At 39.8% G+C, this 118,140-nt stretch overlaps 6 protein-coding genes and 1 long non-coding RNA gene across 19 annotated transcripts; 1 reads left to right on the top strand and 6 right to left on the bottom strand.

Moving 5' to 3' along the window:
* Positions 1–24,141: 24,141 nt before the first annotated feature.
* On the top strand, positions 24,142–27,746 carry LOC143419637 (uncharacterized). The gene is made up of 2 exons (XM_076887038.1): positions 24,142–24,897; positions 26,431–27,746. The coding sequence occupies exons 1-2, from the start codon at positions 24,304–24,306 to the stop codon at positions 26,755–26,757; spliced, it is 921 nt and encodes a 306-aa protein (XP_076743153.1). The 5' UTR covers positions 24,142–24,303; the 3' UTR covers positions 26,758–27,746.
* Positions 27,747–28,700: 954 nt separating this feature from the next.
* Positions 28,701–35,794, bottom strand: LOC106675357 (uncharacterized). The gene is made up of 5 exons (XM_076885683.1): positions 34,822–35,794; positions 32,017–32,751; positions 31,258–31,650; positions 30,590–30,706; positions 28,701–30,101 (listed from the first exon to the last, which is right to left on the bottom strand). The coding sequence occupies exons 1-5, from the start codon at positions 34,897–34,899 to the stop codon at positions 29,025–29,027; spliced, it is 2,400 nt and encodes a 799-aa protein (XP_076741798.1). The 5' UTR covers positions 34,900–35,794; the 3' UTR covers positions 28,701–29,024.
* Positions 35,795–49,351: 13,557 nt separating this feature from the next.
* LOC143419636 (uncharacterized) lies at positions 49,352–52,249 on the bottom strand. The gene is made up of 3 exons (XR_013099648.1): positions 52,089–52,249; positions 50,699–50,829; positions 49,352–49,597 (listed from the first exon to the last, which is right to left on the bottom strand). It is a non-coding gene; the product is annotated as an uncharacterized LOC143419636 (long non-coding RNA).
* Positions 52,250–60,966: 8,717 nt separating this feature from the next.
* endouc (endonuclease, polyU-specific C) lies at positions 60,967–64,510 on the bottom strand. Its single transcript, XM_024803251.2, has 8 exons — positions 64,426–64,510; positions 64,243–64,299; positions 64,047–64,146; positions 62,576–62,687; positions 62,364–62,485; positions 61,818–61,894; positions 61,505–61,655; positions 60,967–61,427 (listed from the first exon to the last, which is right to left on the bottom strand). Exons 1-8 carry the CDS (start codon positions 64,434–64,436, stop codon positions 61,164–61,166), a joined length of 894 nt encoding a protein of 297 aa, XP_024659019.1. The 5' UTR covers positions 64,437–64,510; the 3' UTR covers positions 60,967–61,163.
* A 1,357-nt stretch (positions 64,511–65,867) lies between these two features.
* Positions 65,868–90,438, bottom strand: ppfibp1b (PPFIA binding protein 1b). 12 transcript variants are annotated; one of them, XM_076885674.1, is made up of 28 exons: positions 90,222–90,438; positions 84,399–84,480; positions 82,812–83,017; positions 81,865–81,954; positions 80,843–80,956; positions 80,371–80,502; positions 79,527–79,619; positions 76,868–76,960; positions 76,078–76,195; positions 75,935–75,979; positions 74,468–74,529; positions 73,963–74,047; positions 73,487–73,686; positions 73,013–73,110; positions 72,128–72,188; positions 71,726–71,900; positions 71,279–71,311; positions 70,579–70,720; positions 70,369–70,500; positions 70,023–70,173; positions 69,783–69,894; positions 69,574–69,662; positions 68,303–68,425; positions 68,071–68,196; positions 67,796–67,984; positions 67,057–67,221; positions 66,897–66,962; positions 65,868–66,813 (listed from the first exon to the last, which is right to left on the bottom strand). In XM_076885674.1, exons 2-28 carry the CDS (start codon positions 84,460–84,462, stop codon positions 66,730–66,732), a joined length of 3,048 nt encoding a protein of 1,015 aa, XP_076741789.1. In that variant the 5' UTR covers positions 84,463–84,480; positions 90,222–90,438; the 3' UTR covers positions 65,868–66,729. The 12 variants fall into 12 exon arrangements, with proteins under 12 accessions (XP_076741789.1, XP_076741790.1, XP_076741791.1 ...); XM_076885675.1 differs by having other exon boundaries at positions 71,726–71,897; XM_076885676.1 differs by having other exon boundaries at positions 72,128–72,185.
* A 148-nt stretch (positions 90,439–90,586) lies between these two features.
* Positions 90,587–96,127, bottom strand: LOC101470545 (guanylyl cyclase inhibitory protein). The gene is made up of 5 exons (XM_004563469.3): positions 95,845–96,127; positions 94,541–94,673; positions 92,622–92,771; positions 92,429–92,534; positions 90,587–91,906 (listed from the first exon to the last, which is right to left on the bottom strand). The coding sequence occupies exons 1-5, from the start codon at positions 96,105–96,107 to the stop codon at positions 91,764–91,766; spliced, it is 795 nt and encodes a 264-aa protein (XP_004563526.3). The 5' UTR covers positions 96,108–96,127; the 3' UTR covers positions 90,587–91,763.
* Positions 96,128–97,386: 1,259 nt separating this feature from the next.
* bmal2 (basic helix-loop-helix ARNT like 2) lies at positions 97,387–115,458 on the bottom strand. 2 transcript variants are annotated; one of them, XM_004563466.3, is made up of 17 exons: positions 115,157–115,458; positions 106,678–106,807; positions 106,530–106,583; positions 105,680–105,721; positions 105,360–105,517; positions 104,963–105,042; positions 104,452–104,544; positions 103,089–103,206; positions 102,868–103,017; positions 102,516–102,759; positions 101,992–102,098; positions 100,800–100,950; positions 100,622–100,692; positions 100,399–100,510; positions 100,180–100,270; positions 99,587–99,686; positions 97,387–99,464 (listed from the first exon to the last, which is right to left on the bottom strand). In XM_004563466.3, the coding sequence occupies exons 1-17, from the start codon at positions 115,212–115,214 to the stop codon at positions 99,307–99,309; spliced, it is 1,917 nt and encodes a 638-aa protein (XP_004563523.3). In that variant the 5' UTR covers positions 115,215–115,458; the 3' UTR covers positions 97,387–99,306. The 2 variants fall into 2 exon arrangements, with proteins under 2 accessions (XP_004563523.3, XP_004563524.3); XM_004563467.3 differs by lacking the exon at positions 104,452–104,544.
* Positions 115,459–118,140: the final 2,682 nt, after the last annotated feature.

Below are 118,140 nucleotides of genomic sequence, written 5' to 3'. Positions count from 1 at the left end.
ACACAGACAGACAAACGTCTTTTTAAATAAATGATATTAAAAGGCTGACTGATGTTAATCAATGATGTAACAAAGTAAAAATACTCCATTACTGTACTCACAAAGTTACAGTATTCAAGGAGTCTCCTGAGAGCTTTGTTTTTACACCAAACATCTGAAGTCAAACGTCTCCACTTTCTCCCCCCTCACATTTCCAAAATGAGCTTCTTACTTTAGGTTTAACACATTTGATATGAATCATTTATTTTGTGGCCACACACCGTCCTGATTTCAAAATGATTTCAGCGTAAAACGATCCTGCTGGTGAATCATCAACAGTGCTTATCACGCATGACTGATGTAGTAGAATAGAATTAGTAGAATTCATGCATCATTTAATGTATCAAATGAAGGATATGTTTGAAGAAAGAGTTTCTAACAGTGTCTTTTTGTTCCTTACAGTAGTTAACCGTGTAACTTTAATGTCTCAAACTTTAAACTTCCAAACCACCAGATTCTTTTAACATTAAACAAAATACTGTTTGTAAATATTAGCTTTTATTTCTCCATATAAAATGAAACAGAAGCTTTTCAGGTATCTTGGAGGCATTTGTGATGAGATGAAAAGATGTGGAAATCTGTTCAGCATGGCTTATTTCTGTGTATCCTCAAGTGGCAGACCCAAAACACGACCCACATTTTAGGATTAGGATTTCAGTTTATTGTCAACACACACGGGGTGGCTGTAGCTCAGGTGGTAGAGCAGATCATCTCTGACATTCACACAGAGTGTGTGTGAATGTTACTTAGAAAGCACCTAGAAAAATGTGCTTGTGCGAATGGGTGAATGCACAAGTTGTGTAAAGAACAGTAGAAAGAGTAGCTCTATAAGAACCAGTACATTTGCCGTTTACCATTTACATGTATAAATACAGATAAGGCCAGTATAAATGGTGGAATAATTGGGCTGTTTATATCACCCGCTGCAGTGCCTTGCGGTCAGCAGCCGATCAATTCCCATGAAAAAGTGGTCAGGATTCTACAGAGCATCCTGGTATTACCTCACCCTGTGAGGATTTTAATATGTCAGATTATATATATATATTTTTTATACATTTGTCAACAGAACACAAGTTTCCACTGAAATCACAGAAAACATACCTGACAGAATCCTTTGGTTGTTCCATATCCACCTGCACAGGAAACACTGGCAGGAAGACCAGGCCAGTGTTTCTTACAGACCTTTGGTTCGATGACAGACACGTCCACCACCGTCGGCTCATCAACAGGTTCGCCACCAGAAACACTTGATTTTCTTTTAGGTTTATTTCAGCACGTGGAGGCTGAATTGTTTGTACTCTGTGAACTAATCGAACGTTCACACACAACTGGAGACACAACATGAAGTAAAAAATAGAAACACATTTTCATGTAACCAACGGCTGTCAGAAGTCAAAGGTCATTTTTATTTGATGCTATTGCACTTAATTGTGTTTTATTTTCCCTCGAAATAACATCTGCCTTATCAATAACTTAGAGTGATCTGATCAATAAACACAAGTTTGAAAAAGTTTGTTTTTGGATGAACTTCATGAACAGGAAATCTAACTCACAACCGGTCACAGTGTGCAGCAGTGAGCACAAAGTCTTCAGTGATGAGGAATTCTCTACAGACATGTTGACCCTTGTTATTCTGAACTGATCCCATGTAGGGTATCGAGTTGTCCGGAGCTTTTGTTCCATGAATAATTCCTGTTGAAAACTCTGGTAAATTAAAAAAAAAGAAGATGATAAAGTTAGTGTGCCGTTTACAGCCGTAAGATAAATCAGATATATTTGATGTTCACACTGATGCCTTGTAGACATGGTAGAAAACAAAGAAGAAACTTGTGAAGACAGTGCATGGTGCCAGCAGGAAACTCAAACTGTCCTTTACTCAGTAGAAAGACTTTGATACATCACGCGTCTTAGTTTGAAGGCTGGTCTATCGTTATCATCTCGACTTCCTGTTATGCCAACCTCTCTGCAGTGCAGGTTTGATTTACCATTATCTAATGTCAAAAGGGGGATGGTGCGTTACAAAGCAGCGAGAGAGACAGAAAGGCAGGAGAGTTCAGGTAAGAGTTGGATTTTAAATACAGGGCTCTGTGTGCGGGCAGGCGGAGATGAGGATCCAAATGCAGGACTCAAACACAGAATTGTAACTCAAAACCTCAGCTTTATTGCTGGAGAAATTAAAACATGAACTGAACAAGGGTAGTGAACACGAAAATACTGAACACAGTATAAAACACACAGGCATAATCCGACGGTACGATGCAGCACTGAGCAAGGGCTAACACAGGGCTAATATACACAGGGAAGTAATCGGGGAATGGAAAACAGGAGGGAGACACAGCTGGGAGAGATTGGGGCTAACGAGTCAGGGGATCGAAGCTGGACACACTGACATAAGACACAATCCTTCAAAATAAAACAGGATACAATACACACTAAACTAAGACACGGACAGAGAGAGACAGACTAGACCAGGGGTGGCCAACCCGCGGCTCTCGAGCCGCATGCGGCTCTTTGCCTGGTTTCATGCGGCTCTTACGTTCATATCAAAGTTTGTGTTTTGGGGGTTTTTTGTGTTGTTGTTTTAAAATGTGCACGTTCGCTTCGCTTGAGTTCAATACGGTATTTTCATTAAATGGCCATGTGTGTGAGATGAAAATACCGCAAAGTTTCCCAGTAGCAAGTTTGCCCTTAAAATGGCAAGGAAAAAATACACAGCAAAAAGAAAATATGAAGATGAACACAGGACGTTTTTAACAGAGTGGGAGAGTTTATATTTTTTTGTTGAACGCAATGGCAAGCCATTCTGCCTTATATGTCAGACGTCATTAGCGCATTTCAAAGCTTCAAATCTTCAGCGCCACTTCAGCTCACTCCATGCTAACATCGACCAGAACCATCGACCCAAAAGGGACTGAACTTCGCAAGCACGAGTTGGCCACTTTGAAAAGTCAGCACATACAGTTTTTCCAAAAATTTACGAAGCGGTCAGAGACCTTAACACTCGCATCCTATCAGCTGGCTTGGAACATTGCACGGGCTAAAAAGTCATACGATGAAGGGGAGTTCGTTAAAAAATGCCTCAGTGACGTTGTTGAAATCTTGTCTCCTGAAAACGACAAATTAAAACGCATGGTATCAGACGTCCAACTGTCCCGCCACACTGTTGAACACAGAATATCGGACATTAACACGGCTATTGAAACACAGTTGCACTCTGACCTTCAAGCATGTGAGTATTTTAGTGTCGCATTGGATGAGAGTTGTGATATACAAGACAAGCCTCAGTGGGCAATATTTGCACAGTCTGTGTCAAACGATTGTGTGATCAAAGAACTCCTGGATATTGTGCCATTAAAAGACAGAACCCGTGGCACAGATGTGAAAGAAACCATGATGGCTGCATTAGAAAAAGCAAATCTGCCCATAACGAAATGAACTGCAATAGCCACGGATGGAGCACCAGCCATGATGGGATCTGTGAACGGGCTTGTGGGGCTGTGCAAAGCTGACCGAACTATTCCTGACTTTTGGAATTTCCACTGCATCATCCACATGGAGCAACTCGTGTCTAAATCATTGAATTTAGATAACGTCATGAAGCCTATGATGGAAATCGTCAACTATATCCGCACACATGTGCTTAACCACAGTCAATTCAAGAATCTCATTGCTGAGCTGGACCAAGGGCTTCCAGGTGACCTGCCGCTGCACTGCGAGGTGGCTGTCAAAAGGCCAGGTACTCTCTCACTTCTTTGAGCTTTTGGATGCCATGAAACTGTTTATGGAAGAGAAGGACAAGGACTATCCCGTGCTCTCGGACCTCAAGTGGATTATGGATCTGGCCTTTTTGGTCGACATGCTGTGTCACTTGGACAGACATAACCTGACCCTGCAGGGTAAGTTAAAAATGCTGCCTGACCTGGTGCAAAGTGTGTTTGCGTTTGTCAACAAACTGAAGCTGTTCAAGACACATATTCAAAAGGGAGATTTAACGCATTTTCCCACTCTGCTAAAAGCCAAGCGGGCAAGTCACCAGCGCTGCCCTGAGCAAGCAAAGAGCCAGATATGCAACGCTGATTGAAAACTTGCACGAAAGCTTTGTGACCGGGTTCCATGATCTACAATTGAAAAGGCCACAGATTACGTTCCTCGTCGACCCATTGAATGCAGAGTCCGGCTGTTTGAAAGTCTCGCTAGTCACAGATAAAGCTGCGGCTGAGTTGGAGATGATCGATCTTTGTGAGGAGGACCAATTGAAACCTGCTTTAAGGGAAGGGACCATTGAGTTCTGGAAAAGTATGCCAATGGAAAAATACCCCAATGTCAAACGGGCTGCGCTTAAGATACTGTCAATGTTTGGGTCAACATACAAGGCAAGGAATGCCAGAAGTCCCATTAAACAACATGCATTGTAAAAGTAAATGCTATTGTAGATTATTATATTTTTGTTTGTGGACTTGGTTGAACTGAGAGTTTGTGTGTGTGAGACAGTGCACACAATTGTTGAAAATGACTGGCCTGTGGTTTTAGTACTGTAGGAGTCATTATCATATTGGGGTGTGTGTGTGTGTGTGTGTGTGTGTGTGAGTGAGTGAGTGAGAGAGAGAGAGAGAGAGAGAGAGAGAGAGAGAGAGGGAGGAAAGGATGGGTGATGTTCATGTGTGCCCATGTGTAGGATGTGGCTCTTTGCGGTAACACAGTAAAAAAAAAGTGGCTCTTGGTCTCTGACTGGTTGGCCACCCCTGGACTAGACACTGAACTAAACCAGCAAAAAACATGAGAACACAAAACCTAAGAACTAATCCCTAAACAAGAAGAACTAAAACATAGATTAATCATCATCATCATCATCATGATAACCAAAAAAAGCACCACAAGAGAATAAGAAAACTATCCATAATGCAAAAACACACCAAAACATAACAACTCAAAATACTGGGTCAAACTGACCCAGAACCGTGACAGGTAATGAGATGTCATTTCAGGACTTAAACCAGACTCTAAGAAATTGCTGTGTCTAATTTTGCGATGCTGCGAGTAACAAACTGGGTTGAGTTTGGAGGTTGAAGAGGAACTTTCCCTCGCCAGGCCGACAGCCGTCTGTGTTTATCTCATGCAGCGCAGGGCTAAATTTAAAATTATTAAATACTTAAGACAATGTATATTCTTCTATGACAAAAAAATACAAGTGTTCATTTAAGCAAATAAACAGAGCCGTAAGAGATGTTTTTCAGAAACTGTTGTCTTTATTTTGATTTGCAACTAACAATTTTTTTTTAAATTTGTAGTTTTTGTTGTGCTCTCTATTATGTGAACCCCTCACCTAATTTGTTATGTTTTTTAACAAATTAAACCCCAACAATCAAATGATCCCCTGTGAGCAAGCACTAGGCACGGTGGAAAGGAAAAACTCCCTTTAAACAGGAAGAAACCTTTGACAGAACCAGGCTCAGGAAGGGGCAGCCATCTGTCGCGACTGGTTGGGGGGTGAGAGGCAAAAGAAAAGAAAAATGAGAGCACAAGTTAGCTAAATGTTGCTTATGTTGTCTGATATGAACAACGTATGGTTTTCTGGACTGTGGCTGAAAAGCAGTCCATCATTACTAGTCTTTAAAAAGGGACTAATCGATCACCAAGGTAGCAATATGGCTCAAGGAGGCCATAGACAGAGTTAAATAGGCAATCACTGTTAAGCACTGAAAATCCCCAGTAACCTGCAGCTATAATAAGGCCTACTGCAGCAACACCTAAACCTATTTTAAGTAGGCGTTTAGCACCATGACGCCATGAACCACTAGTCGGCACCACATCAGGAGATGGTTCCAAGGCCGGAAAAAAAAGCTCCTCGGGTTCAGGAGCAAGATTCTCCTGTGTTGGAACCACATCAGGAGATGGTTCCAAGGCAGGAAAATAAAGCTCCTCGGGTTCAGGAGGAAGATTCTCCAGCTGCAGAGGTTCACCAGTGATGTTGTGAACAGCAGCTAATATTTTTTCTTCCTCCTCCCTTCTCAGCTCATCCTTAAGATTATTAATTATTTCTCTTTTCATTTTAAGATGTTCATAAAGTTCATCTATGAGATCTTCGTTATGAACAATCTTGAAATTTTGCTTTTTTACTTTTTCTTCCAGCCAAAATATTTGCAGTGTAAGACTTTCTGTTGTGCTGTTCAGGGTGCTCAACTCCAACTGGAGTTGTTGAATTTTCATTTGAAGCTCCATAGGGTCAGGTATTTCTGTCTCCATCAACCCATACAGTCTTTGTGATTCCTCTCGAATCTCTCCGTCAGACTGTAAATTATTAAATGCTTCGTTTGACATTTCTTTAAACTCTTAATGCAAAGTGTCGACAAGAAAAAATGTTTGCTTAATTGTTTAAGTTTAAAAACAGTCCCTTTCTGAAAGGTTTCTGGTTTGCTAAACACAACTCGCTGTTTCTGAAAATGTTCCAAGTAAAACTGTGTTTGCAAAGGTGAAGAGGGGCTATTTATAGACTTTCGTGGCAGCGAATTTGACGTCAGCGCTCTTTGAGCCTTTGATCCTTTGTTTGGTCACAGGATCACATGACAGCTGTGCGTAATTCTGCGCATACTCAGAGAATACCCATTGTGACGCACGGTTTTGTTTTGTTTTGAATTTTTTTAAATACCCTGAAAACAGTCTGTACGTGGTTTGGAATTTGTACGTGTTTTAGAGTCTGTACGTGCTTTGGAGTTTGTAGGTATTTTAGAATTTATACATGCGTTTTGGAGTTTGTACGTGCTTTTTGGTAGTGATGTGCGATACCACTGATTTCCTTTCCGATCCCAAGTAAAATTCAGGGTGGTATCGACAATACTGATCCGATACCGATACTTTGTACAAAAACGTATTTCAGTAATTGTATCTCAAATTATAGGGTCATAATGATTACAGGACATCGGATTACTTGTTCTTATCGCTTAATAATGCACAGTTATCATATAGAAATAAAAAAAAAACCTGAAGTTGTGCGCTATTTGAACACATTGCCTGCCTGCAGCACTAAAGGACTCCGTGAGAGATGTCTGTCTCGCCCTTGCAGCACCTGTCCCTGTCCACTCCTCCTCTTCAGTTCACCTCAACATAAGCTCGTCATGTTCTGTGATATGATTTACTCTGAAGTGCTTGATGAGGTTAGTAGTGTTGCCACAACACCTCCCTTTCTTGCCACATGTATTGCAAACTACGTCTCAACCGTTTGTGGAAGTAAAATATGTCTGCACATTAGTGATGTGCGGATCGATCCTGAAATATCGATTCCTCCGATACCAATCATTTATGTTCTAGAATCGATTCTCACATTAAAATATCGATATTTTAGTAATTTAGAGTAAATTTGTAGTTTATCATTAACAGGAACACAATGGAAAGAAACTATAACATTCGGATTGCCTACATTCAAAGGAACTACTTCCTCTTCCGTTTTCATAGTCATGTGCGAAATACGGCTGTATAAATGTCTCGCAGCCCCTTGGCGTCCGCACTCACAACAATGGCTGAGCGTAATTGTGCGGATGTATTTTACCTCCACAAACAGCTGAGCCGTGGTTTGCAATAAATGTGGCAAAAAAAGTGAGGTGTTGTGGCCATACTTGCCAACCTTGAGACCTCAGAATTAGGGAGACATTCAAAAGGGCTGTTTGGGCGGATAAATATATTTTACAGGGTTTATTTATCGGATAAAATACGTTAAATGTCACCGTTATTATTGGCCGGCCCGGAAACAGCGGGGGTGTCCAAATTCAGAGGCTGCTTCCACCTGAGGACCGGCCTTCGCGGTCTAAAGAAAGCTGGGTAGTACGTCACGAGCTCCCTCGGTGGAGTGAAACTCTGCCGTCTGCTCCTTGCTGTCTAAAATATAACCGGACACTGACGTAAACTCTTCTGTTTAATCAGTTTTCTGTTTGACGTTTATTCAGCTGTGTGAAAACCCCGGAGGAACCCTCCCGAGGGAATAATAAAGTTTAATTTAATTTAATCTAATCTAATAACTTTAATCTCAGCCAAACCGATTTAGTCACGAACAAATAAAACACTGAAAAAGCCAAACAATAACATTTTTAAGTTATCAAAGTGACTTGTACATCATGTTTAACCCGAGTGGTGAAAGACCGCGGGGGTTTGAAGACGATGTGTCGGTCGGCTCAGATATTTGAAGTTTACACAGCTACATTCTCACCTGAAAATATGTTAAAAGTTTTTTTGCGACCCAGAAAGAGAAATAAGAGTGATATTAAAACTAAGTCGCTGCCGTCATTGTTGGAAACTGGAATTGGCTGGGCCGCGCTATGAATTCTGCGATATGGTTTTTCAACTTTGTTGTCCGGGTAGAAAATCTGGAGAAAGGTGGGATTCTCCCGGAAAAATCGGCAGGGTTGGCATGTAGGGTTGTGGCAACATCACTAACCTTGTCAAACACCTCAGAGTAAATCATATCACAAAATATGACGAGCGTATGTTGAGGCGAACTGAAGAGGAGGAGAGGGACAGGTGCTGCTAGGGTGAGAGTCTCTCACGGAGTCCTTTAGTCCTCCAGGCAGGCAAGGTGTTCAAATAGCACACAACTTTAGTTTTTTTATTTCTATATGATGAACTCTGCATTATTAAGTGATAAGAAGAAGGTATTCTGATGTCCTGTAATCATTATGACGCTATAATTTGAGATACAATAAATAAAATCCGTTTTGTACAAAGTATCGGTATCGGATCAGTATCGTCGATACCACCCTGAATATTACTTGGTATCGGATCGGAAAGGAAATCAGTGGTATCGCACATCACTACTGCACATGACTCCATTTATGCTCAGCCATTGTTGTGAGTGTGCACAACAAGGGGCTGGACACATTTATACAAACGTACGTCACACATGACTATGACAGGTGGAAGACTAAGTAGTTCCTTCCAATGTAGACAATCCAAATGATATAGTTTATTTGCACTCTGTTCCTGTTAATGATAACCTACAAATTTACCCTAAATTACTAAAATATCGATATTTTAATATGAGTATCAATTCTAGAACATAAATGACTGGTATCGGAGGAATCAATATTTCAGTATCGATCCGCACATCACTACTTTTTGGAGTTTAAATGTGTTTTCAAGTTTGTACGTGCTTTGGAGTTTGTGCGTGCGTTTTGGAGTTTGGAGAAGCACGTACAAACTCAAAAATACGTCCAAACTCAAAAACACGTACACACTCCAAAGTATTAGTGTTGGTCGCGAACGAAATGGCTCTTACAGCCGGATCTTTGACATGAACAACGGAGCTTTTTTTTTTCTTTCTCTCACCCTCTCTCTCGCACTTTTCCCCCCTTCACTCAGCATGCGAGCCTTGTGCTTTGCGCTGGGCAGGGGGGGAGGGTCGGTAGTTACACTCAGTAGCACAGGAACAGAGCAGGAGGGAGAGAGAGAGAGAGAGAGCCAGGGACAACAACGTCACATTAGAAAGGTATCCGGTTGTTCAGTCTGACGTCACTAGCCGTGTCTGGACCTAAAATCCGCTGCAGGTCCATATATCAAACGATCACTATGGCATTACTGAGAGTTGAAAAACTGTCTAAAGTCTTTCATCTTTAATAAAATGATCAGCGTTCTGCTCTACATCCAGGCATCCATGAAAACGGAATTTATGACATTTAACGGAGTTAGAAGTTAGCAGGGAGTTAGCTCGCTAGCTTCTATCTAAATACAATATAGCATGTCCTGACTGCTGGGTTTTGGAAACAAATTAAAACGTACAGCTCTGTTATCACTTCCAGCATAAATGAAGTATTGTATCCACAATACAAGGTTAGTCATTCATACACTGCTGCATGGGATGGGCTGTAGTTACATCCTAAGGTTTTAAAAACTGAGCCTTAAATAAATGATTAGCGGTAATAAAAGCTGAGGGAGGTCAACAGTGATCACTGACTGTTTTAGGCGCTTTTTGAGATTAAATAGAAGAAAATACATAACATTAAACATGTTAACAACACAACTCCGAAGCAGGTATAAATTCCGAAGCACGTAAAAATTCTGAAGCACGTACAAACTGCAAAGCATGTACAAACTCAAAAACGCATACAAATTCTGAAGCACGTACAAACTGCAAAGCACGTACAAATTCCAAAGAACATATTTTGCAGTTTGTACGTGCTTCGGAATTTATACGTGTTTTGGAGTTTGCATGTGCTTTGTCTCTAGGAGCCACTGTAGAAGATGTCCTTTTGCCATTAATTATGCCAGAATTTTAGTTTTCATTGTGAGTACTTGTGTTTTATACTAGGTGATACTGTAGAACTAAAAAGTATGTACTTATTTTTTATTTGCAGTAACTGACCATATTTACTACTAAGATATACTGTTTTATTAAGCAGCTGGATTGCCTTTATTTATTTATTTTTTACTGTAGTTTTCACAATAATTCTAACAATGTTTTGACATTTTGGTACAATTAAAAGTACGGTATGTTTTTGGTGATTAATATACAGTTGTAGATTGTAAATTCAAATGATAATAGCAGAAAAGACTGTTATGCATACAGAATTATTACGTAAGTTATAGGGTGATTAATTGTAAATAATGTTACAAATTTTTCTTGTTTTCAAAGACAATGGGCCATATTACTGTACATTATTGTACTTTAAACATTTTAGCAGTGCAAAAATTAAAGCAATTTACCATTTTTCAATTTACAGTGATTCAACATAATTATTACAATTATCTACTTTTTTGGATTTAATGGTAATTTACCGTTGCCATTTCGCAGTTATTTACTGTAATTTTTATGTACATTTCTTACAGTGCAAGATTATTATCAGGGGTGCACATAAGTGGTCCGCAGGTGCACATGCGCTGTCAAAATAAAAGACGCGCACCAGCTAAGAAGTTGCAACACGCAAGATAAGGAAGATAAGGTGAGATCTCCTCAAGATGTGGAAGATTCTCGGAAAAGTGGTTGCAGGAGGTGAGCTGGCTTCAAACAAATGATTTTCACGGCATACTCTGCACCAAATCTCTGAGCATTCATCATTTGTTTGAAGCCAGCTCACCTCCTACATCCACTTTTCCGAGAATCTTCAACATCTTGAGGAGATCTAAACAAACTCTGTCCTCCAGAAAATCTTATGTCTTATCTTATGGGTCTCCACAGTTTCCTTGAGTTCTGCATTGTCTTTTCTAAGCTTTGCGTTCTCCTGCATGACTTTATCTACCTTACTTTTGACCTCGCGCACCTCAGCACGAAGGCTCCTTATCTCCTTAAGGTGACCATCTTCCTTTATCTGAGCCTTTGTAATCAACGTCTGCATTGTACCACTCAGTCTGTTAAAATGCTCATCAATGTTTGGTACAGAGCGTAAATTATTTAACCTTTCCTGTGCCATTTTTTTTTTAAATTGACAGCACAGTGTATTAGCTTTTTGAAAGGTTCCTGGTTTCTGAAAATGCTCGAAAGTAAACTGTGTTTGCACCAAGGTAGCAATATGGCTCAAGGAGGCCATAGACAGAGTTAAATAGGCAATCACTGTTAAGCATTGAAAAGCCCCAGTAAGCTGCAGGTATAATAAGGCCTACTGCGGCAACACCTAAACCTATTTTAAGTAGGCGTTTAGCACCATGAACCACTAGTCGGCACCACATCAGGAGATGGTTCCAAGGCAGGAAAAAAAAAGCTCCTCGGATTCAGGAGGAAGATTCTCCAGCTGCAGAGGTTCACCAGTGATGTTGTGAACAGCAGCTAATATTTCTTCTTCCTCCTGCCTTCTCAGCTGATCCTTAAGATTATTAATTATTTCTCTTTTCATTTTAAGATGTTCATAAAGTTCATCTATGAGATCTTCGTTATGAACAATCTTGAAATTTTGCTTTTTGACTTTTTCTTCCAGCCAAAATATTTGCAGTGTTGTGTTCGCTGTTTTTAATTTGTTTAGCTCATCTCTTGACTGATGGAAATTATCTTTATAATAATTCTTTTTGAGCTTTAGGGTGCTCAACTCCAACTGGAGTTGTTGAATTTTCATTTGAAGCTCCATAGGGTCAGGTATTTGTCTCTCCATCAACCCATACAGTCTTTGTGATTCCTCTCGAATCTCTCCGTCAGACTGTAAATTATTAAATGCTTCGTTTGACATTTCTTTAAACTCTTAATGCAAAGTGTCGACAAGAAAAAATGTTTGCTTAATTGTTTAAGTTTAAAAATAGTCCCTTTCTGAAAGTCTGGTTTGCTAAACACAACTCGCTGTTTCTGAAAATGTTCCAAGTAAAACTGTGTTTGCAAAGGTGAAGAGGGGCTATTTATAGACTTTCGTGGCAGCGAATTTGACGTCAGCGCTCTTTGAGCCTTTGATCCTTTGTTTGGTCACAGGATCACATGACAGCTGTGCGTAATTCTGCGCATGCTCAGAGAATACCCATTGTGATGCACGGTTTTGTTTTGAATTTTTTAAAATACCCTGAAAACAGTCCAAACAGTGTTGCCAACTTAGCGATTTTGTCGCTATATTTAGGGAGTTTTCAAACCCCCCCCTTAGCGTCGTTTTTTTTTTTTTTTCTAAAAAGCGACTAGCGACAAATCTGGCGGCTTTTTCTGGTGTTATTGGAGGCTTATTTATGACGACTTTTGACGTGAAAGCGTTGTTACTCTCAACAAGCAGCGGGTGCTGCCGTGGGCACATCGCTCGTGCCAAAGCGCTCACAGGCGGAGGATAGTCCTCCTCCAGCCGCTATCAGGGCAGGAGATGTTCACGTGCGTCCAAACTGCAAATGAATCGCGCACGAGCAAAGCCGCCGCTCCCGCACTGACTGTAACGCAGTCAATTCTTCTTTTACTGTTATGCTGTTTTGTGGATCACAAGGTTTAAAACTACTTGTAAACACACACACAGTAACTCCACCCTAACCTGCAGCTGCAGCGCAAATAACAACGAAAATTGTTTGTAAACGTGTCCTGGAGTTTACAGGTGCAGACAGTGCAACAGCTTCCAGGTCATTTATTCTGCCAATATGGCAAGAAGGTCATAACTGCTTCAAGCACTGTCTATATCAGGGGTAGGCAACGCCAGGCCTCGAGGGCCGGTGTCCTGCAGGTTTTAGATCTCACCCTGGGTCAACACACCTGAATCAAATGATTAGTTCATTACCAGCCCCCTGGAGAACTTCAAGACATGTTGAGGAGGTAATTTAGCCATTTGAATCAGCTGTGTTGGTTCAAGGACACATCTAAAACTTGCAGGACACCAGCACTCGAGGCCTGGAGTTGCCTACCCCTGGTCTATATGATCTGGTCAGAGAGGCTGACTGCATCACCGCTGATGATGAATACTAGTGGTTCTGAGACAGGAGAATCAAGCTCCTCAGGTTCAGGTGCACTACTATGGCAATTTCCCACATGCCAAAGCAACGGAAGATTGTGCTTCATTTGAGCACAACACACAGGGAACCAGCAGTCAGTGATGGGCAATAGAGGAAGCAAGAAGCAATCCTGGACTACAATAGGCACAAATACAGCTTGGATAACCTAGAGAGGATGTTAGCACCTCGAGTTGTTGAAGGAAAACTAGCTGCTGGCTCTTTTCTCCAAAATTGGTTCACACATATGCTTGTTTAAGATGCCAAATGTTAATGAAACTATGCATATTCATGTAACCACAATAAAGGGCAGTGCTACAGGGGAACTGACCAAGAGTGCCTGGGGAAGCGGCAGGAACAGTGCTTGGTCCGGTCACTTCTACAGCCCATTAGGAAGTGCAGCTAGGAAACGGTGCACTGAAAGATAAACCACTAACAGCATAATAAAACAAAATGTTGCATTATGATAATTTTATCTAAAGTTTTTTTGCCTTGTTAATCACTGGAGATCAACTGAAAGTTAAATTTGATTGACCACATAGCCTGTTTTTTCTGCCCAAAGTTAACATGAGAGGGAGAAACAGCAACAAAATGTGTGTGTGTCTTTTCTGTTAGCTGCTACTTTAGCCAAGCAGCAGTGTGAGTACAAATTACAACCTAAAAAAGCCCAATAAAAAAAGTGACTTTTATGCAGCCAGGGAGCCCGACTGTCGCTGTGGAGCTGCTTGCAAATTGTTGTAAAACACTCCAAGTTACAGCTGCAAAATTAAAGCAGGTTCTCTTCCATTCCTGAAAAGTCGACTCGTGTTTCATCCAGCAGTGGCTCCAAGCCACAGAATGAGACGCTTCAGAAAACATAGCAGGACCGAGGATATCTGTGACTCGTCCTCCCCTTTCCTCTATTAATGTGTTTTCTCTTTTGTGATAAATGCAGTGCCGTAGCTCCGCAAACGCACATAACGCACACTGCGTAGGGCACCAAATGGCCGGTAGGGCACCAAAAAAATCAGGGTCGTAAAAAAAAAAAGTAAACCATATTAATACTATAAATATCATATGCATTAATATGGTTAAACAATACAAAAGCAACATAAAACAATTTTCCCGAGAAAAGGGGTGAATCTGCTTTGTGCCCTGTCTCCAGTCTCCTCCTGGTGCCCCCCCACTCCCAGTGGTCTGTTCTATAATTGGTAAACACCTGTTTGAACATGGCCTCAAAACGGCAACAGGAGTCGGGAGCGGAGAAAAGAAAGAAGAAGAGGAAGCGTGATGAAACTCAGGCGTCGCTTGCCGGTAAGGCAATGTTTAAATAATAATAATAAAAAAAGTTCATTATTGTAGCCCTTGCTTGCACGCTCATGTCCGTCAACTCTGTGATAGCTCCTGTTAGCAGTGTTCATACTGTGTTAACAAATGTTGCAAATGATTGATGTTGGGTAGTTTGTTTACGTTGTGGATATGAATATAGAATGGACTACTAAAAGCAACTCATCATGGTCACTCAATTGACGGTTTTCAGATAACGTTAGCAATCGTGACTCACGATTGCTAACGTTATCGTGATTCGTGAGACTAGCATTTCCCTCCTCAGGTTGCTAGCTGGCTAACGTCATGCATGCTACTGATTAACCTTAACTTTGGGATAGGTCAGTGATGCAGTCAAGTATTATTATCAGATTAGACAAGATTACTTTGTATGTTGCTGCATTTCAGGATATCTATAAAGACGCATATCTTATTTATGCCATTGACGTCTGAACACATAAATAGTTCTCGTCTTTCTTTAGGTTCATAGATCAAGGGCGACATCTGTTGGTGAAACTGTAATATGAAACCTATATCTTCCAGTAATATAGATTTCCTACTTGCGCATTTATATCAAATTATGTACAGCATGTTTATATTGCCATTTGCCATTATGAAAATCTATACATGTAAAATATAGTTAGTAATTTTTAAATGTACCAGTGACTTACTTAATTTATTAGTCTTATAATGCAATCTTTCGTAGGCCTACTGTAGATTCAAAATTGTATTTCTGTAAAATCCCTGAATATTTTCTCTTGTATGCAGGGTCAATGCTTAAATATGTTCAAGGAGGATCTCAAGGACAGGATGAACCATCCAGTAGTAGTGCCATCCCTGGACATCAACCACCAGCCATTGTAGACCCTGCAACAATCCCTAGCCAAGAAGAACAAGAACCATCAACCACCAGTTCAGGTACAGTTCCATACACAAGTACCACTGAGAGTCCTGTCACTGAGAGACTATCAGAAAGTGACACTGTGGAGACATGTGTGCCCCCTTCAACCGATCCTGCTCTTTGGCCAGCTCACATTGTAGATGCTGATCGTGTTGAAATTGTGCGGAGAGGTCCTTTTAATGTCAGCTCTGATTTTAATTTTCCAAAGGGGCCTGATGGAAGAGCATTTCACACTAGCCTTAAGTTCAAAATTCTTCCCAATGGAGAAAAGGTTCACCGGAGCTGGTTAGTGTACTCACCGCAGAACAATGCTGTGTTCTGCTTTGCATGTAAGCTTTTCAGTGTGAAGGATATAAAGCTGAGTACAGAGGGCTTCAGTGACTGGTCGAACATCAACATCCGTTTGAGGGGTCATGAGTGTAGCCAAGACCACATACAGTGCATGCTTAAGTGGAGAGAACTGGACACACGGCTAAAGAAAAGCATGGCAATAGATCAACAGGAGTTGACCTTACTAGAGGCAGAAAGGAAAAAGTGGCGAGAGATTCTCAAACGATTACTCTCAATAACTCTCTCACTGGCTTCCAGAAATTTGTCTTTTAGGGGCTCTTCTGACTGTCTTTATGAGCCGGACAATGGCAACTTCTTGAAGGAAGTAGAGCTTATGGCAACATATGACCTTGTAATGGCAAATCACTTGGCCAACATAAAAGATGAAGGTTCCCACACACATTACCTCAGCCCTGAGACACAGAACGAACTAATTCAGATTATCTCTTCAGAAACATTCCGCGCCATTGTGAAGCAAATCCAGTTGGCAAAATACTTCTCCATCATTCTTGACTGTACTCCAGATGTGAGTCACACTGAACAAATGTCAGTCATAGTACGCATTGTTTGTTTCCAAGCACAACCAGATATTAAAGAATACTTTCTTGGCTATATAAATGTGGAGCAAACAACTGGCCTTAACCTGTCCAATGTTGTCCTTGACAAGTTGAAGGAGCTTGGCATTCCATTTGAAAACTGTCGAGGACAGGCCTATGACAATGGGGCCAACATGAAGGGGAAGAAGCAAGGTGTTCAGGCCAGACTGCTACAATTAAACCCGAGAGCATTGTTTGTGCCTTGTGGAGCTCACACGATGAATCTGGTCATAGCTGATGCTGCCAAGTCCTCTCCAGATGCAACTGGCTACTTTGGGTATTTGCAGAAGTTGTTCAATTTCTTTTCCAGTGCCACCCAGCGATGGGCCATTTTAACAAAACATGTGAAATTGACACTTAAATCTTGGAGTGACGTTAGATGGGAAAGCAGGCTTCAAAGTGTAACTGCTGTCCGGAGTCAGACAAAAGAAGTGAGGGATGCTCTCCTGGAGGCCAGAGAAGCTGTAAGTGATGCAGTCGCAAAGGTGGAGGCTCAAGTGCTTGCTGAGGAAGTAGCCTCATTTCGATTTTTGATTTGCTCCATCGTGTGGTGTGAACTTCTTACAATCACAAACCAGGTGAACAAGTTACTACAGTCCAGCTCCATGCAGCTCGATGTTGCTGTCAGGCTCATTGACACTGCCAAAAGTAACCTCTCTAAATACAGACAGTCTGGGTTTGATGAGGCTGTGTCAGCTGCCAAAGAACTCTGTGAGGCCCTGAACATAGAACCACAGTTGAAGGAGAAAAGGCTCAGGAGCACAAAAAGGCAGTTTGCATATGAAGCTGTTGATGAGCCCCTCCATGATGCCCTTAAAAAGCTTGAGGTCACATTTTTCAATTGTGTTGTGGACTCTGCTTTAATCTCCCTACAGGAGAGGTTTGAGACCATGAATCAAGTGAAGGAGAAATATGGAGTGCTGCTTGATTTCAGCAAAGTGAATGGGATGTCCAAGGAGGATTTAAAAAAACACTGCACTGAAGTACAGAAGACACTGACAGATAAGGGAGTAGCTGACATTGATGGACCTGAGATGATGCAGGAAATCATCAACCTTCCTCAGCTGCCACCACAGACGTCTGCTTTGGAAATGCTGTCATTTTTACATGACAATCAGCTTCAAGAGGTATATCCCAATCTGTGGATTGCTCTGCGTATTGCACTGACCCTGCCTGTCACAGTTGCCTCTGCTGAGCGAAGCTTTTCAAAGCTCAAACTCATTAAAACGTACCTGCGTTCATCAATGGGGCAGGAACGTTTAAGTGGTCTGGCTGTTATCAGCATCAATGGTAACGTGGCTCAGAAGCTATCATATGATGACCTTATAGCTGATTTTGCAACCAGAAAATGCAGGCGTGTGCCTCTCTAGGCCCTAGAGAGGCACACCACGCCTGCATTTTCTGGTTGTCAGAGTATGCCCTAGAGTCTAGGGCATACTCTGACAACGAATTGTAAAAATGTTTAACATAGTTACTTAAGGAATGTGGCTTTTGTGTTCAAATTCTTATTTTTCTTATTTAAGTTTCTTATTTAAATTCTATTGTGAAACTATTTGTAAATATATTAATAATAATACTATTATATTATATATATTATTTTTTTATAAAAAAAATTACACATTATTGCCAGGCTCTTTGTTCTTGTTCCAATGTTCAATTTTTGTTTCAGTATTTATTTGTAACAGTATTTTTAACCTCCTTTAACCTTATTTATTTGTTTAACTGTCATGTTTGTTGTTATTTAATTAAACAAATTCCACTGAGAAATTCAAAAGTATTAATGTTTTTTTTTTTTTTTCAGTGGTGGGGGGGGGCACCATAAAGCATTTGTGCTTAGGGCACCCAAATGGCTAGCAACGGCCCTGGATAAATGAGTTCAAATAAAAGCAGCTCCAGCTTTTCTGATATTTTAAGATAAAATAAAAATTTTAACTGGATCTATGAGGGCCGGCTGGCTTTTGTATACAGTAGTGATGGGTCGTTCGCGAACGAAATGGCTCTTAGAGCCGACTCTTTGACGTGAACGACGCGAGCCGGCTCCTTATCGCGAGCCGTCACGTGGGTTTTTTTTTTTTTTTTCTTTCTCTCAGCCTCTCTCTCGCACTTTTTTTCCGTTTCACTCTGCACGCGAGCCTTGTGCTTTACGCTGGGCAGAGGGGGGAGGGGCGGTAGTTACACTCAGTAGCACAGGAACAGAGCCAGAGAGAGAGAAAGAGAGGCAGGGACAACAACATTAGAAAGGTATAGTAATCATCCACAACTATTTTCGGTTGCAGATGATAAAGGATTGAGAAAGTTTATTCATGCAGGTCCATATGACAGAGAATATGCATGTTCTTTTAGTTTTCATATTATAATTTATATTTAATTGTGTTGTGGTTTGCAGTGTTTTGTGTTCTTTTCACTTTAAATTTGTGAAAGGAAAAAGCTGAAAATTTAAATAGTTAAAACTTGAAATGTGAATAGTTGATTTTTGTATTATATGATTTATTTATTACATTTTATGTGGAGTGAATAAATAAAAGTATATTTACGGTGGCCCCTAGAGACAAAGCACATACAAACTTCAAATCACGTACGAACTCTGAAGCATGTACAAACTCCAAAACACGTACAAACTCCAAAACACGTAAAAACTCCAAAACACGTAAAAACACGTACAAACTCCGAAGCACGTAAAAACTCAGAAGCATATAAAAACTCAGAAGCACATAAAAACTCAAAACACGTACAAAAGACAACAGAAGTGCTCCAGGATGCTGGGCGCAGTGTTGAGCCTTTGTTATCTTGTGGCTACACAAGCCAGCAAGTACCAACGACCGGATTTGGTGTGTGGTAATAACAGGTAAATGAACTTTTTTTTAAATTATTTGAATATATATATGAGTGCCTGTGTATAAATACACAAACAATACACACTTGCTTTCAATTGTGTAATTTAAGTGATCTAGTAGCTCTGCTTTGGAAGTTCAGTTAATGCTAGAAATGTGTTTTGGAGTTTGTACGTGTTTTGTCTCTAGGGGCCACCGCATATATTTATATATAAACATATATAAATAAAACCACTTGTTTTTACGTTAGTAATTCCTTTTGTGCATAATTTTATATTATTGTTAATAATAAATTAATTAAAGCAACAAAACAACCTGAAGAGCCGGTTCGGAGCCGAAAGAGCTCTTTTTAGTGAGCCGAACCGAAAGAGCCGGATCTCTAAAAAGAGCCGGAAATCCCATCACTACAGTCGACTGTCGTAAAGCAGCCGCAAACCAATAGCAATAAAAAAAACTCAAAATCATTGAAGAACATTTTATAACACCCAATATAGGTATATACATATATACTGAATATCACACAATATCAGATAACCAAATTAACACTGGGTTACACAGCCTCACTATGCTGCCCTCACGACACATGTGAAGCTAGACAGCTAGCGAACAAAATAGAGGAGATCTTCCACACAAGGCTTGCTTTTAATGAAGATCCTTTAAAGCCTTATCTCTCCAGGCCCTCGAGGCCTGGCGTTGCCTACCCCTGATATAGACAGTGCTTGAAGCAGTTATGACCTTCTTGCCATATTGGCAGAATAAATGACCTGGAAGCTGTTGCACTGTCTGCACCTGTAAACTCCAGGACACGTTTACAAACAATTTTCGTTGTTATTTGCGCTGCAGCTGCAGGTTAGGGTGGAGTTACTGTGTGTGTGTTTACAAGTAGTTTTAAACCTTGTGATCCACAAAACAGCATAACAGTAAAAGAAGAATTGACTGCGTTACAGTCAGTGCGGGAGCGGCGGCTTTGCTCGTGCGCGATTCATTTGCAGTTTGGACGCACGTGAACATCTCCTGCCCTGATAGCGGCTGGAGGAGGACTATCCTCCGCCTGTGAGCGCTTTGGCACGAGCGATGTGCCCACGGCAGCACCCGCTGCTTGTTGAGAGTAACAACGCTTTCACGTCAAAAGTCGTCATAAATAAGCCTCCAATAACACCAGAAAAAGCCGCCAGATTTGTCGCTAGTCGCTTTTTAGAAAAAAAAAAAAAAACGACGCTAAGGGGGGGGTTTGAAAACTCCCTAAATATAGCGACAAAATCGCTAAGTTGGCAACACTGTTTGGACTGTTTTCAGGGTATTTTAAAAAATTCAAAACAAAACCGTGCATCACAATGGGTATTCTCTGAGCATGCGCAGAATTACGCACAGCTGTCATGTGATCCTGTGACCAAACAAAGGATCAAAGGCTCAAAGAGCGCTGACGTCAAATTCGCTGCCACGAAAGTCTATAAATAGCCCCTCTTCACCTTTGCAAACACAGTTTTACTTGGAACATTTTCAGAAACAGCGAGTTGTGTTTAGCAAACCAGACTTTCAGAAAGGGACTATTTTTAAACTTAAACAATTAAGCAAACATTTTTTCTTGTCGACACTTTGCATTAAGAGTTTAAAGAAATGTCAAACGAAGCATTTAATAATTTACAGTCTGACGGAGAGATTCGAGAGGAATCACAAAGACTGTATGGGTTGATGGAGAGACAAATACCTGACCCTATGGAGCTTCAAATGAAAATTCAACAACTCCAGTTGGAGTTGAGCACCCTAAAGCTCAAAAAGAATTATTATAAAGATAATTTCCATCAGTCAAGAGATGAGCTAAACAAATTAAAAACAGCGAACACAACACTGCAAATATTTTGGCTGGAAGAAAAAGTCAAAAAGCAAAATTTCAAGATTGTTCATAACGAAGATCTCATAGATGAACTTTATGAACATCTTAAAATGAAAAGAGAAATAATTAATAATCTTAAGGATCAGCTGAGAAGGCAGGAGGAAGAAGAAATATTAGCTGCTGTTCACAACATCACTGGTGAACCTCTGCAGCTGGAGAATCTTCCTCCTGAATCCGAGGAGCTTTTTTTTTCCTGCCTTGGAACCATCTCCTGATGTGGTGCCGACTAGTGGTTCATGGTGCTAAACGCCTACTTAAAATAGGTTTAGGTGTTGCCGCAGTAGGCCTTATTATACCTGCAGCTTACTGGGGCTTTTCAATGCTTAACAGTGATTGCCTATTTAACTCTGTCTATGGCCTCCTTGAGCCATATTGCTACCTTGGTGCAAACACAGTTTACTTTCGAGCATTTTCAGAAACCAGGAACCTTTCAAAAAGCTAATACACTGTGCTGTCAATTTAAAAAAAAAATGGCACAGGAAAGGTTAAATAATTTACGCTCTGTACCAAACATTGATGAGCATTTTAACAGACTGAGTGGTACAATGCAGACGTTGATTACAAAGGCTCAGATAAAGGAAGATGGTCACCTTAAGGAGATAAGGAGCCTTCGTGCTGAGGTGCGCGAGGTCAAAAGTAAGGTAGATAAAGTCATGCAGGAGAACGCAAAGCTTAGAAAAGACAATGCAGAACTCAAGGAAACTGTGGAGACCCATAAGATAAGACATAAGATTTTCTGGAGGACAGAGTTTGTTTAGATCTCCTCAAGATGTTGAAGATTCTCGGAAAAGTGGATGTAGGAGGTGAGCTGGCTTCAAACAAATGATGAATGCTCAGAGATTTGGTGCAGAGTATGCCGTGAAAATCATTTGTTTGAAGCCAGCTCACCTCCTGCAACCACTTTTCCGAGAATCTTCCACATCTTGAGGAGATCTCACCTTATCTTCCTTATCTTGCGTGTTGCAACTTCTTAGCTGGTGCGCGTCTTTTATTTTGACAGCGCATGTGCACCTGCGGACCACTTATGTGCACCCCTGATAATAATCTTGCACTGTAAGAAATGTACATAAAAATTACAGTAAATAACTGCGAAATGGCAACGGTAAATTACCATTAAATCCAAAAAAGTAGATAATTGTAATAATTATGTTGAATCACTGTAAATTGAAAAATGGTAAATTGCTTTAATTTTTGCACTGCTAAAATGTTTAAAGTACAATAATGTACAGTAATATGGCCCATTGTCTTTGAAAACAAGAAAAATTTGTAACATTATTTACAATTAATCACCCTATAACTTACGTAATAATTCTGTATGCATAACAGTCTTTTCTGCTATTATCATTTGAATTTACAATCTACAACTGTATATTAATCACCAAAAACATACCGTACTTTTAATTGTACCAAAATGTCAAAACATTGTTAGAATTATTGTGAAAACTACAGTAAAAAATAAATAAATAAAGGCAATCCAGCTGCTTAATAAAACAGTATATCTTAGTAGTAAATATGGTCAGTTACTGCAAATAAAAAATAAGTACATACTTTTTAGTTCTACAGTATCACCTAGTATAAAACACAAGTACTCACAATGAAAACTAAAATTCTGGCATAATTAATGGCAAAAGGACATCTTCTACAGTGGCTCCTAGAGACAAAGCACATGCAAACTCCAAAACACGTATAAATTCCGAAGCACGTACAAACTGCAAAATATGTTCTTTGGAATTTGTACGTGCTTTGCAGTTTGTACGTGCTTCAGAATTTGTATGCGTTTTTGAGTTTGTACATGCTTTGCAGTTTGTACGTGCTTCAGAATTTTTACGTGCTTCGGAATTTATACCTGCTTCGGAGTTGTGTTGTTAACATGTTTAATGTTATGTATTTTCTTCTATTTAATCTCAAAAAGCGCCTAAAACAGTCAGTGATCACTGTTGACCTCCCTCAGCTTTTATTACCGCTAATCATTTATTTAAGGCTCAGTTTTTAAAACCTTAGGATGTAACTACAGCCCATCCCATGCAGCAGTGTATGAATGACTAACCTTGTATTGTGGATACAATACTTCATTTATGCTGGAAGTGATAACAGAGCTGTACGTTTTAATTTGTTTCCAAAACCCAGCAGTCAGGACATGCTATATTGTATTTAGATAGAAGCTAGCGAGCTAACTCCCTGCTAACTTCTAACTCCGTTAAATGTCATAAATTCCGTTTTCATGGATGCCTGGATGTAGAGCAGAACGCTGATCATTTTATTAAAGATGAAAGACTTTAGACAGTTTTTCAACTCTCAGTAATGCCATAGTGATCGTTTGATATATGGACCTGCAGCGGATTTTAGGTCCAGACACGGCTAGTGACGTCAGACTGAACAACCGGATACCTTTCTAATGTGACGTTGTTGTCCCTGGCTCTCTTTCTCTCTCTCTCCCTCCTGCTCTGTTCCTGTGCTACTGAGTGTAACTACCGACCCTCCCCCCCTGCCCAGCGCAAAGCACAAGGCTCGCATGCTGAGTGAAGGGGGAAAAAGTGCGAGAGTACGGAGCCCCCCAGGGGACATGGGAGAAAAAAAAATTAGGGAGAAAAAAAAAAATTAAGACGGACTTTTGCGAGATCTCGCAAAAGTATTGCGAGCGCTTGCAAAAGTATTGCGAGATCTCGCAAAAGTATTGCGAGCGCTCGCAATAAGTATTGCGAGATCTCGCAAAAGTATTGCGAGCGCTCGCAATAAGTATTGCGAGATTTCGCAAAAGTCTGTACCATAGACCTCCAAATCAGCACTGAAACCTTAGAAACAACCACAGCGATGGAGGACACACACCCATTTGAGCGATTCATAGATTTTTACTTTGAGCTTGGACTAAACTATAAAGACATTAAAACTGTGCTTTGCATTATATACAGTTTTCATATAAGCGAAAGACATCTGAAGAGAGTTCTTAGCGCAAGGGGACACACTCGCCACAAAGCGTACTCTGACCTGGCCGTCTTGGTTGAATTTATAGACAACCAATTGCAGTACTCTGGGCAGCTTCACGGATACCGATGGATGTACGCTAAATGCAGGGAACATGGACTACGCGTGAGGAAAGAGGATGTGCGCTTGGTTTTGAAGGAGCTGGATCCCCGAGGCGTCGCACTGAGGCAAGCAAGACGTTTCAGGCGGAGGAACTATTTTTCAAAAGGGCCGGATTTCATCTGGCACATGGACTCCTACGACAAACTGAAGCCATATGGCATCTGTATCAATGGTAGTATTGACGGTTTCTCGAGAAAAATAATCTGGCTTAATGCATACACAACAAATAGTAATCCGAAAGTGATCGGGGGGTATTACATAGAAGCGGTGCAGCGTTTAAAGGGCTGCCCTAGAGTTGTGAGGGGCGATCTTGGAACTGAAAATGGCCATGTTAGAGGCTTTCAGCGTTTCCTTGTGCCCGTGGCTCCTAACGACACCCCTGAGAGTTACTTGGAGGGAGCAAGTACCGCCAATCAAAGGATTGAATACTGGTGGCGTTTTCTTCGCAGCCAGTGTCTGGAGTTCTGGTTATCCTTATTTGCAGACATCAGAGACAACGGGTACTTTGATGGTGGGTTTCTGGACAAAAACCTCCTTCAGTTTTGTTGCATGGGACTCATCCAGGTGAGTTAATAAAATATGTTTTGTTGCGTGCCTGGATGCATGCGTGTGTGAGTGAGAGATAAAGGAAACTGAGGAAGTGAAACGTGTCCTGTACTCGTTTGTGGTGTTCCCATTATCACAAATGTGGAAGCCAACTGCTCAGCCTCTGTGTGGTGGTGGTGGTGGAGGACCCCCATCTTTTTTTTCGGGCCTCCACTTTTTTTCTAGTGGCCATAACGGGTCACATTTGAGCATGCAGAGTAAGCAAATATGTACTTGTAATGTGCTCAGATAATTTTAATAAGTGCTTACAGAAAGACAATTAATGTAGCCTCTAACTGCAATTGATTTACATCGGACAAACAGACCAAGCACTATGGCTCATAATACAATTACACCTCACCTGTTTGGACTATATTTTTATATTTCATTTTTACTTGCTGCCAGGAACATTTGGGGCCTGTTGGGTTGCACCTGCGATCACATCACGTCACAAAATAAAATGTATAAAATAAAAAATAAAATATAATAAATAACGTGTTAAATGGGTGGAAATCCCTAGATCAATGTTTAAATTAACACTCACGCATTGACTCTGTCGGCTATTTTTTGCCATGCATGCTCCCTTTCTTTTGCAGCTGAGGCTGTGTTACTTTTTTTCTGCAAAATTTGCATGTTATCGGCATATGCTGCCATCAGAATTTCGGCCTCAAGCGCTGTAAAATACATTGACCGCGCCTTCTTTCCCTCCGTCTCCATGGTGACTCGCTTAATCTGTGCTCCACTAATAAGGGCTTTATGTATCCTCGTGCGCGTGCTTAACTTGGGGTTAAAGCAACTCCGCGTTGATTGAACTAATTGTTATCAGCCTTTCTGAAACCGAATATTCCGAGTTGGACAGTTCGGGGTTACTCAACCCTGAGTATCGTTTTTCACTTCCTGAAATAGGGCCCTGTACCAGGTTTAGGGAATGGAGAGACTTGCAGGAAGAAAGAGACAAGACAGGGAGAAGCGGGTGAGAGGAGCAGGGAGTAAATGAAATCAAAAATTGTGTAAATACTATAATTTAGGTTTAAGCAATCGGCCGCCTTAAGGAAGAGCTCAACAACCAAGACTACAGTAACATCTATGTTGTTTATGTTGACATGGCATATGAAATTTTCTTATCTATAATATTAACTATTTACAATTTGGAATTATTTCGATTGGGATATCAAAATAACTTACAAATACAAAATACAATGATCAGTGACATAAAACAAATTGATTATTATGAGGTGAGTAGATGAGCCAAGCAGGTAGTAATAAGACTAATAGTACTAATGTAAGATATCACAGCATAACAGTAACCGTAGTTAGTGTGTGAAACACTTGTACAGATGACATTAGGTAAAGTACATGATTACAAAAATGCACATGATTGTTTAAAAATAATAAATTGCATAAATCTAATAAACCTTCCTCTCAGTGAGTGAGTTGTCTCATCGTGATTTGCGTATATGTATATACGTACATGCGATCGCATTTCTTAAATTTCTGTATTCTTTTTAACAGGATGAGCTGGATGACACTGCACAGGTTTGGAATACACACTCCATCAGGCCATCAGCAAACATCAATATCCCCAGTGGTCGACCTAATGTAATGTATACATTACCTGAGCTCTACGGGACAAGAGACTTCCTTTGCCCCACTGAAGAAGAACATGTTGAAATGTGTAAAACTGAGTGTGTTTTTCGACTGACCAAACCATGTGACCCCGATGTATATGAACTGTGCAATATCATCATGACTGAGTCCCATCTGACTCCACCAACAGACTCATATCAGGCTGTGAACTTGTACATGCATTTAAGAGAGAACATCATGGCATTAGTGTAAATTGCATACACTGCAGCAGAGAACATTACTCAAAATTGACCTGTGATATGTGCGAAAGCTAACTTCTGGATGTTAAACAGACTGTAAACTGTAAGCTTTCTAGTATACAGTCATTTATGAGAATATCTTATATAGAAATATTTATTGTTGTGTTCCAGGAGGGTCAGTGAACTAAAGTATAAAGGGGAGTCTCTGCCTGTTAATGATATTCTGAGTGTTCTTTAGCACAAAAACACTGTAATGTTCTGTCAAATGTTATCAAGTTCCATGTCTATGTGTATTACTTCGAATTACTTTAACTGTGTATTTGGCTTGATACATGGATCAAAACATAAGACACATCTTAATTTAATGTGTTAGGAGTTTTAATGTACAGTGTTTAATCAGATAATGGTGGTTTATGTTGAGTATTTTGTAATAATTTTTAAATGGTGAGTTGGTTTTTATTTACACCATCTGTATTTGTTAATGATGGGAATGTTTAGTTGTTGATATTGGCTAGAATACTGTTTAAAATCGAAGAGATATGATATTATGCCTTGCTGCTTTATATATATTATAACGCCAACTGTCACATTGGCAGGCTACATGAAATGGTACTAAGGGGCATCATGATCTGAGAGGGGGCACCTTGGCATTTTTCTGAACTCCAGTTTCTCTGGCTAAAAATATAGTTATTTCATGTCATTTTTGCTTCTTTTTTTTTAAACTATTTATTATTCCAGAAGAGCTTTAGTTTTTTAATGTTGGTTAAACAAAACTGAAAAAATAAAGAACTAAATAGAGACCTTTTGAACTCTTAGAATTTCTAATAGATATAAACATTCTTTTTTTGTCACTGAATTTATCTGAAGCTTATTTTATCAGCTGAATAACAAATTCTTTGCACCCACCTGTTCTGTTGATGAACAGCAATTTCATTCGAATGCTATTTTTGCAAAACTCACCACTTCTGAAAGGATGATATGTGTTGTTGAACTACCGGACAAATAAACTGAAATCTAATCAATTTCTAATTATTTTTGGACTATGTAGTACAGACAACTAAAAAATTGCAAATGACAAAAGCATATCGACAACATCTGTGTATTGACTGCCTGTGTTCCCAGGCACTTTAATTTCAGAGAAGGGTAGACAGAAGTGCATAATCTGTCAAAAATGTAGCAATACTTTATAATTAACCATATATACTATTTAATCTAATTAGAAATCCTGGCCTACAATCTTGTTTATCCTAGAAACTGTTAAATCTGATTATCATTGCTTGTTAATTTGTAATTATATAAGACACTATAAAGAATTGTGAATCATCTGTATGTCACATTATGGCAAAGTCCTTTCAAAAAAAAAAAACTTGTGATGGCAATATGATTTTTAACAAAACAACTAGTAAACATTTTGGAAGCTAATCAAGGGAAAATAGGACTTATTGTTACAAGATGATGTTTATAGGCCACATCAGCTTTAAGAATTTGTAAACAGGATCTTATCATTAACTTTCAATAACTTCTTTTGCAACCATAGTGACATTCTTTACTAATATTAATGGACTTTTCACCCTAAAATCAAATTTACCAATTTTTCTGTTCGCTAGCTGTAGTATTCCTTAATCCACATTGTTTTAGTGTGAGTTGCCCAATTTTAGAGATATTGACTGTACAAGCCTACCCCTCTCTTGTTTCACATGGTACTTAATGCTTAGTAGCAATGTCTTTATGTAGACCTTATGTAGCTTCATGTTGTTTTTCAACAAGGAAGAGATCTCTACAGCTAATATCTCCCAAAACTAGGCAACTCACTTCAAAACATTCTAGATGGATAAACAGCAAGCCAATGTGTGTCACTGCAGGGTATGCAGGTGTGTTGAGAGAACGTACCCAAAAGCAGACAAGGAGAGAGAGAGGACAATCAACTTAAAACAAAAGCGAGCCTTTATTCTGGCTGATGGCAAGAGTAAAAGAAAAAAAAATGACAATGTGTACAGCGAATTTTTATGTGATTTGTCCCTCTAACGCTAAACACAAACCTTGTTTTCAACAGAAGTTAAAGATGCGGTCATTTTCAAAGAATTTTAAACAATAAAGAGTCCTTGTGAAATATGACCTAACATACAACTAAACCATCAGAAAATTAAATTTGTGACTGCTTGTTATACGGCTGAATATATCAAATGTTTCAATGACAAAATGAAACAAGACAGAATTTATGAACTCAAGGTCTCATACAAATAAAAATTACAGCTCTAACCATTAGTACACTCATCAAGTTCAAATGATGTCCATTTCAAAGTAATTGCTGGAAAGGATATTGTCGAACTCTGTGCGAAATTCAGGATAAGAACTGTAAGTGCATGGCACTTCAAGGGTAGCTCCACAGGTGTGAGCAACAGGCCTTCTGTTGAGCCCAGTTTCAGCATTAAAGCACACCAAAATTTTGTCAACACATATCACAGAAGATCCTGTGCAGAAGCGCAGGATTTTTTCAGCTTTGGTTTCATCAGCGTTTTTAACATAACGCTGAAGATGGTTAAACGTTGTTTGTTCTCCGTGAGACAGCATGATTTTTGTTGCTTCCAATAGCTGCACTAGTCTTTTGCCTGTGGCCTTCTTTGTCTCATACAGAGATAACACACTTTCCTTGTCTGCCAGTTTCAGCTGCAGATGTGCCATGGGTGTGGAGAAGCAATCCATTATATACTTTGGCTCTTGGAGAATGGCCTTATGAGCCATTGTTTCAATGGCAGGCTGCATGTTGTTCTTAGGTGGTAGGAAGTGGGAACCCATCCTTGTAAAAAGGTCAAGCAGGTCCTCTTCATCATTTTCATCCATTGTGCCTTGGAGCGCCTTCTCAACAGCTGATCTCTCAACAGGAGGGAGATAGTTGAGAAACGATGCAATCAGAATGTCTACATCAACTGAGTCCATTCCGTGGATGCAAGCTAAAATGAAAGCCCTTGACAGCCTCACTGGAAAGACACCATGGTCTAGTAAGCCTTTCACCCATAACTGCCCAACTGCTTGCCATTCAGCCTCACTAAAGTCTGGCCTCAGCCTTGGAACTCGTTCATTTTCACCTTCACACTGTTCCAAAAATTGCTCCCAAAATGCAGTGTAAACCTCCCTTGACACCCCAGCATCATCAACAGCATTTTCATTTACAAAGTTCATCTTTAAAGTCACATTCAGAATGCGACTGTCCATAAATACAGTCAAAAGATCATCAACAACTTTTATCCTGCGAATTGATACATGTAGGGGGCTCTGTGGGTCTCCTGAATTTGATGGGGAAAGTTGGTTGCTTGAATCTAAACGCAAACCTTGTGCGATGAAATTCAGTCCATGGTCCTGAGTAAAAGACAAAACATGCACATTCCATAAGAAATGCAATTGAATTGTACAGATTACACAATATCAATGTTCTGAAAAAGTTTGAACATTTGTACATTCCCAAACCATGGTTGCACTGACAATTTATATATTACATTAACATTGTGGCCTGATGGATGTCCTTGTATGCCTCACAGAAAATTATACAAGTGTTCTTTACAGGTATGAGAAGACGCACTTCTGTGCAAAATAGGTAGAGAACACAATAGTGACACCAAAACAATGTCTCACTGCTGTGTTATGTAAATAATTTTATTTCAAGACTAAATTTCCTGTTTAATCTTATGTTAATGTAAAACACTGTAATTGTCTCTCAACTGACAATATCCTTTTAATTCAAATAGACCCACAAACTGCCATATCCTCAGAAAATAGCATGACATTTTTGGCATCTCTACAGTATGTAAAGGTAGGTGTTTATGGTTGCCTGAATTGATCCATCTTACCTGTGCAATCTGGGGTGCTTCCTCTTGTATTGACTGCATATGGGGTGTGGGCAAGCCATTAGCTGAAGACAATGGTAGCAGGAAACCATCCATAGGTAATCCATTTGTGTCGGCATTCTGAGAAGGAAGTATTGCATTAATTGACAACAGACACCTTAACCCTTCAAGATTAGAAGACTCTTCTTCAATCTTCTAACTTGGCCTATTCTAATTCATGAATGTTCTTAAAAAGTCTGCAAAATATGTCAATAGGTATTAAGAAATAGAACAAAAATACACCACTTTATTTTCAGCCTACATGTCTCACTTACAAGAGTAAAAAGACATATTACAGTGGAATTCCACAGGTTTTTATCAGATCTTGATTTTCTTATTGCTACTTAAAATGTTGTATTATTGCTGCCAAAAAATCAAGTTTTAAACAAACAAGAGATGAATTCTGATTAATAAAAATCGAAAAATTGTTTCACAGTACTGTAAGTTATTTCTTTTAAGATCCAAAAGAATATTACAGAAAATAACACACATGCTTAAATTTTGTCCAAGCAGGAATGCATGATCAGCTTTTTTAAAAGCAGAACTATGCAAGTTACTGAATTTGATTATTAATAAATTTCCATCTTTTGTCACACTTGAACCATATCAACCACAACTGTCCATGGTCTTACCTGTCTGAGATCCTCACTGTTGACATAATTCAGGGTTATCACGACTGTGTCATCACCATCTGCTCTGACAAGATCCTCTTCAGGATTCCATACAACCGTATCCGCTTCGTCTATGTGTGGAAAACGACATTCCAAATCTTCTGGAAGTTTGGCCTGGGACTGTAGTTTGAAGGATTTGTTAGGAACTATACTGGTCAGATCAATAATTTCAGAGCAGTGGTCAGGGAAATCATGATCACTTGAGTCAGTCTGCTGCCGCTGTCCCACGACAGTGTTTTTAATGTCTGTTGGGGTTGAATGCATATGATGGGATTTTCCTGGACTTTGTGTTGTCACTGCCTCACAGAGTGATTTCATTTTTTTTGGATTGGGTTCCATCTGGAAATTGTGAATCTGTGAACCAGAAAACAAACACAAGACACAAACGAAAATAATTCAATTATTTTTTCAGCAGCCAGTCATTTTGTACATGTTAATGAATACAAAGCTGGAAGTCTTTCACAGATGTACCTTACCACACAAGTCAACAACAAATTCCTGGAATAATTTCATCCTACAGAAGTGCAAATATTCGTAGATGTACATAAAGCACTTGAATAACACAACTCTTTATTGCAGTTGCACAGTCAAACCTAGTACAATAGTACAACAAAATTAGAAAATGTCGCATGTTACCACCGAGCACTACTAAACACAACAAAATACAGTAACTTTAAAGTGATCATTATTTTTAATAATAACTTTCTTATTTTAACAAACCTGTTTGCCAGTGTCACTGTCAGATGAATCCCCATGTTCAAGTAGATCTGGTACAAAATCATCTGTCTCACTGTCAAATCCAAGTAATGTCACTGGTGAATCTTCTTCAGTTATGCTGACAGAAAAATCCTCTTCAGATGAGGACTGAACTGTTAACAGTGTTTCATCTTTCGTGCAAATGTAAAATCTCAGGAGCTTCAATTTGGTTTGTTCATAAAGTTTGCCAACAGTGTCATCTAAAGCAATCGGATTTCTTTTAAAATCACTGATTTCAATGACAAAGTCTTCAACTCTCCCTTTTGGCGAGTACCCATCTGGAAAAAACAGGTCCTTTCCCATTTCCAAAATCTTAGCTACAGTTGTAGTTTTTTCCACAGTTGCATGTCTTGTTCCTCCACCATTTCTGGTTCTCACTTGACGGTATTCATTACTGCTTAAATGAAGCCATCCGATTTCTATTTTTCTGCAGGTCTTCTCTGCTGCAGTATTTCTCTGTCTTGACATCCCTTCACTTTGCTTTTGGAACACACCTGATGAACCACACAGCACTCCTTTGGTTTTTGATCTTACTTTCCGTGCCGCAATTTTATCTCTTAGGTTCTGCAGAAGAGTCTCTTTATCTGTGCTGTACTTAGTTTGTTGACAGAAGGACTGGACAGCTAGTCTGTCACCATATGTCCTTATGTATTTTGCCATTTGTCCATCAGTCATGACGGACAGCACTGCCTTATCCACCTGCAGACATAAAACATTAGAGAAATGGTATTAATATACTTTTACTCGAGGAAGCCACACTAGCACACATGGAATACTAACTGTATTAGAATAGAGTTCTTAATCACTGTTCATGATCATTATCAAAAGTTACTCTGTCAACTTCTGTCTTATTACTTTACTGTTGCTGTGTTAGTATTAGTATAGTAATAGTAGTAGATATTTATATATGTTGGGAGAAAACCCTGCAAAAATAAACCCAGGAGGAATAGAGACACAATGAGACAAAGTTACTTTTTTATGCTTAACGTGTACACGGGTGAGCTGCTGGAAACAACCCACAACCATGGACAGTGGCTTGGCATTTTTATAGGCACAAATCACAGAGACAGTGAGAACAGGATAAGAAAATAATAAACAGATAAAATAAACAACTCCATATATGGTGCTAGTCTCATCAGCAGAGAGCTGGGAGAGATAAAACAATCTGAAACAATATGTCCCCGAAACAATATGTCTTTGCTGGGAAAGTCTAAAAAGACACTTCTAAACTAATCTAACCACAGACAAAGGGCATCTTTGTACATTTAAAAGAAGGTAAAGAAACATAGAATCATTTTTCCTGTAGCAATATACTACGTTACTAAAAAATATTTTGCTAGTAAGGTATAAGTAAGGTAAGTTCCACCAAGTATTTTGTGCCATGCTGTCCATGTTACCATGGTTATGGCACAGCCAGATAACAACATCCAAATTCATGGGCTGCAACCTCTTTTTTTTTTTTTTAAACTGTATTTATCACATTGTCCAAATTCATGGGCTGCATCCTCCTGAGGACGCTTTTGTAGACCGATTATGTCACAGCGATGCACCGAAGGCTATCCAATTTCGTAGACTCCTTTTTTTTTTATTATTTGCACAGAAATGTACAACAATTCTGGCAATCTCTACAAAGATTCTATTTTAAATTCGTAAACTCCTCCGAATGCAGCAGACAAATGCGTCCTCCTTTTCACCTATTTTTTTTTTAATTATTGAACTTTATTAAGAAACAGTATACAGAACATGTATACAACCAGAACAAAATTAACATATGCCAGGGGGTGTAATACAAAGAATTACATTCACTTTTCACCGAATTTGAAGGATGGGTCCGGTGTGTGCTTCGTGGCCCATATCCCAGAATTCAAAGTGCGGCCCAGCCAAACTCCAGTTTCCGGTAATGGCGGCCGTTAATAAGTTTTAAAATGACCGTTATTAATCTTTCTGGGTCACAAAATTTTTTTAAACACATTTCAGGGGAGAACGTGGGTGTATAAACTTGAAATATCTTCTCGGTTTATCAAGATATCGCATATTTGCAAAAGTGCTTCGACGTTTTCCTTGATGTCTGTTACCCACCAGCTCGATAGGTAGCCGAGAGCTCAAGGGTCACTAAAGCCGCCAAGAACGGCACAACTCGCGGCATATTATTTTCAGATCACCGCGGACTTTAGCTACTCAGGCTAAACTTAATATATAAAACACTTAGACAACCTAAAAATGTTAATGTTTGGCTTTTTTCAGTGTTTCATTTGTTCGTGAGTAAAACGGTTTGGCTGAGATTAAAGTTATTAGATTAAATTCGATAAAATAAAACTTTATTAATCCCCCGGGTGGGTTCCACATTGGTTTTACAGCGCTTAATCAACGTCACACAGAAAACTGATTAAACAGAAGTGCGAGATGGTCGAGAATTTACTCCAGTGTCGTCTTATATTTTAGATAGAAAGGAGCAGACGGACGAGCTTATTACACTCCACCGAGACAGCGGTGACGCTAATCAGAAGGCTAGACCGTCCAATTTCCCCAGCCGTTCTGAGAACCCGGCCCACGTAGACCACGAAGCCCGAGTCCTCGGGAGGATGCAGCCCATGAATTTGGACACGATTTGAAATTTCAAAACATATGTGCACTTAACGAGTTATGTTTAATGAACCTGAACATATTTACAAGAATTAACATTAAAGGCCTGCATATACGACCTCGGTTTTTCAACAAGTTACTCGCCTTTTGAACCACGGTGTTTAATGCTTTGTTGTTTATACGTACTTTGTCTTGTTGCATGTGCATGATGTCGTCGTGTGGGACCTCTCTTGACCGCAAGAAATGTTCTAAATCCTCCTCCATGTCCGCACCGTATGGAGCCCCGTACCGTAGCACCGCACCCTTCAACTGAAACGCTATCAAAAAGGAGCGGGATCTTTTGCGAGATCTCGCAATACTTTTGCGAGATCTCGCAAAAGTCCGTCTTAATTTTTTTTTTTCTCCCTAATTTTTTTTTTTTTCCTCCGTAATTTTTTTTTCTCCCATGTCCCCTGGGGGGCTCCGTACGAGAGAGAGGGTGAGAGAAAGAAAAAAAAAAGCTCCGTTGTTCATGTCAAAGATCCGGCTGTAAGAGCCATTTCGTTCGCGACCAACACTAATACTTTGGAGTGTGTACGTGTTTTTGAGTTTGGACGTATTTTTGAGTTTGTACGTGCTTCTCCAAACTCCAAAACGCACGCACAAACTCCAAAGCACGTACAAACTTGAAAACACATTTAAACTCCAAAAAGTAGTGATGTGCGGATCGATACTGAAATATTGATTCCTCCGATACCAGTCATTTATGTTCTAGAATCGATACTCATATTAAAATATCGATATTTTAGTAATTTAGGGTAAATTTGTAGGTTATCATTAACAGGAACAGAGTGCAAATAAACTATATCATTTGGATTGTCTACATTGGAAGGAACTACTTAGTCTTCCACCTGTCATAGTCATGTGTGACGTACGTTTGTATAAATGTGTCCAGCCCCTTGTTGTGCACACTCACAACAATGGCTGAGCATAAATGGAGTCATGTGCAGACATATTTTACTTCCACAAACGGTTGAGACGTAGTTTGCAATACATGTGGCAAGAAAGGGAGGTGTTGTGGCAACACTACTAACCTCATCAAGCACTTCAGAGTAAATCATATCACAGAACATGACGAGCTTATGTTGAGGTGAACTGAAGAGGAGGAGTGGACAGGGACAGGTGCTGCAAGGGCGAGACAGACATCTCTCACGGAGTCCTTTAGTGCTGCAGGCAGGCAATGTGTTCAAATAGCGCACAACTTCAGGTTTTTTTTTATTTCTATATGATAACTGTGCATTATTAAGCGATAAGAACAAGTAATCCGATGTCCTGTAATCATTATGACCCTATAATTTGAGATACAATTACTGAAATACGTTTTTGTACAAAGTATCGGTATCGGATCAGTATTGTCGATACCACCCTGAATTTTACTTGGGATCGGAAAGGAAATCAGTGGTATCGCACATCACTACCAAAAAGCACGTACAAACTCCAAAACGCATGTATAAATTCTAAAATACCTACAAACTCCAAAGCACGTACAGACTCTAAAAAACACGGACAAATTCCAAACCACGTACAAACTCAAAAACACGTACAAACTCCTAAAAGCACGTACAAACGCCAAAACATCTACAAACTCAAAAGCATGTACAAATTCCAAAACACGTACAAACTCAAAAAACACGTACACACTCCAAAGTATTAGTGATGGGTTGGTCGCAAACGAAATGGCTCTTACGGTGTGTTCACACCGAACGCGATGGACGCGAACAAAACGCCCCAAACGCCCCTAATTTGACGCGTGCACATTCGCACCTCAACGCGTGTCCAAGAAAAATCCATAGTGCGTCAAAATATCATATTTTGATGCGCGTGAACCGGAAATGTGGGAGGAAGTTGTGCCAGACCGGTATCTTTGCAAGATGGCAGCTGTCGAGCTAGCGCTTGAAGAGAGAGTCTCCCTTCTCTATGTACTGTGGAGAGCAGAGCAGCGGCGTTAAAGACGTCTTCGCCATACCTGGGTCCATCAGGTCCTTCAGAGGCGTGAGCAGTTTGGTGAGTTTCACCATTTGCTCCAGGAGCTGCGCCTGGATGACGGCCGATTCCATTTCCTTTCACTCGGCCAGTTTGAGGACCTGCTTTCCCTCGTCGGTCCCAGCATCGCCCGCCTAGACACCAATTACGCTCAATCCCACCTGCAGAGCGCCTGTCCATCTGCCTGAGGTTAGTAAAAGTATCTAATACGGTAGTCCTTTATTGATACCTGTGCTAATATATGCTAAACCATCCATTTATACACTGCTAACATGGATGTGCTATGCTAACAGTGAATGCTCTCGGTGTTTACTGATAGCAAACTGTGGTACGGAGACGACTGTTTATAATATTTCTAGTGATACTCAGAAGGTCTCATCAAATCCCGATTTAATTCAATTTATGCTGTTATCAGTGTTTGCAATGATAGCATGGCTGTGGTGTCACATCAATGTATGCGCTCGGTGTTTGCTGATATCAAACTGTAGCATTAGGACCACTGAGTTAACCTTTGTAGTGATACTCACTCCTTTTTATTTAGACCTGGTTTAATTCGGGGGGTTAGGGGAATCTTACAATGTCACGTGACTGAACCGTTATACCGATTGAAAAAAAAATCAGATGAGGAGGGTATTATTGTTGTCTCAGACAGATTGCTGTGTCTGACTTTGAGTTACTGCAACGGCAGAGGGCAGCAATACTACTTGGAAGCGTGTAATCCACCAAACCAACAAAGAAGAAGATAGCGCCACTTCTAACCTTCCAGACTCAGCTCAGCAAGAGAGCGTCAAGAGCAACCGTCGCAGAACTGTCAACTTTCTATTTCATTGTAAGTGTACCATTAAACATGAAATTCAACTTTAACCATAGTTCGCATGGCCAGTTTTCTTGTTGCGTCGAAAGCATTCCTCAGTCACAGGCTTTGCCTTAAGTTGTATTTAGTTTTCTGGAAAGTTCGTGCTAATGCAGCATGTTTAAGATTTTAGCTAGCTTTACTGCGAAACACACACCAGCTTAATTGACGAGAAACAGCTAAAGACAATGCCACGTTGTGATTTTTGTGGCAAGTCCGTGAGGACACTGAAGGGTTATGTACTTCATTGCAAACTTCATCGAAATGAGCCGCGATGTACATTTAAATGTTTTGGAGCCGACTGCAGGCAGACATTTGTCCAGTATGGGGCTTTCAAGGTGCATTTTTATCGAAAGCACATTTCTCCCACTCCTGTTACCGACAAGATTACGCTTAGCACTTTTAAATGCGCAGTGGCATTGTGTGAATGTCAGTTTACAGACTTAAAAGTTCTAATAGCTCACTTGAAGGACCACATTGAGGAAGGACATGAGGTTACTTGTCCACTAAGAGGGCGCACACGTGTTTTCACAGTCAAATCATATTTTACTGCCCACGTGTCACGGAAACATAAAACCTTTGCAGATGGTCAAGTACAGGGAGGAATGGGAAAAGGAAAACACCTGTCTGGGAAAATGCACGATAACACCTTTAAAGCGCTGCACTGTGTGCCGGTGCACTTTTTCCATAGGCATGCTTCTAGTGGTGGGCACATGAAGAACATGAGGGGCGTGAAACCTCGGGGAACCCTTAACCAAGTTTTTGTCCACCAGGCCATGGCAGAAGCAGATATGGTATGTAAACACTGGTTTGTTTTTTAAACCCTCTGGTTAAGGTTAATATGGGCATGTGCAGTGAATATCAGCGCTATGTGGCCAAAAGTGTGATAATATAATTTATTTTGTGTAATAAACAACTGCAAGGATAGATGATTACAACAAATAGATCACTAATACATAAAAGTAATACATAGATTAATAATGACGATGAGTTATGATGCGTAATCATGGGAGCAAGTGGGTTTACAAACAGGAGCAGCTGATTAGCATTAGAAAAGCTGAAATAATACCTCAACTGAAGCCAATTGTACTAAATGCACTATATGTGCACTGTTACAAGAATATTTTTCATTCTATTGTTTTCTATTAATTTATATAATTTTAAGTTAAGCAGGACAGAGTTCTTTTAAAGAAAAATTTATTTATATTCTCAAAAGTTAAGCATGACAGGCTTCTGTTTAAGAAAGAGACCTGTTTTACTGTGTTAATGTTGTCATTTTAAGATAAAAATAAATGGCTAAATGATCATTTCTTTCCCATATGGTCATATCACAAAGAATATGCATCTGCTTAAATCAAATTCAAGTCAAATGGTTAAAAAATAATTTCACACACAAAAAAAAGAGCTACAAAATTCACCACACTGGGAAGGGTGAACTGGGTTGCCACGAGGTGTCCCTTATTTATTTTTCAGGGAGTTGGCAACCCTAGTCCCAATAGAGGTTGATTCTGAATTATCCGAAGATTTTACAGATCTTTTCCTCAGAAATGTAAGTTTATTCTACTTGAAATTCCAAGGACAGTTTCTGCTACCTGCTTCTACCATTCAGACCATTGTAGAGGAAATACAAAACATACATGAATTGGGTCGGTCATATACATTGGATATCCAATCCAATTTTATTTATAAAGTACTTTAAATTACCCAGCACAGGAACAAAGTGCTGTACAGAAAATAAGTTAAAACAATAGAATAACAGAAAACAGCAAAATAAATAAATAAAACACATAAAACATAAAAATAAAACAGCCCTATATTAAAACAAAAACAAGATAAAACAGCATCGAATCACCTAAAAACAACTAAAATAAAAAGTATAAAACCAACATCTCATGTGGTCATCTCATTGTGGTCAATGGACCCTGCAGGTCCATTGACCACAATGCTCTGACTGACCTGCCTAGGTCGGCTAACACTCTCATCCAGTCCGGCAGTATTTCTGTCAACTTCGGCCTGCTTAACATCCGTTCGCTTACGAGCAAAGGACATCTCATCCAGGATCTCCTAACAGACCGTAAGTTTGACTTTTTCTGCTTGACTGAGACATGGCAACAGCCCAATGACTTTTCGCAACTCAACGACTCCACCCCCCCCGGGGTTTGTTTACACCTGCCAACCTCGCGAGTCCGGTCGTGGTGGTGGCCTCGCGATAATCTATCGCGAGAACTGGAAAGTCTCGCCTCTGTCCGCCCCTACGTACAGCTCCTTTGAATCTGTTGTTTGTCAACTTTCAGGACCTACCCCAACTGTAATAGCTGTCATCTACCGCCCCCCAAAATTTAATTCTGTTTTTATCAGTGACTTTGCCGATCTGCTGACCAATCTAGCTACTGTCTCCCCTAATATAATATTGCTGGGTGACTTTAACGTCCATGTGGATAACTGCGACCATCCTCTTACCAAGGACCTTCTATCCTGCCTTGATAGCTTCAGCCTTAAACAATACATAAACTTCCCTACCCACACTAAGGGCCACACTTTGGACCTAGTCTGCTGTTCTGGACTTACCCCCTCCATCTGTACAGCTGACGAACTGCTAATTTCGGACCATCTACTTCTCTCCTTTAATGTTCACATGACCCTCTCTGTAATTAACAATCCCCGTATTATCCCTTTCCGGAATATCAAGAATATAAATCTTGATATCCTTTCCTCTGCTCTCTCTAGCTGCTTGTCTTCTAACAACTTAGCTACTCAAGAGGACCTGGTACTTTTTTATAATCATAGCCTTAGCAGTATTTTAAATTCCCTGGCTCCACAAAAAACCAGAACTGTACTTTTTTCTCGCTCTGCACCCTGGTACACCCCTGAACTCCGACTACTGAAAGCTAAAGGCCGACAGCTTGAACGTCTCTATAAAAAAACTGGCCTTACTATTCATAAGGATATGTTTAATAACCACGTTCTGTTTTACCAGGAATGTATTAGTCAAACCAAATCTGCTTATTACTCTGCCATTGTCTGCTCAAGTGAGAACTCTACCAAGACCCTTTTCTCACTATTCAACTCTTTTAACAGGCCACCTGATTCTCTGCCTGCTCATCTCTATTCATCTAACTTCTGTGATGCTCTAATGCTATTCTTTATTGATAAAATTCATAAAATACACTTAGACCTGGACCCTAATGCTCAATGTAGCTTCTCTGTCCTAACTTCTCCCCCTTCTCACTTCCTCTCTGTTTTTCAACTTCCATCCTTAGCTGATATTGCTGATCTCATTCATAAATCAAAGCCTTCTACCTGCCAGCTTGATCCTATCCCCACTGTCCTCGTCAAAGCCTGCTTACTCCCTCTCCTTCCCCTCATATCTGCTATTATTCACTCTTCACTCACCACTGGAACTGTTCCTGCTTCCTTCAAAGTTGCTGCTATTACCCCAATTCTGAAAAAAACTGGTCTAGATCCCAACAACTTTAATAATTTTCGTCCTATCTCCAATCTACCATTTCTCTCAAAAATCCTTGAAAAAATAGTTGCTTCACAAGTCCATCTTCACCTAACTGATAATAACCTTTACGAACAGTTCCAGTCTGGCTTTCGTCCTCTACATAGCACTGAAACTGCTCTTATAAAAATAACAAACGACCTTCTTATGGCAGCTGATTCTGGTCTCCTCTCCATCCTTATTCTCCTTGATCTGAGTGCAGCTTTTGACACCATCTCTCATCCCATTCTCCTTAGCAGATTAGCTTCTATTGGTCTCTCTCACACTCCACTAGCCTGGTTTAAATCATACCTATCTGACCGCACTCAGTTCATTCAATTAAAATCCTTCACTTCTCAGCTTTCCCCTCTATCCACTGGGGTGCCCCAGGGATCTGTCCTCGGGCCCCTTCTTTTCATCATCTACCTTCTTCCACTCGGACATATTTTTCGTAAATATAATATTCAGTTCCACTGCTACGCCGATGACACCCAGCTCTATCTCTCTACCAAACCTGACTCTACTCTTCCTCCACCCTCCCTCATCCTCTGTCTAGCTGAACTTAATTCTTGGTTCTCCTCCAATTTCCTTAAACTCAACAGCAATAAATCGGAACTTCTTCTGGTTGGCACTAAACGACTGCTATCCAGAATTAACAACTTCTCTCTCACCATCAATAACTCGCTGGTCCCTATCTCTCCCTCTGTGAAAAGCTTGGGTGTCATTCTCGATAGCACATTATCCTTTAACTCACATATCAATAATATTACACGTGCAGCATATTTCCAACTCCGTAACATTAATCGCCTCCGCCCCTTCCTCACACCTCACGCCACTGCCATTCTCATCCATAATCTTGTTATCTCTAGAATTGACTACTGCAACTCATTATTATTTGGCCTTACACAAAAATCTATCAACAAGCTCCAACGTGTCCAGAACTCTGCTGCCCGTATTATTACTAGGACTTCTTCTACCCACCACATCTCCCCAATCCTGAAGCAACTTCACTGGCTCCCGGTTAAACTTCGCATCCATTTTAAAATAATTCTGTATACATTCAAGGCTATTCATTCTCTCTCTCCACCGTACCTCTCTGACTTATTACAGATGAAGCTCCCATCCCGCTGCCTCAGATCTTCATCTTCTCTTTCTCTCTCTGTTCCCTCTGCTCGTCTGATTACAATGGGAGGGAGGGCTTTTAGCTGCTCTGCCCCTCGACTTTGGAATTCCCTACCCCCGGACCTCAGAAATATTAGTTCATTCTCTCTTTTTAAGTCCACCCTCAAAACTCATCTGTTTAAAATTGCCTATCCTTAAATTTCTGTATGCTTTAACTTTTATCTTCTATTTTTATTATTGTGTATATTTCCAGTTTTTATCTGTTGTACAGTGTCCTTGGGTGCTTTGAAAGGCGCTATTTAAATAAAATGTATTATTATTGTTATTATTATTATTATTATGTGGTGTCAAAGGCCAGGGTAAAGAGGTGGGTTTTCAAGAGTGACTTAAAAACAGATAAAGAACTGGCCTGTCTAATCTCTAAAGGAAGCTCGTTCCACAGTTTTGGAGCTGCTACAGCAAAAGCACGATCTCCTCTAAGTTTACGCCCAGTCCTGGGTATCTTCAGGAGCAGCTGACCTGAGAGAGCAGGTGGGTGTATGAGGCTGTAGCAGCTCAGAGAGATAAGATGGAGCTAGGCCATGGAGAGCTTTAAAAGTAAAAAAAAGAATTTTAAAATGAATCCTAAAAGAAATGGGCAGCCAGTAAAGTGAAACTAAAACAGGGGAAATGTGCTCAAGCTTTCGAGTGCCAGTTAAAAGACAAGCTGCGGCATTTTGGACCCTCTGTAGATGACTAATATATGATGACCGTGATGACCCCAATATAAAGGGCATTACAGTAATCCAGCCGAGTGCTAACAAAGACGTGGATCACTGTCTCAAAGTGCTGCCGCGAAAGAATTGGCTTTATTTTTGCAGCTGCCTGAGGTGAAAGAAGCTAGATTTTACCACTGCCTTAATTTGATTATCAAACTTCAGATCACAGTCCACTTTGACCCCCAGGTTTGTGACAGTTGTTTTCCCTCACACTTCTGCTGTTTCAGTAGCAGCATTTTTCTTTTTGTGTCCTGACTCATGTATGTTTTTGGGTTTGTTTGATTATTTTATTTTGTTGGTTTGGAAACAAATTTGTGACCATACTTGTGGATCACAGTGACACAGTGATTAGGCATATGATTTACAAATGCCTAGTTTTAGAGCTGTAAGCTATGAACTGTGAGCAATGCAAAGTTTAATATATATATATGTATATATATATATATATATATATATATATATATATATATATATATATATATATATAACAAAACCCTAACTTCAAAGTTTGAAATATGTAAGATGTGTGAGATGTGTGAATTCTTTGAAAAACTACAAATTATCTAAAAATGCCTTAAGTGAAAATGTAATGTTGCATCTATAGAGAAGAAAAAAGAAGATACAGTTTTAGCATTGCCTGACTGTGATAAGCCTTTCTACTTATGTGTAGATAGAGGAGCAGGTTATATGAAAGCTGTGATGACACAGGCGTTTGGAGGAAAACAATGCTCATTAACATTCCTGGTGAAACTTAGACTCGTGTAAATGAGACTCTGTTGCGTCAGGCCTGCCTGCATGTGCAAGGCTGTGTAGCCGCAGCAGAGGCAGTAAAAAAGTCAGCTGCACGTATGCAGTCATATGTGCATATGAGTTGCACACAGGCCAAAATATAAATATATACACAGATAGCCAGTTTGTTCTTTCAGCAGTGCACCACTTTGCAAACATTTGGCATAACAGAGGTATGGTTACCTCTACGGGTGACCCAGTGAAAAACGGCAGCTTTTTAAAAAATCTTGCTGGAAGTGGTCACCTTGCCAAAACAATTGGCACTTTGCAAATGTGCAGCATATCAAAAAGACAATTTTATTGTCACAAAAGGAAATAATTTTGCAGATCAAGTAGCAAAACAGGCTGCACAAAAACCGGCAGAGCTATTAGTATCCGACTGCTGCCCACAAATACCACTTGATGTACTAAAAACCGAACAAAAAGCTGCAACAACCCCTGAACAAAACAAGTGGCTGAAATGTGGAGCACAACTGAAAGATGATTTAATGGTCTGTGATGGAAAACCAATATTACCAGAGTCGTTACACAGGACAGCGGCTGTAGTGACACATGAAGTAATACATGTGTCAACAGGAGGGAGATATATAGTATAGGTAAACATTACAATACACACTTTTACACTATAAGTTTGAAACTTTAATTTGTAAGAACATGCCTATTCTGTCAAAAACCCAACTCACAAGGAAACTTAAGACCTAAGAGAGGCCCGTTTTCCACACCATCCACATGGATTTTATTAAAATATGAAATTATTGTGTGAATGACGCTACATTTTAGATCAAAAGTTAGTAGAATTACAAAGGGTTTGTAGATTGTAAATGCAAAATGAGTTTGATTAGCCTGTAGAAACACAAGAGAGAGTAACAGGAAGTGTGTGTGTGACAGGACCTTTGCATGCCCATAGAAGGAGTGAGCACCCAGAGAGAAAAACAGAAGAGACAGACTCTAGCCAGATGAAGCAATGGAGGCTTTAAGAAAAGAAATGAAAATGATATTAATGGTATGGTTTAGTATGTTAATATATAGGCCACAAATAGATAAAGGTGGACTTTTCTCAACCTAGAATTTTGAGCATAGCAGCAAAACCATAGATTAACATAATTGGGGGAAAAACAAGCCAAAGTTTGGCTTAAAATTTTACAGCTTGACCTCCCACTTGTCCCGATCCTGAGAAGAAGCTCAAAGGACAGTCAATCTCCTGATGAAGACCAACAGAACATCGTGAACCTGAAGAATTAACAGCAGGCTGGTAAGAACAGTGTGACATAACTGTTTAAAGGCACTGAATGTGATATTTTGCCTGGCTGGGACTTAATCTAAAAGGAAAATACTGAAAGGAAACGGAGAAGAAGCAGATTGTGTTTGCTGGAGATTTAAGACAACAAAGGACACTTTGAGAAGGGTACAGGGGCCAGTGGGAAGGTGAAGCCCAGAGGAGTATAATTGGGTTGAAATTGAAGCCTGAACTCATGATGGTGTTTAGAGATGTCCACCAGAACACAACAAAGAGGTAAATAAAAAATAGAAAACACACATATATAAATTGTTACATGTGAAATTATTTTTGGAAAGAATCAGTAGTAAGATAGTTTGAATCAGACCTCAGTGAAAATGCAAGTGAACCAATAGATAAATCTGTTAGAGAGACAACTTTAGTAGAAAATAGGGATATTGTTTTGAACTGCTGTGCGACGCTTCTCAAGTCTCTTGCAGATTAAACCCAGGTGATAAGGTCCATGCCAAGTACTCTTAACAGCTTGCAAAATCGCTGAGAGGCCCTCTTGGATCCACCAGAGCCATTGCAAAAAAGTGGAAGTGAGTGACAGCACAACCTAAAGACACCACCACCCCGACTCTTTGGTGATCTACAGGTGAAGGGAGGGCTGATTGGGTATATCCCGCCTTCTACTTCTCGCCTGTAGTCTACTCACCAGAGTAAATCGGTGTGTCTGGTCATCATGAAGATTATTCTGTTTACCACCTTGGCCCTGCTGCTTACAGCATGGACTCTGATGCACTTAATGGATCAAGAAGCCAACTTGCATAGAAGGACATGGACATATGACAACTCACACCTGGTCGAAGTGACACAGGACCACATCCATCCCTGGATGAACAACACCTGATATAGATATATATATAATCGCACAGAAGGCAAAAATTGTTATATATGCTCACACATGCCTACTACAACAAGCTTTGCCAGTCCAGATTATCAATATTCAGGAATTGTCCTAAACCACAGCGACCCCCTGACTATTGGACTATCGTTTTGGGCTGTTTTTAAATGCATCGACCACCATCAACAACGAGCAAAATCAGGAAATTGATGCCATAAGAATGACTGTTATGCAACACCGAGTTGCCCTGGACATGATCTTGGCAGAAAAGGGCAGACTGTGTGTTTTGTTCAATACAACTTGTTGCACATATATTCCAGACAATGTGCATTCTGATAATATGACAAATGCTCTACAATTACTTAGAAATGTCCAACAGGCACAGGTAACCGATTGGGCAAATTCACAAAGTAATTGGTGGGATTGGTTTATGAGCAGCTCATGGAAAACATTGATGTTTAAGGTTTTGATGTTTTATGGCCTAATACTTATCATGTTTTGTATCTTTACTACATGCATTATCCCCTGTGAAAGAGGAATGGTATCAAGAATGATATCCTAATCTCTCGTTGCATATGTCACTGTGCCAGACGAGGAGGAAGGAAAAGACGATGAGTATGAAACTAATGTAATGAATGATTGTGTTTGAATGATACACATTTTATGACGACCAGACCGAAAGCACTCAAAATGTAGGGTCTGTGTCTGAAACACATTGATGTATCTCTTTAATTTCAGCTACAAACAGGAGGGAATGATGAAAGATTTTTAATTTTGTTTTTATGCTTAGTTGTAGCTTTATTTAAGGAAGAAGAGGTTGTGAATTGGAGCCAACACAGGGAGAGAGGAATTGAAGCCATATGTGTAAAAGGAATGTGGTGACATCCGGTTTTAAACAGACAGACTGGCGCTCCCCCTCTCTTTCTCTCCTTTTATGGAGAATGTCTGCATTTCTATACATACAAAGTTATCTCCTGTTTCAGCTGACAAGCGAACAGTTTCTCCTTTTAAGGAAAATTATCAATTCCATACATGCCACTCCTACTTCCTTGGAAACTGTTTTGAGTATAAATAAAGAGAGCTCTGAAAGCCCTGGGCGGTCTTTCCTCTGTCTCATTCTGTCCTGCACACGTTGCTGCAGGATGGATCGGGGGATGAGGGGGGATCGTCCATGTGTGCACATGTAAAAGATATCTTGAGTCTGAGTTCCTTTGCCTTTCTCCTCACAAACTAAAAACAACCTCCAAAAACATTCAGCTTTGATATTAATGAGTTTTTTGGGTTCATTGAGAACATGGTTGTTGTTCAATAATAAAATTATTCCTCAAAAATACAACTTGCCTAATAATTCTGCACTCCCTGTATAAAGAGTAACACCATCACTAACATCAGAAATATATCAAATTATGACAAAAAATTAGAGTGGTCTTCTTTTGTTTTCAACTGTGGTATTTTCAACATGTCTAACAAAACAAATGTCATGGGGGGACCCTAAAGAAATGCTCCAAAATTACTGAAAAATTAGGAATATGAGAATAAAAAATTCCTAAACAAAACATAATGACACTGGAAAGTTGGTGTTCTACATGCGAACAGCTGCAGGAGAGAGAAACAAAACATGGCATTTTTGAGTGGGTGAAAATGATCAATTTACTAAAATATTTTCTTCACTCTATGAATTCCCCTGGTAATCACCACTTTGTGATATTTATCCACTGCCCTCAATAAGGATAACATGCAAATTCTAGGACCACTCTTACTTACCCATTCCTTATATGCTGTCAGTACACGCAGGGTAATAATGGCATGGACACACTTCCTGTCCAAGCCTGCGGGGCAGTCAGCACACCTCACTAAGGGAATGCTACTTTCTTCTACTGCTGGTCCTGCCTTACCTGCAAGAGTGACAAGGGTAGGGATGTCGAGCATGCTACAGATCAGGACTGTAAGTTGACGTGTCAGATTTGAAGAAGGGAGCCTCTTATAATGCCTCCTCTGCATTTGGTTGTCACCTCTGTTCACTGCATTCTTATTGTGAATGATCCACGAGTTCACACCAACAATGATCATGCCATAGAAGACGCAAAGGGGCCATTTCTTGGTTTTTCTTCCACAGCCATATGAGTGCACATCTGGTCCACAGTTTCATTTAATTGATTCTAGTGATGGGATTTCCGGCTCTTTTTAGAGATCCGGCTCTTTCGGTTCGGCTCACTAAAAAGAGCCGGCTCTTTCGGCTCCGAACCGGCTCTTCAGGTTGTTTTGTTGCTTTAATTAATTTATTATTAACAATAATATAAAATTATGCACAAAAGGAATTACTAACATAAAAACAAGTGGTTTTATTTATATATGTTTATATATAAATATATGCGGTGGCCCCTAGAGACAAAACACGTACAAACTCCAAAACACATTTCTAGCATGAACTGAACTTCCAAAGCAGAGCTACTAGATCACTTAAATTACACAATTGAAAGCATGTGTGTATTGTTTGTGTATTTATACACAGGCACTCATATATATATTCAAATAATTTAAAAAAAAGTTCATTTACCTGTTATTACCACACACCAAATCCGGTCGTTGGTACTTGCTGGCTTGTGTAGCCACAAGATAACAAAGGCTCAACACTGCGCCCAGCATCCTGGAGCACTTCTGTTGTCTTTTGTACGTGTTTTGAATTTTTATGTGCTTCTGAGTTTTTATATGCTTCTGAGTTTTTACGTGCTTCGGAGTTTGTACGTGTTTTTACATGTTTTGGAGTTTGTACGTGTTTTTACGTGTTTTGGAGTTTGTACATGCTTCAGAGTTCGTGCGTGATTTGAAGTTTGTATGTGCTTTGTCTCTAGGAGCCACCGTAAATATACTTTTATTTATTCACTCCACATAAAATGTAATAAATAAATCATATAATACAAAAATCAACTATTCACATTTCAAGTTTTAACTATTTAAATTTTCAGCTTTTTCCTTTCACAAATTTAAAGTGAAAAGAACACAAAACACTGCAAACCACAACACAATTAAATATAAATTATAATATGAAAACTAAAAGAACATGCACATTCTCTGTCATATGGACCTGCATGAATAAACTTTCTCAATCCTTTATCATCTGCAACCGAAAATAGTTGTGGATGATTACTATACCTTTCTAATGTTGTTGTCCCTGCCTCTCTTTCTCTCTCTCTGGCTCTGTTCCTGTGCTACGGAGTGTAACTACCGCCCCTCCCCCCTCTGCCCAGCGTAAAGCACAAGGCTCGCGTGCAGAGTGAAGCGGAAAAAAAGTGCGAGAGAGAGGCTGAGAGAAAGAAAAAAAAAAAACCCACGTGACGGCTCGCGATAAGGAGCCGGCTCGCGTCGTTCACGTCAAAGAGCCGGCTCTAAGAGCCATTTCGTTCGCGAACAACCCATCACTAATTGATTCAACTGCAAGTATATCTGATGAATAGCCTCATCCTTGTGCTCCAGTTTTGACTGGTCCTTTTCCCTTTGAAACTTCAAGTCCTGAATTTCAAACTTGAGGTTGCTCAGTGTGAGCTTGTCCTGGTCTATCTCTTGCTGGAGGCTTTTGAGCTCTGCAGTTAGTTTCTCATATTTTTCCTTCATCACAGTGGATTCCTTCTCCTTTTATTGTTTATTTTATTTTCACTTGCTGAATACGGGACAGACTTGACTGGGGGAAAGAAAGGGAGCAAGAAAGAGGGAAAGAGAAACAGCTGAGAAGAGGGACGGGGGAAAAGGGCAAAAAACAAAAACCAACAGCATGGGCAGAAAAAAAAATGCATATATCGATCACCTGGATCACCTGTTGAGAAAGAAAAAAAGAGAACAAGCAGAAGAAAACAAGAGTAATATAATAAACAACATCACAATGATATATGGGAATATGACAGTAAATACTAAATATTAAACATTATTGTGCAGCACATAAGATCAACAGAACACAGTGTGCTTTGAGGTAGGAGCCAAAAAGGGTTTTGGAGTTTGTACGTGTTTTTACGTGTTTTGGAGTTTGTACGTGCTTCAGAGTTCGTACGTGATTTGAAGTTTGTATGTGCTTTGTCTGTAGGGGTCACTGTACATATACTTTTATTTTTTCACTCCACATAAAATGTAATAAATAAATCATATAATATTCTCCTTTTAAGGAAAATTATCAATTCCATACATGCCACTCCTACTTCCTTGGAAACTGTTTTGAGTATAAATAAAGAGAGCTCTGAAAGCCCTGGGCGGTCTTTCCTCTGTCTCATTCTGTCCTGCACACGTTGCTGCAGGATGGATCGGGGGATGAGGGGGGATCGTCCATGTGTGCACATGTAAAAGATATCTTGAGTCTGAGTTCCTTTGCCTTTCTCCTCACAAACTAAAAACAACCTCCAAAAACATTCAGCTTTGATATTAATGAGTTTTTTGGGTTCATTGAGAACATGGTTGTTGTTCAATAATAAAATTATTCCTCAAAAATACAACTTGCCTAATAATTCTGCACTCCCTGTATAAAGAGTAACACCATCACTAACAACAGAAATATATCAAATTATGACAAAAAATTAGAGTGGTCTTCTTTTTTTTTCAACTGTGGTATTTTCAACATGTCTAACAAAACAAATGTCATGGGGGGACCCTAAAGAAATGCTCCAAAATTACTGAAAAATTAGGAATATGAGAATAAAAAATTCCTAAACAAAACATAATGACACTGGAAAGTTGGTGTTCTACATGCGAACAGCTGCAGGAGAGAGAAACAAAACATGGCATTTTTGAGTGGGTGAAAATGATCAATTTACTAAAATATTTTCTTCACTCTATGAATTCCCCTGGTAATCACCACTTTGTGATATTTATCCATAAGCACTGCCCTCAATAAGGATAACATGCAAATTCTAGGACCACTCTTACTTACCCATTCCTTATATGCTGTCAGTACACGCAGGGTAATAATGGCATGGACACACTTCCTGTCCAAGCCTGCAGGGCAGTCAGCACACCTCACTAAGGGAATGCTACTTTCTTCTACTGCTGGTCCTGCCTTACCTGCAAGAGTGACAAGGGTAGGGATGTCGAGCATGCTACAGATCAGGACTGTAAGTTGACGTGTCAGATTTGAAGAAGGGAGCCTCTTATAATGCCTCCGCTGCATTTGGTTGTCACCTCTGTTCACTGCATTCTTATTGTGAATGATCCACGAGTTCACACCAACAATGATCATGCCATAGAAGACGCAAAGGGGCCATTTCTTGGTTTTTCTTCCACAGCCATATGAGTGCACATCTGGTCCACAGTTTCATTTAATTGATTCTAGTGATGGGATTTCCGGCTCTTTTTAGAGATCCGGCTCTTTCGGTTCGGCTCACTAAAAAGAGCCGGCTCTTTCGGCTCCGAACCGGCTCTTCAGGTTGTTTTGTTGCTTTAATTAATTTATTATTAACAATAATATAAAATTATGCACAAAAGGAATTACTAACATAAAAACAAGTGGTTTTATTTATATATGTTTATATATAAATATATGCGGTGGCCCCTAGAGACAAAACACGTACAAACTCCAAAACACATTTCTAGCATGAACTGAACTTCCAAAGCAGAGCTACTAGATCACTTAAATTACACAATTGAAAGCATGTGTGTATTGTTTGTGTATTTATACACAGGCACTCATATATATATTCAAATAATTTAAAAAAAAAGTTCATTTACCTGTTATTACCACACACCAAATCCGGTCGTTGGTACTTGCTGGCTTGTGTAGCCACAAGATAACAAAGGCTCAACACTGCGCCCAGCATCCTGGAGCACTTCTGTTGTCTTTTGTACGTGTTTTGAGTTTTTATGTGCTTCTGAGTTTTTATATGCTTCTGAGTTTTTACGTGCTTCGGAGTTTGTACGTGTTTTTACATGTTTTGGAGTTTGTACGTGTTTTTACGTGTTTTGGAGTTTGTACATGCTTCAGAGTTCGTGCGTGATTTGAAGTTTGTATGTGCTTTGTCTCTAGGAGCCACCGTAAATATACTTTTATTTATTCACTCCACATAAAATGTAATAAATAAATCATATAATACAAAAATCAACTATTCACATTTCAAGTTTTAACTATTTAAATTTTCAGCTTTTTCCTTTCACAAATTTAAAGTGAAAAGAACACAAAACACTGCAAACCACAACACAATTAAATATAAATTATAATATGAAAACTAAAAGAACATGCACATTCTCTGTCATATGGACCTGCATGAATAAACTTTCTCAATCCTTTATCATCTGCAACCGAAAATAGTTGTGGATGATTACTATACCTTTCTAATGTTGTTGTCCCTGCCTCTCTTTCTCTCTCTCTGGCTCTGTTCCTGTGCTACGGAGTGTAACTACCGCCCCTCCCCCCTCTGCCCAGCGTAAAGCACAAGGCTCGCGTGCAGAGTGAAGCGGAAAAAAAGTGCGAGAGAGAGGCTGAGAGAAAGAAAAAAAAAAAACCCCACGTGACGGCTCGCGATAAGGAGCCGGCTCGCGTCGTTCACGTCAAAGAGTCGGCTCTAAGAGCCATTTCGTTCGCGAACAACCCATCACTAATTGATTCAACTGCAAGTATATCTGATGAATAGCCTCATCCTTGTGCTCCAGTTTTGACTGGTCCTTTTCCCTTTGAAACTTCAAGTCCTGAATTTCAAACTTGAGGTTGCTCAGTGTGAGCTTGTCCTGGTCTATCTCTTGCTGGAGGCTTTTGAGCTCTGCAGTTAGTTTCTCATATTTTTCCTTCATCACAGTGGATTCCTTCTCCTTTTATTGTTTATTTTATTTTCACTTGCTGAATACGGGACAGACTTGACTGGGGGAAAGAAAGGGAGCAAGAAAGAGGGAAAGAGAAACAGCTGAGAAGAGGGACGGGGGAAAAGGGCAAAAAACAAAAACCAACAGCATGGGCAGAAAAAAAAATGCATATATCGATCACCTGGATCACCTGTTGAGAAAGAAAAAAAGAGAACAAGCAGAAGAAAACAAGAGTAATATAATAAACAACATCACAATGATATATGGGAATATGACAGTAAATACTAAATATTAAACATTATTGTGCAGCACATAAGATCAACAGAACACAGTGTGCTTTGAGGTAGGAGCCAAAAAGGGTGTACGTGTTTTGGAGTTTGTACGTGTTTTTACGTGTTTTGGAGTTTGTACGTGCTTCAGAGTTCGTACGTGATTTGAAGTTTGTATGTGCTTTGTCTGTAGGGGTCACTGTACATATACTTTTATTTTTTCACTCCACATAAAATGTAATAAATAAATCATATAATATTCTCCTTTTAAGGAAAATTATCAATTCCATACATGCCACTCCTACTTCCTTGGAAACTGTTTTGAGTATAAATAAAGAGAGCTCTGAAAGCCCTGGGCGGTCTTTCCTCTGTCTCATTCTGTCCTGCACACGTTGCTGCAGGATGGATCGGGGGATGAGGGGGGATCGTCCATGTGTGCACATGTAAAAGATATCTTGAGTCTGAGTTCCTTTGCCTTTCTCCTCACAAACTAAAAACAACTTCCAAAAACATTCAGCTTTGATATTAATGAGTTTTTTGGGTTCATTGAGAACATGGTTGTTGTTCAATAATAAAATTATTCCTCAAAAATACAACTTGCCTAATAATTCTGCACTCCCTGTATAAAGAGTAACACCATCACTAACATCAGAAATATATCAAATTATGACAAAAAATTAGAGTGGTCTTCTTTTGTCTTCAACTGTGGTATTTTCAACATGTCTAACAAAACAAATGTCATGGGGGGACCCTAAAGAAATGCTCCAAAATTACTGAAAAATTAGGAATATGAGAATAAAAAATTCCTAAACAAAATATAATGACACTGGAAAGTTGGTGTTCTACATGCGAACAGTTGCAGGAGAGAGAAACAAAATATCAAAGGCTCAAAGAGCGCTGACGTCAAATTCGCAGCCACGAAAGTCTATAAATAGCCCCTCTTCACCGTTGCAAACACAGTTTTACTTGGAACATTTTCAGAAACAGCGAGTTGTGTTTAGCAAACCAGAAACCTTTCAGAAAGGGACTATTTTAAAGTTAAATAATTAAGCACACGTATTTTTCTTTCGACACGTTGCATTAAGCTTTTAAAGAAATGTCACGAGAAATAGTCAATAATTCACAGTCTGACAGAGCGATTCCAGCGGAATCAATCGAACTATGTGGGTTAGTGGAGAGAGAAATATCGGAGCCTAGGGACCTTCAAATGAAAATACAAGAACTCCAGTTGGAGTTAAGCACCCTAAAGCGCAAAAAGAAATATTACAAAAAGAATTACTATCGCTTTAAAAATGAGCGTGAACAAATGAGTAGAGATGTGCATGACAGGAATGTCCACTTTAGGGAAAGCATGGTTGAGCTTGAAGAAGTGACTCAACAGTCAGATAACATCCAAGCTCTAATTGTTGCAGAGAATAAAAATTTGCAAGCAGAGGTTAGAACCTTTCGGATGATGCTCCATGAATTTCAGGAAAAGGAAGCATCTCTGCTTGAGCAGAACAGCAACATTGTTGCTGAGTTGTCTCAGATTGAAAGGGAGAGAAATGAACAGAAGAAAGAGAACGCACATCTCAAGGAAGCGTTAGTGAGACTTGAGCACCAAGTGGGAGAAGCTCACCATAAAATATCAAAAAAAGAAGAGATAATAGAAAAACAGAATAGAGAAATAGATCACAAGACTGAACAGATAGTTGAGCTGAAAAAAGGAATCTGTACTCTTCAGCGTCGGGTGAGACAGGCTCTGGATGACAAACAGTCACAGGTGGAATCTCTGGAGGCTAAATTGCAGGAACAGGTTAAAGCCGTTCAAATGATGCACTGTGACTTTCAGGAAAAGGAAGAATATCTCCTTAGACAGAACAGCAGCATTGCTGCTGAGATAAACAAATTAAAAACAGCGAACACAAATCTCAAGAAACGTTTACAAAATCTTGAGTATCAAGAAAAGACAACAGAAAGTCTGACACTGCAAATATTTTGGCTGAAAGAAAAAGTCAAAGAGCAAAATTTCAAGATTGTTCATAACGAAGATCTCATAGATGAACTTTATGAACATCTTAAAATGAAAAGAGAAATAATTAATAATCTTCAGGATGAGCTGAGAAGGGAGGAGGAAGAAGAAATATTAGCTGCTGTTCACAACATCACTGGTGAACCTCTGCAGCTGGAGAATCTTGCTCCTGAACCCGAGGAGCTTTTTTTTCCTGCCTTGGAACCACCTCCTGATGTGGTCCCGACACAGGAGAATCTTGGTCTTCAACCTGAAGAGCTTGATTGTCCTGTCTCAGAACCATCTCCTGACGTGGCTCCGACTAGTGGTTCATGGCGTCATGGTGCCAAACGCCTACTTAAAATAGGTTTAGGTGTTGCCGCAGTAGGCCTTATTATACCTGCAGCTTACTGGGGCTTTTCAATGCTTAACAGTGATTGCCTATTTAACTCTGTCTATGGCCTCCTTGAGCCATATTGCCACCTTGGTGATGGATTAGTTCCCTTTTAAAGACTAGTAATGATGGACTGCTTTTCATCCACAGTCCAGAAAACCATACGTTGTTCATGTTAGACAACGTGCGCAACATTTAGCTAACTTGTGCTCTCATTTTTCTTTTCTTTTGCCTCTCACCCCCCAACCAGTCGCGACAGATGGCTGCCCCTTCCTGAGCCTGGTTCTGTCAAAGGTTTCTTCCTGTTTAAAGGGAGTTTTTCCTTTCCACTGTGCCTAGTGCTTGCTCACAGGGGATCATTTGATTGTTGGGGTTTAATTTGTTAAAAAACATAACAAATTAGGTGAGGGGTTCACATAATAGAGAGCACAACAAAAACTACAAATTTTAAAAAAATTTGTTAGTTGCAAATCAAAATAAAGACAACAATTTCTGAAAAACATCTCTTACGGCTCTGTTTATTTGCTTAAATGAACACTTGTATTTTTTGTCATAGAAGAATATATACATTGTCTTAAATATCTAATAATTTTAAATTTAGCCCTGCACTCCATGAGATAAACTGAGATGAGATAAACTGTGGCACAGACGGCTGTCGGCCTGGCGAGGGAGAGTTCCTCTTCAACCTCCAGACGGAACCCAGTTTGTTACTTGCAGCATCGCAAAATTAGACACAGCAATTTCTTAGAGTCTGGTTTAAGTCCTGAAATGACATCTCCTTACCTGTCACGGTTCTGGGTCAGTTTGAGCCAGTATTTTGAGTTGTTATGTTTTGGTGTGTTTTTGCATTATGGATTGTTTTCTTATTCTCTTGTGGTGCTTTTGTTGGTCTCTCAATATTGCTCTCCCTGAGAACCCTGTGCAGCCCACAGCTAGGTTTAAGGTATTCCCAGGTATTAGAATACTACATATTTAAGTATAGTGACATAGGTAAGTTGATTAGGGTGACCAACCGTCCTCTTTTCCCCGGACATGTCCACTTTTCACGTTCCATCCAAAGCGTCTGGGGTGATTTTTGAGATTGATAAAAATGTCCGGGTTTTCCTATCCGGTCTTTAAGTCTGACGTCATTGCCCATGTCTGGGCCCAAACTCCGCTGCAAGTCCCTTAGTCAAATGATCACTGCAGCATTACTGAGAGTTAGAAACTGTCTAAATTCTCTCATCTGTAATAAAATGATCAGTGTGGCTGTTCTACCAGGTGTAACAATTAAGTTTAACATCCAGACATCCATGAAAACACAATTTATGATATTTAACGGAGTTAGAAGTTAGCAGGGAGTTAGCTCGCTAGCGGCCATCTAAATATAATATACCATGTTCTGACTGAGCAATTTATGAAACAAATTAAAACGTACAGCTCTGCTATCACTTCCAACATAAATGAAGACAGAAAACTAAACAGCAGCGACATTTGTAGGGCTACTGAGGTTGGGCTAGCTGGTATATAATGATGTGCTACGTTATCGCTAGCGCAACAAAGCTATATTAACATAACATAAACAGTAAAGCTGGAGGAGGAACGCTAACGAACGGAAACCTTTTTTCCCACTCGATAAAAGTTAATGTGAGGGTTCCCAATGATTAGGGGCAAATGCAATCCCATGGCAGGATGCTGTAAATGGACCAAACAGGAAAACCACTGAGATAATCCATCCACAATACGAGGTTAGTCATTAATATACTGCTGCATGGGCTGGGCTGTAGTTACATCTTAAGGGTTTAAAAACTGAGCTTTAAAATGATTAGTAGTAGCCTAATAAAAACTGAGAGAAGCCAACAGTGATCACTGACTGTTTTAGAGGCTTGTTGAGATTAAATAGAACAAGATAGAAAGCATTAAAACATGATAAAAACACATCAGCTTTATTAAATGCAGACCACTTTGGGCCCAGAAACAGGATTCATCACGTCATCACTCAAAGACTGGATAGTCCGACAGCAATTGCATTTATCTGCATCCCCTCATTTCAGTACACAGAAAAGGCAACAGCCAATGTACTAGACCACCTTGTGGCCTTGGGAATGTTGATCAGTTGAGAGAAGAGCTTCTTACATCCAGCGTAGCAGGCCAAGTACAACCCTCCAAAGTCAAAGGTTGTAATTTGTCACTATATAAAAAAAATGGAATTGAAAATTTCATCAAAGCAGTTCATTAAAGAAAACAGGAGAGCGATAGAGAGATAGAGTAAATATGAAGTTAGGTGAAATAAGATCTGGATTAGGCAGCTGGTTCAGAAATAACTCCAATAAGGAAGAAAGAAAACATTGTAAAGGTGTGCAGGCTGTTCGCTTACAGAGAGTTGCAGAGTGAAGGGGAACGTGCTGTCCCAGTTTGTCATTTCTGACATATTGTTTTTTCTAGTGTTCAATTTGGAGACCGTGCATAAACATGCACCCAGTGCAAATAGTTTTCCATGATTTATGAATAAAAACAAACTTGCTGTTTATTTGTTTGTTTTCCCTTTTTAACTGGAAAAATGGAAGTTGTTGCCCTCCTGAAGGTAACAGAACACACCAGCCCTTACACACTCTGATAAATTTTAATGCTTCTTGATTAAAATGTGTTTCAAGTATGGGAGAAACTAATGGGTATACAGTAACGGTGTGCTGAACTCACTGTCATGTTTAACCCTAGAACACTGTCACTATAAAGAGTAACACCATCACTAACATCAGAAATATATCAAATTATGACAAAAAATTAGAGTGGTCTTCTTTTGTTTTCAACTGTGGTATTTTCAACATGTCTAACAAAACAAATGTCATGGGGGGACCCTAAAGAAATGCTCCAAAGTTACTGAAAAATTAGGAATATGAGAATAAAAAATTCCTAAACAAAAAATAATGACACTGGAAAGTTGGGGTTTGACCTGCCCTTCCAGGGACATTTGAGACTTCCCTGGTGAAGGCACAGCTGTTCTACATGCGAACAGCTGCAGGAGAGAGAAACAAGAAATGGCATTTTTGAGTGGGTGAAAATGATCAATTGACTAAAATATTTTCTTCACCCTATGAATTCCCCTGGTAATCACCACTTTGTGATATTTATCCATAAGCACTGCCCTAAATAAGGATAACATGCAAATTCTAGGACCACTCTTACTTAGCCATTCCTTACATGCTGTCAGTACACGCAGGGTAATAATGGCATGGACACACTTCCTGTCCAAGCCTGCGGGGCAGTCAGCACACCTCACTAAGGGAATACTACTTTCTTCTACTGCTGGTCCTGCCTTACCTGCAAGAGTGACAAGGGTAGGGATGTCGAGGATGCTACAGATCAGGACTGTGAGTTGACGTGTCAGATTTGAAGAGGGAAGCCTCTATGGCGTTATTTTTGTGCCACTATTCTGAGCGCACGTAAAAAAAATTTGCAGGTGCAAGTGTTGCATTTTGAGGAGAAATTTATTTTGAGCGAAGAAAAGCTGAATTTGAGTGAACAAAATTCATTGCTGCGTGCAAAAAATGTATTTCAGTGTTTGCTATTATCCACACACACAATAGCAGCTCCTCTCGCTCAGTTTTTGCACTTGCGCTCGCTCGCAATGTGTCGCTCGCGCTCTCAACATTTCAGCCCGTGCGCGCTCAACTCGTTCTGTACACCGTTATATTTGTGCCACAAAACCAGCCAATCACAGACTTGGATGCAAAAAAAATCTGATTGGCTGTTTTCGTCTCCAACCAGCTCGAAATGACGAAATGCAATATCCCAGAATCCATTTCGTCCAAAACTCAAACGAGGCAGTGGCGGAGGAACACAGAGTGGCAGAGTTTGAAATATTACTCTTTGTGGGTCACAAAATAAACTTTTAAGATATTTTCATGCGAGAATGGTGCTGTGTAAACTTCTAATATCTGCTCGATTTATCAAGACATCACATATTTGCATAAGTGCTCTAACGTTTTTGGAGATGCCTGTTACCCACCAGCTGACCGAATACCTGGACTGGCCATTGGGCATTTACCCGGCATTTGCCCGGTGGGCCAATGGTGATTTTTCATTTTTATGTTAGTTTGTTTGTTTTTGTAATGGTATAAACAATGAAAGGTGGTGGATTAGCCAGCTGGTAATAATCAACTCTGGGCTGGACCAATTACAATACATCCGTATTGAGGGGAAAAGACTTCAGCGAGAATAAAAAAGACACAAAGCTGGAGTTATTCTGTGTCTTAGCTGCCTCTTCTCTCCTCATTCTCCCTCCCTCTCCTGTTGCTACTTCAATCATGAAACTGATCAATGATCAGCTGATCGTCTCTCTTGTTTGTTTATCTCCCACTTTGCGCCAGAAACAGGAAACCAGCGGATGTTGCGCTAAACAACAACAGCAGCACGTTCAAAATTGATCAGCTGTTGTTAGAATTTATTTAAAATTAATTTCTAGTATCAGCTGATGTTTGCTGGAGCCACAGCTGTAAAGCTGGAAACATGAAGGTGATACAAATCATACATATATACCAACAAAACAGTGTACATCACTGTCACAACAGCGTTTGTTTTCGTTCAAAGGCTTTATGGTTTTTCCAATAATACCTGGTGGTGTAGTCGGTGATTTTTTTGTCAGTTCAGCCTTATATATTATGTTTAACCCGAGTTCCCACCCGGTCAGCTGGTGGGTAACAGGCATCTCCGAAAACGTTGGAGCACTTATGCAAATATGTGATGTCTTGATAAATCGAGCAGATATTTGAAGTTCACACAGCTACATTCTAACATGAAAATATCTTAAAAGTTTATTTTGTGTCCCAGAAAGAGTAATATTTCAAACTCCGCCACTCTGTGTTCCTCCGCCACTGCCTCGTTTGAGCTTTGGACGAAATGGATTCTGGGATATTGCATTTCGTCCTTTCGAGCTGATTGGAGACAAAAACAGCCAATCAGATTTTTTTGCATCCAAGTCTGTGATTGGCTGGTTTTGTGGCACAAATATAACGGTGTACAGAAAGAGTTGAGCGTGCACGGGCAGAAATGTTGAGAGCGTGAGCGACACATTGCGAGCGCAAATACAAAAACTGAGCGAGAGGGGCTGCTATTGTGCGTGTGTATATGGATAATAGCAAACACGGATATACATTTTTTGCATGCAGCAATGAATTTTGTTCACTCAAATTCAGCTTTTCTTCGCTCAAAATAAATTTCTCCTCAAAATGCAACACTTGCACCTGCAAACCTTTTTTACGTGCGCTCAGAATAGTGGCACAAAAATAACGCCATAAGCCTCTGCCAATGGTTTGATAAGTGCCGGTGCCAAAGCCTGCATATAATGCCTCCTCTGCATTTGGTTGTCACCTCTGTTCACTGCATTCTTATTGTGAATGATCCACGAGTTCACACCAACAATGATCATGCCATAGAAGACGCAAAGGGGCCATTTCTTGTTTTTTCTTCCACAGCCATATGAGTGCACATCTGGTTAAAAGTATCAACACCACCTTTGCTTGGTTTTAAAATCCAATAATTTCAGGTTTTCAGTGGGTCCTATGCTTGGTTGTATGTGCATGGATGACAGGAGCAGGACAACCTTCTTTTTTGAAGCCTCATCAGGGAGGAAGGACACATGATTTTCTTTACTTTTCATCACTTGCGGGATCTCGCTTTTGTTCGCTTTTACTGTCCCCACAAGGGTCATGCCACAGTTCTATATATATTACATTGAATAAATGTAAATGCCTTGAAAGACTTGTTTTCTAAAAAAAAAAAAAAACCTGTGCAAAATAAAAATGTTGAACTCCAAAATAACATTTTATTTAAAGCTACTGAGGTCACAGTGATCTTGAAATACATGTAAATGTCCTTTGCAGTACATTAGGCAGGTCAGTTCCTTATCAATGAGGCCACGTATTGCTGAACAAAGATTAGTTTTTATCAGAAGTGAATAAAATGATGGATCACATCAGTGCGCGTGCTGCCTGACATGTCTGCTGTTGCTGCTGAGCAGTTTGGGGTACGCCGTCCCGAGTGAGCGCCCGTGTCTGATCACCACCAGCTCCATCTGACACTGGTCAATGTTGACTACAACTGTGGTGCTTCTCTCCGTGTTCATGAGGAAGACGGCCATCTCAAACTCGGGGCTGGTGCCGATGAAGGCGCTGCCAACGGGCTTCACCACACCGTGCCAGCTGAACTGGAGGTTGAGAACGTGGTCATCTTGATCAGGCTGTGACAAAAGCATGAATGTTTATGTTACCAGCGAAGGAAATGAATCTCTTCTGTCTGGTGAACTGTTATTCTTACCAAATCATGCTCCCTGGCTTTATATCCTTTGTAGTCCAAGTGTTGGTTTTTCTCTTGCAGGTAGAACTGGACCCAGTTGTGAAAACCAATGATTTCTGTTCCTGATTTTGTCTCGCCAACAAACACATGTTCAAATCCACTGGAGTCCAGGCTGGTGATGATCAATTTAAGAACAGAAACACACATACTTCTTACCAAAGAAATGCATATTAAATTATAGTGTTGCAGAATCTCACTTTAGCTGTGTTATTAAAGATTCTTTTTTTTGATTTCTCATTTAAACTTTGTGAAAAGAAATCCTCTAATATCTGACATCCTCCTCCATTTCCTTTCTGGCTTCTTCATGGTTGCAAACCTGAGTGTGCCCAGAGGAGAGGAGGAGATGCTGTGCTATTTCTGAAGAGAAAAGCACAGCATCTCCGCTGTTGGAGGGGTTATTGTGAGGAATTTGTCTCATGTCCCCCCGCTGAGATCACTGAAAAGCGTGGGGTTTCTTCCACCTACAAAAAGTACATCATGTCCACATTCCTGCAGTGATCCCCTTCTGGGAGACCGCTGAGGCCAGAGCGACATTCCACAGCTGCACACAGATGTTATTTTGCCTCTGTAATGTCTTGAAGTAATGTGTGCAGAGCAGCAGTGCAACAGGAAGAACATAAAACTCCTTCTAGAGTTCAGCTGCAGCCTCAAAACCATGAACTGTAGGAAACAATAGAAAGTTGTGCAATACCAAAAACAATTGTCTTGTTGCTGTGAGGAGACATTCAGACTGAAACTACCAGGTTTCTCCAACAGAATGGAGTAACTGAAGTGCTCAAATGTAAACTTTCTGCTCGACAGAGCTTGTTGTGACGCATACCTTCATGACTTTTGTCTCTAAGACGGCGTCCAAGAAGAGATCCATCTCTGTGAGCTCCTCTGTGGTGACTTGTTCCGTCACGCCAGTAGACCGCTCATAGTTGTCCAGCAGTGTCATAAAGCCTGTGAGCCCACAAATCCCATTTATTACAGTGATGACTGCAAACACGATCTGAATGTTTAAGCTCAGAGTGCTCACAACTACACACTTACTAGAGAAAGTGGTTATATTTCTCAGTTTGCTCTCATTAACGTTGGAGAAGAGCGGCTGCGAGGCTTGATCCTGCACCGTGTGGATGCCCTGACTTACAAAGCTTGCTCTACCCTAGGCAATTCAAACACAGAACACTTCTTTGTACAAACACAAGACATAGCAGTAGTGATGGGATTTCCGGCTCTTTTTAGAGATCCGGCTCTTTCGGTTCGGCTCACTAAAAAGAGCCGGCTCTTTCGGCTCCGAACCGGCTCTTCAGGTTGTTTTGTTGCTTTAATTAATTTATTATTAACAATAATATAAAATTATGCACAAAAGGAATTACTAACGTAAAAACAAGTGGTTTTATTTATATATGTTTATATATAAATATATGCGGTGGCCCCTAGAGACAAAACACGTACAAACTCCAAAACACATTTCTAGCATGAACTGAACTTCCAAAGCAGAGCTACTAGATCACTTAAATTACACAATTGAAAGCATGTGTGTATTGTTTGTGTATTTATACACAGGCACTCATATATATATTCAAATAATTTAAAAAAAAGTTCATTTACCTGTTATTACCACACACCAAATCCGGTCGTTGGTACTTGCTGGCTTGTGTAGCCACAAGATAACAAAGGCTCAACACTGCGCCCAGCATCCTGGAGCACTTCTGTTGTCTTTTGTACGTGTTTTGAGTTTTTATGTGCTTCTGAGTTTTTATATGCTTCTGAGTTTTTACGTGCTTCGGAGTTTGTACGTGTTTTTACGTGTTTTGGAGTTTTTACGTGTTTTGGAGTTTGTACGTGTTTTGGAGTTTGTACATGCTTCAGAGTTCGTACGTGATTTGAAGTTTGTATGTGCTTTGTCTCTAGGGGCCACCGTAAATATACTTTTATTTATTCACTCCACATAAAATGTAATAAATAAATCATATAATACAAAAATCAACTATTCACATTTCAAGTTTTAACTATTTAAATTTTCAGCTTTTTCCTTTCACAAATTTAAAGTGAAAAGAACACAAAACACTGCAAACCACAACACAATTAAATATAAATTATAATATGAAAACTAAAATAACATGCATATTCTCTGTCATATGGACCTGCATGAATAAACTTTCTCAATCCTTTATCATCTGCAACCGAAAATAGTTGTGGATGATTACTATACCTTTCTAATGTTGTTGTCCCTGCCTCTCTTTCTCTCTCTCTGGCTCTGTTCCTGTGCTACTGAGTGTAACTACCGCCCCTCCCCCCTCTGCCCAGCGTAAAGCACAAGGCTCGCGTGCAGAGTGAAACGGAAAAAAAGTGCGAGAGAGAGGCTGAGAGAAAGAAAAAAAAAAACCCACGTGACGGCTCGCGATAAGGAGCCGGCTCGCGTCGTTCACGTCAAAGAGCCGGCTCTAAGAGCCATTTCGTTCGCGAACGACCCATCACTACATAGCAGGCGCTAAATAAACTAGAAAAGATTTCTCACCTGAATAGAGATCGTGTAGTCTATCACAGGTGTCATGCGATTCACATCCAAACTCCACAGCTCATTGAAAATAGTGGAGAGCTCCTGGTTTACAGCTGGTCTGTTATAGAAAGTGTCAGACAGGCTATGCAAACATCTGGCAGATGCACACGCAAATAGAGGAAACATCAGCAGAGTTTGGTTTATACCACTGTACCTTGATCCATTCAGTCCACTGAGGAACACTGCAAGGAGCAGAAATCCACAGAACAACCTGCACATAACAGATGTGAAAACATATTTTATACATGGGAAAAGCAGCAAAGTTCTGACCTGTATTCAGCTGCCTGTGCAACAACGTAAACAAACAAATCTTCAGTCAGTAAATAAAAATACAAACCTCGCAGACATGACGCCAAATGAAAGTGTCCACTGTTTCAGCCTGGACTGCAGCAGAGGACTCACACACAGCCTGTCTGTCTAAAGGTCCAGCCTCCACCCAATCTTGCAGGGGCCTTTCTGAGACTGAGACCCACTTTTAACCACCAGATGGCGCCTCGTTTCAGGGCACAGCCTCTCTCTATAGTTTTGCATGAACTTTTACTAAAGAAGTGATACAGCGATGCAGCTTCAGGTGGTTTTAATTTTTATTTTTTATACAACTTAGCTTATAAACCATCACACACATGATTCAATTTCACAAAAGTCCTATCCAGAGTCTCAGTGAAAGGTTTTTCATGTATTGTTTCAGTGTAAAGGGGGATAAGAGAAGGGTAGACTCATTATTCAATGAGTAGGTAAAGTAGGCTGTGCAAATGTAAGGTGAAATGTAAATCTGGGGAAAGGCAGTGGTCTGTGACTTGAACACAAGGGGGGTGTACTGAGCTGTCAAACAGCAGAAAATGTTTTCTCAGAAATGAAAGCCTCTGTGCTTTAAAATTCACCAAGATGCTAATATTAAAAGTTAACGGCCTAGATTAAATTTAGCTTTATGGAAAAATGTAGCTGTCCTGGTTTACCTCAGAGCAGGAGCATGCATATTTGTTAACTATGTCAGCATGTCCTGTAGAGTGACCACATGTCAACAGCATTATTATAGTAGGTTACATTGTAGTGGTGTGATGTATATCACCAGTACAGAGGTGTCAGCAGGGGCCGATGGGTGCATCTCACCACTGAACACAGACTTTTGTGCAGAACTGTAGAAAGGCTGTACTGTGCATGTATGAAAGTGTGGAGACATGACAGGAAGAAATGAGAGGAGAGCCAGACAGACTAGACAAAAGAAATAAATCTGAGAAAGACTGAAAAAAAGAAGCAGAAATAAAAGAGAGTTCGAGACTTCGAGTTCTCGATTACACACAGAAGACACATCTCATAAGTTTAGTGAGTGTTCTGTCATTTAGCGCCACAGCAGTTCACACATCTAAACTCAGCAGCATTCAGATTCTGTGCCACCTCACAGCGATAAACAATTAATGTCAGGCCTGGATGCTGTAAAGGGTAAACTCCAGAACCGAGTGCTAAAGGGAAACAACCATTCTCCGTCTCTTTGTGACAATAGAATTGAGGCTCAATAAATAAAAGTCTTTGTGGAGGATTTAATTGTTGAACAAAACACAGAAATCCTGATTACAGAGCAGCAATTTCCTAATGTTGTAAACCTGCTCAACATTTGGCAATAAAACCCTTTCTGATTCTGAGTTGTGTAGAGCACATTTTGTCATCTCCAATTATCGGTCAACATTATCGACCAACATTAGAGAGTTCTTGCGTCCCCGACGCTTGAAAAAAATCTGACATTGTGACAGGTGTGGATTTAATTTCTTCAAAGAAAACAAACATATTTAAATTACTTTATTGATTTATTAATTGCATAAGTGTACAAAAAGGACATCTTTTCAGGGAAGGTGGAGAGCTGCAGAGGGCATTATCGCTTTGAGAAAACCAGACGTTTCCTTGCAGCACAACATTTCCCCAGAAATAACTGCAGGTTTCCATTAAAAATCCTTTTTTGGTAAAAACAATGATGAGTTCTTATATGACTGTGTTGCAGTTTCAAAACATGCAGCGAGATTCTTGCTTTATACTGTATATGCACATTTGTAAATGTATAAGTGACAGAATAATATTTAAAGACTGTTCTCATTTCTTTAGCAGGGTTCAGTTGTGTAGAAAACATAGCAGCTGTTTGAGGGTTTTTTTCTTTATAACTTCAAAATGGAAACAGTCTCAACACATCACTTCTAGTCCAACTCTTTCTTCTAGCATTGCCACAGTCAAAAGGCAATTTAAAAGTCATATATTAAATCTATATAGGCATTTTCTAGATGTTTTTTATTTTTTGCTGGTTTTCACTTCAGTTAAAACAGGAAGGTACCCGAATAGAACACAGAAATAATATCTCCAGAAACCAGCTGGCAGGCAAACAGTGGTGTTATCCTACATGTTCCCTCTGACATCAGTCGGGAGTAATGAAGACTAAGTTCAGGAGTGAAAGTGGCCTCTGGACCGAAGGCTTCAACATTTAAAAATCAACTAGAAAGACACGACGCTAATACTTTTGGCTCTTCTTTGAATGTAACACTAAAAATGAGGAAAATGTGGGAGCATTCTTGTTTTTTTGTTGAGACGTGTGTGTGCAAGTGGAGAGGGTTGGCACAGAGTTTCATTCACAGCAGGATCAGGTCTGATGCTGACAGCCTCATGCGTTGGAGTCGTCGTCGGTTACGCTGGGGTTCGGAGAATTGGAGATCTCTTTGAAGAGTTCGTCGTCTTTCAGCATGCTCTGGTAAATGAGAGAAAAGCATTAAGTTTACTATCAGAAGCCGTGGAAACAATAATCAGTGAGTAATTGTTCCTGGTTCTCACCGTCAGATTCTGAATGCCCTCAGAGAAAGCACCAATCTGTCTCACGGTTCCCTCAGAGTCCTCCATCTGTGAGCAGAAAGCAATAGAGCACAAATTTAATATGACTTTTTTTTTTTTTAAATTAAGCAAATCATTAATGAATGCTGAAGAATATGCTCACCTGTTCTAGCCGGTCGAGGTCATCTTCATAGATTTGGAGCTCGAAGCCTTTTTGGAAGCTCCGACCCTTTGGCATCTCCACGTCCATCGGACACACATACTCCTCGTTCTCTTCCTGCTTTTTCTTCCTCAGACTGCCAAAATTACCGAATGATAGTTTCTTTGGCTAGTGTGAACCAGAGAGAGGACAGGTAAGTACTACATACATTCGCACAGGAACGCACACATACCAACCTCTGATTTAGAAAAAACACAAAAAGGTCATCATATTTGATCAGTGAGTTTTTGAGACCTCTGCATCATCAGTGTCATTTTTCCTCCTGGAATAAATTGCACAATAAAATTTTAAGTAATATGTTGCACAAAAATGCCAGATGGAGCAAAAAGGATACGAACTAAAAATCATATGCAAACTGATATAAACTGATATCACAAGATTTAAACAAAACAAACAAAAACTTTGTTGAATTTTCTGGCAATGATTTTATGGTTACAAGGTTTTGATGCCAGTTTTAGTGACTTAAAATTCCTTTAAATTAATGTGTAGGCACATTTAATTTCCATGAGAAACTAAACTTTAATACCACTTTGTCAAATCAAATCTCTCAACTTGTTACCCATTTAAAGAGAATACACAGGAAAAAGCATTTCCAACATATTTTCCTTGTAAGTACTCGGAGAAGTAATTGTAGTACTTGTAGTAAGAGAGGACGGTCTGTCTGTGGGAACTCGTGCTTTACCTTGACCTTAGTGGTTGCAGTAAGCAAAGTGTAGTCTGGGTTTTCGAGACACTCCTGTTTGAGCTGCTGGGCCTCTGAACCAATGAGCAGGTTGAAATGTGTGGCAAGGTGGCGCCGCAGCAGAGTCTTGTTGGGGGGGATGTTCAGCAGCAAAGCCATCGTCTCCACATTGAACCGTGGCTCCAGAACCTGAGCGGGAATTTGGTGTATTAGGAGCGGACACAACCCAGGACAGCGTCTGCTCTTCCAGGGAAATTAGCAACTAACTCTCTCACCATCAGGCCCCCATGGACGCCGCTGCCTCTCAGGTTGGGAGCATATTCAGCGAGATCCACAGACCTCAGCCACTCCATCACCCTGTGGTTGGTCCACTGGGAAATCTCTGCCGGTGAAATGTTGTTCTACAGACACAAAGTACAAACCACAAGCACAGTGTGTTCACACATAGCTATGAGTATGTAAAGTCAGTGGGCCGAGCAGCAGAACAGGCTGTTAAAGCGAGCACACCTCGTCTGACGGCCGGCGACGGAGGCAGTTAGGCTCATAGTTGTTGAGTCGGAGGACTTGAATAGCTCTCTTGATGCTGAGGTGATGCAGAACGCTGCCCACCTTCAGGGAAAGCAGGTCATCCTGTTGGACAAAAAAAGATATCAGTGATTTGCTCTAAGATTGACTAAACTGTGATTGTTATCCTTAAAAACACAAGACATCAGAGCTTAAAGAGGATCAGAGAGCCAGTGCTGAAATACAAATACCTGAGAGGGTGAATCTGGGATTAGAGAGGAAACTTTATTTTTATCATGCCAGGTCACTTCTGACTGATACATCAGAGCTAACTCATGCTGCACATCTTACCTGTTCCTGTGAAACATTGTTTGAAATAACAGATCAGCGCTTTCTAAGAGCAGAGCATACCAACCAATCAGTTCTCTGGGAGAATAATTAAAATAGATGCCATGAAGTTCAGTTAACACACTGTAAAGGGGGTCTTACTACCTTTCCCAGAGCACTGAGGCGCTATTTGCTGTAAATGTTCTTTACTTAAGGCCAAGGTTATGGAAGCTCCTCAAACTTCTGAGAAAATAACTGAAAATTGAGAAACTAACTTGAAATTTGAAGTTGTTAACTTGAATTTTTGACTTACCAATGGCAAAGATTACGCTTTTTTCAACACCAGGATTAAAGAGTGAGACTAAAATTGTGCCATAAGAAGAGGGTACATTTAAGAATGAGTATTAAAGCTTACTTACCTTGAGGGAGCACCATGAGGGCCAAGTGAGAAAATGCACAAACCAAACATTTTTAGTTTGCGTCTGCACTGTTCTTTTCAGAAGTTGACTACATTTTGTATGGACATTTTTCCTTTTCAAGCTTTTAATTATTTGGCTGTTAAATGTTGTGAAACGAGCTGTTGTTTGTGAACGTAAGGAGGGTTTAGTCCGCTGTGAGGCAAAACAGAAGAGTTGGAAGAGAAATTCTCTTGGTCTTTTTTTCCATAACGTGATATGAAAAGAAATGTATGTATGCAAAGAAGTATTGTTGCTATTGACCTCTCCATCCACTGGTGTAAGTGCTCAGGGTCTATGTAAAATAAATTAGACTTCTTTAATCCTCCTAATAAAAACATATTCCTGGTTTATTAAACTTGCTTTGTAGTGAGGCTTCCATCACCACTGGAGCTCTGTGCAGTAACACTAACATGAGGTGACACTAGAGTCATCAGCCCAGCTTATCCACAGGGTCTGTGAGGGGAGTGAATGTCTCCTATCGGCACTCACCACAGTCATGTAGTGCAGCATGCGACCGTCCACTCTTCCCTCATCAAACTGGGTCTTATACTGAGGCAGGCCGATGTCATCCAGCCATCCTGAGAAGAGGCAGAGAGAATTACATCAATTATTAACTCGAGTAGAACATCAAGTAAAACATCACAAACATAAAAAACTGACCAACCGACTCATATCTTCAACTAGCAGCTGGTACTTACTTGTCACCCAGTTGTAGTCCAGCTTTCCCTTATTGTCCTCCTCCTCTGAGCCGAGGGCCTGAAGAGCCAGCTGGAGCTTCTTTCTGTGCAGCGGGTGTTTGATGCCCAGCTCCTAAACATCCACAAGTTTGGATTAAACATACAACATTCCCCAGTTACTACACAGGAAGTTGAGGGCAGGAATACTTTGCTTTTCTTCCAGTGTTGGTAAACTTATTAAATTCTTCTGCTTCATCGCACCCTCTCCAGGTCCAGCTGCGAGGCCTGTAGCAGCGTCTGTCCAGAGGAGATCCACGCGCGAGCCATGTTTACATAAAGACCAAGACCCTGCTCCTGCAGCCAGTCGCACACCTGATCCTTCGGCCAGCGTGCAAAGGGAGCGTCTACGTCACTACACAAGAAAAGAGAAGAGTCAACAATGAAATAGGCATGCAGACACGCCCCTGTGGACGTAGATCAGTTGTAGTACATGCACTTGTTACATCTTTATTATTCAAACAAACACTACATTCACTGTACAACACAGATTCAAAACAAGGAAACCACATTGTGACTTTCATTATTCATGCTGAATGCACTGACTCACTTGTTGACCCTTTGAAGATCACGAGACCAACCCAGTCTGGGTCCTGCTGTGGCACGCACTCCTCCTCGCTTGAACTCACCCTCTGGTAGATTGTCATCCAAGTTAAATGTGGTAGACTGGCTCCTTTTTAACCTGAACAATAAGACATTAAAGTTAAATACTTAAAAAAAGAACACTCAGAGGGAGGATGTTTACAGGTTTTCTACTCACTTCCCAAAGAGCTTTTTTATTCCTTTGGATTTTTTTCTGCTTTCTGGAGTAGTGGGGAGCGTGTGTGTGCTGTCACTGTTATTCGACCTCTGTGGCAGCCCTGCCAGATCGAGATGGTCCGTACCCTGTCGTTCTGTTTCAGCTGTGCAAACAAATGCCAGCAGATCAGCATCAGCATCATGAGGATAAGGCAGACAGAGCTGCTGCACAGGGTCAGTGCAAAGAGCCAGAATACACTGAGACAGGCACATGAGGACTCCGGAGAGGTCACTGTGAGCAAAGCGATACGCTCTCTAGAATGGCATGCATGCAGACACTGTTCACTGCCTGAGAAAAGGATTGTTACTTTGTTTTAGATTTAGTTGGAAGGTCTTTGAGAGCCGTTTAAATTATTTTATCGAATAATCTGGATCTCAGCACAGCTTTGTGCTCGGGGAAAGCTTTAAAAGAAACAAAGGAGTGTAGGCAAAAACATGCAGGAACATGGCAAAATCTACGTACACTACAGCACACTCAACATACACAGGTACAGAAGTTTGTGCAACAAAGAACAGAGACAAAGTACTGGAGCTATTAAACTAAAAAAAGATGTCAGTGAAGTGAATGGATGAGATCAGAAATTGCAGACAGAAATATTCAGCAGTTTGCTTTCTCTGGACAACTAGTGCAACTCTACCGTGACTTGTGATCTATACTGTACCTAGCATAGGCGCACTCGCACTCCTGCTGCGGTCTTCATGTGTTACAAAGAGCACAACACACAGGACAGGGTCCAACAGAAAAGAACAAGAGGCCAGAAATTATGAGTGAAATAATAATGGGATTGGGGAGATGGGATGCAGATATACAAGTGTACAACACACACACACACACACACACACACACACACACACACACACAAAAAAAATATAAAAAGCACATAGACAGGACGAAGGACAAACACCAGCCCAGAAACACAGTTCCATAATTAAACTGGGACCACAGCCTGTGGGCTGTAAATTATGGTCTTGGTCCATAGTGTACTCCATGGGTGTGTCTTGGGGGGGAGAAAAAATGTGAAGAAACTCTCACCATGTAGTGGGTTAAAAGCTGAACAAAGCACATTTCCACTAACTCCATGATCTCAAATCATTCCGTTTGCACTCACCAAGGCTTGGACTACTGGTCGTCTTCTTGCCTCCGCGGATCTTGAAGAAACCTTTTCCAAAAGACGACCGAGCCTTTCTCGAGCCAAAGGGATCGTCCTCTACGGTGGCAGGTAAGGTGGCTGAAGGATTTATGGGTGGCTTTTCACTGATGCTACCGATCTCCTCACTTGTCTTCTGAGAGTACAAAAACATTGCTTGTATACAGATTCTGTACTTCCATATACTAAATGCCAGAAAAACTAAAATGAAAGACAATTCAAATGTGAAAGGAAAAAAATGGGTAAGGCTGGAAAAAGCAGTTTGAGGTAAATTAGTGGGGGAGAAAAAAAAAAAAAAAAAAAAAAAATCACAATAGACAGAATCAGTCTTCAGTTTTTAGCCAACGTCATTTCTGCCCATACCTGCTCAGTTTTGCTCCCATCCAGGTGATCCTGAGTCACAGTCTTTGTGTTCTCTTGACTGCTGAAAGCACAACGCAAATCACTTTAAACATTATACTTTACTTAGCAGTGCGAGTCTACAGGACATTATTAACCACACGTAGATACTTCCCGACACACCATCTGCAGGAAATGGACAAAACATGTGTCAGGACTACAGCAGCATCTGTCAAGTGAATGGTTTAGTCGATCCTAATATGTTATGTCTTTATACTTCTGTACTAACAAGCATGCAAACATGCATTCACAATAAAATAAATAATACTAAGGAGATGACCAATCCTTAACAATAATCACACTCCTTTCTCCTTCCTTGAATGCACAATACCATGTCTTATACTTATTAAATGCTCCATTGTGTTCATTTTGCAGTGGAGTGTGACAGGAAATTAGATGAGAACAAGCACTCAGTGACACGTCAAACACGTGGTGCAACGCCACATGGACTGCCCCGGATCATTTAAATATATACGCACATTAAACAGCATGCTTCACTGCTCTTACCACAATTTACAGTGTAAATTTACACTTTATTTATAGCGTAAATTGCAGTGAGAGCTTCCAATACTCTGAGATTTTAATGTGAAAATATGTAATTCCTGGCAAGTTACAGCATTGTAATATAAATACAAGACACATGCAGGCAGAATGAGCACCATTTCACTGTGTTTGTCAGTGAAGAATATGAAAGAGATTCCACTAGGATTGGTGGTTTTCCATGTTTGGATTTGCTGTTTGTTTGGTTCTTTGGTGTCTAGTGTTCTCCGGTTATTTGTTTTTTAATTTGTAAATTAAAAATATTGTTAAAATAAAAACAAAGTCATGTATAACACATAAAATCTTTACCTTTCTGCATCTGCCGGTTCAGATTCTGACACTCTCTCTGGATCAGACGGGCTGGGTGAAGGCGAGGGCTCTTCACTTAGTCTACTGGGGCTTTCCATCTGAGTCGGGGTCAGAAAGACAAAAGAAGATTTAAATGCAATAAAACTGTGACTTAAAAACTCTACAGAGTCCCTGAGAACAGTCTAAATCTGCATACAGAGATCTGACAAAAGATGTTATTCAACTAATTGGTTGTCCAGCTCTTCAACACTCATTTCCAAAGGAGTGAAATTAATGTGAAGTTTTTGTGAGAGTGAGTGTTTTACTGAGCACTTTAGAGTTTAATGATATGTGAAGTCGCTCCAGGGGAGGAAAAACCGTAAAAGTAAAATTAAAAATATCTCATGTTCTCTGCTATTTAAATAGTGATACCATGGGTGCCAGTTTAGCTTAGTGGGTGAACAGGCAACCGCATGCCACATGACTGAGACGCACCGACCAAGTTTGAGACCGACCCGTGGCCCTTTGCAGCATCTCCTCTCCCTCTCCACAAACCTCATCTGGGCTTTTCCCTCTCAGTTGTTCAGCATCTGTGCCTTCTTGTTTTTCTGACTCCACAGACGGAGAGCTAGCTGGGACTGTGGTGCATCCATCACCAGAACTCTCAATGTGCTCATTATCGTTTGTCTTTGTTTCTGTAATGGACCAAAATATAAAATCAAATTATTTAACACATGATCCTGTTTACAAGATGTAGGAAGTAGGTCAAAAGTTTTCACACACAAGACTATACAAACAACAAGGGGAAAAGGCAAGCAACCCAGGGATAGATGAAGGGTCTGTGTGGCAGCTAAAGCTTAAAATGCATTATTTTAGCACATCATTAATGTCAGTTTTTAAATCCTGTGAATCAAATTTTATGTAAATTTGTCAAAATACTTAAATTTTTAGATTGTAAGTCTGAGTCTAACCTTTCTTTCCCTGCACGGACATCACCATGTCTTGAACTTTCTTGTACCGCAGCAGTGACTGTTTCAGTTCTTCAATTTTACGATCCTGCAAAGGAAAAGGTAAAGAAAAAGAAAAATGAGGTCAGTTTTTCCCCCCCAGAGCAGCTTTGGGTAGCTGGGATGTGATACAAGGTGAATCCTAGTTCATAGGTGTCAAACTCTGTGGGCCAAACCAAATTTGGCCCACATTTGGCCCACGAAGCCATACCAAATTACTATTAGAGCTGGCTTACTGGTATTATACAGCTAATATATATATTGTTTAGTATTAAGCTTTGCTTGTTCCATATTCAGTTTTTCAGCAAAACTTGTTTGAGTCCGTAAGAAAAGATTCATTCTTATATCTGGAGGAAGATTTTTTTTTTTCAATAAATATTAATGTTAGCCCGCGACTTTGTTCCAGTTTTGAATTTTGGCCCACTGTGTATTTGAGTTTGACACCCCTGTCCTAGTTGGTCACATGTACCTTTTCTTCATTTGCTGCCATCAAAGACTCCACTGCCTTCTTCATCCTCTGGACTTCCACATCTAGAGAGGGAGAAAAAGATTACTGAAAGAGTTCCTGGTGTGAAGTCTGAGGGTGTTAAAATGTGAGGATATGTAAAATTTAACATACAGGATGCAACATTACAGGCTGTCAGTCCAGCAACATCACGGCCACACTGCTTTTTAGAAACCAAACGTACACACAGTGTTGGTGTGAGCGGGTGTTTCACATGTTAACCTTTGCTCAAACATTTCCACTTTTCAACACACTGATACACACTCTGTTAGCGGTCCCTTTCAGTGCTTGTGTATTTTGGCATACCTCAGCCTTTTCTACCAGTTTCCCTTCTTTCTTCACAGCCACCCTTTCACCTAGAACATTTCTGATACTTCAGAAAACAGATGGATGAACAGAACTTTTTTTGTCCTCCACTTGTTCAGTTTCCTCATTTTTCTTTTTAAGTTCACACTGCAAATTATGCTTATATCTCTCAAACTGTTATTGTTGGCAGTGAAACAAAAGGCCAAAACTTTGAAATAAATCTACTCAAGGATGACTACAAAGAAAATCCTTCTTCTGGAGTGAACCTAATAGAAAAGCTGCAGAATGACCTCAAGAAACTCATTCATACTGAAACATTTTGAGAATCTGGCTGAGCAGAAGCAGTCCTAAGGATAAACTGTCAAAAAAAACCCATGCCTGTTAAACATTACACTGGTCTGGTCTACAGCTACAAATGTTTATTCAAGGTTACTTCTACCCAAGAAAAGTTTGACTAGTTATTAAACTCGGGGGCCTCGCTTATTTTTCCTCACCTGCACTGTAAATGTTTAAAAGGTATGCTCAAGACATGAAGGTAGCTTGTGTTTTTGCTTTAGTCAATAGGATTCTTAAAATGGACACTTGTAATTTGTACTTCAATATAGAGAATCATGGAGAGTGTGTGCTGTGCATGAAAAATGAAACTGTTCTATACAGATGAATGTAGAGTATAGTATATATAACTGATGGGAAAGTGGACATTTATTAAGACAGCTGTACATGAAAGATACTGAAAAGCACAACAGCAGGACAGGTTAGCAGGGTGCGCACACACGCACACACAGGTTGCTGGTGAAGAGAGGTAGGTGATTAACGTTGGAAGACATGAGTCAGAAGGTGGAGTAAGCAGTCTGAATGGTCACAACAAACAGTTCATTCTTCATTCCTGCTAAAAAACACAAGGCAAACTGTTCTCGTTGCTGTTGTAGCCGGGCATTAAAAATCAGTGACAAGATTCGTGCCATTAAAAAAAAAAAAGTTGAGGTGTGGCGCGCTGTGGTCGGGTACTAGCACTGGAACTGGTTATAATGGACAAGCAGAGTTCAGATGGCTCATGCTCGTTCATGCAAATAGGGGTGGAGGTGAGTGCAATAATAAAATCACAGACATAAAAACCCCCCTTACGTTTTTCTTTCAGCCTCTTTCTAAGAGTTTCATCTGGATGAGAGACTAAACAGGACAAAAAATTATAAAGTAAAAACTTGCTCCAAATAAACATCAGGAATGTTGATCTTCAGCGAGGCGTGTGATCTGTCTGGTTTCCCCACCTCTGTCTGTGGGCTCTGCACCGTTCAAGCCGATGGCCTTGAAGCCCGTCTCGTCCTGCAGTCTCCTCATCTCTCCGTCTTTGCCCTCCAGCTGCCGCCTCAGTATGGCTAGCTCCTCCTGTTCACCAGGGGACAACAGTGAGAAGATTTTACCACCTCCCCCACTCCCAGTCCAAACAAACCACAATACAGGGGTTCACAGAGGATGACATGGCACACAGGCTGCAGGAGGGTAACGAGTATGAGGAGGGTGATAAGCACTGATCTCTGGAAGTGTTTGGATATTATTAAATATGCAAGCCATTTCCAAAAAGAAAACACCAACATGTTTAAATGACCAAAGCAGGAGTCAAGCACAGAGATATATCTTGTACATGTTATAATAGAGTGGATTAAAAAAAAAAGGAAATGAGTGGGACAATTGTAGAGAGGGACAGGAAAGAAGAACTCTGCCAACTCAACAAAAGCCCAGAATTAAAGCATACTTGTGGTTTAAAAATTAGCATTTGCTAAAATTGGTGCCTAGTAAATGCAGACTTAAGGAAGTGGTGTTTCTGATTGCACTTGACTTAACCATGCATTATAGCAAAATGCAGTGATGCGTGGTTAAGTAAATTATTTGCAAAAATACATACATTTTTGAGCGTGAAAACAGAATCTAACCAGATTTAATCGTTTTATGCCTCAAAAATTAAAAAAGAAGAAGAAGAAGAAGAAGAGGTGCCAAAGGGAGAGGTCAAAAAACCATAATCATACAGCAAGCACAACAGTCATCCTGGGAAAAGCCGACCTTCATCGCCTGGAGTTTGTGCTCTTTCCTCTGTTTCTCATACTGCATCTGGCCCATTTTGATTTTCAGGCTAGAAAGCTTGGCCATTAGTAACTAGCAGTAAAGAGACAAGCCACGGAAAGAAGAAGAAAACAGAAATGGGAAGGAGAGAAGATAAAAAGAGATCAAGAAATGTTGAATATCTAAATTTCCAGGAAAATGACCACTAAAGCAGATTAAAAGTAGGCGCCGCAACAAACAACAAAACCCCCAAACAACACGCAGTTACTACATGCAGTTCAAGAAGCATAAGATAGAAAACATCCAAAGCAATCATCTGGAAAATTCTAGTAAGCAGAGTCACTCCTTCACCTTTTCTAACTTCAGCATATAAAAGGGTGGTGGCAGTCTGATAGTCAGCTGGCCTTCACCTAGTTTAGTTTAGCTTTTTGTGTTCTTGGTTAACTTCTCTTTTCAAACTGTAAAACAAACAATTTTCTTGTCTGTGTTGTAACAATTAAGGGTCCATTTGATATTTGAACTTGTTTCATTTTGCAACCAAAACCTAAATTCACAGCATTCAAACAGCCACGAGAATCTCTGAATGAGAAGGAAAAAAAATCCTAAAAAACATGAAGAAATCTCAGATGTTGTTAATGGAATTGGATTAAGAAGCAAAAGGGTGACAAACTCTTTGTGACCAGGAGAGAGGGGAAAAAAACCAAACAAAAAACAAAAACATGGTGGTTAGTAACCCCCCAGCCTCTGACTGACCACCTTCAAAGCAATTGCATCAGTTACCTGGCAGAAGGCAACTATACTCCAAATAACTGCAGTCCTTCTCAGACAATTTGGTAAAGGTTTGTCAATATGTCATCTAATTCATAACACCCCTTTACACTGCAATCAATCAGAGTCACTGTTCCAGTGAGTGCAAATCATCTACGATGAGCCTTTTTGCAATAGAGGACTCAAGTCAATGGTTGCATTGTGGTTATATCCCACATAAAAAGGAAGGCTGCTGACCACCAATGTCATTTTGAAGAAGCTAAATCACCATCCTGCAGCAGTGTGGCACCATTTGTGGAGGAACTATGAAATTTCTGTTTCAAATTTATGATGTTCTGGCTGGACCCTGAATATAAATAAATTTTTTGATGTAAAATTCTGTGTACGTAGACAGCAACAGATTGGCCACATATGTCAACAGATTTGCAATTTTTGCAGATTAATCACAAACACATTGCAAGTACAAAACAATTTCAAAAAGTCAGAACTCCTATGGACAGAAAGTCCATAGGAGGTGTAGAAGTGGCAGAAGCTTTTCGCTTCAGTGGTCTCAGAATCTCCTCTCTGCTTTTCAAAGATGATGTGATTAAGCTGGCTTTATCAGATGATGGCCTCCAGCTCACACTAGAGCAGTTTGGAGCAGAGTGTGAAGCAGTGGGAATGAGAAGCAGCACTTCCAAATCTGAGGCCATTGTCCTCAGGCGGAAAAGGGTGGAATGCCCACTCCGGGTCAGGGATGAATTCCTGCCCCAAAGGGGGAGTTTAAGTATCTCGGGGTCTTGTTCACGAGGAAGGAGAGAATTGAGTGGGAGATCGACAGATAGATTGGTGCTCTGGGTGCAGTGACACGGATGCTGTGCGGGTCCATCGTGGTGAAGAGAGAGCTGAGCATGAATGTAAAGCTCTCAATTTACCTATGGTCACAAGCTTTGGGTAGTGACTGAAAGAACGAGATCGCAGATACAAGGGGCAGAAAAATTAGCTTTTACTGAGTGGCTGGCCTCTTCTTAGAGATAAGGTGAGGAGTTCAGCCATCCGGGAGACACTTAGATTAGAGCCGCTGCGCCTCCATGTTGAAAGGAGCCAGTTGAGGTGGCTTGGGCATCTTACTAGGATCTCTCTTGGGCGCCTCCTGGGTGAGCCATCCGCCACCTGGAGGAGGTCCCAGGGCAGATGCAGGACATGCTGGAGACATATCTCTCAGCTGGCCTGGCAACACCTTGGTATTTCCCTGAAAAGGCTGGAGGAGTTAGCCAGGGAGAGGGAGGTCTGGGCTTCTCTGCTTAGGCTGCTGCTCCAATAGTGTAACAGAGCCCCGGATAAACGAAAGAAAACATATAGATGGATGAATAGATTGCATTCAGTTTCCCCCCTCCCCTTCAGATTTTACACAGCATCTGAACTTTTTAGGAATTGGGGTTGTAAATGCCAACTCAACCTCATTTCAATTTAAAACCGACACTGTATTATCACCATTTTGATCCATCAAAGCCGCTCTGCAAATGCCAACTGACTGTGACTGATTACAGTCCTCGTCCACATCTGCAAAGGAACCATTTCCAAGGCAACAAGATCCCAAGCTCATTGCATAGTTGCAAAAATTCTGGCTGTGCTGTGGTCTCAAACCACTGCTTTCCCTACTGTGACTACAGCATAATACTATACAAATAGCAGCTGAAATGGTTGCATGAATAACTTTATCCAGGTAACAAGAGATGTACAGATATTATATATTTTTTAAAGGGCATAAAAGAACAAAAGAACAGCCGTTAAGTATTGACTTTAAACAGAATGGTGGATTTTGGCTGTTTAAAAAAAAAAAAAAAAAAAAAGGGTAAAACTAGTCTTTAAGATACATAAACAGCCAGTAAAGTGCTCTGGGATGACTCACCTTAGTGGATTTAAGTTTCTTTTCATACTGTAGTTTTTCAGTCTCCAGTTCAGTCAGTCTGTACCGCAGCTCATTAATTTCAAGAATCAAATCCTGACAAAAGAAAAAAAAAAAAAAAAAAAAAAAAAAAAAAAAAAAAAAAAAAAAAAAAAGAACAGGTCACACCTTAAATACTGAAGGATAATTTTTGTCCTCTAGATAAAATTTTAACTCTAAGATTCCAAAATGAAATTTAAGTGAATAATTTTAACATCTCATTAACTGCTCCCATCTTGCAAATGTGACTTGTATCAGCACAAAGTTCTATAAAGTGACTACAAATGCATTTGAAAGCAGCAAATCAGTGCTTCCAAGCAGCAGCAGTGATAAAATGAGAGGAAGCTGCTTGTAGAAAAGAAGTGATTTATGTGCTGTGAGGCGGAACACAGACAGCAGCTTTTTGTTCCAGCGGGGTGGAAGAGATGGCCGCGCTGCTACAACAAGACCATGACGTGTTTGAAAGCTTTCCAGACATTCTGCTCAGTCTATCTGGGAAGCAGAGACCTTCCCATCTCTAGTAAACAAATGACTGACAACATCTTTATAAAAATCTTGTCTAATAAAGTAACAAAAAAAAAATCCAATTAATATTACAATAATGTGGGTATACCGTCAATGGCTAGTTTAGCAAACACTAACAACAAGAAATAAAAATGACTTTGAGACTGATAATAAGACGGGATCCTCTCTCCCCCAGGTTTAAGACAAAATAAATGAGTGTTTCATTATTGTTGAGTCTGTGTGTGTCTGTGTGTGTTAAGTGAGATAGAAAAGAAACATTCAGAAACAAAGAGGATTAGTTCACCTCACTGTCCCTAAATCCGTCATCAAAGTCAAGCCTCTCGTTTTTCATACTGTTGAGTTTCAGCTTAAGGTTGGACACTTCAGACATAAGCTCAAGCTTCTGAGTCTCCAGAGCAGTTCTACACAGAAGCTCCTGTAATAGCAAACAAACAATCTGTGTAAACAACACTGGTAGTACAGGCATTATTGTGTAAAAGTGGAGACACAAAAAAGTCATCTGCAAAACCTCAATGATTAACAGTTTTAACAAGACGCCCCTGTTACACCCACTTATAAACTTAGCACAGCAGTGCACACAGTAGATGTTTACTTGACAGGAGGGCGTGAACTCAGCTCTTCCAGTTGAGAGTCAGTACCACCCAAACACATCTGCACCATATGTCCATTTGCACCTTTCACTACTGGGGGGCTTTGGTTTGGGAATAGCCTTCCCGTCCTCAGAGTGTAAGACAAACACACAAACACACACAGACCTGTTGCAGCATCTCCTCTGTGGCGTTGAGCTTCTCCCTGTGCTCATCCAAACACAAGTCCAGATCACGAATCTTCTCCCCCTGAGCCTCAACCTGGTCTGTCAGTACACTCACCTGCATGAACACAAGGTAACACATTTTAGAAAGGACAGCAAAGCCTGATATTAAACAAACCAAGGGCCAAGTTATTAAAGAACATGATGAGCCAAAGTTATCCGTTCCACTCTTTGTACTATTATAGATTTTTAAGAGTTTTAAGTCAGAAGAGAAATCTCTCTTAGTGCGTCAGGGGTGGCGGCAGCTGTAGAATCATGCAATCAACATATACAGATACCCTGCTCCTAAAAACATTGAGGGCGAGAACTAAACAAATCTGATCACAGTTCAAGTGCAATAAAACTTTTGCATGTGGGGCACAAACACAAGCAAGCTTTGAAACCTCCAGTTAGGTTTTACAATGTTTCAGTTCCTTTCCAGATCCTGGAGAGTCCACCCGTAGCTGGATAAATTATACAAACACTGACTAATAATTACATTAGTAACCATTTGCCACCCCAGGGAAATTCATTAAAAATCAACAAACAAAAATGAATTCAATAATAAAACATTATGTGAACTATTATTCAGAAATTCACAGTTTCTTGAAGTTTTCAGAGCTGCAGCAGATTTATTGAGTTTGTTAAGGACGTCAGGCTTTGCTCCATTTTCACCTTTTAACTCTGTGTTGGTTTAAGTATTTTCTTAAGTAAAACAATATTTATCAGTAAGTGTTTTTTGTGTGTCAAACCCCTGACCTAATTTTTAGAGCTTCAAGCATTCTTTCAATGCTTGATGTTGCTAGGTTACAAAAATGATTTCTCCCCCGCCATTGTTTACAGTGTTGATAATACAAGTCCTGCCCCTTCTTGTTTTTGACTGGTCGATGAGAGGGACAAGTAACATTAATGAGCTTCACAGGAGTTTTACAGAAAATAGACGGTGGAGGAGATGGTAAAATTATGGAATTACTGCTAGGCAGGTACCTGAAGCACAAGAGACTCCTTATCACTCTCTAGTCGTGAAAGCCTCTCCTGGTAATGGTCACCTCCACCCAATGAAATGTGTCCGTTAGACTGGGGAGAGAAAAATAAATTATTAGAAGAACTCTACTGAGCCATTTGCAAGGGTATGATAATGTATTCCTACGCTTTAAAGACAAAACCTCAAGTCTTTGATGTCTACTAATGTTCTCAGCTGAAATTCAAAGTGCCTGAGCAGCTACACCACTTCACCCAGCACAAATAAAACCTTACATGGTTGAAATGGAGAGCTCACATTCAGACTGCTGTACACAGAGTGGGTTACAGCATTACACAAAAACTCTCACTGGCCTGCAGCCAGTCACTGCTCTGATTCCCAAGAAGTCTGTGCGTTTCTTGCTGCATGCACATCAACTGTGACACCAACACAGCTAATCCATCTTGGATTCCATGGGAACTCAGCAGAACAGGACAATTGTTCTGCGTTTTTTCGCTTCGCAAACAAGCCATTTGTGGACTTGGATACAAGACTGTTTGGCCACACTGTTCTGTATTAATACAGCTTTAATTTGGCACACGCAACAATCAGAATCAAACCAGCTGTGCTACAGTTTGTTTGAAGGACTTCATGCCCAGCCATCACAGGAGAAACTCCTTCCATGATTTTTTTTTATTATTAGTCCTTTATTTATCCAAGTAAAAAAATCTCATTGAGATTAAAAATCTCATTTCCAAGCGAGACCTGGCAAGATTACACAACTTGCACTGATTTCAAAAACAGAAAATGCAACACGAGCGCTACAACGGTTTACCCTGAGGCTACACTTTTCTGGATGGCAGAAGAGCAAAAAGTGGTCTGTTTGCTTCAATTTCTAAAGACCTGCTAATAAACTTTATCTCTTTCCATGAATCCAACTGATATTTCTAACATCCACAAGTAAGGGTCTTACCATGTGACCGTGGAGCCACTCAACAAGGCTGTCAGCTGTGGAGTCGGGGATCTGGCATCGTAGACTCTCCCTTTCCTCCGAGTCCATCAACTCTAGGACACTTCTTAGGTCTTCCAAAAGGTGAAGCGCTCGCAAACTACCCATAAAAGGTGACGTAGGCGACTGGCAGTCAAACAAACCATTGGAGTAGTCTATAGCTTTGGAACCTGAGACAAAAGAATCACAACAGGAATAAATATGAGGATAAAATTAGTCCAGAGACAGACTGCAGTGTCATCTTATGCTGCATGTGATGTTTGTTGACAAGCTTTAGTGAGTAAAAGTTCTCATCTGCTAGATTACAGAGGACATCAATCATTTTGTGGCTCAGGCACTAACAGTAATTGAAGAGCACAATATAATTTTCCAAAATGTTGGGATGCTGTGTAAAATGTAATCACATTATTTAAAGCCAACACTGAATACACAATTTATAAAAAATGCTGAAACGGAATAACTGTCAAAGTGTATGTTTAAAAAAAAAAAGTTATTTCATAAAGGTTGGAACAGGCATGTTTACCACTGTGTTGCATCACCTCTTTTTCTAGCAACATTTTAAGCCTTCTGATGAGGACAAAAGGCTGGCAAAGTCACAAATGTTCCATCCTTACAACAGGTTGGGCTCTCTTTGACAGATTTTCTGGACCCTCCTTATAGACCTTTGCTACTTTAATTAAAGTAGAATCTGGTTTGGCATAATCTTGCTAACATAATCAAAGATCTTAAAGACATTGTCTGGATGGCAGAATACATTACAATTAAGCTGCAGCATCAATAGCACCTTTACAGAATTGCATGTTACCCATGTCACAAGCACTAATACACCCCATCACATCAATACTGATTGATCAGACTAAAGAACTTTTTTTTTTCTCTCGACTTTTCACCAGTTCATGTCAAATGATGTCATGCCAAGTCATTTGTGTTAAATTAGTGATAACATGAATGACTTCCTGAGATTTGTTTTTATTCAGAATTTAGACAGTGACACCACCTTTTGGAAATACAGTTGTGCACACTATAGGTATCACATTTCTAAAAATTATAACACCGCACTATCTGGGCATAGACCCACTGCGGGGGGAAGGGATATGGAGAGAAATGTAATGCATATAGGTGACTGGATGAGATTTATATAGGTAAAAAAAATAAATAAATAAATAAAAAAGGACCCCCCCCCCAAAAAAAAAAAGTTTAATGATGCTATCAGATTGACCTTTTTCACTTGGATTCTTTTATTGTTAAATACGTGGGGTGGGGCATTAACTTTTCCCAGCTTTTAAAAGGGGTAGAAAAAGTTTAAGAACCACTGGTTTAGAGTTACACAGACTCAAAGTGCAAAGAATAAAGGCTAGATAGAGCACAAGATATCACATGACAGCTTGAATGTCAGCTGTGCAACAAGCCATAACAAGACACCAGATAAGGGCTTATCAATGTTGACTCAACCTGGAAGACCCGCAGAGACTTTTGTTGCTTTAGGCTTTCACGAGTACTAAAAGTCATGGTAAAATATTGCGCTGATGCTTTTTAATGGGAGAGGTTTACCTGCTATAATTCCATCCATCTGCTCAAGAGCAGCAGCCAACATGTCGCTGGCATCAGACATCATCTTCAGTCACTGACAAACCTATAAAGACCAATAAAACCAGTTTAAAGGGTTAGCCCCAAAACACAGTAAATGTTTTAAAACTATTTTTTAAACTACAGTTCAGTTCACATTTCAACTTACAGGTTACAGATTTTTTTATTTTTTCAAACATGCCTGCTCATGAACATAAAAGAAACTTATTGTTATGCATTTCCAGTTCACTGTTGAACAGGATGATTTTTTTAAATGTTACAGCTTTAACCAGGCATACATTTTTAAAAACTTGTTTAAGCCACAAAAAACAAAACGAAACAAAATAAAATTTCCTGATTAGCAGAGGCAAATCAAAATTGTGAGATACCCAGTTGGGATAATGATTACAAATTGTGACTTATGGATGGCAGCAAAGTGGCAGAAACTTCGCGCACTGTGGTGCTGGAAGATAAAAATTGTGTTTTGCTAAGAATTTTGATCTGATGTTATGCATATTTTGATATGCCAGTTGTTTCTGTCACAGCTAACCACATTCATTTTTCACAACTTAAAAAAAAAAAATAAATGAAAATTTTTTTTTTTTTTTTAAACTGCAGCCAAATCACTTTTACACATGCGTTGTGTTATGAGGAGGCGGCTAAATCTGATAACACACTGCCTGCTTGGATCAAGGCCTTCTCTGGTTTTTTTAAGAAGTAATTTTGTGTATCATTAAACATTAATTCAGCTGCAATACTGTTGGGTTTCTTTGAGCCATGAGTTTCGAGTCTTTAACAGCTGGTAAAACAACATAATTCTGAGTAGGGTTTGACTGTATAAAAATAAGTCAGTTTTTGCATGGTTATATGATAGCAAGGCATCTCTGGCAGCTTAAAAAAACAAGACAAAAAACAAACAAAATCAGGTGATTTGTTGAGTTTCTTTAACTTCCTGTTGTTTAACTCTGTGCTGAAGAGTTCTCATGTATATTTTCTAAAACTAATGAATGCCACACATAATATTAAATTAAACCAATATCTAAAACACTGGTGTTCTGAATGTCCTATCAAGAGGACAGTGGGAACTTTGTTTGGATTGAAATAAAGATGCATTTTCGTGTCCCAGTCTTGGAGATTTGCCCAAATAACACAGCAGTCCCTTTCTCCTCTGATGTTCGAAAGACCCTGCTGTATATTTGTACATGTTTAAGCATGCAAATAGAGATGTTCATGTGCACACAAACATCCACTGACACCTCTTCCTTTATTCAGCTACCTTCAATCCTGGGAGTGCCCAGCACTGGGACGTTCCACCAGTTTCAGACTTTATGGAAACCACCCACAGACTGAGCACTGTTATTTAAGCATTTCTGTGGTCACAGTTTCCATTATGTGTAAAAGAAGCATGTACTAAAACACAAGACTCGACACAACACACAGCAGACTGAGAGGAGATGAGCACCCAGCATGCCACTGGTCCACAGTAAAGTGCTGGGTGGTTTCCAACAGTAAAATCCTGAGTGTGTAAAAATGCTTCTCTCAGTAACAACAGTAGCTGCTTACTACACATTTTGCAAAAGACCTGACATTTAGAAAAGGCAGGGCAGAATTCGAGCATTTTACAATGTTTCCATGGAAGGACGAGGGCTGGTATACAAATATTTCTGCACATATATCCATAAATATTTCATGCCTGTGTGTGTAGACACTCCTAAAAAGCAATTGCAACCCCTTTAGGAACCCTGCAAGGGATGACCTTTGAATGGTTGTCAGCTAAAATCTAAACTAAACTGACTAATTGATTAATTATACAAATCATGCTAGTTTATATAAGAATTTGGTTTGCTAATAAGCAGCACAAATTCAAAAGTCAATATAATTTAGAAGCTATAACTAAGAAACAGTTGCCATAATATCAGCTACAGTAGTGTGCAGGGGTACTAATGTACATTTATTTTAATTACACTCTCTTGTTAACACAATTATAACATCAGAGCCATCTTTGGATCCTTGGTTAACATCCTTGCAAGCTTTGTTTCGGCTGCTGTTCATAGCAGTGCATGGTTAAGCTGCTCAATTAACACTTTGACAAAGTTGGATTTCACTCACTTTGCTTTTGCAGGCAGAAAAGCAGTTTAGAAATTAATAAATTAGAACAGCTTTTCAATATTTTAGTCATTAAAAACAGAAAAGTAAAATCTCAGATGTTAAGAGTCTGCTGATAATGTGAATGCTGTTAGCATCATGATGTGAAACCGGAAACAATGGGACAACATCTGCCCATATCTACTGCCAGTGCCGAGTGCTCCCTTAACAGTTTCTGACGCTTGAATCCTCATCTCAGGGATATGATAACCAACAAAGGATTGAGTGGACTGATGAACATCTATCATTCAGCTGATGCCAGTTTACAAAGAGTTCTGCGAAGAGCCAATAAAAATTACCTGCAAACTGGTGGTAAAAAAATGAATAAAAAAATAAAAAAATAAAGTTATTGTCTAATCTGACTGTTTGTGTACTGCAGCAGCTTGGCTCGCTCTTTGAGCTTGTTTTTATGAAGTTCTCTGGGCTAAAGCAAATATAGATGAAATTATTTTATTATACGGAAATGTTTACCTGGCTGCTGGTCTGCTGTTTGATTCCAGGCTCATTACAGTTTTATGGGCATGTGTGCTATTGGTGAGGTTTGTGCAACTTGAGAAAAGAAAAAGGACATCCTGCCAGCACTGCTTGAAATGCATAAACTACAAACAGATTGAGGGAAGGCTTTTATTGTGGCGATATCTCAGCATTTCACAGCAGCCAGCACAGAGTTTGGATCATGATGAGACAAAACTGGAATCCAGACCTGCAGGGCATCCCCTTCAAAAGCCTGAGTCAGCTTTTCTATCACAGCAGAAAAGCAAATATGGGTTAGCACATGGCCTTTAGCAAACATACTTCAAACAGCAGCTCAAGACCAGACATGCTGCTCTGAAACCTGCTAATAAGTGCAAACAGCCTTCTGAGCACTTCCACAGCTTCATCCTGGATGTAGGATGGACACAGCAAAAAGAATTCCTAATTACAGGGACATGCACTCTTTCCTCAAGTCCCAGGAAGCCTCCATGTTGCTTTAGTTATGTGTAAACATAAGATGGTTGTCTAGAAAGCAGCCAAGGTAACAGTCTGTCCCGTTTTTTTTAAAGCTCTGGGACAAGTGATTGTTTTGAATTACAAAATAAGTGTTCATTAAATGTCATAATTTTCCACATTTGAAAGAGACAGGTACATATTATATATGACAAACTGTAACAAAGCCTTATAAACCTAGATTTATAAGGCACTTTTCCTTTATGATGCATGTTAAGCATCTGTCCAAGACTGCCATCAAAGGAGACATCTCAAAATTCCCAATGAGCAAGCATCGCTCTCAAACAGAGTCCCTCTGTCTGCCTGTCTATACGCACCACTTACACCAGCCATAAGACAAAACAGAGAGCTCTATTGTTCATCATAGTGGTTTGTTTTGACTGAGCTGCATAAGCACACAAAGGCTGGGAGGGAGGGGGAAAAAAAACGGCATTGCAATGCTACAGTTGACACCTGCCTGCATACTCTTTTCAGACTAAAAAGAGCCTCAAAAGTAAACTGAAAGAACATGCAAAAGCAGCTTTGCCCCTTGGTGAAATCAGCCATGTAATTCACAGAGACATGCAGAGAACAATGAATACAGGAGGGAGAGTGGACCACTATAATTGCTTTTCAAATCCTGCAGCTCAGGTCCCTTTAGGCAACATAAACCTACTTCACTGGGTGCTCCCCTAAGAGCTCCGGTACTCGTGGTATAGAAAGAAAATAAAGAATATCTTAATTCCTGAGTTACACGTGACCAGCGAACTATGTTTCAGCACATGCAGCGGCAGCACACAACAAAACAGAAGCCTCTGGCTCATTTTCTTTCACAGATAGTTGCATGTGCCTGTAAAAACTGATAGCAGTCTGTACTGAGATGAATAGCTGTCATGTTAGAAAAGACTAGAAAAGACAAACCAGGCCAAAAATCACACCACAGTTTGTTTTACTTAGTCTGTTTTTATCCAAGTTACGTGGCAATTTCCGTGGACATGACAGCGTAGGCCCACATAATAACACTTTATATGTTTTGACTCATGCAGGCCTTGACTCATTCTTCACCTTTACACAGTTTTTCTATGACAAAAGCCAAACTCCTTTTCTACCACAGACAGAAAACAGTATATTTAGCACAAAATAAGGAATCAACTCACTGCTTTTAATTTAGAAATCAGAAGAGTATCTAAGATATTTATCATACACAAGAGGCAAAAGAAATTCCCAATGTTTTTCCTGAATAAAAGTGGGGTTTTATTGATGTTGCTTTACTTAGCCATAGGCAGTAAACTCCTGTGCCTGCAGGGATTTGGTGTATGTGTGGACACATTTAGAGTATTCATCAGCTACCTGCAGGAATAACCTGCAGCTATTTCCAACATGGCTGAATACCTGGATGCCTGTCTTTACTTTTATACCTCCCGGCAAGAGGTTTGAAAAGTGGACAGGGAATTTTCCTCCATCTTTAGACTGGCTGGAAATAAAATCATGAAAAACCTTAATGGTATTCAAGCAATTAGTGATGTAGCAATGTAAACACAGCTTCCAAAAGGTGGAAATGTAGTTTTTAAGATAAAGTGTTTCATGTGAGAAGGGCTTCCAAGAGCGTTTCCTGCCTGCATGTATGTGCACAGTCGTGGCAGAAGTTCATTTGTGTTGGATGGAATCACACATTCTTTTCGTATTACTCAAATGCACAACTTGTGTCTTAACTTGACTAAGAAGTCCTTCATCTTCATGCACATGCAATGAAATGCAACACTGAATAATATACATGCCATACAGAAGATTGGTTATGCTGCTGCGAACAACAGTAGGCTTGTTTTTTGGGGAATTTTCCTTAATATAAACTCCTTGCATTTCCTTTTTTGGCTGCAATGCGGTGAAGACAGGAAGATGCTGAAAAGTGACCCCTGGGAGTGTGTGAATAACAAAGAGCGAAGACCTAAACTGCTTTCAATTAGCATTAAAAAGGGGATTAAGTTAGTAAATCAATGAATTCAAGGAAAAGCACCCAAAATTACTGTTGGCAACATCTGGTTTCCAGACAAGTGTGCTGCTTTCAAGAGCTTTTTTAAAGAAACAAAAAGGCCAAACTATAACACAACAACTGATTACGTTTTACGTCTCTTAGAGGAACTCCAGAAAGTCTACTTCACATTCGGGGGCAGTTCACGATCACTACTAAAGCTAAATCCCACTAATTCAGCACCTAGGGCAAGGCAAATGAAGCCAAATGAATGTTACTTTAGATACAGATAAAAACACAGAGGGGGAAAGAGGGTAAGAGCAGCCTCAGGCGATGGAAAACAATGGCACAGTGCAGAGATTAGATATGTGGCAGGTCATAAACAGACTTCTTCCAGTTAGCTTCTGTTACATATTTAACGTAAAGCTGAAACATTAACGTTTTGTCTACAGTCGGGTATTTAGGACACTTTGCGTCATTCGTTTCTTACAGTGTTAACGAGTCAGATTTCACTAACACGAGTCAGATTTCACTAACCAGACAAAACCTAACAGCTCGGGGACCTGCTGGTTATAAAAAGTTAGAAAAGTGACCATAAAACGGTAGCTTTGTGAGCCATGCGCGCGCATCTGCGCGAGCCTCAACGGCGGCAGCTTGTTCGGACTAAACGGTAACTTTAGCAGACTACAACAATAAATCACAGCTGTAGCCTCAAGAAGGACGCGTACCCAAACTCTTCTCGAAGAATTTCAGCGCTTCCGTAGTTTCGTCTTCTCGTTTTTTCTGAGAAAAATCCACAAAACTTGTGTTCTGAACTTCTCCGTGCCCACCAGTACGACCCTGCCGTCCGTGCACATCGCTACGCCATGATGTCGAAGTGACAGGGTCGCTGAAAAACTTTGCATGTCATGGCTGAAAAATCCCACCCCTGCTACAGGCTTGGATTGGCCTGGAATTTAAATGGGAGTCCTGGTGCGTTCACTGTAACGTGCCTAACATAGGAGCTGTGAGATTCAGTCATCTCCGGTACGGGAAATGATTCAGAGAAACCAGAAACTGTTTGAAAAAAACAAAACAAACATTTTTATTGTCATCTTGATGTAGGAATAGTCACAACCAACAGCAGCTTTCACACACAGCGGTCCGTCGAGCTAAGTAACGCAAAAGTGAAATTCCCCATGTTTTCCTGGATCGGGGAAGAGACGTATTCCTTAAATTCTTGGAAGCCTTACTTTTGTGGCTAGTGAGCTTTAAAGAAGTACAGGCGACACCAAGTGGTGTTAAAGCGTCAGTGACGAAAAAATAAATAAATACATAAATAAAATAGAATAAAATAAAATAATAATAGCATGATTCTCCGAGCGTAAATTTTAAGAAATAGATGTGTAAAAATTACATTTTTTAAAAATCACATTGGTCATTTACTGTCCTGTAATTTCAAAAATACATGTTTAAAATGGTGGTTTTTTTCCACAGAAAACGTTTTAACACTATATATCTACTGTAAAAATAAATAAATAATGTAGTAGTAAAAAAATAGTAACTTTTCTTTAATTTTTATTAGTCTATTACCCAATTACTTTGATGTAGCATGAATACCCATTGGTGAGGCCTCATTAGTGGAGATGTCTTCTTTCTGTTTTGTTTTTGTGCATAACTTCTGTGTCTGGGCACTCCTCTGGATATTCTTACACCAGAGAAGAGCTTCTTAACTTTGATCACCACCTGCACTCATGTATATATCTATCTACTTAGCACTTTTAATTCTTATTCTTATTTTTATTTTTATATCTATTTAAGCGTTTATGACAGTATGTTTGCACTAAGCACCGCAGCAATTTCCTAATGTTGTAAACCTGCTCAACATTTGGCAATAAAACCCTTTCTGATTCTGATTCTGATAATGTTATTAGGGTCCATTACTTTGTGCAAGTTAATCTGTCCACAAGTGCAGAATTTATAATAACAGTTCTTTTTTTTCTTTTTTCACTCACATGTGTCATGTGTACATTATGGATTTACATATGTAAATTCATACTTTTTCTAAAATCTGGTATGTTTGAGTAACATTAATAACCCAGAACAGAGCAATACATAAAAACACAAACACGGCATTTCAGCTTGTGGAAGCTTGATAAAATAAGCTCCAAATGTTACAGCACTCTAAAGCAGCTACGACAAAGTTATCCAATAGATGAAGATAGAATTTAATTCATTGAATTTTTAGCCCAAACACTGGCTGGTCCAGTGTGCCTAAATAGTGAACCACTTCAAATTAACCGTGGGTTTTCCAAAGCGGTGTCCCTCTTCAGCGGCCTCCCCACCTTCACGGTGCTCGGGTCACATTCCAGCATCTCTCTGATCCAATTGTCATCCAGCGCTCCCTCTATGAACTCTTCCAGACTGATGATTGCTGCAAGGACGGGCACCGATTAGACAAACACCACTGGACTGACTGTTAATAATCTGTCTGTGAGGGTTGATACTAGTGAATGGAAAGTTTTGGGGCTAAATTTGGGGAACCACCGTCAGTAAAATATGCCTCTGTATATTATCCAGAGTATTGGTTGTCTTTAATTATATCAAAATGGAAAAGAGCAAATCATATCTTTTAGATTAACATTTTTGCCTCTTACTTATTTTGTGGGTTGAGCAATCCATTTGCATTTTGTTATTTTTAATCAGCATCAAACATGCTACAGTTTTGTCTTCAATTAGCCTTATTAGGCTTCAAGGATGTTTTTATTGTTTAAAGTTGTTACTAAAGATACTTTTAAAAACAAACCACATTTTAGTGGTGGATTTATTTATTTTTTTAAATTGGATTGTTTACCTTTTCTATAGAAACATATATAATCAACTTTGATACACATAGAAATAACATTGCAGTATGATTACACGCAAAAAGGAGGGAAAAGTCGCCACCTTTCCTCACCGTTATTGTCTTTATCTAATCTCACAAATATCCTGCTGGTGCATTCTTCAGCTGTAAGTGGGTTCGGTTTGGTTAAACCAGCAGCCACGTTCATCTTATAAACAGCCTGTCCGAACAAAGAAACGCACATCAGTCGAACTGCAACATCTGGCACATCTTCTGTTTTATATACCACGACACAGAGCCTGTACACCTGCATGATCTCCAGCATTTCCTCCTTTGTGATGGCTCCGTCTCGGTCTTTGTCATAGAGCTTGAATGACCAGCGCAGTTTCTCAACAGCTGAACCTTCAATAAGCATGCTGATGGCCATGACATACTCTCTGAAGTCAACCACCCCATCCTGAAAAAAAAAAAAAAAAAAGCACCACACAGTTAATGTTTTGTTTCAGTTTTGTGATGCATGACTATGAAAGCATGTCCTTTCTTTTAGTTGTCTTCAATATGCCTGGAGAACTATTTCTGAAGGATATTCAAAGATTTTTGGATGTTTGCTGCCTTTTGTTCAGTTCTGTCAAGATGATCTCACAGATACGCCTTTAATTCACTGGCAGTGTGTTTGGGATCACCATCATGCTGAGAAACGAAGCTGTTGCTAATTAGTGTCTTTCCAGATGGTATTGTATGATGGATCAAAATTTGATTGTAATTTTTGCACTCTTAATTTAATCAATTTTGACAAGATCCCCACCACCACTGGCCGCCCCCTACAGAGCCTCCATTGCGTTTTAGAAAATGGCTCTACACACTCACTGTTGTACCCATCCCCTGACATGACCCCTACATTCTGACAATCATTTAAACATTTCACATTTGGATTCATCTCGCCACCAGACCTGTTTTAGCTGATTTTCAGTCCAGATCTTGTGTAATTTTCATTCCTCAGCCTTTTCTTCCTGTTTCCATTCTATATGAATGGTTTCTTCACAGACACCCTTCCACGAGACCATTTCTCTTTAACCTCCAAAGACCTGAACTCTTCCACGGCATGCGCTTTTAGTTTCTCTTTGATATTTGGGCTGATTGGGACCTGATGAATGTAAAAACAAAGAATTACCAGATTTTTTTTTTTTTTTACCTAATTTTTGTTTCTAAGAAAAATGAGAGCCACATATGAGGATATTCGTTTCGATAGAACAGTAGCAGTATAATGTCCTCGTAAGTGGATATCAGGCGCTTGTAGAGCAAAATTGAGTATTTATGTCTAAATAACCCAAAATGTGATGTCCACATTTGTGGACACCAGGTCCTAGGAGGTTAAGCTTCAGCATGATAATCTAATACATGGATCAACTGAAGGCCCAGATGCATCTCTGAGCAAAACTACCACAAATTTATGCCTGTCAAAATATCTAATTTTTGGCACTTTTCATAGATTAAATGACAATAAACGCTTTGAATCTTGAATCTCTTTGAATCCAAAGATATTGGAACAAATTATGTACTCTTGAGACTGGCTCCCAGGCTTCCTACAGATACAATTTTAAATGGGCTATTCGTTAAACTTATGTGAAGACAACACTGGTTCATCCCTTGAATTAGGTGCCCTTTTATTGCCTGAATGATTCAGTGTTAAGTGAAAAAAATAATTCCTCTAAAATATTTCAGGCACAAAGAGTGAAAAAAAAGTGTGTTTTTCTATGAATACTTTTTTGGAAGACCTGGATAATTATTACTCAGGTTTACTTTAACCTCCTAGGACCTGGCGTCCACATATGTGGATATCACATTTTGGGTTGTTTTAGACCAGAATACTACATTTTGCTCTACAAGGGCCTGATATCCACTTACAGGGATATTATACTGCCACTGTTCTATTGAAATTTAAAGCCAATGTCCTCATATGTGGATCTCATTTTTCTTAGAAACAAAAATTAGGTTAAAAAAAAAAAAATCACATAATTCACTGTTTTTACATTCATCAGGTCCCAATCAGCCCAAATAGCAAAGAGAAATTAAAAATGCATGCCATGAAAGAGTTAAGGTCTTAGGAGGTTAAAACTTTGCAATTCTGGATTTCATGGAGGCAAAAATATAAAGAAGTGAGTGGTGACTCAATACTTTTTCAAGACTCCTGTACTGTATAGACCTACTCTATAGAGTCATGCTTACCCCATTGCTGTCGAGCGTGCGGAAAATCTGTTCTGCATACTCTGCTGACTCACTGCCCACAGTTCCATCACAGAAATGCCTTTGAAACTCGTGAAGAGCGATTAGCCCACTTGGACACTCGATAACAAACTTTCTGCCACAGATAAAAACAACAGTTTGTGTTTTAATACACCAAAGGATTTGGAAAACAAGGGGAGTTTGAGAGAGGGGTCTGATTTGAGAGAAAATGTGTCTTAAATTGAGAATCAGTGGAATTAAGGTCAACCCATCCCCAACCTGTGTGGATTACATGTGTTTGAAAGCTTATTTACAGAGTGCGGCACAAGTGCCAAGATAATTAGGCCAAATGACATCATGGCAGAGTGAAGCTGATCAGTCCACAGGAGATAATACTTTACTTTGTTGCTGATGCTGTTAGTTTTGCAGATTTGCCTGCAAAAACAACAAATTCTAATCTGGCTAAATACACTGGAAATTCCTACAATGCTAAAATCAATAAGAGTAAAAATAAATGTATTGATCCCAAATTCAAGTACACTCTCGCGCTGATGGATGCTTATTTTAAATATGCTCAAACATTATTTAACCATGAAATTAGCACATGCGCAAGTAATTACAATGAGCGCCAGATTGCTCTAAAAACTACATTTCAGATTTTTGTAATACTCTTGTCTCTGGATGATGTCAGTGAGAGCAGATTTCCTAATGTGGTCAAAAGTTCCCATTCAGCTGCTGTTTATACCTGTTGTTTGGAGGGGCAGCCAATCAAAGCAAAGTTGGCTCAGGAGGCAAAACTGCTTGTTTCAGTCAGAGAATGAATTGAAGTCCAGGATAATAGATGTGCAAGGATTGTTTTGAACAAAAAATCTCTTTAAGTTGTTCTATAAATTTCATTCATTTTCACCCCTGTGTTGAGCAGCTGGATAAAACATGGACAGGTCACCCAGTCTAACTCAGGGCAACGCAGAGGCAATCACTCAGCTTATATTTACGCCCATGGTCAATCTGGTTTCAGGACTTCACCTAACAAGGACATCTTGGGACTGTGAGAGAAAGCTGGATTACCTAAAAAGAACCCACGCAGGAACAGGGAAACCATGCAACCTCCACACAGAAAGGCTCCACCCAGCTAGCAGGTTCAAACAAAGAACCAACTTGCTTTGAGTCTTCAGTACTAACCACTGCACCACCATGCCATGTCTGTTCCGTTCTGGGCATGAACGTAATAATCAATTTAAGGCTAAAGAAAATCTGCATCTGTTTTCAACTTCCTGTAAAAATTTAAGACAAATTCAAAAGCTTACCTGAACCATTCATACAGCTCTGTAACATATGACTTGCTTCTTCCACAAGTCCGGACAGCGGCTTGGCCCATACTGTAAAGACAAAGCAGCTCCGCACTCACCACTGACTTTACTTTGCAGAAATCCCAGCTTACGCTATGCTTTCTTAGTTGCTCCAAGCACTGCCTTATCACATCTGACAAATTACTCTGAGCTAATCTCCTCACATGAGGGGAGGTGGGGGGGACAAAGAGAACAATGTAATTACTCAAGACAGTGCACATCACCAAGGGCCATGCAGACTGAAGGGTGTTTCTATCAGAGCCAAGAAATCATTTAAAAATAAATAATCAACCAAAGTTTCAGCTGAAGTTTCAGTAAACTAATATTTATTCACAACCTGGGAAGACGGCCCAGACATGTTGATAATAGCAGCAATAATCCATCAGACAACATCGTCTGGAGCCTGAATATCGAACATGACTAAACTTGTGGCAGAAACCAGTATGGACAGCGGCAGTAGCAAACTGGCAAATAGCCTGGAAAATATAACCCCAAGAGTTCAGGTCCTGCCTCTGGTGGAGCAACTGGCGCTCAAGTCTTGGCTTTCCATTTCAAATAATGCAATTGTTTTTAAAAATTAAATCAGTAAAACCAAAGCAACATGCAGCTACACACAGACACGGACATGAAATAAAACATTCCCTACCTTACAAAAACTATTTTATTCTGAACAGACAGAAGCAAAACATACACCTCTTTAAAAAGGTTCATCACTAATAAACCACATAAGCTGATGCGTTAGTTTTCTGGGAAAGTGGCGTTCACAAGAATGCAATGACATCCACAATACACAGGATGAAAAAAAATACTGACTTTTTGCCTTTCAAAAGGACCAGTCTGCATCTATGGCACAGCTTCATAGCTCTACATGTTCGGTTACAAAGAGAGCACTGATGCAACTACGTGCAGCTCCAGTTTCATCTCTGATGTGCACAGCATGCCACGTTTCATCAAGCTTATTCAGTGATACGTTTCAGCCCTCCTTTTAAAGTCTGCAGAGGCGCCACGTCGGAGACCGTTTCCAAAAAGCAGTAGAGGTTCATTTTGTGTCCAAAGGCACTTCAGACCGGACACAAGTAAGGAGGAGTCCTCTTGAGAGTTCAGCTGCTCCATCAACCGGCTCCTTAAAAATTCAAGCATTAGATATAACAGACAATTTTCTGCATGATCCACAACAAGCTTTTCCAGCCTCGAAATACGAGTTCTTGTTGAAAAATCTTGACGTGGCCTTCAAGAAATGAGGGGGAAAAAAGTATTCCCAAGAAGCAAACAGGAACTTTTTTTTTTTTAAGACTGCACCGTTTCATTATAACGATTATGTGAAGATAACACATAGACGTGCAGCCTTTTTGACCCCGAAAGCTCAGTGGACAACACTGGTATATGTGGACAACTGGTATATCTCACACGCACGCACGCACGCACGCACGCACACACACACACACACACACACGCACGGTATAAAAATCCATGTGCCACAAACCAAATGATTTTGCTGGATTTCAGTAGTTCATGTTTTAATTTAAAAAAAATCTCCTTAAAGTTAAAGATTTCAGTTAAAAGAATGTGTAATCACTAAACGTTTAGACATAGAGGATTTATTTTTAAGTAACTTATAACAGGGGATGTATATACTCAAGTTGTTAAATTTCTTATAAAAACAAAGAACAAAAAAAACAAAAACAAAAAAACAGCCAAATGCAATAACTTTACTTTAATGGACCTATAAAGTAAATTTTTACATTATCTGGTCTCACCAGGATCTCAAGCCGACACCCTTTAATTTAGCATACGACAACACTTTGGTAACTCCATAACTAAGAGCCACTCATGGCCACGCTCAGCAGTGGATCACTAACAAATAGATCATCAAATCATGGCTATCAGAGGTTTCATTACTTTAGTAAAAAGCTAGAATGTGCAACTGAAAGCATGGCCAATCCTAAACTCTACATGAGGTAAATGGCAATGGGATCCATACTGCTCCGTGGACCATTCAAGTTCTCACAAATGTCACACCACAGCTCTGCAAATGTTCTACACTCAGGAGTCATGCACGTGGCTATTACACAAGAGGAAATAAAGGGGAGGGGGGAAAAAAAGTTTGGAATGACACTTCTGCATAGCACAATCCCTTAACAAACATATCCATTTCAACCCTGTGTGCCACATAACAAGCACATAAACATGTTCTCAGACTGTCAGTGCATAAAAAGAAGAAACGATAGAAGGTATGGCTTACCTGCACGACTATAGAGACAACAATAAGAACAAAGATTCAGAGGTGAACAAGTACTGATACTACTTGTACAGTATGCAGGGAAGTGTGTAAAATCTTAAAAGTTGATAACTCCCTGACTCGCATCAGTCTCAAACACGTACTGAGAAGATGTGAAATGGGTTCGCTCTTCAGCCATCACTACCAACCCTTAATATCAGCACTTCTAAAGTGCCCTTCTGATTTGCATGAAGTTGTACTGTAGTGCTCATAAATGACCAGCCATCAAAACTGGCAGCTCATCAACTAAAATTTTTTGAAGGTGGAACTAGTAAATTCTGAGGCTTTTTATGCAACCTATCCCTTTAAGACACATGTGGCCTGAAGACATGGTGTTTGATATCATATCGACCCCACATATAAACAGCGACATATGTTAGCATACAAGAGAAGAGGTTACTACACCGTTTGTGAGAAAAATGTTCAGATACTGACAAGAGAAAATCTCAGAGCGCCACGTCTTTAGGTGACTCTCAAAGAGAGTAGAGGTTATGGAAGTGTGGTCTGCCGCGGTAAGCTTTAAACCCACGGTTTTGGATCCTGAGGGAAGGGTTGCAAAGCTTGGCCAGTTTTTTAGGGTGTCCTCTTGCATTTTAGTCAAGCATACAGTACCTAATGAAATTACAACTTTAAAAACAAAAGAAAAAAGAAATCAATTCAGTGCAATTGTTTTTTGCGTCACCACTCCCAACCTTTGTTTAAATGTAGGTGGAGAGAAATAGAAGCAAGGATCCAGAGCCATCATGATGTACATCATATCACTCTTCTGTGCGTTCACGGCTTCTTCAACCTTTCTGAGGCTGACGGCAGATTTAAGAAAGCAGGGAGGAGAGGAACAGGGTTTCAAGGTGAGTGGGTGGGCAGCTGCAACGTTTAAGAGGCACATCCTCTTTCTGAAGAGGGAAAGCAGGTGTCCCTTAATGTCGCCGATTCTGCTCCTGTTTGAGCAGCCACCCAAAAACTAGACAGCTTATGTGGAGAAGAGTAACTAATATATTAAATTTTAACAAAACAAAACAAAACAAAACAAAAAACAAAAACAGAATGCTGCTCCTTTGAGTAAGCTTCAAGCAGTTTCTGCCATCATCAAAATGAGGATCCGGGTGTTTTCCAGCGTGCCGTTTCACACTGTAATGCAGATTCTATAAGGACCAGTGCATCTCTTCAAAGTCCACAGCTTCTCCCAAGTTTGTGTCCGTCTCCAAAAGGCTCCAGATCACTGCCATAGCTGCTTCATCACTGCTGAGGCTATTCAGGCCTGGTCCAACCACGCTCTCCAAATCCAACTGGGAATTTTCTCCTGGGGTAAGGTGGAGTGAAAACAAAAAGGAAAAGTTACCAGGTTGCAATAGGGAAGAAATAAATACAGCAAGTGACTCAGTTTATTATAACAAAGTTTATAGACACGATGAGTGGAAGTACCCATAAGAGTCTCTCCTCCTGAGAATGCAGCACCTTGAGGCTCACTCTCCGAGCTGGACTTTCCTGGTATTTCCATGTCTGATGTTTCTCCATTTGGGACCTGAAGACCAAAAGGGAGCACACTATAACCCTCACATCACATCTTAGACATAGTTCAGCTTCTAAAAATGTTTTATGTGAGCCAGAATAGAATAGAATAATCCTTTAATTGTCCCACAAGGGGAAATCTGGGTGTAACGGCAGCAAGAAAGACACATATACAAACAAACAGTACACAAGACACAGAACTGAAACATACACAGTTTTTACATATTTACATCAAGGACAATGGTTACCAAAAACAGAGTACTGTACCGTTATTAAATTAAATAAAATTAAATACAGATAAGAGGCAAACCCAGGTTGTAGTGTGAATCGGTTGATAAAATAGTGCAAGTTACAGCGCTGATGTAAACCTCTATGTTTGTTGGGAGCAGTTTTGATTGTACAGTCTGACAGCTGCAGGGAAGAAGGACCTGTGGAAATGCTCCTTCATGCATTAAGGATGCATGAAGTTGATTGGATTGATTGGATAAACAGCCGGCATGACTCACGCTGTTGCTGATTTGATTGTGAATTTGTGGGGACTTGTCCTGTGGCAGACTGAAGGGACTGACGTTACCACTGGAAGGTGATGAGTTCGTCCTAAAGGAAACCCACACAGAACAACTTAAAACAGCAGTATCCTTCATCTACAACAACACCAAGTAACCAGAGCATAGATGCCGATGCTGGACTTGTGTGTTTTTAAAGTAATTATATCCAGTACATACCTGTTGAAATCCAGCAGCTCATTGGCAATCTGGGTTCCTATGCTTCCAGCATATATCATAGTCCCAGGTGTGCTGGAAATGCCCGGTATAATAGGAGGGGACTTTTTACAGTCTGACAGGGAAAAAATAAGACAGAGCAGAAGAGTTAAATAAGTGAAAGGGGGGGGGGGGGGAAGGCCCCCTACAACCAAATAATGTGTTGATAGAATAATTTTATAAAGACCTTCAGAAGCCTTGGGATTGCTCGACTGTTCAGATTTATTTCCTGACCGACCTGCTCGACTGGGATCATATCTGGTCATAGGATGAGCAAAGAGAAAAGTTCAAACTAACACACATATATACAGACGCACTCACAGATACATAAGCAAATGTACAAATCCACTGAACCATATACTCACGAGATGACTGTGTTAGTTGACACAATATATTCTAGTTCTTTGGTCCACGGATTTACAAAACTAAACCACTGACTTTGCAGAGTGACAAAAGAGCCGTATTTTGTTTTGAATTTGTAGCAGTTTGTCTCTATTTTTTCTTTACTCCGCAGCACTGTGGAAGAAAAACAGCAAGAGGACAAGTCAGAGAAACACTAGAAAACAGAATCTTTAGATAACGCTGTAACCTAAAAGTACATCAGTGATCACAAATTACAGACATTTAACACTAGAACCGCCAACAGGGACATATTGATCCCCTTGCTTTTAAAATCAGATAACTTAAACCAGTGGTGTCCAAAATCAGGCCTCATGGGCCAGTGTCCTGCAGGTTTTAGATGTGTCCTTGATCCATCACAGCTCATTTAAAATGGCTAAATTACCTCTTCAACATGTCTTGAACTTCTCCAGAGGCCTGGTAAGGAACAAATCATCTGATTCAGGTGTGTAGACCCAGGGTGAGATCTAGAACCTGCAGGGCACCGGCCCTCGAGGCCTAAAGTTGGTCAAGCCTGACTTATACTAAAACCATCAGCTAATTTCATGGCATTTTGTAAAATGGATTTATATATAGTTGCATAAAGGATTGACGTGTTCTGCATCAATGGAATGTAATACTGGGGTACAACAGGTCGGAGTGAACACATGGACAACAGAGTAAAAACTAGAGTAGAAATTCAGAGCAGAGCTGCCATGTCAAATGGGTTTCATGCTTGAGGAGATGAAGCGCTGCAGCCTGAGGTGGAGCAGTGTGGATGGTGTGCTAAACTGTCAGTTTTACTTTTACAGTAATTAATTTAATATAATGTGTTTGACCCCCCACCCCTCCCCCCATAACCATGAATTGGATAAGTGGAAGAGAATGGATGAATGGAGATATACTACTTAGTATTTGTTTGTTAATTAATTGTAATAATTTTGATTTAAAATCATTTGTAAATTTAAAAAACTTAAAATTTTACTGCAGTTTCTGCAGGATGGAGTTAAAAATAAAACAAACAAACAAACACCCACATTCCTGGCAGTTCTGTGTTAATTAGGTATCTATCTGACCTATATTAAACCTAAGAATGAAGCCATTTGTTAAACATGGAAATGGCTTTAAACATATCCAAAATAGAGGAAAAAAACCCCCATACATAAATAAAAACTGCACCTTTTCGATGTCTGTCTGCTAAATGGGGTAAGTCATCTTGATGGAAGTATTCGTAGCACGATGTCCCGAGCAATTCTTGGGGAAGATAACCTAGAATGGTCGTCGCTCTGTCAAAGAAAATTGAAATATAATTAAGAGAGATCCAAATATCCTATTACATCAACTAAGATTTCCTTTAAAATGGAAAAATTCATACAACATAAACATTTCAGACAGAGCAAGAACAGAAACATTTTTAATCTGTTAACTGAATGTTTTACCTACCACTTTTCTTATGTTGCTATAGATACACAAGCTAGTTGTTGATGAACACTATTATTTATGACATGAACTACAAATGAGGAAAGAAAAAACCAATAAGCTAACCAATTAGCTTTATAACAAATGCTAACCAGTTGTACATTAATAATGTGCGCTGGACTCTCTGGGACTTTTAAACATTAGGTCAGATTGAAAATCAATAGTTATTTTAAAAGTAAAAATCACCACAACTGCCACACTTTGACAATAAACCCCAGTTTTACCTTTGATCAACAAAGGTGAACTTGCCATCCATGGCATAGCGCGTGATGAACTCTGTGGGTTTAACTCGGACTTCTCCATTAACCTGGGGAGATGAGTGGTTGTGGACGCGTCCCACCGCCACTAGACAGCTGAAGTGGGAGCTTTCCTGCTTGTCCACTTCACCCTCCCCTTCTGCTCCCAGCTGACTGGTCGGCCAGCTGCGCATGTAGCCTGTACAGTGGACTGTGCAGTACTTCTGCGACTCTAAAAGCAGATGCAGATACAAATCAAAAGCAGAACACAATTAACATACTCATTAAAAAGCTTTTTTTGAATTTAGACCTAATAAAACCTGCTGTGTAACATCTCCACCTTTCTTTTTGGAGACATTTCCCTGGGATTCCTTCTCTTCCACTTTGATAGAAATTTTGTTATACTTCATGCGACAGAAGAATGAACGACGAGCACCCGAACACAACCGTGCTGCACCGATTGGAAGGTCAGCCTGAACCTGCAGACCGGCTAAAGACACGAGAGAAACGTTAACCGTAATCTCTTACACACAAAAACAGAGACAAGAATATTTGCTTTACTTTTAGCATCTATTAGCCGTTCACGAGGATATAATTCAGAAGCGGACAGCTGCTCCTTCACTTTCCCCATGTCCTTTGGGTGTATGTAATCAAACAGGCTCTGCCCAATCAGCTCCGCCTAGAGGAAAACAAACAGCTCATCAAACTGACCTAAGCAAGGCTCCTATGGCGTATATAAAAAAAAAGACCTAAGGCAATTACTCCTTATGATGAAACCCCCCCCCAAAAAACCCAAAACACTGATGGTTAACTGTGACCCTTGGAGCACACCAGACACTGTGTGGAGCACAGATGGCTTAAATGACAGCTTAGGACTATAGTGTTATTTTGATCATTATTTTATAGTCTATCAACAAGCACACGAATACACTCAAAAGCCACTTTGTTAAGTACAGCTGTTCAATTGGTCATTAAAAACTCATCAGCTAATCAATCAGCAGCAACTTGATGCATTTAGGTGGTCAAGAAAGCATGCTGAAGTTCAAACTGAGCATCACAATGGAAGAAAGGGTGATTTAAGAAACTGAATGTTGGAAGGTTGTTGGTGCCAGATGGGCTCACCAGAAACTGCCATTTCTATGGTTTACAAAGCTATGGTCCGAAAGAGAGAAAATATTCAGTGCCCTGAGGAGTCTATTTCTCCTGCAACATTTGGATGGTAGGATTAGAAACTGGCATAAACAACGTGAAAACATGGATCCATCCTGCCTTGTGTCAACAGCTGAGGCTGCAACTGGTGCTGTAATGGTGTGAGGGACATTTTCTTGGATACATGAGAACACTGTGTCACAAATCTCAAATCATGACAATAATTTCACTCAGTGGCCTCAACAATCACCAGATCTCAATCCAATAAGAGCACCACTGGGATGTGGTCCAACAGGGGATTGGCATCATGGATATGCAGCCAGTAAAGCTGCAAAAACTGTGTGATTATGTTGTATCAATATGGATCAAAACCTCTGAGGAATGTTTCCAGCACCTTGTTGAATCAGTGCCATATAGAATTAAGTCAGTTGTAAATGCACAAAGAGATCCATCTGAGGTACTAGCATGGTGTACCCAATGAAGTGGCTGGTGAGTGTATGGCATCTTTCCAGTAATCACTTGTCCTGCAACAGACTATTGTGCACTAACTATTAGGACCAACATAACGATAGATTTAGATGACATTTCCATTTCTATTGAGTACTACAATACATAACAAATGCTGTGCACTCAAACATCTCACTACAGAGTCACCTGATGGTTGTGGATTCAAATCTATTTACATTAGTTACAAGATAACAAAAGCCATCTGGTGTGTCCCAGGTTTTCATAACAAAAGACACTGCAGAAACAGTAACAAATGTAAAAGTTTTACCCGGCTATAATTTAATATCTTCGTGACAGACTCTGAGACAAAAACTATTTTCCCACGATCACAGCCCACTACAAACAGGAACCCATCTGCAGCCTGCACGATAAGGAAACAAAGGGGAGAAAAGGGGAGCCAAAGTGATGAAATGTTCTAGAAAAAAATAGCAAGAGTTTGTTATTTAAAAAAATATTTTTTTTTACAGTAGTAATGTAGTTTATTGGCAACATTTTAACTACTTTGTTACACTGTTGTGTGTCTGCAAAGACAGAAACTTTGAGCCATGTTCAGACTTTTCTTTATAATAAAATTACATGAATAAAAAAAAAAAAAAAAAAAAAAGATGAGAAGCTTGGCATTGTTATTTGAAAAAATAACAAAATAATAATCTGCAGCATATGTGGACTCTACAGAGTGTTGTTCTGCTTTTTAAGGAAAGGTTAAAACATCTCCAAAGGGACTTGCAGGTTACACTTCATACCAGAGAAACCGTTAGATTTGTCACTTCTGCATTTACCTTGAGAACAAGGTGTTTGAGCTCCTCATCAGGAAGGAATGACGGTTTATAGTTGGCTTCAGAAAAAGAACTTGCTGAACCTGAAAATATACAGATATTACACAAAGTTACACAAATAAAAAATAATGATAATTAAAAAGAATACCGACGACTGCCAGTTCTGCTCAGCTTCCTAGTCGATGCACCTATGGTATGAATTTGAAAATCCTTGACAACATCCTTCTTCAGTTATTGTGTTGACAATCCCCCATCAGCCTTTCACAGCTCAGGGATATAAGTAACACTCCAGCACAATGCCAATAATCTAAATAACTGGCAGTTACCACCAGTAACAACAGAGTCAGAGTAGATTAATTGAACAAATTAAAAAAAAACAAAAAAAACATTGAGTTGGTACCTTTGAGAGACTTGAGGTGCTGTACTGCCATTCGAAGCACAGTGAGTTTGTCCAGCTTACGAGACATGGGGTTACAGGTGGGGATCATGGCTGAGAGCTTGTCAATCAGATTGTTCATTTTGTCCCGTCTCCTCTTCTCAATTTGGCTATGTGGCTCCCTGCAGACACATGAATTCAGAAATAATGCCACAAAAATAGAAACAACTTTTCTGCTTTGCCTTTACAGACTTGCAGTATATTGCAAAACTTGCTGGCCTTTTAAGATTCCCATGATCTTGTAACATTTCTGGTAAAGTTTTATCAGTTAAGTCATACTCTACCTGAAGCATTTAACTTTGACATGTTGGTCCTCTCCATCTGACCTGCAAGTAAAACAAATCTGAAATGGTTTAATGCTGATTAAAAGCATACAAAAAAGGTATAAAGAGGTGTTAGCACCTGAAGAAAATCCTTTAGGACTTCAGAAAATTTCTTCTCAACAAATTCCATGAAAAGCAATACACCAGCAAGTAACATACTAAGGCCTCAGTTACACAGGCTTAGAAACCAGCCAGTGACCCCCAGGCAACCTCTGATCACTAGCAGATTGCTGCAGAGTATTTCCTAACCAGGTGGCGAGTGGCTGCTTGAGTCTGTTGGTCAGTGAAGAGTGAAAACAGTCAACTGCAAATGCTCACTACCCAACCACCCATCTGTACTGAAACTTTGAAGGCAAACTATCTCCATTTCCAGTTTGGATTTTCACACTTTCAGTACCGTATTGAGTAATGAGTAGTCAGCAAGTGTTTGCAGACAAGTCAGCGTCTTCCATGCAAAGTCCTGGTGACTGCAGCAATTTGCAAGCGATCAAAGCAATCACAAGGAGGTCCTTGGTACAGAATGGTATACCTCTTTGAGACCAATTTCTTCTAGCGACAGCCAACCACTTGCCATCCAGCTGGGGAATACACACTTTTCCCAAAGCGACCTGTGGTTACCAGAGGTCACTGACCAGGGCTCATCAACACAATTTCATAGCGACTGCCAACAAATGCTCACAACTAGTTGGGGAATGCTAATTTTCTAGGCTTGAAACTGAGGTTTAAATACTACCATCTCTAAAAAGTAGGTCTAAAGCTTCATGTAGCATTCCTCTGCATCACATTGTGTCATTTATCAGTTAAACTGTACCTGTTTTGGTCATCTTCCATATCTACATCAGGGACTGAAACACATTTTGAATCCCTAGAAAGAAAAACAGCGGTGCCTGTATTAACAACAAATATTAGTGTGGGTCTTAAGATTTAGATTTTCCTGAAGCAAGCAGTCCCATACGTACTGGTTGTCCACGCTGCCCTTGCGCTTTCGGGTTAACTCCACGCTCAGGGACATACCAGCAGCTGAGGGTGGGGTCATCAGGCTGGGCAGAGACACAGAAGTACTTTGTTCTTCCTCAACCAGCACATCATCTGAAATGCAACAGAAGTGTACCTGGTCATAAAACATGAGGAATTGATATAATTTTCCAATACAATATAAGAGACCATGCACTACTGCAACAGATTGCTCCACCTGTTTATGCTGAGCTAATATATAATAAAGATGCCAAATATATGCATATGCAATGGCGCTGGCACGGCTGGCAGCCTTAACTCAATTTCCCTCGGGATGAATAAAGTATGATCAATCAATCAATACTACCTTCTGGCTTTAAAAACAATTTTAAATACTTGATACAGAAGTTACACATACAGATACATTGTGTGATTTAATAGGGACGTAATAACTGGTTCTCAAACTGTCAGGTAGGCCCAGTGCTATGGAAGTGGGTTAGTGGACAACCAGGGGCAAAATATAAAGGCAGTTTAAAAGAATGTGTGAATGAATGATACATTACTATTGAATACAATGCAAATAACAATTCTATGTCATGTCGTAACTGAAGGATGCACTTAGCCAGGTGCCCCCACAACAATGGACAACACCACAGAAAAAGGGTTGTTCAAGTGTAGCTGCTCTAACTTGACTTGTGGTAATCTTTGTTATCTCGAACATAAGAAGTTGCATTTTTATTTGAGAGGATTTATTTTTAGAGCCACTTTTATTAAGCCAAAAGCTTGTGTTTTAGACTATGCAAAACACTCAATTGCAGCCATTTTCCCTGCTACTGATGGCTTTAAATGATGCCAGTAAAAGCAGATATTCAAAAAAAAAAAAAAGAGCCAGACCCACCCACCTGCTGTTCAAAAGTTACATTTACAAGAGGCAGAGAATCAGCAGAAGGTTGTCTTTAAAGTAGAATAATGGAGCTAAAAAAACTAGCTTCAGGTGGTCACTGCATCAAATGTCTGAGAATAATTTTGAACTGTGAATCATGCAAAGCTATTCTAGTGAAGTGCAGGAATACAAATACGGAGCTGGAAATTAACACAAGCACCTTGAACATTAGCCCAAAATAACAAAAATGAAGCTTTTTAAAAAAAAAAAAAAAAAGCCTCACAGTTTTTATATTACTGGATCCTATTGGTAAGGTCATCTCCCTAAAGGTGAAGTGGGTTTCCAATAATATTTGCCGGTGAACCTTCAGATGTTAATGAATCCAGCTCATTATGTTCCTACGGCTCAAAGACTTGGCCATTAACCAGCCTTCAGAGAGAAAACAGCATGCTGTTAATGCCTGATCATAGCTCCCACAGGGATGTATTTGAACTGAGGCCAACGTGTGCTAACAGAGACTTATAATGCACAAACTGCTTTAGTAGAGCTGTTCAGACACCACTAACTAATAGCTCTACATCTCTACTCTGTATAATCTATTGTGGTATAACATGAGCTGCCATGACTGATGTACACATGGCCTCCGAGGCACTCAAGTTTGTACGCGTGTGAGAAATTGATACAATGGCAAGAAATAGCCAAAATGTGGCTGATATCCATGGCACCTAGTTTTAACAGTTTCACACTGTCTGTGACCCAAAGAGTTGTTAACAGATTGACTGAAGCTTAACTTTTAATCCCGCTCTCCTCATCAGATTCTGTTGGATTACAGAGAAGGCGAGTACTTGAATGGACATCAGGCCATACAAGCATCCCCCTGTCAACTCCCACAATCCCTCTCTTAAGGTCACGTGCCCATTAATTTGCTCATTCACTCAACACCTGAATGAGCATCTGCTGCACCCAACTCACCCTACACCCTGTGCTCACACAATGGCAACAACATGAGAAATGACTTGTTTCTCATTAACTTTAAGTTATACTTTCAACAATGTTGCAACAGCTGCCACTGAACATTAAATGGTGAGTGTTTTCATTTATAGAACAACAACAAAAACAGAGAAATGGGAACAGATGTGCAAGAGTGGAACATAAAGGCAAACAGTCTGATCAAAATAGGTCATAGGATACTCTGTTCCACCCTGCTCACACATACACCCCGGGTCTGCCCAGTAAGTTTGCATTCTTCAGTCATTACCAGCTCAATAGCTTAAATGATAAGGCCCAACTTCTGGTCAAACATTTATAAGGCACGCAGTTAACTGCATGATGACTGTGCAAAGGAAAGCATAGATATACATGTTCCATAGAGAAGAAACTTATAAAACAATAAGGTGATATTTATTTCAATATAGGATTATTGGATTTTGCTTTATTTGCCCAGCAGATAAAGTTTAGTTAGTAAACTGTGGCATTTTGAGCTACTCCCAATAACAGCACAGAAACTGTGAATCATACCCGAGTAACAACTTGAGATGTGTCCCTGTTTGTATCATTTTTACAGACTAGAGATGGCACGATACCACTTTTTTATGTCCGATACCGATATCATAAATTTGGATATCTGCCGATACCGATATGAATCCGATATAGTGTGTTTGTTAAACAGTAAAGCTGTTTTTTTAATATCTTGCTGCATTTTGTATAAGTTCATACTCAAGTTAAAAAACCAAAAAAAAAACCCACTGAAACTATTCTGTTATACCTGTATGTAAAAAATACACTGCACCCAAAATATTTCATAGTTCAGCAATACTGATCAATCTAATAAACTTAAACCTACTCAAGCCTTCCCATTCTGGTATTTTAAAGAGTACTTAGAAATATTAAGCAACCCAACTAATAGGGTTGCAAACTCCCAGCAAAAAAACAATAGGGAAGCACCCCCCACCTCATGATGCTTAATCGACGTAATCAACTTTAATTTGATGCAGTGTGAAAAAAAAAATGCAGAAATAAATTATTTTTCAAGAATAATTAAATAGATTCAACATCTTTTTTCAACAGAATTGCAGACTGCACAGATGGTACCTTCCCAAAGGAAAAAGTAGTATAGCTCTAGAAAGTAATATTAAATAAATTCTAACAACAGCTTATCAAGCTTAAATGTGCTGCTGTTGTTCAGCCGCTGGTTTCCTCTTTCTGGTGCAAAGTGGGCCAAAAACAAAGAAGAGAGACGGACTCGCGACAGAAAAGCCGATCAGCTGACCACTGATCAGTTTCACGATTGAAGTAGCAACAGGAGAGAGAAGAGGCAGTCACTCCATATATCGGTTGTTAAGCTTAACGCTGGAAGGCTTTACAAACATTCAGAGATGAACTTACACTCTTGATTTACTTCTCTCTGGGATCACTTCCTCGGAGATGAAATGCTGGTTTGGTAGCGAGGCTACAAATACACACAGCCGCTCTATCACGTGAGCACACTGCTCCGAGGTGCTACGGTTATGAGCCGAGTTACAGCATGTTGCAAGTTTTGTGAGGTGCTTTTTTGATATTTAATGGATCGGATTACATTTTTTATTTCTATCCGATATCTGATCCAGTAATTTACGTCAGTATCGGACCGATACCGATACGTAATATCGGATCGGTCCATCTCTAATACAGACCCTGGCGACCTTATAGGATTAAATAAAAGCACCAGTCAAACAGACCTAGAGAGTGGTTGTCAGAAGCCTCCAGGGACCACTGTCAACTAGTCGGTGAATACACACTTCCCTACCAACCACTAACTCGATCACATCCAACATGGTGGACAATTCTTGATGCAGAAGATGATCTCCAATATTTGATTATTTTTAATATAAAATATTGTATGGAATTTAACATTTTCTTTTACATGTTGGTTTGATGGGTTGTCCCAAAAGACAGGAGCAGACGTAATGGCATTGTTAAAAGCTTCACCAAGATTGGTGAGTCCAGACCTGATTTTAATTCTGAAGAAACACATGGTTAAGAAAGTAAATGGTATGAGCATGTTTTCTTCAGCCAATTTATTTTACTGTTCTCAGGTCAGCGCTATATTGCACTTAATAAAAAATAAATTGCTACTCATATTCCTTCATGCCTTCTTTTATTAAGATGCTAAATGTAGACTAGTAAACGTTCTTATTTACACTTGCTTATATGCAATGCTGTGATAAAAGTATTTTCCCTATTCTTAATTTTTGTTTTTGCATATATGCCACAAACTAATTTAATGCTACATAAAAATACCCAGAGTCAAAATGCAGTTTTTAAATGATGATTTTACTTATTAAAATGGAAAAAGAGTTATCCAAACTTACCTCGCCCTGTGTAAATTGCTCCCTAAACCAAAAAACTGGTTGTGCCACCTTTGGCAGCAATAACTGCATTCAAACGACTGTGATGACTGACAATGAGACATTTGACAATCAGGAATTTTGGGCCATTCTTTCTTGCAGAACCGTTTTAATTCAGCCAGATTGTTCATGCTAGGAAAATCCTCCACACTGTTTAAAGACATGCCAAAGCATGACACGACTACTCCAAAACCTTCACTTTGCTTGTTTGAGCGATTAAGAGGCGGACTGGCAGGTTTGTTTCTGTTCACAGTCTCGCCCAGCCCCTTTTTTATTGTTGAATTGTGAACGCTGACCTTAACTGAGATGAGTGAGTTATGCAGTTCTTTAGGTGCTACTCTGGATGAGTTGTCGATTTGCTCTTGGGAGTAATTTTCGTAGGCCAGCCACTTCTGGAACGGTTCACCAGTGTTCCAAATTACAAAATGAATAAACTGTTGTTGGACTCCCAAAGTCTTGCAAAACTGCTTGATGTCAGTAACTTTGCATCTCAGACATTTCTTTAGATTCCGGCATGATTTGTTGCTTTTGAGATCTTTTAGCCTACTTCACTTTGTTAGACAGGTTCTGTTCAAGGTTCTGTTCTGTTTTTTGACTTTTCTACTATGTTGAATATTAAAAATGCAATCAGCCTAAGAAATCAGGAAGTAGGCACACACTTTTTCACAGCACTTTATAAGTCCTAATGTTTCATGTTGAATGTTAGACTGGCTATAGTTGAGGCGGTAGACCAGGTCTACTAATTGGAAGGCTAGTAGCTAGATCCCTGCATAACAAAGTATCCTTGGGCAAGATACTGAACTGCAAGTGGCTCTCCAGTGCATTCACCAGAGTGTGTAGAAATGTTTCACTTATAAAGAAAAACCATAGAAATAAAGTGCTTGTATGAAAGATTGTGAATTGGTGAATGAGTCCTGTTGTGTAAAGTGCTTTGAGTGCTCAAGCTGAGTAAAAAGTGCTATATAAGAACTAGTCCATTTACATTTATAAGATTACTTTGAAGGTGTTCTTCTAATTAGACTGCCAAACAGAATTACAATTGCATGGCAGGATACTGTAAACGGACAAAGCTTCAGTCAGGAGAACAACTGAGATAACACAAGTCTGCAACCAAAAAACTGCATACGATTTTTTTGATTGTGTCTTATAGATTTTTACTCACTGAAACCAAGAAAAATATTTTAAAAACTGCATCTTGTCAGGTTTTCTTGCAAAACTCACATTTTTAGTTGAATTAACCATACAATTTCCCTTTTTAAACTGAAAAAAAAAAAAAAAAAAAAAAAAAAACACGTTTTCAACCCCCCCCCCCCCCCCCCCCCCCCCCCCCCCCCAAAAAAAAAAGAACAACAGCAAACAAACAAAAAACTGTACATGATGGGGGGAAATGGAGATCATTTTTGCAGACCTGTGTAATCCATCCACAATACAAGGTTAGTCATTAATATACTGCTGCATGGTCTGGGCAGTAGTTACATCGTAAGGTTTTAAAAACTGAGCTTTAAAACGTGCTTATAGTGGCAATAAAAACCAAGAGAGGTCGGCAATGATCACTGACTTTTTTTTTTCTGGGGGGGGGACGACACACACCTTGTTCAGATTAAATATAGCAAGGTACAAAGCATTAAATCATGTTTAAAACACAACAGCCTTAATAAATGCAGATTATTAAGGTTCTATGACATCCCATTCCATTCAGTGCTCAACTGAACTGTTAAATGTAAAAATATATACAATTGTGGGATTTGTATACGCACTATAGATTATGGCACTCACAGTGACCTAGGCAATGTTGATATAAAGCTTTATCAACATTGGTCCACTTGTCCAGAAGAAGATGATAGGTAACACACACACACACACACACACACACACACACACACACACACACACACACAAAGCTACAATCATTATAGTATGATAATGAGTGTCAAATATTTGCAAAAGGCACATGTAAATAAATGTAACTGCTGCGTTTCAGGCCACCTTTTGCAAAGTATTTACAGTAAAAAAACAAAAACAAAAAACACATTGGCTCAATATTATTTTGTATATGTATTACTACAAAATAATATTGGTTATGGGCGACCGTGGCGACCGGAAGGTTGCCGGTTCGATCCCTGGGCTCTCTGTCCTGGTCGTTGTGTCCTTGGGCAAGACACTTTACCCTACTTGCCTACTGGTGTTGGCCAGAGGGGCCGATGGCGCGATATGGCAGCCTCGCTTCTGTCGGTCTGACCCAGGGCAGCTGTGGCTACAACTGTAGCTGCCTCCACCAGTGTATGAATGTGAGAGTGAATGAATAGTGGTATTGTAAAGCGCTTTGGGTGTCTTGAAAAGCGCTATATAAATCCAATCCATTATTATTACTACAACCTGAACACCAGTACAGTTTACATCCTAAAAGTTGTCTCAAATTGCAAATTGAGCAGTGTGAACAAAAATTTAACCTAGGCCAGTAGCAACAAGTTCAGTTTGAGCTCACTCACTCTTGCTGGATAAGGGCCCCATGGGCAGTTTTCAATTTGATATTATGCCTTTACTGGACAGTTAACTGTTTATATTGCGCATGTCATGGATTCAAAATGGCAGTAGTTATGTGGCAAGCAGTACTCAGTTACTGGGAGCTTTCAATACAGCAGAGCAGAGGAGGCTATTATCTCTTTTATTACACACACACACTTTCTACCACTATATAATCAATAGCTTTAGTTTCAGAGTATGAATCTTTGAATATGAGACCCTCACTTAATGGAAAATGAATTTGAAAGAGTGTTATTTATAGTAAAAAGGTGTCCAATTCTTAAATCATCTCGAGCACCCTTTTCTTTTATGGTTCCAGCTGCTTTACTAACTACTCATTTCCTATATACTATTCCTTACTTTACCATAACATTAAAGATTGTGTGTTTAAGTGTATTCTTTAATGCAATATTTTTATCCCAATGAAGCATATTTGAGGGAATATAACAATAAGCAATAGCTGAAGGTGATCATGCTATTTGACCTAGATTACGCTCACATGACATGTTGCACATACATATATACACACATGTATGTATGTACATACATATTTATACACACATGTATGTATGTACATACATATTTATACACACATGCATGTATGTACATACATATATACATACATGTACATACATATATACATACATGTATGTATGTACATACATATGTATACATGTATGTACTTACATACATGTATATACATATATATACACGTATGTATGTATATATATATATATATATATATATATATATATATATATATATATATATATGTATGTATATATATATATATATACACACACACACACACACACACACGTATGTACGTACATATATGTACATACATACATGACTTCAGTTCTTATTATCGGAATTTATAAACTACCATTTACGAATGATATTCTTTACAAATGTTGGCTTTGACTCACCAAATTACACTATATACAGTTATGTTTATTTTTATGGGCACTGGTCTTTAGTTTGTACTAAAATCAACTAACTAAAGGGTTCCGAGTATATTTTACACTGTGTAAAGAGACCGCGGAGCATTAAAATGAACTTACAGAAATGTCTGCTTCATCCAAGCTAATGTAAGACAAATGGCCGAGCTGAGTCAACGGATAGAGGCACCGACCTTAGTTGGGCCAAAATAGCAGCAAGCACTGACGCTGATTAAACACCACTTTCATCAGAAAACAGAACATAAGCGTCAGAAATATCGGCAAGAACGATCTGTCCTTGGCTATGACAGCACCTCCTCTAACAGACTCATCTTAGCCGAGTGTGTAGCCCCGGCCTCGCCTCGGTGCCGCTGCTAAGCTAACATTTACGTGGTTTAATCTTTCGAGTTAGCATTAACAGGCATTAAAACACACAATTTACATATAAAAACCCTTATCCTTAACTGATAAACACGCAAGGCGGATATTTAGCGCAATTCGCAGAGTGGTATCGCTTAACAGCGTCGTGTTGTCTTACATAAATGGCATAGCGTTAGAGGGCGAGCTTGGTCTACTGATCTACTGACCTAGTTTTTGGAATAGCGCAAAGTTACAGTCAACGAGCAACAAAAGAACTGCCGGAAAAACATCGCTTCTCTTTTCTATTTCTCCTAAATGTCAGTGCCGCGGAGACATTTGAATTTCACCCCTATTATTCAAAGTGATAATAGCTTTAACATGTTTGAATTACCTGCCGGTTCGCCTACCGCTCTGTCACCGCCGGTAGCCGTTGCATTCCTGGCCGACATGGCTGGAGCCGGAGCCGGTACGCTGGGGCCCGGGACTCCAATGCATGGATGAAGCAGTCGACTCCTACCAGATAGTGTTTGTTAGTGAAGACGCTGCGAGAGGGGGGCACAAAACGAGCAAAAATATTCTAAAACCCGCTTGTTTATCGCTAATGAAGATTTAAAAGCAGAGGGACGGCATCGAAACGTGCACAAAGGTACTAGAGCGAAGTGCAATTAGGACATAGTAGGGAAACACGGAAGACAGAGCACAGTCTCCTCCTACCGGTTCACAACCAGAATCACCGCTGTAGCTTCACCGACCTCCCGTCAAAATGGCTGATTGGTTATCCCAATAACCATATAATAATAAAATAATAATAAAAATAATAATTAAAAGCACTCATTTATCCTGACAAATCCTGGGACAGTTAATTAGTTAAAATTCCAAGTTTAAGGGAGGGGGTTCGGAAAAGAAATCTTAATAGAAAATGAGCATAAAGAAAAGCTTATTAATAAAGTGTCTGATAGAGCCCCCAAAAGAGATCAAAAGTCTCAAAGCAGCCGTGCATGCCTGTCAGAGTGACACAGAAAAACAAAAGGAACAAGTTTTTGAGACAATACTCGAGGATCCTAACAATATCAAAATCTCAAACTTTTCTCAAAGTTGGTTTTAAAGTATGTTTAGTTACCTAATTTAATGAGATAATGAGATTTAGCCATTACCCCGATAGTTCCTCTTATTAATAATACTTCATATTTATTATTACAATAATTATTATTATTGCATTCAAAGTGCTTTAAACAACATGCCACATTTACCCATTCACACAAGCACTTTCTTCTATGCTTTAAGTGCTTTCTATCTTTCTATCTAGGCATTCACACTCATATGGGTGCATCAGAGATAAATGTGGGGTTAGTATCTTGCACAAGGATACCTGGCATGCAGACTGGGATAGCCAGGGACCAACCTTCTGATTAGTGAGTGACCTGCTCTACCTCCTGCGCTACATCCACCACATCCTTTCCTTTGTCTTTACATTAGTTCAGAAAACAATTAACAAATAAAATAAAATATAACATACTTGGATCAATTGATCAATACTCTTGTTATTTATTGGACCCATTCTGGCTGTAAACATAGACCTAAGACTTTATTAGCTCTATGTATAATATGTATAATAGAAATGCATATACTATTATATATTGTACATATATTTATTAGTTTTAGATGTAGCCATTCTTGTATTTTGCTTGTTTACATTATTGTATTTGCACAACTCTGTTGCTTGTGAAGCTCGCACACAAGAATTTCACTCACATGTGCTGTACCAATGTACCTGCACATGTGATGTGACAATAAAAGTGATTTGATTTGATTTGATTATTACTCCCACATCAGGGAAATTCACTTGTTACATCAGCACATGGGACAGGAAAAGAAAGTGAATTAGAGATAAACATTGGGAAAAAAGGGGAAAAATAGTGTATAAATCGTCCAAAATACTATACTGTGTACAAATGATTACATAGATTTTTTTTTTTATGTGTCCATAAATTGCAGTGGGAGCGATGATGCATAAACCAGTGGTTTTACAGAAAGGCAAGCAGAGACAGTTTCCGCACCCCCAATTAAATATACAAAAAAACCATTTTCCTCCACAATTTACATTAATATAGATTGGAGCAGATTATGAAATACCAGAGAATTTTGCTTCAATCGTTATCAGAAACAGCCAGCTATTATGTCAGTTATATGTCTGTAACTTAGGTTCCCTGAAGAAAAGAAACAAGGTACAACACGTATAGCATGGTATATTACACCCTATGTGTCTTGGCTGAAGATCCTTGGTGCTATATGCCAGTGAGTAAGCTTCTATAATCCAGTGAGACAGCAGGTGTTTGGACAAAGGTCTACCTCTGGTTGGATTAGCAAAGCAATCAAAGAACTGTTCACACGATGCCTGGGGCTGCATTGTGGTCGATTTTGGAGAAGAACAGGAGGTAAACAGTCACTGCTCATTTTGGTATCAATCCGATACCAAATAAATACAGGGGGGCTAGGGGCTTGGGAGAGCCAATTCAGCCACCTGCGACCTCCACACCAGCTTCTGAGACCAAGCCAGTGGGTCCCGTTTCCCCTGAAGGACATCCATTCTCTGAGCCTGCTGTGAGACCTCTGCAGCCCCAGCTAGTCACATCTCAGCCACAGGTCTGCGCACCATCAGGACCTGCTTAGCACGAGCTGGAGGTTGTCGCTCCTGCATGTCCTGCGCAGCCACTGCATAGATACAGTTGGGTGTCATCTACTTAGCAGTGAAAATGTATGCTATACCTTCTAATGATACTGTCTAAGGGAAGCAAGCAGAATTGGTCCTAGCACAGAACCCTATGGAACTGCATAATGAGACTTAATGTTTGAGGAGGACTCTCCATTTACATAAACATGTCTGGCGTGTAAGTCTACAACTCTGCTTCCGGGTAGTCTGGATATCTGGGGGTGCTCGCCCGCTGCTGTTGCGGCAACGTGGACATGCTGGAGGACATTAGTCCAGTTCCTGGGCCTTTATCTCTGGTCATGATTTTAAGAAATGACTGCTGCGTCATCTAAAGTGGGATGGATGCTGTGTCTCTTAACAAGACCAGGTTTCCTCCAGAAAGTTTCCCAATTATCTATAAAGCCCACATCATTTTATTGGACACCACTCAGACAGCAATTTAAGGAGAATATGGGCCTAAACATGTCACCCCTGGTCAGTTTTGGGGAGGGGACCAGAGAAAACTACAGAGTATGACATTGTTTTTGGCAAAGTTACACACCGATTCAATTAATTTTAGTGACCTCTGGGTATCATTGCTGCCAATGTGAATTATTATTTTACAGAAATTATGTTTATCCTTAGCCAGCAGTTTTACATTTCCCTCTGTGTCACCTGCACTGGCC

Source organism: Maylandia zebra, linkage group LG7 (genome assembly GCF_041146795.1).
Source record: "Maylandia zebra isolate NMK-2024a linkage group LG7, Mzebra_GT3a, whole genome shotgun sequence".
Classification (NCBI taxonomy): Eukaryota; Metazoa; Chordata; class Actinopteri; order Cichliformes; family Cichlidae; genus Maylandia; species Maylandia zebra.
The sequence above is the reverse complement of the archived record's forward strand: the minus strand, read 5'-3'. Positions and strand labels throughout refer to the sequence as shown.

Bases quoted from the DNA above. Each gene is read 5' to 3' on its own strand.
- LOC143419637 (XM_076887038.1), top strand. From the start codon at position 24,304: ATGTACGCTAAATGCAGGGAACATGGACTACGCGTGAGGAAAGAGGAT. The intron at 24,898-26,430 runs GTGAGTTAATAA...TCTTTTTAACAG, and splicing joins GTTGCATGGGACTCATCCAG to GATGAGCTGGATGACACTGC.
- LOC106675357 (XM_076885683.1), bottom strand. From the start codon at position 34,899: ATGGAGGAGGATTTAGAACATTTCTTGCGGTCAAGAGAGGTCCCACAC. The intron at 31,651-32,016 runs GTTTGTTAAAAT...TCTGGTTCACAG, and splicing joins ACAGTGACACTGGCAAACAG to ATTCACAATTTCCAGATGGA. The intron at 30,707-31,257 runs GTAAGACCATGG...CTTCCTTCTCAG, and splicing joins ACAGTGAGGATCTCAGACAG to AATGCCGACACAAATGGATT.
- endouc (XM_024803251.2), bottom strand. The intron at 64,147-64,242 runs GTACAGTGGTAT...TTTCTATAACAG, and splicing joins AGTGGACTGAATGGATCAAG to ACCAGCTGTAAACCAGGAGC. The intron at 61,895-62,363 runs GTATGCGTCACA...CTTCAGAAATAG, and splicing joins TAGAGACAAAAGTCATGAAG to CACAGCATCTCCTCCTCTCC.
- ppfibp1b (XM_076885674.1), bottom strand. From the start codon at position 84,462: ATGATGTCTGATGCCAGCGACATGTTGGCTGCTGCTCTTGAGCAGATG. The intron at 71,312-71,725 runs GTGAGTGCAAAC...TAACACATGAAG, and splicing joins GACCAGTAGTCCAAGCCTTG to ACCGCAGCAGGAGTGCGAGT. The intron at 69,895-70,022 runs GTGCGATGAAGC...GTGGATGTTTAG, and splicing joins CGCAGCTGGACCTGGAGAGG to GAGCTGGGCATCAAACACCC.
- LOC101470545 (XM_004563469.3), bottom strand. From the start codon at position 96,107: ATGTGCACTGTCTTGAGTAATTACATTGTTCTCTTTGTCCCCCCCACC. The intron at 94,674-95,844 runs GTAAGCTTTTGA...TATCTGTGGCAG, and splicing joins GAGCTGTATGAATGGTTCAG to AAAGTTTGTTATCGAGTGTC. The intron at 92,772-94,540 runs GTAAGCATGACT...TTTTTTTTTCAG, and splicing joins GCACGCTCGACAGCAATGGG to GATGGGGTGGTTGACTTCAG.
- bmal2 (XM_004563466.3), bottom strand. From the start codon at position 115,214: ATGTCGGCCAGGAATGCAACGGCTACCGGCGGTGACAGAGCGGTAGGC. The intron at 106,584-106,677 runs GTACGTATGGGA...TTTTCTTTCTAG, and splicing joins AAGGGCAGCGTGGACAACCA to GGATTCAAAATGTGTTTCAG. The intron at 100,271-100,398 runs GTATGTACTGGA...GGTTTCCTTTAG, and splicing joins GAGCTGCTGGATTTCAACAG to GACGAACTCATCACCTTCCA.